Source organism: Platalea leucorodia (genome assembly GCF_965183815.1).
Source record: "Platalea leucorodia genome assembly, chromosome: 7".
NCBI lineage: Eukaryota > Metazoa > Chordata > Aves > Pelecaniformes > Threskiornithidae > Platalea > Platalea leucorodia.
The window spans coordinates 62,980,014-63,124,192 of NC_138829.1; the positions used below are offsets into that span (position 1 = coordinate 62,980,014).

The 144,179-nt window shown below is 39.3% G+C and overlaps 3 protein-coding genes across 19 annotated transcripts; 1 reads left to right on the forward strand and 2 right to left on the reverse strand.

Annotated features, from left to right (window-relative positions):
• The first annotated feature begins 17,278 nt into the window (after positions 1 to 17,278).
• BMAL1 (basic helix-loop-helix ARNT like 1) lies at positions 17,279 to 70,764 on the forward strand. 12 transcript variants are annotated; one of them, XM_082316718.1, is made up of 20 exons: positions 17,286 to 17,345; positions 41,684 to 41,748; positions 43,669 to 43,792; positions 44,519 to 44,666; positions 47,503 to 47,523; positions 48,540 to 48,578; positions 48,920 to 48,961; positions 49,918 to 50,075; positions 51,515 to 51,594; positions 52,621 to 52,713; positions 53,630 to 53,747; positions 56,351 to 56,500; positions 57,893 to 58,136; positions 62,601 to 62,707; positions 63,051 to 63,201; positions 63,798 to 63,886; positions 65,788 to 65,896; positions 67,698 to 67,791; positions 69,469 to 69,571; positions 70,184 to 70,762. In XM_082316718.1, exons 4-20 carry the CDS (start codon positions 44,527 to 44,529, stop codon positions 70,342 to 70,344), a joined length of 1,899 nt encoding a protein of 632 aa, XP_082172844.1. In that variant the 5' UTR covers positions 17,286 to 17,345; positions 41,684 to 41,748; positions 43,669 to 43,792; positions 44,519 to 44,526; the 3' UTR covers positions 70,345 to 70,762. The 12 variants fall into 12 exon arrangements, with proteins under 12 accessions (XP_082172846.1, XP_082172841.1, XP_082172844.1 ...); XM_082316710.1 differs by having other exon boundaries at positions 17,287 to 17,345; positions 57,890 to 58,136; positions 70,184 to 70,759; XM_082316714.1 differs by lacking the exon at positions 17,286 to 17,345 and adding an exon at positions 17,449 to 17,513 and having other exon boundaries at positions 57,890 to 58,136; positions 70,184 to 70,759.
• A 487-nt stretch (positions 70,765 to 71,251) lies between these two features.
• Positions 71,252 to 101,995, reverse strand: BTBD10 (BTB domain containing 10). 6 transcript variants are annotated; one of them, XM_082317005.1, is made up of 10 exons: positions 101,918 to 101,995; positions 95,099 to 95,200; positions 94,253 to 94,411; positions 80,897 to 81,090; positions 79,934 to 80,219; positions 77,499 to 77,601; positions 76,605 to 76,725; positions 75,311 to 75,508; positions 73,775 to 73,885; positions 71,252 to 72,279 (listed from the first exon to the last, which is right to left on the reverse strand). In XM_082317005.1, the coding sequence occupies exons 3-10, from the start codon at positions 94,351 to 94,353 to the stop codon at positions 71,969 to 71,971; spliced, it is 1,425 nt and encodes a 474-aa protein (XP_082173131.1). In that variant the 5' UTR covers positions 94,354 to 94,411; positions 95,099 to 95,200; positions 101,918 to 101,995; the 3' UTR covers positions 71,252 to 71,968. The 6 variants fall into 6 exon arrangements, with proteins under 6 accessions (XP_082173131.1, XP_082173130.1, XP_082173127.1 ...); XM_082317004.1 differs by lacking the exon at positions 71,252 to 72,279 and adding an exon at positions 72,287 to 72,737 and having other exon boundaries at positions 94,253 to 94,382; XM_082317001.1 differs by lacking the exon at positions 71,252 to 72,279 and adding an exon at positions 72,287 to 72,737.
• A 5,424-nt stretch (positions 101,996 to 107,419) lies between these two features.
• On the reverse strand, positions 107,420 to 108,566 carry PTH (parathyroid hormone; the record flags this gene model as incomplete). Its single annotated transcript, XM_082316926.1, has 2 exons — positions 107,420 to 107,693; positions 108,481 to 108,566. The coding sequence occupies 2 exons, from the start codon at positions 108,564 to 108,566 to the stop codon at positions 107,420 to 107,422; spliced, it is 360 nt and encodes a 119-aa protein (XP_082173052.1).
• Between the last annotated feature and the right edge of the window lie 35,613 nt (positions 108,567 to 144,179).

The following is a 144,179-nucleotide window of genomic DNA, read 5'->3' on the forward strand; positions in this document are numbered from 1 at the left end:
TTCATTTAACCGCACAAGTTAGATGCCTGGAAGTCCCATGCAAGTGACTACACTGATGCAGTTCTGCCCCCTCCTGGTCTATTCAACGTATTCAAGAGACATTACAGATACCTAGAACAAGTAACTTTGAGCACAGCAGCAACAAAATAATCAGACTAACCATAGGCTAATTTGCTGGAGGTTACAGAGCACTGAACTGTCCTACAATCACTGCTCTGAATTCTGATCTATCACACATTAAGTGCTTATGGACAGAAGGGGATCTTTCTAAACACAAGAGAAACACAAGCATATACTTATGCAACAAAAGTAAACTGCAGTTCTGTTTTTGCTATTGCTTTATTTGCAGAAAGATCTTCAGTAATGCTTTGTTTTGTATCTGCTAAACATTTTTTCTCTTAATCTGATCTAAGTCTCTCTCTGTAACCTCAATAAACACTTAGCTAATAAGAGAGAGTTTTGAGAGACAACCCCATGCTGAGATATCTGAGTAGTATCTCCTGCTTAGGTAAGTTAAAAATCTTAAGTTTTACTTCATCTGATTTTTCCTTTATCCCACCACTATGACACTGCCTTCTTATCATCTTTAAGATGATTCTTGTATGTAATTCATAAACTCTAGGCTTGTTACCCAAAACAAAAATGCAAACATATAAATAACAAATGTCCCTCATGAGTCAGAAACATGAATGAAATTTGTTAAAACCCTCCCTCCTGGATTCCATGATAGTCTTTTCACCTTTACCACCAGAACTAGACTGCATGACCCAGGAAGTATTGCAGATTGCTTTGCACAATGGGGGCCCAGCAAGCTCACAAACTGCTCCAGCAAACAAGAAAGGCACAGGGAAACGCTAGGATAAGCACTGCTAAGATATACGAGCAACATGGAAAGTCATCTGCTTCAAGTGTTTTGAAGATATTTGTGCAGAGCACAAAAATTATAACGGAAACTGGTAAAAATATTGCAGAAAAACAAGAAAGCTTTTACTTTTAAAATTTTTCTACAACAAAAAAGATTTCCTTATTTTCTGTTCCTGCTCCTCTGAAAACAGCCTTGAAAAGGGATCATCTTTGGGTCTCAGCCTCTCGTGGCAATCACAGGGCTGCAGCTGAGTTTAGAACCTTTGTAAGATGTCATGATAAAATAAAGACTAAATGCTGAAAAGTTTGCTTTTTGAACACTGAGAATAGCTGGACAAGTGAGACCATATATGAAAGCAGGTTAGAACAAACAAAAGTTCTTGTGGGCACTGCGGAACAAAATTCTTCCAATCTGAAATGTAAATATTCCGGTAAAAGGCTTATAAACAACTAAACATCTCTTCATATAGTTATGTTTAGAGCACGGTCAGGAATTATGCCGACTTGCCCCAAACTGTGAGCAGAGTAAGACACTCCAAGTCTCACTATCATCTGAAGCACTCATAAAAGGATCAGCTCTGAATTCCCATCGCCAAGAACAATATCTGTCTTTGCTTTTAAAGTAAACAGTCTTCATCTTATCTTTGTCAGGACTTTCACTACCATAGGTTATGATGGAAATGAGGAGAGGTATTGCCTTTTTCATTTCCTGGAAAATGACATTTTTAGAAATGCTTTTTGCCGTATGTAGAGGCCAATATCTTTTTCCAGGCAAATAGCTAAGCTACCGCTCTGAGGGGCAAAATTTATGTTTATACATATAGATTCACAAGCTACTCACAAGTTACACTGCAATCAGCTGTAGGACTGAACAATACTAAAAATTTTAGATGCGCTCCACACTGATGTAATGAAATGCTAGAAAATATCAGAATATTTTCATCAAACATTACCATATTCTGATTTCCTGCATAGTAAGTTTAGAATTAATTCATTTCCAAGTTCCATTTATATTCCAAAGAGGTATAATTTTCCCACTCTGGAGACAGAATAATTGATTTGACCATACTCTATTATAATTTGAGTTTATCATGCCAATTTACAGGATTCCAGAATGATTCCACACTAACCAATTACACACCTACCAGCCACTTTCCTTTTCTAGCTATTTTATCTAGGCAATTCCTGACTAGAACATTCTGAAGTATCCTGCACTGCTGTTCTTACAGATGCAGTCACAAGAAGTTTAAACCAAGTTGCTCAGATTTCAATAAAAATACAGTCACAGAAAAGTGGGGGAACATTTTCATCTCTCTGTAAGTGTGTACTTCTAGGAGAAAACTGTATGATGAAGGGAGTAGTAGCCATCAACTTCAAGAAATGTAACCTTTAGTTAAAAAACACCCAGATGTTTCCTGGGAGCAAGCTAATGCATCCACAGTTGTCAGAACTTTGAACCTGGCAGAGAGAAAATCCAGAGATCTAAGAGATGCCATTTCTTGGCATCCCATTCAGCAGAACTAGCTATTAAAATCACAGGTGGATCTGAAACAGGCTGATAAAAAGTCACGTCAGCAAACTCTGTTCTTTGCCGCAGTTATGCTCCCTTTGGAGATTATGTCTCTTTGCTTGGTGGCACTTGTGGCATCCTGCCACAACCTAGTCAGTCAGGTTCAGATCCACAAACCCCGCTCCGCGGGCTCACACCAGAACTGACTGTCAGATTGGAAGCACGGTCTTGACATTTGCTATGCATAATGATTATTGTTCCACACATGTAAGAAATCGTCACTGCCACCTAAAACATCAAAGACTTGTGCACGTTATCTGACAATCTGTAAGTATATAACACTTACACTCTTGACCAGTGGGGAGTAGCCAGCACAATTATCACGCTACAGTTTTATTGTTCTATTTTTCAGTAATTGTTCATATGTGTACTTGGACTATGTTTCTACTCAGAAGTGTTTAGATACATTGTATGATAATACATTTATCATCTCTCATACATTGTATCTTAATATAACCTGTGTGCCCATGCACTCCACTGGGATTCTGAGCTTTCATTAACATTCATAATAGACTTTGAGGATAAAGAATGTCATGTCATTACTATTGTCTATCTTTTAAATGAATAGATAGCATATGATATGTGCTTTCTGGTCCATTTCACCCATTAATATACTTCTTTCTCCTATGACTGTACTATTTAAACAACTAGCTATTTCACAGCGTTACTAGTTATTTTACCATAGAAGCAGCTTATGCCTGTACTGATTTGGCGATTCAGCAATTTTAATATCCCCAGCTAAAAAGAAAACCACCAAAAAGAAAGGAAAAGGGGGAGTTTTCTCCTCTCCAATTAGGAAGATTCTAGTGCTTTTGCTGTATGCATTAATGCAATAACTCTATATAGGTGATGACAGTGTCTCATTTTCTTTCCCTGTCAGAGCTTTTCTCCACTATTTAGCAGGGTCACTTTCTGCAATGCCTGTCAATGCTTCTATCACTGTACAAAACCTTTTTAGTACACCAGATTTTCTCTTCCTATTAGAGACTTTTCTCCTGCTTTCTTTTATTACTCCCCCTCACCTCTCTGCCCTCAGCAACTCACTACCTGTTCTGTCCAGGGAAGATCCAGAAACCTCTCCTTGATTCAGAGCTCTTCATCGCAAGAGACTGTAACAAATCACAGCTACCTGAGTCAATTCTTTATAAAAATCCTCAAACCTGCTACTGCTTTAATCTTATGTAAAGAAAGCCTCACAGAAAAACACTGCTCCTTCCAGCTGCCGTCTCCTGTTAAGGGTCTATAACATCTCTTATCCACTCATAGAAGGTGCAACTCTCTGCACTTAATTTATTGGGAAGAATCTAGGCTTTGACCAGAGATGAGATCTGAAAGTCAGAAAAGCCTTCCTGTCAGTCTTTTGTTAGAAAGAAATACAGCATTTTGAGATCTGAAAGTCTTTGTCTGATTTGGATGTGTCTCCATCTGTGTTCTTCGGCAAGTTAGCGTGCTGATTACCTCTATTTCTTCTATCTTTAAAGACAAACAATAGTACACATACTAATAATTAATGCCAGTTGGTGATTATTTAGCTATATTATAGGTCTGAACCTGCATTGTTTTCTCTAAATCCACTGCCTTCAAAATCTATTGCAAATTTCAATCAAAATTAAAAGGGAAAGAAAAAAAGATGCTCCAGGTTTTTGAATAGAAACTCGTCTTTACAAAAAATGTGACATAGTCATAATGGTGGCAAAAGACTTGGACGCTTTTTGGGTGAATGAAAATTAACTTTAAATGCTTTTATTGTAATGTTAAAAACTATCTTTTCATATATATATATATATAGTCTAATTCGTTAATTTTATGCTTCTTATAGCAAAAAAAAGACATAATCACTCTGCCTTTGGGGGTTAACAGAACCCTTGTGACTACTTGTAACCATGGAAATATAAAGAGCTAGTCAGAGCCCAGCATCAAACTAACAGAGGTGCTGAGAGACAGAAAATAGATACACGATGAATTTGCTACACATGAAAGCTAGCTGAATCTGCACCAACTGCATTAACAACATAGAAAGCAAAGTCCATGAAGCCTTTTGAATGCCTAAAAGCATATAGCATTTACTACAGCTTCTCACTGAAAATAAAGGGAAATGCCTTTAAAGGTTTGTTTTTAAAGCACTGAGTGCATCTGAACTAGTTTAAAAGCAGAGACAAAATGAGGTAAAAATGGTTACTATGTGAATAGGAACAGTAAAAATATGCATGACAAGACTAAAAAAGGCCCCGTTGAAGAAGAAGGGTTTTCTCAGATGAAGATTGTAGGTATGGAGATTATGCAACCAATGGTCAGTGACACCTGAGTTAGCCTGTACCAAGCATCATCAAGAATGTTTTCTCATCATCTGGAGAAAGTCCTAAATTTAACAGACAGAGAAATACTCAAGATAAGCAATCACTCAGCTGATGATTTATTGACCAAACTATCTGCCTTATTATAAGGCATACGCCTATTTGACTGCCTTCTCTGTGACAGGCCAAACCCACAAAACATTGTTTAACCAATCATAATTACAATCCTTAAACAGAATCATCCTCTAAAAGAGACACCTTTAGAAAAAAGGCAAACATATATTCCTTGCTGTAATAAGCAAGCTATGACCAACAGCAGAAAAAAAAAAATCTTTTCAGTAATACATCTCAACAAATTACATCTACTTGGAAAATAAAATGATGACTATACACAGCAAAAAAATAGAACGTATGTGCACATTACTTACATTACACAGGTGTGCAATGACTCAAAAGAGCCAAAATGTGTCAGCATGATCAAATAGATACTCTTTGACTCTTATAGCATTAGCATTATTAGACAAACTGATCAGACCTCCTTCTTTGCCTTTCTTCTTTTCTTTAGCCCAGTGATAACTACAGAATCAGAACTCTCTGCCAGTTCCCCTCCTGGCTTCAGGAAGGCCAAGCTTACCTCCAAGCCAGCAGTACTTCTCAGGCACACTAATTTATATGCCCAGATGATCCAAATGACAATACCATGCTTCCTAAAATGAGCTCAGCACAGACTTGTATATAAGCTTTAAAATCGTGCAATGAAGACATATACACACACAAGGCTTAATATCCTTATGGAAAACCTGGTTTGCTGTTTCTTTTCTGTAGGCCCATAGGATTGTATACAGCATGTAAGATATGTCAGCTTTACTTTCCCAGGGACAAGAAAAGAATGCTAGATCAATTCTGCAGACTTTTTGACAAGCATCATTTTCTCGTCTTCTTTGTCCATTTGTCTGTTTGTTTTCTGTGGAAGCAAAGCACAGACCCTTAGGTCATAAACATATTGCAGATTTCTGTCAGCACGGCTGTGCTGACCAGGGTTGTAAATAGTTGAGATATCATTCAAATACAAGTCTACTGGTAGTTGTACTTGCAAAAAAAAAAAAAAAAAAAAAAGAATGCCTTATACAAGATGCTGGGAATCCCAGACAATGAGTTATAACTCAACACATGATTAGGACTAATTGTATGCCAAAAATAGAGAGATCTTCTGGGCCTATGTTAGCTGAATGAAATACACATTCACTGTTTCTCACATGTATGATTTGCTCTTTCACCATACTACCATCAATTTTCCCCATTTACCACAATTGTTTTTCAAGTCTTCATAAAATTTTAAATTTAGGATCAGGTTAAATCCATGAAAAATGAAGATACTATCTGGACAAGATTTTCTTGCAATTTCTTTGTTGTCTTATTTGAATCTTCAGTTTCAGAGCTACCTTTCATACCTTTGCAGATATGCTCAGTTAAGGGTACATTAATTATTACATTAATTATTTTAAATTTCATAATTATGTCTATGGAAATCTCCAAATCCTATACCTAAACTGTAACATTTTAACCAGGATAAAATTTGAAGAAATCCCATTGTTCCATTCTTGAAATGAATTATACAGATAAAATACTATGCATTATGGGCTTTCAATAAAATAGTGGTTTCCAAGTGCCTAAATTTCTTTTTAAATTGGAACGGGTTCCTATGCTGCTTAAACACTTTCAAAAATATTTCCTCTCTATCTATTTTGCTGGTACAGTATCTGGCATACTAGAACCCACTCCTAATGAGAGTTACTAATGCACTATACTAATTACTGCAATACCAGTAATATATTAGAAATATTACACAAAAATATGGTTTATTACAAAATCCAAACGGATTCCATAGGGTTACATGAGATGTAACTTATAGCAGAAGGCATTTCTAGTGTTCCAACAGAATCTTGGCTACACTTCATATTTCCATTCTGTGTGTGATGAATTTCTCTTTTTGAGTCATATTTGGGAACTCACTACTTCGTTATTCATGAGAAATACCAAATGCAATAGGTAGAAATGTTTGAACAGACACCAAGTAATAGAAGTCTGTTTTTTACATTAGTGGCAAAACTTTCATATTGGCTAATTAATATAATTACTGATTATCATAAATTATTATTTGTGGCATTTTAGCCTTTTATCCTCTGAACCTCAAGCTAGTACCTAATACAACAAACAAAAAGACAACATGAAAAAAGAATTAGGTGTACCACAACAGAACACTGGCAAAAAGAGCATGATGATGATTTACATTTTTATCTTGTATTTCAGTGAAGAATCTTGAGAGACTTTAAAAATATTAAAAAGGATGCTTTGAAGCAATACCCAAAGTAAAGTAATATTATCCCCATTTAACTACACATAAACAGTCAGAGACCCAGATTCAGAAATGTTTAAGTAAATAAATCACTCTGAGAAGAAAGGATTTGGTCTGAAGTAACTTCATGAGTCTGTGGATCTCTTCTTCTGTGTCCTAGGCATGAGATTGCCCTATAACTTTTAGCATGGGTAGTGAATATTTGTTTACTAAATAGGTATGTACTACTAAAATACAAAAGGATACTAATTCTGCATTGACAAGCTAGGAGCACTGTCAATCTTTCAGCTCTTTTTGTGGATTGTATTGCATTACTCACTAATAACTTGGTCTGCTTACTTACAGATACTGTCTTTGGCTCGAACAACAGCTTTGCATCCAGTTCCCAATACAACACATAAAAACCTGAAATAAACACGCAGGAACATTTCCTTCTTTCACCAAAGACCTGATCCAAAGATCACTTAGGGGAGTCTTTCAATTGACTTAATGAGATGTAGATCAGATTTCTAAAAAGCTGACATTCAATTCATGATTTCAGCCAAGTGTATGCTGTAATGAATATATTTATCCACCTTTACTAATCCTTTCATGCTTGGCATTTATACATGCAGTATATCTTCTATTTTTTTTTCATAGATTTTGTAGTCATGTAACCAATAGCTGATATTAAACCATAAACAATACATTAGAGAACAGTCATTAAAATCTGAAGTAAAAGGAGCCTGATGAAACTGTACTTTTAGTGGTTATATTATATTTAAGTAAAATTATACTAGGGTTGATATAGGTCTTATTTATGACAGGCTTAGCATTTTCCAAGACAAAATTAAAAGAATTAATTATGTAGGAAAAACTGTACACTACTTTATGCCATCAACATAATTAAGTATGACACAACATAAGGATTATGGGAGCAATCCCAAGGAAATTCTAAATAATTGGCTACCCCAAGCTGCTACTTCCAACTTGGAGTTTGAATTAATTAAAAGATCAAGTTTAAAATAACAGTAGAAAACCACATACCTAAAAGGATATTTACTCTTCTAAAGAAGTCAGAGAAGACTTTTAGCATAGAATTTATTTTTCATAGAAGGAAAAGAGTTCTAGGTATCATACCAACCTTGACATGGAGGCAGGCTCACCTTGGTTCAGCTCTCTGACCGAGACAGCCTGCAGGAGGAGCGTGTGAAGAACCACTGAACAGGATTTTATTTTGTTGGGTGTTGCAAGTTTGTCTGTCATTAGGTTGTTAAGACTCCCCTGTAATCTCATGCATTGCTTCTCAGTCTCTGGTCCATACGTTGATCTATAGGACACCTGAAGATGATACAAACCTTTTAAATAAGTATAGACAACTTCCCACACATCCAAGCAAGCAAAGAAATGGCAGGGGAAATAAACATAGTAAATGAATACGCAGAGTATCTTAAATTTCATTAGCTTTATGTGAAAATCACCGAAGAAATACTGGACAAGAAGTGCAACTGACCACTGGCATTTTTTGATTAAAAAGACGGCAGGTTTTTGTTTACATTTTGTTTATTAAAATGTGTTGATTAACATATCCTCAAGAAATCTGTAGCCCTCAGAGCAAGCCATAACCATCTGCTTAGACTGTACCACCTGCACGTGAGGCAGCCTCCCGGCCCCTTATTTATCCAGCAACAATGAACATCTTAGTCATGCTCCCTCCACTCACTCTGACTGACCCCATGTTCAAGCTGCATTATCACACTTTCAAGAAACTTCAACAGGACTGACTTAAGAACAGTATGAATATTATCCAGACTAGTCCTCCTAGTCCCTTCTTTGCTCGTCTCCAAACACGTGTTCATGGATAAGCGGACAGGTCTATGCTATGTCTAAGATGAATAGTATTACAGGTCACTTTCATGGTCTTTCTGATCCTGCAGTGTTGAAGAATATCTTTTTGCTCTTCATGCTGTCTGAGAACTAGTGTTTTTTTCAGAAGTTAAAAGAAAAAATAACTGCTCACAAAGAAAAAAACCTAATTTCTATTAGTAGAAATCATTCTATAAAGGCCCTAATTTTCAGGTTTGTGGCCACATATGGAAATATAAGAATCAGATAGATATCAAAGAAGTGCAATATACAATAACAGCTAAAATTTATGCCACTCCCAGTGCCATGCACATAATTAATAATCAGATTTCTGAAGTCACTGAATTGGGTGTGGAGAGGGTGGAACCTGTATCAGATGTGGTAGCTTTGCTTCAAGTACAAATTTACTGCAATGCAATAAGGTCAAGACTCATGGCAAACTTAATTTCATGTGACTTGCAGACTCAGAAGCACATACGACACACAGTAAAAAGCAGGCTGGAACTCTGGGCTCCCTCTTCAAGATCAGTCAGTCCAGATCATTCTGGGGCTGCAGTTGTTTGGGCAACTGCAGGAGAAACAGGTGGCCGATTCAAGTCCAGCATGAAAGTGGAGCTGAACGACTGTGTGAATGCACTGAGTCATGATGCAGAACCTCCTGGCTACTGCTAATGGTGAAGAAGTGGAGATTAAAGTCCCCTTGTCTTCCTTCATTAAATCCCTCCCATTAAAACCCAAGAGACTGTAGCAACAGTCCTGGTGAGAATCCATTTAGTATGACATTGGTGCTTAAGATTTCAACAACCAAGGTCAGCTAAACATACAAAACCCAATGGATGCCAGTTCACTCCTGCATGAAATAGAATGTGTAAAGAAAAGTAGCTTTCTACCTTTCCTAGCCAAGTTTTGCTGCTGAGAAAAGAGTCAAATTACCCTTACAGCACCAGCACTCATCAGTGTGACATTCCAGTACCTCCCAGCTTCAGTTCCCACTCTTCACATACTCTAGTGCATAGCTCCTGAGGATGCAAGTCAGGTGACTACATCAGGGCTCAAGGGCTGGTGGGGCCCAGGGATGGCCTATGAAGATGGGGGAAGACAGGGAAAAGCATTGCAAACTGGCTGGACAGGTAGCTCCACTTCATCTTGTGTACAAGGGTCCAATGCCTGCCATACCTCAACAGTGCCCATATTTTGTCCTTTCTTCTCACCAGTCTTTTTCCCGAGCATCTTCAGGAAGAGGTGTCTTTAGCTTCTGTCATGACTATTTTGTCATTTGTTTGGAGCTGACTGGGCTTTAAAATCCACAAAGATGGAAAAGACTTTCCTCTCTGCACAGATAGATGAAGTCTTAGGACTTTATGGCAATAGGCAAACTATTTGATAATTGCTAGATTTTGGAACTAGGTTGCAACTTGGCATCCATTTCATACTTACGCAATGTAAATATTTCCAAGTGAATCTAAATCATGTATGTAGTTTGTCTTTGTATATAATTAATTAACACATACTGTCTTTTCTGTTATTTGTGCTAGTCGACGGAATTTATCCCCAACATACGTTACTATGGATTCCTTTTTGTTGCCTTTTTCAGCCGCTGAAATGGCACATCCATTTTATGGCATATGCTGCATATATATATTTTGATCACATCACAGCAAAACATTACTGTGGACTAACTTTAATGCTGTTGATATACTGACCTTTTTTTTAATATGAAATGGACAGAAACTGTACATGGGAAAAGACAACACACTAAGATGGAACATGAGTGACTGAGCACAACTATGAGAATAGATTTTACAGGATTATGTTAAGTATCCTTTAGATTGTAAAGATCTCAGCTACCCTAAAACTCTCATGTACCAGCTGCTGTCCAAATAGACCACAAAATGAAAGTCCCCATGCTGAGCAGGGCTTAAAATAGAGCAGCTGATGAGTAAGATGGTATCTCTTATATAAACTTCACATTTCATGCACTAAGACTTTTCATTGTCGAATATTCCTGGGGTTGCTATTTTCCATGAAAAATCTGCAGCAGAACAAAAGCACCAAATTGTTTGACTTCTCAGGCTGTAAAATGCAGTTGTTGTTTTCATGCCACATGGAAACTCCCTTCTAGCCTGCTTTGTGATTCACGTGTTTGGCTGAACAACTTTCCTGGAACTCAGCACAAGAGGGAAATCTTCCCTAAGTACTTCCTGTCTTTCTACATGTGCTAATAACAAGACGGAGTCCTCCCACCTTTCCCATTTACAACACACCAGGCACACCTACTGGTTGATATACCCATAAGCCTCAGAAATAGTCTACTTTTGCTCTGTTTTTAAAATAGCATGCATTTTTTCTAGAAAAAAAAATGTTGTTTCTCTAACATTAATATGTATCAAAGCAATATTAATAGACTACTTGACTAATTGTCTGTAGACAGTGGAGAAATCACAGCTCACTGTGAACATAAAAGATGTATTGCTCTTTCTCTTTAAAGGATGGTTCCTGTCTACAGCTAACCACAATGTTGAAAGCATGTTACCTTAAGACACTGTCAGAAGTATAGAAACATGTAATGTTGAGGGGAAGTACAACCTATGTCACGTGCTTAACCTTGCAGGCCTTACAGCAAATGCCTAATGGAATCAGTATGAAATCAATGCCAAATTTTGACTGTGTAAGAATTAAGTAAAAACTTCAGAATAAGGTCTAGTATATTTACAAGATGGAATGCCAAAAAAAAAAATTAAAAAAAAATCACTGTCCCACTGTCATATTGCAGCCTGTCAATCTGGAAATCCTAAAGGAAGGGATTCAAATTACACCATCCTCTAATAAAGCCATGGATTGTTAAGCAATCTGCTTTTATTAGAGCTATCAGTACTAACTGAAAACAGAACCAAGCCCCAAGTTTTTAAATATTTCAAAGCTTCTTTTCAGAATATGAGTCCTAAGCATCATGTTTTTCTTGTATTTGGAAAACAGCTAAAATGTTTTGTGTAACTGATATGAAAAAATAACCAGAGGTGCTGAGTGGCTTACCAAATTCTTTAGAAGGCTGCCAGTGAGGTACTCCAGTTGTAATTGTGGCTTTGCGTCTGACTTAGTATGTGGGTGTAACCCTGGCCAACTCATTTAATCTCCAGGCCTGTTTTTCCAATCTGTAAAAGGGGGGATATTATACTTATTTAATTAATACAGTCTGTAGCTCTTAATTAGTTGAAAAAAAATGACTCTTCAAATATTTAAATGACATTTACAGTTCCAGCTATCCCTTTCTGTTCAACTGATTCTGCTTCTTATTTACCCCTTAAAACAACCAAATCAAGGCTGGCTGAAAAGGTTTCTTTGTTCATTTCATTACCAAAACGAAAGTCGTCTTGTTGCTTTTTTTCATCACTGATTCTCACCCTCATTTCAAGTCAAAGCTGCATATGTACTGCCTTGCTTTGGCTATTCTGTGAAATTTAGCTTACAGATTTGACAGATTTTGCTATTCTTAAATGAAGCTTTATTCCAATAATAAATTAAGCTTTACCCTACCATAGGAGTGTTGTTACTCTCCTGAAATGCAGCAACTAATGCCTAACAGATTTTTTTTCAGTGTTCTAAGACAAAGATTATCTTTCTCATATCACTGTTCAAGTGAAGCTGCCACCAGTACTATAAGGATGCAAGACAGATAAAAAAAAAAGAGCTATCAAAGCTATAGCTTTCCTTGCTAGTAAGAAACAGATTAGTCTTAGTCAAAGATGCAGCTGCCAATGGACCATACAAAATTGTAACACCCCCTCCCAAGAAAAGGCCATAAAACTCCATCCTGGATCTTAGCGTCCTCAACAAATCTTGAAGAAATGCAGCCAGCAATTTCAAGAGTGTCTTCGGTCTAATTCTCTTAACAAAATGGCTTCTAGAATTTTTTGTTATTTTTTTGTGGCGGGAGGCAAGAATCTCACACCAGCTAACTCTAGGTCTATATATGATGCTTAAAAAAAAAATAAAGTAATATGGTGTTCAATCACAATTACTCCACAATGGATACAGATTTTTTTTTATCAACAAAAATGGTAAATAAAACTTTAGTAAATATTTTGATAAAATTTTAGAAAAATGCAAAAAACAGTAGGAAGACAAGCTCATAACGGAAAAATGTTGTTATTTGAAAGGGCTGTGACCTTCGAGATTTTTCATTTAAAATATTTTATTCACTAGAATTGTGTTAACATATTTAAAATGTACCATCTCTCCTTCAAGTTCAGACTTCCAGTCTCTGAAAGCCTAATTAAATTCCATGTATTTTTAATGAAGTAAAAGCTCTGAAAGTGCTTCAACCTCCATTAAGTTTGAATCCAGATAAAGACAGAAATTCTTCCTCCTGAGCCTTCCATAAAGATTGAAAAAAATATTGCAGAGAAGTACTTAGAATTTCTTAACTCCCTGGCTTTAGTCTCATTTTCCTCATTAGATTCTTCTTCCTGTTCTTGTTATACTGCCAGATATTGGATTGCCAACTCTTGTGAGTTCCTATTGAGTCTCAGAATATTAATTGGTGTTCCTAGAGACCACAGGGCTGAAATCAATGGATTGTATAAGAATCCTCTTTTTTTCTGAAACAAGCTTCTAGCTCTTGAAATTATGACAAAGGTTGTGAGGATGAAGCATGGACTTTAAAAAGCTCGGAAGGAAGCAGGCACATGAAAAAGTCAACATTTATTGCTTCACATTTATGATTTTTAATGCTCGAATTTGGAAATATTGTGGTAGGAGTAAGTACACACTCTAAAGTAACAAGTGTTTATACAAAGAAAAGCAGAAAAACTTAATATTCCGCTGGCTTACGTGTTGTAATATCTGAAGAATTTGAAGAACCCTGAAAAGAATGAGTAAGCAATAGCTCACTAAGACAAAACTTTTGAAGAGGTTTGAGCCAGCCACACATGAGCTGTGACAGACCACCACTGTGGGGTAAATAGACCACCACTGTGGGGTTTTTGCATCAGTCTGCAAACAGTACCAAGCCATAGTTTCCAGTTTCTTCTGTTCTCATAACTGGGTTGAAGCATGGTACCAGCTTTGTGTAACAGCGTGAGAAATATGGCTCAGTATGTCTCTGGGTTTTTTAAAGTATAGACAGAACAAGAAATCCAAGTATTCAAGTTATTAAGTCTTGCTAATTTTCTATGAACTCTAACTTCTCCTGCTGCAGGTAACATCATAGCTTGTATGTCAAGAGCGAAATGGAGGAAGACATTGCATAAAAGGGTTAGACAAGCAACTTAATATTGCATCTCTGAAAACCTATAACCAAAAAGCAGCTGTTTAAAATGCTGTAAAGCAGCTGAATCCACAGTTAGGTGCTCAAATGTATACCACATCTTGGACATATTCTGGAAGACATTAAAAAATAAAACACTTAAAATACTATCTCCAAACTATTTCACAAAAACTCACGCTACAAAAACTCAGAGATTTGCTTCCCTCCGTATCTCTAATTGGGGTAACGATACATGTTTCAGAGAAAACACGACTAAAACATTAAAGGACTAACTTGGCAGGTTACTTCTGAACATCTGTTGTTGCTCCAGAGATATAATGGGGACTGTTTGAAGGCCTCCCCCTCCCCCCACAAAAAAACCCAACCGAACAAAAAATCGGGTTTTGGGTTATCGTTCGAGAAACTAGACTCATTTTTGTGCAATGTGATTGCACAAAATGTGAATACAACAAAGAAAATCCGTTGGTTGGAACATAGGCTAGTTGTTCCAATATTCTATGAATTAAACATAATTTTCAGTACAATCACCACATAGCACACTCTCTTCCTGTTTTTAAATCATAATTTTAAGCCAGAAATGAGTCTAAATTCTGGTGTTTAAACATGGTGTAGCCATTAATACATTAACATAGTTAAGGAGGCAGCTAAATTTCTGCTTAAGACCTAATTTGCTACCTTCTTCAAAAAAAAAAGCATAAAATCTGAAAATTAATCAGGTCAGAGTCAACTGGATGAGGAAACGCTTTTGCTATTGTATCAGACACACCTGTGCACAGTGCCCTGAGCAGGGCACACAGCTGAGCCGGTCCTTCTAGCAGGTTCCACAGTTTGTGGTGTGATCTCAGTTTGAAGTGCTCCTTCAAGTACTGCTGTTCAAGGAAAAAGTATTCTACCTTTGCTTAAGCCTTACCTCTTCTGTTGGCTTTTTGTATTTAGAAATGCATGGTAGAAGGGTAATGCAAACACTTTTCTGGCAATAGCAGCTGAACTCAGGTCTCATTAAACTTCAAACTGTCATTTCTTAGCTCTTCAGTGATAAACTTTGCACCCTTAAAACTTTAAGGTATAATAGTCACCAATCAGATGCCTTCCTGACCTACAGAAATTCCCTGCACTGAACTTAAAATCTATTTTGAAGAAAGTCGCAGAATAGGATAGATACATATCATCATATGCTGAATATCAGAATTAACCAGATGCTGTTATTTTCTTTAATATCTCATGAATAGAAACTACAGTATAAAAACAATTCAAAACAATCATTTACTGGGAAATATGACATATGGCCTGCTAAGCTGCTTTCCTACAGAAATAGATAAAGATCATTACTCTTGGCACCATTCCCTACAACAGTCACTGGGCTCATTAAAGCAGACAGTATGTGATTGAGCCCATAAGGAAGATTATTTCTACAGGTGGGTAGAAACAATGATAAAAACTACAAAGACTTGTGAGAAAGAAGTAGTCAAGGAGACTTCTCCACCTCCATAACTTCTGTGCGCTAAAACAAACCAAAGCAGCACCACTAAAACAGTTGCTGAAAAAAAGAGATGCATTTTCTCCTTTTGCTTCATGGTATACATTTCCATCTTGCTAATGTATGGTATTTCATTTAACTTGTTCTGCTGGAGGGTTTTTCCTTGAGTAGGAATATCCTGATGTGAACAGGAAGTTTGCATCCAGCAGGGGCCACCTGTTGCCTGTGTTTAGCCCCAAATCATTTAGGTGGAAGCCAAACCTTAATGCTGTCGTAAGATGAGCTCACATTCTGCGATAGTGGATTGGAATAACCACAACCATGCTGTGATGTGATAATGCTGCAATCCAAGCTTCTCCGGTGATGTTATAGTCATAAATGTAAACCAAACGTTTGTGATGTGGCATCACAGGACAGGAAATGTTAAGGCAATTGTAATGTGGCAATGATAATCTGATAGTAGCAATAATGCAATCACATTTAGAAAATGTTTGCATTTGAAAGCAACTATGCTGTAATTATGCTCTTGCAACACATCCCCTTTACATGCCAGCACTGTTGCGTGGTTTATCTAAATTTAGACTGTAACACAGTGCAGTAGATGGCTTTACTATGTTCCATCAGTGGCCTTTTTCACACGCTGAATAAAACTACTGCTGCTTACAGCATCAGCGTTACACAATCAAACTGGGAGACGATGGGAGCATTTATGGTAGCGAAACGGATGGCAGCATCACACAGGCGCACCCGAAGCATTCTGAAGGGTGGCGTGGGGCTACTGAGCGAGGACTCGCAAAATATGGTGCGTGATGCAACATCAACTTACTGACGTGATACTGTGTACAGGCACACATACACACAACACGCGAGGCAGACGCAAGGCTGGGATTTGCCAAGGCAGGCTGCCAGCGCCGGGGGCGACACCGCAGCCCACGGATGCAGCTGAGGCGGCGGTGGGCTGAACGACACGCGCCATCACAAGGCGGCGACGGTGACCCCAGGGCCGGGACGGCCGAGGTCAGGGAGCCAAGGCCAGGCAGGAGGCCTCCCCGGCCGGCTGAGAGGAGCCCCCGGCTCCCTGAGGCGAGCAGGGAGGCCCGCAGGGCTGTGCCCCAGGCCGGGCCGGGCACTGCCGCCCTGTCTTTGCCACTGAGGGAGGCGAGGCGAGGCCTAAGCACAGGCGGCCGCCCTGCCCGCCTAGGGCAGTGCTGTCACGGCTGCTGCGCTGACCTTAACGCCTCAACAGGTGACATCACGGCCCAGGCCGATGTCACACGAATGACGCACAAGCACTGGGGCGGCGGAGGGAGAGAGCAGGAGCCGCCAACGGCGGCCGCAGCCGAACCTGCGCCGACCCCGCCACATCCGGGTCCCGCGCGGTGACTCACGACCCCCCCCCCGCCCCGCCCCGCCCCGCCCCGCCACCGCGCACGCGCCCCTCCCTCCGCCGGTCAGCTCCGCCCTCGGCCGGGGGGCGGGAGCAAAACTCCCAGCCGCCTTTCTGATTGGCTCCCACTCCAGCAGCGTCCGGGGATTAGCTGCCGTTCCGGAGGGCGGGCGTTGCCCGCCTGCCGGCCGGCCATTGGGCGAGTCCGCCGGGGAGCCGCTCGCCCGTTGGCGGGCGGGCGCGTCCGGTCTGGGGCCGGAGGAGGGTGCCATTGGCTGGAAAGTAGGTTAGTGGTGCGCCGTTGGGTGGCAAGCCAGGCGGAAAGTAGGTCAGGGACGGGGGCTGCCTGCGCCGGGCGCCGCTCCGGGCGTGCAGCGCCTTGCCGGGGGACGGCGACCCCCTCCCCGCCTGCCGGCCCGGGCGCGGCGCGGCGAGGGGGCGCGCGGAGCTCGCGGTGAGCCGTTAACGGGCGGTGGGCGACCGTTGGGGGGGGGGAGGCGCTGACGGGTGGTGGGCTGCTGGGGGAGGGCGGTCCGCGTCCCCGGCTGAGGAGACGACGGCCCCCTGGTGGGTGGGGGGAGGCCGGTCAGTGGCCCCCCCCGCCCCGGGCCGCCACCTCGCCGGAGGTGCCTCCTCCGGCAGGCCCTGGGGAGCTGCCTGCCCCGGGAGGGGTTGGGGGCTGCGGCCTCCCCGCTGGGAGGGGGCCGGAACGGGAGGGGGGGGCAGCGGGACCCCGCGGCGGCGGTGCCGGGCTGTGTCCCTTGGAGCTGGCGGCGGGGCGGGGGGGCCGCGAACGGAGCGGCCCCGGTACGGACCGCCTCGGCGGTGTGACGGGACCCGGAGGTGACGGGGCCGTTTGCGGCCGGCCCCGGGCCCGCTGCCGGCGCGGCAGCTCGTCCGGACCCTGAGGGCAGAGCCGGGGCCGGGGGTCTTGCTGTGGGAACATCCTCGGCTCGGCCGAGGGGGAGGAAAGGGGCAAAAATGGGCATCCAGGAGCTCGGTGGAGGCAATGCCAGGCTTGTTCCTCCTCCCAGGTTTGAGTTAGCCTCCTTCTCAGGGACATGGAGGCTGAGGTAAGACACTGAGCAGGTGTTGGAGCTCCTTCCCCTGCAACAGGCATGGGTCCCTTCAGCATCTGTCCCGTAGCTGATCCCTCGGATCTTCTTCAGTAAATCAGGTGCCTTGTGGTAAAGTCTGCTTTAGTTGAGGCCCGAGGAGTGTGTGTATTAAACACCAAAATGATGGTAGCAGTTGGTAATTTCTATGGGTTGTGACTCCGTTGTACAGAGGCCAGTCCTACCTGTAGACAACTAGAGCCAACTCGGCAGTCCCACAACCGTGTGGTTCTCTGCTTCCTAACAGTGCAGCACAGTTACCTCCTGAATGCTTTACGGTGAACCCTGGGGTCCTGAGGCAGCCCTCCCTGCTGCAGCACAGTTGCCTCCTGAATGCTTTACGGTGAACCCTGGGGTCCTGAGGCAGCCCTCCGTGGTGCGGTTACTTCTCGGGCTGTTTCTGACAGCTGCATATGTATCTTTGCTGTCAACAGGAGAATGAACATTTTTCTTTGACAATGAATGTAGAATACTGGGAGTGTTAAGGTGGCTTCCCAAGATCAGGATTTTGCGCTTGGGGAGGCAGGGGAATCAGTTTGCATTTTTAATTGCTGAGGTTTCTGTTACTCTGGTGCCTCAATTATAACAGCTTTGGAAAGATTTTAGTACTTGAAAATAACGGTGAAGAAACAAGTGGGTGTGTTTTCGTGCTTTTGAAGCAAATATGCTTACAGCAATTTTTAAGTATTTTCTTAGTATCTGAGGTAGAAAGGGTCAACTGCAGAGAGCAATCTTAAACAATTTTGAATCTAATCTCTACAAAATTAATTCAGCCTTTAAGTAGAATTTTTTTTCAAAATGCTGCTCCCTGAACATTCAAAATGAAACTACATTTTCTTTTTTTTTTTAATAGGTTAGTATTAAAGTACCTGTCCTGCCTGTTTAGTATATCTTTTCTTTTATCAAAAAGACTTTTTAAATGGGAGTGACTGATAATACACAGGCTGCAGCTAGGTTTGTAGGGGAAGAAACAAAGATTGTTTGCTTTAATTAACTATTAATGCTGGCTAACTGTCTCTGTACATGGTCTTGCAGAAGGCTGAAGTTAAACTCTGTCCTCGAAAGAATGTATGTTTGTATGCTCTAGGAATATGCAAATGTAAATAGCTATTTGAAGTGTCAGAAACTATAGACCTCTGATCTGAATATTCTAAACCACAGTTGCCTATTAAGGGGAAAGTCTTTACTCCTGCTGGGTTGTGGGTTTGTATTTCTCATGACCATTCATGGGTTTTTTTATGCTTACTTGTTGAAATGGGGTGTGTAAAATAACCCGGTAAAATATTGTAGTTATAGATTAATATGCTGTTTTATCCTGTATTCTCTTCCACACTACGCGTCTCCATTGTCTGGCTGTGTGACAGCTGTGGCATGTGGTGCTGTGTAGACTCAAGGTCTGTAACAAAAGTGCATTGGGAGACTGCCTAGACAAGAAAGAAGTACCACAGAGAACCTAGGGATAGCTGTTTTGTTTTGTTCTTCCCTACAAGGCCCTTTGGGGGGACGGGGGGTGTCAGTAAACTAACTTAGCTGTAGTTGGGATTACAACAAAGCCAGAGCTGAAGTTAGGACCTCCTACCAAGTCACTCTCGCTGCCTGCTACCAAGAGACCTGCTGTATTTGGGGACCATTGCTAAGGATGTATTAGGAGGGTGATGTTTGTAGGGGGTTTTTATTGGAGATTTTTTTTTCCTTCAAATACCTGCTCTTGAGGATTCTTTTGGGAAACCAGGAATAGGAACAGGGGAACGTTCATTGGATTTGCTTGGCAGAGCTTTAAGTTGCATGCAGTTTCTTAACACTACGCAAGACTATGATGACAAAGCTGAGACCTAATGTGATAGCGGCTGCCTGCGTGCTGCAGATGAGTAAGACCGTTTTTCAAAGTGAATTGATATCAAGCATGCTGGAAATACCAAGAGACATGTAGGTTAATTAATTTAGATGAGTACAGAAGCACTGTTTTCATGCTCATATTCAATCTTTTAAGCTGTTTTCAGCACAGAGCCAATTGTCTGTGTGGTTGCACTTTGACAGGAGGTACAGGAAAACCTGAAGGAATACATTGTTGTTAAGTAAAACAAAGTGAATTTGGTGCATCCCTTAGTGGCTTTCTTTTTTTACTTCTGTAACTTGTATGCTTTTTATTTTTAACCTTTATCATCAGTTTTGTCCATAGTTCTGCTTTTGAAAGAGAGCAGAAAAGTAGTAAAAAGCAGCTACCTATATCCCAAAGTATTAGAAAGTTTAAAGTTTGCTAAAGTTAGTTGTCTTCAGGAGAAGATGTGTAAAGACATATAATATGGAAATGATTACAAAGAGAAACCCAAAATAAATACATATTTTTAAGCTTGCGTAGCTTCCTTATTCTCAGTAAGTTTACAGAATGCAAAGAATACTTAAGGTTTCTCTATTTACTTTAATAGATTAAACATGTTTTGAAACTTTCATTTTTGGCTATCTTCATACTTGGAAAACTTCAGACTAAAAATAATTGGTTTTGATAAATGTAGTAGCTGAGATGATATTGACTGGAACTCAGCACCAACTTTTGCAGTTAATTGTTGAAAGGTCTGCTTGATCAGCCCATAGAAATTAGGGTCTGTGTTCTAGAGGTGCTTGAAGATGCAAATAAGGTGTTTTGTGGCATTTTCAAAAGCAGTGAGAGAGCTTTCAATCTGGGTCTTTCAGTCTTTTAAAAAGTTGCTGTAGGTTTTAGATAATGGACTGAAAAAGTAAAGCAGAGGTATACTCTGCCTGTTGTGTGTGTATATATGTTTGCATATATATATATATATATGTGGTAGTCTTGCATTGCAGTAGTAAATATGTTGCAGGTTCAGTTAGATCAGATGCAAACCGGTGACTTTTGCTTACTCTTGTGGTGTTATGTAGCTGAAGCTCAAGACACTGAAACAGAACACAGAATGATGCGCTTACAAAATGAGAATGCTTGTCTTTTTAAGAGTTGGTGTATTGAGTTATTTAGAAAGCCTACTGAAGTTTTGTTGGCAATTTTTTTTTTTTTGTGGAAGAGATTCCAGTTGTAATTATCAAATTGTTTTTATCTGTATTTAATCACTTTGAATATCGTCAAATAACCTGTGGTGTATATTTAATTGAACTTTACATTGAATGAGGTGGATATTGAGGTGAATAACTCGCTGGCATGAACTGTGTATTGCACCTGCCTTTTTTTACCTTAATTTGTTGGAAAAAATGCAGTAAGGCTACTTATCCAAGGCCCAGACTTCATCTCCTTGGAAACCTGATCTTTCACCAGATGTTGAGAAATGTAATTTCTTTTTTAATCCACTCTGCAGAAGAACGCAGATCAAAACAGCATCTTCAGGCTTTGGTAGTCTGGAATATTCATTAACTAAAAAAATAGTCTGACATTTCAGTCTTTGTCCCAAAGAAGATTGATAGCTTCTGTTGCATTTGATATTATTTCAAATTTATTTTAGCTGTTGCTAAAATTCCTGTAGTGGTTGTATAGTTCAATTCAAGAACTGGCTGATAATGCCTTCTTCGTGTGTACAGTGCAGGACTGTCTGTGTTCCCTGCCCCTTTCTCGTCTGCAAGGATTCATCTTTCTTCTCTATGTTCAGGTCCTCTTTTCTCCCTTGCAGCTGCAAAAAGATATTTCTTAGCGAAGGCGTACAGAATCTGTAACCTTTTCAGTCTCCTGCCATTTGAGAAGCTGTTATTCAATGTCTCTGATGTCAGATGCACTTCTAGGTCAGCTGCTGGTGTTAGAACAACTTGTGACCCTGAGCTGAAGCCACACTGTAGTTTAGTAGGTTGGTCTTCTGTAGGAATGGTGCCAGTAGGCTACTTATAGAGCAAGAAATATCGTTGACAGGATTTTAGAATGGTGAAATAACAAGCCACATTTCTTGTGGTCTGAGATGTTGATGTTCTCTACTAACTATAAAGAGACCCATTCATATGAATATAAGCAGTTGAGGAAGATGGTTGTAGTTGTCATGTTTGTTTTGACAGTATTTTCCTTGCAAATGTTAGTAGGCTCTATTTTCCACAGGTACAAGGCAATTTAGTGGCACCTCGTGTAAAGGAAGCAGCAAACATATTGCTAAATCCTTAACGGTCCTTACTTGGTGTGGCTGTGATGGCAATACATCTTCCAGTGTGCTGTTGCTGTCACGCTGGGGAGGATATGTTTGGCAATTCCGAAGCAGTGTGTATTGGCATTGTGTCTCTCAATTCACTTTAATAGGAAGGCATTTTACAGTAAGGCATATATGCTTATGCAATTGCAGCAGTTTGCCATAATTCCTTTCTGTGTCAGCTAAAAATAAGTTAATGGAATCCATGTATTTTAAAGATTGGATGTGGTCTTGATACAAGACTACTCATAAAACTCTAAAGTTAGTCTTGCCCATTTGGGATTGATGTAGGTTTTGGAGGGAGAATGAAATAAGGCTGTCAGAGAACTCAGACATGAGTAGTATTCTTGATCTGAAGCTCTTTTCTCTTGGAAACTTCCTTAAAGCAGCTTTGCCTTTTGTAGTTTGTCTAACAGAAAAGGACAAGATCAGAAAGACTTTGGTAGAAATTGCTAAATAATGCTGTACTACAGAATATTAATGTGGTGAAGTGAGAAGGAAAAGTTACTTCCTAGAAAAAACAGGAGAAAATTAAACTAATATACTTCTATTTTAACTTTTTTTGAAGAATGTTTTTCTGTCTTTAAAACTGTTAGTTTTATAGTTTCCTTGAACAGGTTCGGTTGGTTTTTTTCTTGAATTGTTTTGAATTGATTTCTCTTTGTTATTTGGAGCATTATGAAATTTAGGACTTCTGTTCCAATTTGAACCAAAACTATATAGTAAAAAGTAATAAAACTTCTATCCTTTATGTTGCATGTATGCATTGTAGTTGTGTTGAGTGACAGCAAAATGGCTTTGGTTCGAGTAATACTATTTCTACCCTTCACTTGAGGACCTCTGATAATTGTATTTTAAATCCCCCGAGATTTGGGCTTTATGCTGCAGTTTGGCTACCGGCATATTAGTTTTAGTATAACCTTTTAAAATAGCATTTATTTTGCCTGTAGACTTGAATGGCCTAGTCATTTTTCAGGGATAAATTATGGGGTCCAGAATACATTGTAAAAAAATCAGATGTTAGTCTTTGAGGTTTATGTTAGAATGTGTTTTCTGACCTTGTCTTGACCGTGTTGGGTTTTCCAGTTTGTAGTTCTAGAGTTGCTGACTGCAAAACAGGACACTTATTTATTCCTCTGTTCCCTTTCCCAATATGTTTTGTTGCCAAGCCATTTCATGTAATCTTTGAATTTGCGTTTACAGATTGGGTTGTTATAGATCAAATGAATTCACTGAGTTAAGGAAAAAAAGTCAGTGTTAACACTGTGCTGTCAACATACTTCAGAATATTTTTTGTTATACTCAGGATATGGCCCAAATTCATAAATCCAGAAACTTACTTAAGTTTGACCTCAGAAGGCTCTGGTATCTAGATTTTTTTTTTTTCTTAATGGTCTGTTAAAGCCTCAGAACATTAGGCAAACTTGCTGTCCTAGAGTAACATTATACTGTAGTTTTAATTTATATCTAGTTTAGACTGGCTTTTTGAGTTTTGAAAAGTCTTCATCACCTTAATTTTTAAAACCTAAGTTAAGTTTTATGATGTTAGATGCTGTAAAAAAATTTACATTTACAGAACTTTTATTTCAATTAAGAGTTTTTTACATAGTATTTAATTTCTAGTGATCTTACATGAAAATAGGAAATTTTAAATGATGTCTGTTACAGCCCTTCATTCTCACAGTGCCATTTTTAGTGACAAATTGTGCGTGAAGAGAAGTTATGCATTAGCTTGGAAGTTTTTTATTACAAATAGTGTAGTTGCTCCCTATTTTTTTTAGAATTTATCCTATCTCTTATTTTAAAATATTCTTTTGCTGCAATGACCAAATTAGCCACTGAATATTACAGTTTGTTTTAGAAACCTGTCAAGTCAGTTCAGTGACTTCTTAAAGGGACTTGTCACATAAAAACATCAGTGCTCTCGAATCGTTAAAGAACAATCTGTTCAAAATGTTGTCAAATGCTTGCCATGGAGTTCGGGTCCAAATTCTAGAAGTTCTCGAAGTTATTTGTATTTTAGAAATACAAGGCCAGGAATTGGATGTTCCTATTTTTAATAGGAAGAGAGAAATAAGAGCAATAAGTTTATGCAGGTTTGGGTTTATACTGGAATTTTCTGTTTCACCTCTGTTAGAAATTCCAGGGCTCTTATAGAATTTATTTTTTTTCACATCTGAGACCTATACCACTTGGTCAGCTTCTCTGGACTGGGAACAGTCTGAAGATGGGTATTTCCCTATTACAGCATTTAAAAATCTAGTTCATTCTGTTTAAGATATCCCAGCTGGCACTAAAGAGTTCTCAATTACTGCATTTGGCATTATTTGTTGAATGAAGTAATTCCTGTCCTAATATATCTGACTTGACCATGAGACTCTTCCATAACCAATGCCTGCTTTATTTTCTTAGCTGGAGTAGCTCTTTATTCATCTTACTCTAATGCTGTTGTCATCATCAAGAATAAGATGATGGGGGGGGGGAGGGGGGAATAGAGGAGAACATTACAGCAGTTGGCTGTTGTAGAAACTGATGTTTCTACATTCCCGTTCCTGGCAGAGATTAAAATTTGCTCTGAGCTGGTAAATTGATAACAATTGTATACGGCTGATGCCACCATGTGAGTTTTCTGACTGTGTCCTTTATATCTATGTCCCTCCCAAGAATTCTAGTCTGACTGATTAATTTTTGGAGACTTTCAAGGACCTGTGTGGGAAATGCCGCTGTTCAGGGCAGTATCACCAAGGCTGTGCTCAGGTAGTGGGGCAGGACAAAAAGCAAAAACCTATGGCCAAAAAGAATTCTCTGGTTTTGATGCCCAGCAGTTTTTCCTATAGTGACCCTTGAATCCTTTTTGACATCCATTGACAGTTGGATGTACTTGACGGTAGTTTTGATGATCATTTGAACTGGATTGCTATGGACAAAGTAGCTTCCATCAACGCTCCAGCTCCTTCCTGGCTGACCATTTCCATCCATGTATCCTGTCCCTCTGCTCTGTAGTGGCATATGTGTTTGGGCAAAGGTACTGGACTGAGGAATCTGCTGTGGCTCAAGGATAACTTATTTTCACTGACACCATACACCTTGTGGCTTCATAAATATCTGTGGTTTTGTAGGTTAGGAAACAGCCCAGTTCACAAAATGAGTAGTCCTGAAGGAGAGGTGGGAGAGGCAATAAGTGTGAAGAGTGCTGTTTTAAATATGTTACGTTGCAACCTTGACATGGAAGAAGAGGAATTATGGCAGAATATTTTTGAATTAAGCTGTGTTGGGTCATTTCTTTCATAAATCTACACAAAAAATTGAAAAAAAAAAAATCTGCTTTTGATACTGATACCCAGAAGCCAGAAGAATAAACACCTCTTTCATCTCTGGAGCTGTGCAATGGAGCTTTTCACTGTTTTTTGCACCATTTTAAAAATTCTTTTTCATAACAAGAAAGAGTATTTCAGCTAGATGTCCGACTCTTTTTCCCTTTCCCCTTACTGGCCCATGTGCTTCTGGGTTTCCAGATGAATAAAAATAGAAGTGTTTCAGATACACAAATCTCTCAGGGGCTCATTCACCACAATCATTTGACTTTACCGGAGCTGAACACTCACATGTCCAAGTTGTTGTCAAACTGATAATTTATCTAAAAATGGCAGAGACCCAGCAGTGTCTCCAGTTAGGCTTGCCAGGAAATCTGGAGGAAATGGAATATAGGAAGGAGACGAAAAGGAAGAAAATTTTCTTTTCCACTAAGGCAATATATGGTTTGGACTTCAGTCCACTAATTGTGCACACCTCTGCTCCCTTTCAGGGAGGGGAGCTGTTTGTTTTTAAAAAAAAAAAAATAATCTTGAATTGCTGTTTAAGAATGATTCTCTAACTTGGTGTAAATCTCCTCTTGCTGTAGTTTGTCTACATATTCTGTTTTCTGGAAGGAAAACTCTCTAAAACCTACTCAGGTTTCCCTTTAGAGAAATGTTGGCACCTTAGTTTGTTCTTGATGTTCTTATCAAATAGCTTTTCAGGAGAATTGTCCTTGCGTTCGGTGACATGAAAATCTGTTTTCTGTATGGCTATGATGTACACTTTTTGAAAAGATTTACTAAAATTTTGAAGATAATTTGGAATATAAATAGAAAGTAAGGAAAGGTTTAAGTCAACAGAGAAGAGGAGAATCTGTGCCTTCTAATTGAAATGAATTAATGACTTTTTTTTTTCCCACTAAAGCATATGAACACTAATAAGGACCAAATAGTTGAACATCTCAGAAGCAGGACAAAAAAAAAAATCCTCCATGCAACAAAAAAGTGAGGAAAAAGTGCCTATTGGTATCTCATTAGAGACCTAGTTAGCATTGTAGCATATAGACGATTTTCTGTCTCTAGGTGAACTGGTCATTATCCAGCCTTACAAGAGTTTTGAGGTTCCTTTAAATGCTTAAGTTAGTCTAGCAGAGTTCCGAGTGCTTTTTAAGCAAAATTAATGTGCCTTTTAGAACAAGATTTGCTCAGGCAAGTAGTTAAGCCTCATGGTGTGCTGTAAAACTTGGGTAATCTACTTCCTTTGGCATGGCTTTTGGATGCATACTTCTTATTTTTTAAAACAAATATTTTGTCAGTCATCTGATTTGTCTTCTAGTTTTAGAATATTTCTGTGGCTTGTTAGTTCCCTGTAGCCCTAAACATACTGGAATGATGGTGTCCCCTGACAAACCTGGGAAAGTTTTCTGTTTCTGGTTTCTGTTATTTGTCAGTGGAACCTATTTTTCCATTTTTCTGCTGAATTTTGTTTGGTGACTTTGGAAAACCTGGTAACTGGTCTCTTACCTGGTCTCTGACTTTATTTACAAAAAAAAAATGAAAAAATAAAAAAATTCCCCCCTTAGAGCTGTGTGTGTGTGTGGCTTTTTGTTATCCTCTTGTCTCAGTTCTGTGAGCGCTTTGTTTGCTTGTGTGTGTGTTTTGTGGTGATGGCGGTGTTTTGGAATGATACTGTGTTGGCAACCAGGTCAGAGAATAATATTGGTACAAGTTCTCAGGTTTGTTTGTAGAAGGAGCTGGCGAGTGGATTTCGGAGGATTTCAGGAAGCAGAAAAGGGAACTTTCCTGGCCTTCCAACACCTGGAAGAACCTTGATGGACTATCAGGTTTCTACTTAAAGAAGAAACATTAGGGATAAACAGAGTTAACTTTAATTTCCCTTTCTAGCAAAGCTAATTGCATGTTGTAGTGAAGCATCATAGTTTTCTACCTTCAAATACAACACAACATAGCCCTTCTAACTCCTCCCTGTGATTTAATTTGGCTGAGTCTTTGTTTGTTTGGCAACAGTATGTAAGTTTTTCTTCAATCATTCTTTATGGTGTAGTTCTGTATTTTCCACGCATCCTTCCAAAAGTGTACTCATCAGAATCTTTTCCACATGTGAGCTAATCATTGTCTTCCACCCTTAAAAGGGGTGGGCAGTTAGTTCCTGCTGGCTTCCTGTATTCTTGTGTTCCGCTTATCTTCACGGTTTTCACATTCCTGCTTCTCAGTCTGTAAACATCAGTCATCTTAATACAATTATATTTTGATGTTTTTATGTACCATTCTAATACAGAACAATGTTTCTTAAGCCTAACTTACCTGGATGTTGAATAGCATTCATACAGGTTCTTTCTTGACTGTGCTCCTGTGTTAGAGATTGATTTAACTCTAGTGTTGATAAAAGAGGCTCCTATAAAAGGAGTAAATTTATTTGAATCAGCAGCTCACAAAAAAACCAAAACTAAACAGCCGCTTTTCAGACTGTTTCTTGAATATTTCTATTACACTGGAGGCTTTGTAGGCTTATTCTTGCTGTAGTATCCCTATAGAAGTTAACCTGTGTGTTCTCATGTTCAGATGTGTGTTTGCTAGGTAAGTTTATATGTACACTTACTGTTGAGCTCATCATCTCTCCCTCTCCTTTGTACGATGCTGGTCCTTTTTGACTCCCTGAATCACCTTACTGTGATCTACTCAGACTTGTAGATTTTTTTAAAACTTATTTTTTGGCAGGATTAGTTTTAATCTGTCTTGGGTCTCTGAACACTTCAGTGTGGGTTTAGGTGAGTGCCAGTGCTGTATGGGAGTATGCAGCTGAAAGGTGAAGCTAGGAGGTTAACAACTCTTGCAGTCACACTTCAGTTACAAAGGGCTAAATGTTTAGATTTGCAACTTCTCATCTAATAAAAAAAAGTAAGAATTCTGTCACATGAATCTCCCAAAGAGAGGTCTATGCTGCAAGGTAAAAATCAATGTAGTCCCGTATTAAATAAACTAGCTAACTGATTCATACAGTTAAGGTTTGTGATCTAAGCAAGGATTAGTCAGGAGCAGTGATTCTGGCAATTTCCACCTGGCTTCATCCCTGATGTTACGCTAGTCAGGATCTGTATCAACTATATGATGGCAGAAGAGACTCTTACTGGTGAGAGGCCCAAGTGGTGCAGGTTGGCCTGTTCAGTTATCACTCCAACAGCCTGTGTGGCTTGGTAAGATCTTGCTTAAGAAATATATGAGCCATTTCTAACTAGCTGCCAAACAGTTACATATCTGTATATCACACTTGTAAGATGAAGGTTTGAAGTGGCTGAGGGTGGGAGGACATTACTGGTTGGCAGTTCCCGGTGCAATGCTATAGACAAGTGGACAAATGATTTTTTTTTTTTTTTTTTTTTGCTTGGTAAACAAGGATATCAAGCTGGATACAAAAGTAGTTTGATCTATGTATGATGTTAATGATGATGTAATTTTAATACTTTCCTGTACTTTATAAAGTGCTTATAGAAAACTGAAAAGAGTTCAAGGGATGAACTGTTTTGCAAACACAGCCTTACAGTGGGAGATCAAACAAATGCAGCTAAAGTTAGTTAAAGGAGGAAAAAGCAATTCACTGAATTCATCCTTCAGTTAATGACCTGATGAGGTTACCTGGTAGGAGAAAATGAAATGAAGTTTAGTAGCCAATAGGTGACCTACTCAAATTCAGAGTAGAAAAGTTGGAAGTTTTGAACAAGAAGAACTAAGCTTTGGAACAGAAAAAATAGGAGGAGGGTAATAGATTCTTGCAACATATCAGTTCATCCAGGATATCTTTCTAAAATAAACTTTGGCCTGAATTACAGCATATCAGTTTGTTGTATAAAATAGTAGATGAGGTTACCTCCTATTGTGGAGGAGATCGGAATACATGATCATACAAGGGAACAAATCTGAGTGAATCTGGTATCAGTATTAAGATAAAACTTACGTACTTTTCTCTACGCTGCAGTGTGCTTGAGTAGAAGGAAGCTGAGGGACACACAGCTTTAATCAGACTGTGAAGGAGAGGGAAGGCCAGAAAAACTTGTAGCAGAGAGGAGGGGACCATCTATAAAGACTCTTGCAACCTTTCTTCAAAACAACTTAAGGTTAAAAGGTTAAAAATACTACTGGGGATTCTCATATTGTTATTTTGTAAGGCATAGATAAAATGTAATATCTAAGAGTTTTGTTCAGCAATGCTAAAAAGCAAAGCAAACCTCACCTTCGATCTGTAATCTTACTAATTAAGGGGGGCAAAATACAACTTCTCTGTTTTGAAATAAGAATATCAAGTTTTAATACCAATGATTTCTACAAGAACAACATTTCAAGCACTGATACTTGATGGAGACAAAAGGGGGAGAGAAACCTGAAGGGTTGATGTCCGTATTCAGCAAAAAAAGATGTAGTGATTTAACGTGAAGATAATGGAAGGACATTTATATTTGTTGGTGAAGTTACTCAAGGTAAATATTTTGTGTTTAGTCAGTTACTTCAGAATTTATTGAATAGAAACTTAAGCTTGTACCTCTAGGGACAAAGAATAAATTCAACACATACGGAAGAGGAGACAGAACCCTTGAAGACAGCTGAAGGGGCTTTAGCAGATATCCTTAAACATTTCAGCTGAGCACCAGATGGGGGACTGAGGCAAAAACAAATAGAAAAAGGGTAGGTATTTCTCTGGTGAAGTCAGGGCAAAATAGTGTATGAGACTGTAGATCATGTTCTGAAGTGAACATTGCAGAAAAACAGGACTCTGAAAAAAGCCAGAAATATTTATATCTAGTGGCTAGTATATGTGATTCTGAAATATGTGATTCTTTTCTGTTCTATTCTAAGCATGTTTGTCTGGTTGACGTTTTCCCCATGTGTTATCAGTAACAGTTTCCCTACTTTGCTGGCTCCTTTGGCCTCTTTAAAACAGAATAGTGAGCTCTGCTTGATGATTTGAAGTTTAATTTCATACTGTAAGCAAGACTTCAGGTAAGCGGAGAACTGTGTGTATTAACTGAAGTGCTTAGCAAGGTGGAGTGTGGTACGGCCGTCCTGGGTGTTTGTTTTGGGTGGTTTGTGCCTACTGAATTTTACATTCCTGCTCAGTGCTATTGTTTCTAGCCACTGCATAGGAATTCAGTTGTTTAAACTGGGTTTGAAATTCCACTTATGAAAGCAGATACCTAACATATAAATCTTGTTTCCTGTATTAGACTATTTTTTCTAATAAGCTAAGCTTCTACATTTGCCTTGCTAAACTCGGTGTAATGTATACTGACTGAATTTAAATCTTCCACTTGGTGTTAAGTGATGTTATTGTGATAACTGCAGGTTAGTTGACTTAAACCAGAGGTAACCTAGAAAAGTTTTTTGAGGATGTTGTACACTTTACACTTTCAGTGTTCGTGTTCCATGTGTGTCATTCTTGTAAGTAGAATTTTTCTCTGAATACTTAAAAATTGAGATAATGTTCTTTTGCTAATACTGAAAGAAGGCAAGAGTGACCGTTGCATGCTGTACTGAAGACCCAGTTCCTCTAGAGTCCCGTCTCGAGCAGTGGCTGTGAGTGGCTGCCTGGTGAAGAGTAAGATGAGGGCAAGCGTGTGTCCTCTCATACTGGCCCACGGTTATTTTCAGCTCAGGGACTTTACCACCACATCTGGCTTGTGACCCTCAGCAGAATTCCTTTCCATGAACTGGTCCTACCTCTCTTTGGAAACCACACGACCTTCTAGCCTTCCTGTTATTTGGCAGAGGGTTTCCACAGCCTACCACCTCATGTGTGAAGAGCTGTGTTGTTTTCAACCTTTCAACCGAGCTTTGTTTGATGTCCTTGTGGCATTTGATGATTTTATAGACCTTGGTCCTGTTGGTTTACTAAGCTGAAGAGTACTAGCTTGCTTCATTGTTCCTTATACAGAACTCATTGCCTGTCTTGTTCCACTGAGCAAAACTGGAAAGTTTTCCATTTTCTAATAAATATAATTGCTGTGGATTTATTGGATGATATCCAAGTCGTCCTCCGTACTGTTCAGGAGCTGTAAATAATTATGAGCGTTTGTAAGTGGTAACTAAGGGACTGTATTATTAATATTTGGCACAAGCCTGCTACTTGCGGAAATAAGATCATCTAAACCTACTTAAACTTCTTGTGGAGGAATGTGAACTGTCTAGTGATCCTTCCTAGGTCTTTTGGGATCGGACTGCGTAGGTCGTGGAATGTTCTCTTTTGGAATAAAACAATGGGTTGGAAAAACTTCTGCTTGCAACTGTTAGTCAGATGTCCCTTTGCTCTGTATTGTATCCCCTCTTCATTTGGAGGGGGAGGGAGTTGTTGCATGGGTGGATCTTTGATCCAAGGAAAAGCAATCATTAAAAAAAAAATAAAAAATGCAGCCTTCAGTTTTACCAGGAGTCCTTTTGTGTTGTGTGTGGCTGTGTTTTTGTTTTGTTTTGTTTTTTTCTGAGCAAGTTTTCTTTCTCTTTTGCCCATGTTTGGTGTTGGCATGATTTTTTATCTGTTTTTTCTTTCCTGTGGATGACACACTTCTTCTGCACTTGCTGTCTTTTTCTCTTTTTTTTTTTTTTTTTGGTAACAATCAAGATGTCTGCATAGCATAGGGACCCTATTCAGTGAATTGCTAGTGCTCCCTGATCATTACTCTGCCTGTATTAAGGGCTATCTTGATTTGGTAATGTCAGTCTTTGTTCTAAATACAACAGCAATTTTAAAACACTTTTTCAGTTTCAGTTGTAATGTAAAAGCATACAGACTTTACTGTTGATTTAAATTAGAAATCATAGGTTTAAAACCTGCCTGGAAAAACAGAAGTCTGAGGCTTGCATCCAGATGTACCTCTGGCAGCTGAATGTCACAGGTTTGGAAATTTGGTGGTTCAATGTCAGCATTAATGTATAGACACACAAAAAAAGAAACATGTTTCATCAGCCATTTCTGTAAAGGGCTTTCCTATTGCTGTAGGCCTTTCTCAAGAAAATAAAACTTATACTCCTACTGAAGCAATGAATACAGAGTAGATAGGAATGCTCATCTACTGGGCTTATATATTCATAACTTGTCATTCACAAAAGAACAAACTCCTGAGCAGAGAAAATGTCATAGTGCAGGTGTGCATCAGTAGAAAGGTGTCAGCACACTTTGCCTTGCTCAAACCATGGAGGGATTTGCATGTTGAAAACAAATCCTGCTGGAGTGCTGTGAATAAGCTGAAAGTGCAGTTAAGGGGTATAACAGGGATATTGTAACCACTCACTGCAGTTGAAAGGGACAGTTCTGCCCCTTCCCCTCTTCTGGCATGTCTCACCCCCTTGCGTTGTGCTGGTTCTGGGTATCATCTGGCCTTTCAACCTAAGATGGTTGAGCTTGCTAAATCCCCAGCAGACTGTGCTTTCTGTCAAGTTACTCTTATTCAGCCTGATGAGCAGATTGATTCGACACACTGTACAGACAGGCTCTGGGGACTGTATAAAGTCTGTGCTGGAGTACTGGAAGGGAAATCTGGGGGAAGGGGGACAAGGAAGAGAAGAAAAAAAGGGAGTAAAGCCACCCCTTTGATGACACTGAGATGTTGTATCCGCTGTTCTGTGGAACTTTACTATGAGGTTTTCAACAGTATCTTGTGCTTATCCTGGGTTAGACAACTACTTTTTCCAAGCCGCATAGCTGTTATTGAGGTACTTACTGCTCTGGACATGAATGTAAAAGGAAATATTCTGCATGGTTTCTCCCTAAATTATCGCTTGATTTGCTCCACCAAGTCTTACTTTGAATGCTGTGATTTACAAAGCCTCGGAAGCAAACATTTCCCAGATGCTGGCTTCAGGGAAGTGCACACTGTACGGTATTTGGGGCTCAACTTGGAGATGTGTCACATTGCACAGAAATTCCGGTTTATCCAAGTAAAAGAGAAGGAAACATAAAAAGTAGAGTGCTGTGGCAGAAGTTGCCAAGAGTATGTCACTTATGCATTCAGTATATGGTATGATGACACATCTAACTTTACTTGTAATGTCCTGTTAAAGGACTTCTTTTAATTGTCATTTTGGTTTCACAGTCATTTGAAACTGGTGAAAGTGTGATGTGAGACTAGAAGAAGCCATCCTGCGGTCACGCTTGCCTTGTGCTGTGGCAGTACTAAGCACGACTGTTGGGTGAGCAGCTGAATGGGTAGTTTTCAGCTATAGCAATTCTGCTCCTAATGCACTGGATCAATATTAGTGCTGGCCCTAGGGGAGTGTTGGGAACTTGCCCTACTTCTTAGTGTTCCCTGTTGCTGCGGTTCCTAACGGCTTTATGTGAATCTCTCGGAAGAGCAGAGTATTGGATAATGCCACAGTATGAGCTGTCATAACTCTGAAATGCTGCCTTTCTTAGCATTAGCAGCAGATTGCTCATTTAAAAACCAGGATTTTGGGAATGGGGGAGGTTATTATTTCTGAAGCATTGAACAAGACTGGAAATGGCATGTGTATCTTTTTTTGAGGTTTGTGTCTTTGCATGTTTTGTGGAAACCGTGCAAGTGCTGAATTGTCGCAGTGCCTCAGTTTTCACTACTTTGATTTGGATTTAACTGGCAAGTAGTGTGAATTCAGGAAACCAAACTGCTGAGCTTATTTATGTTAGTGTTTATTGTTACTCCACATATATCAAAGGGACTCCAGGTGCAGAGACAAGTAGCTGAGGCTATTTGCATGAGTGTGAGTGGGGAGGGGTTATTTTCTTAAAATGGGAAGTTTGTAAACAATTCTAACTTGCAAATTTCTTCATTGCCACACATAAACTTTGTTAACTTAACACATACAGTAGCTATGCCATCATTGTGTGTTCTTCTGCATCTTTTTTTTTTTTTAGCAGACTACCTACTCATATACTTAACAAAAAGCTGTGATGCTTTCCTGTCCAAAACGCAGTGGTGTAGTGGGAGAACAGAAATGAAGTTGAGCCTCTAATGTAGTACTGAGATAGTCTGAAGGAAGAAATATTGATGTTCATACGGATGTGATGCATATGTGTTTGACAGCTGATTTTGTGTAAAGTTAAGTCAAAAAAAGCTTTTAAGAAACCAGTGGGGAAAAATGAACCTGTCAGGGGTGTGTGTGCTAGAGGATACAGTAGAGAGGCAGCCGAGTGGGGAATACCCCAGCTTGGTTCCAGGCAGGCTGAGAATATCTTCCTTTTCCCAAGGCTTACTTTAGGATCGAAGGGGAACTGACAGCCTGTCAACTTGTCTTTGTCAGGGTGGCAGAGTGGTGAGAGCAGGGACGGCTTCTTCCAGACAGCGATGGCATTTAGCAGGACCAGAGGGAGTGTGCAAAAACTGGAAATGAAAGTATAAGGTATAAATATAACCACCTGTGTCTACACTCCTTGTTGTGATATTTTTGCCCTGTTGTTTCTATGCTTTGTTCCCTGAAGATACCAACTCTTTAGTTGTAGTTTGTTTGGCAATAGATATCTGAATGAAAGGTCTCACACATGCCAGATGCGTTTGGGTTTGTTGTAGTAATAATGTGCCTGGAAAACACAATCAACTGTATGCAGTGTGTCTAACAATATTTGGACCAGGTGATTCAACCCAAAGGAGAATGCAGGAAACTAGGTTTGTCACCTTAATAAATGCACTTCAGAGACTAAAAGAAATGTGTAGTGTTCAACCTATTAAACTGAAAAATGGCTAACATCCCTGAATGCATAAACTTTAAAAGTCAAGTGAGGAAATATTACTTGGGTAGTATTAGTCATGCCAGAGCGTGAATGTATTGTCTAGTTTTGATGCCTACAATACCCCCGGAGGAGGGGAGAAGAAAATTAAAACCTGACAAAACCACAGAAGGATTTGGTGACTGGAAGCTGGAGTAACTGATGGAGTACTAAAATAGTGCTTTGCCAGTGAGAAGAGTGGATTGGGTTGAAGCTTGTTCTCACTTGAAATCTTTGAATCAAGACATCCTATGGATACCTTTTAGAAGACACATTTCTTAGAACTTCTTCTGAGAGGATTTTGCCTTCTTGCCATTGAAAGACAACTTTGGCTATTATGAACTACGGGAAGAATATTTGCCAAATTATTGAGGATACAGGAGCTTCACTTAGCTACAGTAAGGAAATTAAACTTGCCCAGAGCATGTCATGGTCATAATAATACTTAAAATGAACAGTTAGGCTTCAGGACATTTGTAAGCTCTAAATTAGAAAATGTGTATTTAACTGCATGAAACTTTGCTTGTTCAGTTTGGGTAATTGGAGGGTGAAAATATCCTTAAAACTTGTATCTAAGGCATCTGTCTGCTGTAAACTAGTGCTCATATTAAGGAGTCAGATGAAATCTTGGAACAGAAGGCTGCATCTTTTGGACTGCAAATGCAAAAGGTAGCTATTGCCAGTTGCGAGTTAAAGCTGCACCGATTTGTAAATTCACGCTGTTTGTGTAAACATGAGGAGTGAGTTAAGTAGCTTACCTACTTGTTATCTTGTATGCTTCTCCTGCTCTGGAAATGTCAGTCCAGGTTGTGTACAGTCCTCTTAAGGAGAAATTTCTAGTTTTCCAAAAATTTTTGCTTTGAAGTTGACTCTGCAGTGCAGCACAAGATAAGACATCTTATTTTGTTGACAGATCAGAAGCAATGTGTAGAACTTGGGAGACTTCACAGAACCACTGCCGCCTCAATTGAGAGGGTTTTTGTTGTTTTTTGTTGTTGTTTTTTTTTTTTTAAGGTTTCTGATCAAAGCACACTGGAAGTACATAAGCTACTAAAGAAGTCAACAGTAACTTTGATTAGGTTTTTACTTAAAGCATAATTAATGCTGGCTAATTGATTTATCCACATGGTAGGATGGATTTCCCTGGGTCTTTCAGCCCCCCCCCCCCCCCCCCCCCCTCCAATTGCTTGGATGGCCTGGGGTTGATGAACAAGGTTGTGAAACAGTACATCCTTCACACATTGGAGGCTGGACCTGGCTTGGAAACTCAGTTTTTTACTTTAACTGTGTATGGGTCTGTTATTACTAACAGAATAATGAATTTTGGTGTTAAATGAGTAGAATTAGATATCTGGCCCAAAGGACTTAGTTTCTGTTGTCTATTAATTTTAAGTCCTCCCCCCAATTTTGTTGAAAATAGGATACTTTGTTCCTTCCCACACGTGCACAAAGTCTTCTAAAGGATTGGAATGAATGAATATTAAATACTACAGCTTGACATAGATTTTGTGAACTTACTTTACCAGCATTTAACATTGGTGGACCATATTTTTAAATGTAAAATATAATTATTTTGTTCTATAACTTACACTACAGAAATTCTGGGATGCTGTGCTGAACAAAATGTATGTAGCATTCTCTTAAAGTTGGTTTGATTGGTTTGATTTTTTTTTTATTGTAAATAATCAAAACACTTATGAAATTGAGCTCAGTTCTTTTCCTACAAGCAGCTGTTCTTGGACTAACTGATTTTTATTCCATTTTGGTTGTATCCATTTCCAGTGAAATCAAACTGGATGTTTTTGATCCACAGGACCTGTTGAAATAAGGCATCCAAAGGCATGAAGGAGTGTGCTAATGAAGAGTGGATCTTGCATTGATAATTATACCTGGGTGTAATTCTTAGTGTAATTTTTCTTACTCTTTGTAGGAGATCGGCTGTTATCTTACAGATTTTGTATGACAGCTATACTTTTTTGTAAAAGCCTCCTTAAAATATCCATCTTCTTGACATCTGAGATTAAATCTGAAAATACGTTCCTAGAATACCTGTGGGGATCTTGGTGTGTCTGTAAAATGTCATAAGGCACCTAGTAAAATGTTTGCACAGCTCTGAGGCAGAATTCACGGGTTCCTGCTTTAAGTAGACACATCTGAACTGGTTACTCTCATTCTGGCCACTGTGGCTGAGCTTAGAAATTACTTCAGCACTGATACAGTTACATGCAGTATCTAGTGATGTGAGGACCAGTACTTTTTGCTTCCAGAAGCCTATAGAGAGGCTATAATTTGCTTCATGTGTAGGTAACAGCTGTGTTTAGTAGGTGTGCTGCAGAAATCCCTTGAAACCTGGTGTTCCAAGAAAGGCAAGTCCATGTTATTTTCCCTGTGGAAGCAGTTTATGGAAACCTAAGAAGAACATGTATTGGAGGACTGATTATTGAAGCAGGCCAAGTTCTTTTGATAACAGCAGCATCTTAGTACTGATTTCCAAGAGTGTGCATCACCACCTGTTTACAAGGGCTTGATTAGTTCTTTTGTGATGTTTCCTCTTGATGGCTGCCCAAAATGAAATACCTGAAGAGGCCAACATAAGCTTACTTCAAAGAATAAGAGCTCAGAGAGTCTAATCTTGGCTGACGAGAACCTTATACTAGATCAAGCTTTCAATAATGATTGCAAACTAGCAAGCTTTGTTGAAACACTTTTTTTAGCTGGGATTCACTGAATAAGTAGAGAGGCAAATGGTCTTGAGACGAGACAGGAAAAGAAGTCTCCTGTGTCTGAGGGTCAGCCAGTTAGTCAGGATGCTGCTGCTTCTCATGATGATACAATCTCCAGACCCAGTGGCTGTTCTGTAGAATTGTATACTAGACTTTTACCTATATGACTAGAGGTGTATACCAGTCCCCTGCTAGGGAGGGAAGTACTTCATCCATAGCACAGACAGACCCCTTTCAGTCTAAACAGGTTTGATTCCTGGAATTGGCATGGATTGGCTTTGGTTTTGTTCCAGTTTTCATTTTTTGCTGGGAAGATGGTCCATATCTCCGTCTCTAAGGCCTTCCCATGGGACTGCACCAGCCTTGAAGCAAACACTTACCTGCTTCACTGAAAGAAGAACATGAGCTAGGATTTTTTGGGGTTGTTAAATCTGTCCAGTTCTCTTTTGAGAACTAGGCTCTTTTCCTCTCTTTCCATGCTGTCTGAAGCTTCATACTTACAGATAATACAAAACAGGGAGGAGTGAGTGATATACCACATGGATGTGCTACCAATCAGAGGGATCTCGACGAGAGCAAAAGATCGGCAAGAACCTGTCAAAGTTCAACAAAGGCAAATGCCAAGTCCTGCATCTGGAGGGGAAAAACCCCATGCCCCAGTACAGACTAGGGGCTGCCCATCTGGAAACCAGCTTGGGGGTCCATGAGCCGGCAGTGGTGCCCTTGCAGCAAAGAAGGCCAAGAGCCTCCTGGATTGTGTTAGGAGCAGTGTTGCCAGCAGGCTGAGGGAAGTGATCCTTCCCATGTACTGAGCACTGGTGAGACACTTCTGTGTTCCTGGGTCTAGTTCTGAGCTCCTCAGTGCAAGAGAAAGTTATTTTAGTTACTGCTTATTCTTGGTTTTGGAGCAACAGAGAAGTCCTTTGTTAAAATAGCTGGAAGTAAAAGTTTTAAGTACTTTGCCTTTTAAGCAAGGAGAGATGGGATCTGATGCCTCTCTTGAACTGGAAGTCTAAGAGCTCTATAAACAAGACAAAATTCAGATTATTGTCCTGTGGCTCCATTACCACTATCACAGTCTGGAAAACTGTCTTTTCTCAGAGACACCAGTGATGAACAGACCTGTTTTTGGTAGGGGAGTGCATGTGGACAGTATATTGATCTGTTGAGAAACTGCCTTTACATTAACTTCCTAGAGCTGAAAGATGTTCTTTGTGCCTGTGGAGGTTTTTCTTCTGTTTATTGGAGACTTTTTTTCCCCTAAATTAAAATGATTCATCTTGTAGCTTTGTGGCTGGTTTAAATTCATAGGATGCTTCCCTCCAGCCTGCTACTTTTTCCTTAGGAAAGGTGGGGAGTAGCTACTTGAACAGTTAGTCACTTGAGCCGCTGCAGGCTATGCCTCTGCCTTCCACAGAGCAGGAGACACTTGTGCCCTGTTGTGAGGGGCTGGGTAGCAGCAGCTGCCAGCATGAGAGGTGCAGGAGGCTGTTGGACCACTGGTGCTCTGTGCGTGTGATTAAGGACGGGGTCGAAAAATGAGCTACGGATGTCGCTAAGGGCTTGGGTCAGGAAGAGTTCCAAAACTCAGATGTGGATTCTAGGCTGCCAGGGTTGTTGAACATGCTGATGAGTGAGTGGTAAAAGGATGACCTCAACAAGCAAAGCAGGGTAAAATCACTTCTTTGCTCCAGAGGGTTCGGTGAGATGCATCTGCATGTGAGAAGAAGCCACAGGGCTTTTTGTCTTCTGGGAGTACAGCGTGTTCTTGCAAATAATATTAGGTAGTTCAAGGAACACACATGTGCCATTAAAACAAAGCAGTATCAATATATTGGGCAAATACAAAGTATTCTGACAGCTGCTCCCTAAGTACTGAAGGAAAAGGAAAATACCACTGCTTGACTTCAGAGATCTTCCTTTGATTCGTACAGACTATTTCATAATGAAGATTCTGATGTAGGAGCCAGTTGCTTCTTGCAGCAGCCATGCCCCTGTGTGCCAGTATGCATCTTGAAGTCATCATAGGGACACTTGCAATCCTTGTGCTGCTGAGCAGAAATCTCCCACCGTTACTGAATGTGTGCACATCTGGAGTAGACATACATCTGCAACACCTCTTGAAGAAATATAGATAGTGTAGATAAATAATCTATTCTTCTGTTTCTTACTAGTTCATACTGTGACAGTTAACTTCTGAGATGAAATACTGCTGCGAAGGGAAGCAGATGATTTCCTTTTGGTAGCTGTTTTTGGTTCAGTCATTACGCATAGGGACAATGAGTATCTTTCCAATTACTTCTTAAGGAAACCACACCACAGTTTTCCTCTGTCATTGCAAAATGGTGCTTTTAAGACATGAGACACTTCTGATTCATAAAGTTATGAATTGCATTTTTTTAGAAGAAATATGTATGCATGTTGGAGATGGTTGACTCTTGCCTAGGGGTAACTGAAACGTGGTGCTTGTGTAAAGAGGTCTTGACTCCCGGATGGGTGCTTGGCAGATGTAGTTGACCTACTTTAGCTCTGACCTTGATTTGCTCAGGGGTGTTTACATACTCGTGATCAGCTTTGCTGCATGATTAAGCTAGTCACGTGTCATCTAAATTTTTTTTTAAGGGATGAACAGTAAGATTCATTTTTACTGTCTCATTAGCCTTATTACAGGGGATTGAGAAAGACTGAATGCGAGGGAGGGGAATCCTGAAGGAAGTAGTCCCAAAGGGGCTGTGGAGAGACACTGTCATATGATACCATGACAAAATACCATTTGATTCTCATCTACAGGAGAATTTATTCACGAAGTGGACTAGATGGCATTTTTTTCAAGTAGGTCCTTGGAGTACTTTGGCAACAGGCTGGGCATCATAAGTGGATGATTTGAACTTTGCTTATATGTATGGGTAACTTTTGTGTTCCTTCTCATAGAGGATTTTTCTGAGCCATTGAACAACTAGCAGCTGGACGCTGAAAAGATAGTAAAATATTCAATTTTTCAGAGTTTTAAGACAGCCTTGCAACAAAACATTTCTCGGAATTGTTCACTATTTATTATAGTGGGGCATGCTGATTTTTGCTCTGATCATTGGGTTGACATTTTCTTAACTTTAAACCTAATTTCAAGAGACACGTGTGATTCTTAACTCCTGTAATGCTAAAATGTAGGACTGTGGTTGTTTAGAACTAGGATGAGCATTTGGGACATGGTAGAGAAAGGGCTGACTTGAAAAGAAATTGAGAATTCTGTTTTTTATGTAATTTTGTTCTGCTTAAATGCTCAAGACACTTAAAATAGCTGCTTTGAAACTCAAATGTAGACACTTGGTTATAATTTAAAATAGCGCAGTTGAATGGATACTTGATTTCAAGAATTTTTCTATAAAACTGCTCTGAAATTTTTGTTTTGAGATGAACAACAAAGCAGGGGTTTTTTTGGTTTTTTTCTTTTTCTTTTTTTTTTTTTTTGCATTAAAGCATACCAGTGACTTGTGCTGTGTTCTGATTATTAGGTTAAAATGTTGACTGTTGCAGGCATTCTTAAAGGGAAAGGACTGTGTTAAAATTAAACCTCCTTTTTTTTTCCCCCCCTCCTTTTTTCTTTTTTAATTCCAGCTCATCCCAACCTTCTGTCTGAGGTCATCGTAAGTGGTCCATGAAATCATATTAAGCAGTAAAATGTGAGTTCAACAAGCACGCTCACGTATAAAGGTGTTCAGGAACTTTTGAAAGTTAATTGTGGGTGGTTGGGCCAGAAATTTTAGAAACTACTTGTTTCTAGTATGTGCATTGTACCGTGCTTGGGTTTTATATTAGGCTCCAAGACTGAATCATGGATGAATAGTAACTGGACAGCGTAAAAAAAGTGGCGTCGTAGGTAGTTTGGTGCGACAGTACTTTTATCACTGGATTCATAGGGCTTAGCCACAGGCCACGCTAAGTTTAGCTATAACTAACTTCTGCACATCAACTGATCTGCACATCAGCTGAGGCTGAAGATAATGTGTTTGCATCTGAACCAAGCACAGAGAAATGGTCAGTGAATGTGGTTTAACTGGTGGCTTGTAAATTAAGCTACAGTAATCTTGTAAACCACAGTAACATAATCGAGTTTATAGATGTTAGGCTACTTTGAGTAAGAGAGACAAAGCGGACAACTAGGAGAAGGCTGATATAGGAAGAAAGTAAGGCCTGATCTACAAGTAACGGTATTAGTGTGAATGAAAGCCTTGTAAAATAAACTGTGGTTATGGATTCAATGGCAATTTATAATTTGACTTAAATTTGTACTGTACTGTAGCTTCTGTCAGTGACCTTCTGGTGTCAGCTGACCTCTTCACTTGTCTGTACCAGTACGTCCATACATTTGCAAATACCTGACTCCTTTTTCATTTTTGAGAAGGGACGACAGAGAAGTTGTTGGGCGAGATGGACAATGAGCCCTCAGCAGCAGTTTGGAAGCTCTGCTTCTAGAACAGTAGTGATCTTCTGTTCACAAGTTGGTGGGCTTGCCTGACCTTTAAGAGCTGTGATCCTGACCGTTATTACCATAACAGGACCAGCAATTTAGATAACTTAAACTTTTGAAATAAATTCAGAATTTTCTATTCCGGCAGAGCTGAAGAGAATTATACCACTGTCTTCGGATTTTGTGAGGTTTCTGTTGGCTTGTAACTTTTAACATGTCTATATATCAGATTCAGTAGAATTGGTTATAATGTGGTCATGTTGACAGAATACTGGTTGTTTGACTTGCAGACTTCTGAGAGCGTCATGGGAGCTTGCTGATCTGTGTAACTGGGAAGTTCTGCTGTCATCGCAGGTTGGAAAGGCAGTCACAATGTTCACAGATGCATTTACCAGAAAGCAGTGTATCCAAAAGACTTTCAAGTTTTTTGCAAGAGGCAGACTTAGAACAGGTTTTAAGTCTTGCATAGTAAGTTTTGCTAAAAACTTGTTTTTTGACAGAAATTTGGAAGGGAAAGACATCCACCTGCAGACCAGCCACTAAGTTTACAGTGTAGTTGGGAAACACAGCTGGGGACTTGAGTTATAGTATGGGGTGTGGATTTTATTTAAAACTTGAAGCCTACAGAATAGAACGATGTTTAACCCCCTTTCCTTTGAAAATGCCAACTGTTGTTACAAGGGGAAACAAAATAGTAAGCCAAGCCCAAACTATCTTACTGCTACGGCCACCTTCAAAGTGAGGCAGCCAGGAGTGAAGGGATAAGTCTGCCTTTTGCACTCTAACAGCAGTTTGACTCGTTCTGGTAGCATCTGACAACAAATGTGTTCAGATCTGATCATTGTGAGCAGAGGGGTTTTATGCAAAGACCAAAGAATGATAAGCAGAGCCCAAAAGGAAGTGATGCTGAAGAGATCCCTTCTGTTCCAAAGCTTGGTCCATTGGAGATGCACATCCCAACATCTAACCTTTTTGATGATGGATAAAGCTTCTACACTTTATAAGGAAATTAAAATTCGATCCTTGAGTAGAAAACATCTATTTGCTGTTGTAAACTGCGTCTAAAACAATTGTTTGAAACAAACTTGCTTTGAAAGTGTTTTTTAAGCTTGCTGGTTTTCTTCCCATTCAGGTTTTTGAAAGTACTTGACTAACAGAATATGAGGCATGGAAAAGTTTTAAGGTGATCAACTGCTGCAGGCTGAGCATCATCATCTTTCCCCAGGTTGATCTAGGCTTCCAAGACAGGCTTTCAGGTAAAAACTGTTCTGTTTCACAGGTGATGCCATTTAGTAATAAATAAGCTTTTCACAGGGTTTTTTCCAACAATATAATTATTTGCAGTCTAGAGGGCTGAAATGTGTATGTTTTGGATGAAAAAGCTAATTAGATTTGTTTGTACCTTTAACTAGTCATCTTAGACCACCATTGGGTTATTAGGTTTTTATTTGTGGGGTCTGCTGTGGTGGTGGTGTTTATTTAACCTGATTTTCTATGGAAATCTTCTGAATTCTGTTCTGTGAAATTCAGTGGAATTAGAACTCTTAAAGCTTATGAACTTTGATAACATGATCTTCAAATGGAGACACACACTAAAACTAGTGTTCCTACTCTAAGACAGACAGAACTTATCCTTTATTTATGTTAGGTAGAAGCTGTTGGCTGGGCCAGTTAATAAAAGAGTAAACCTGGTTTAGTTAAAGATCACTCTGACAGTTCTTTAAAAACAATTGTTTTAAGTAGTGTGTTTTGAGAATGGTCATGGTTTGTATGCAATATTCAATATACCAGTAGCTGGAAAAGGAGAAATTGTCTATTATCTGTTTTATGGCAAAAGGAAATAATAGAATTGTTATTTTTTGCAGTTTTTAAGAATGCTAAGTTTGAAATTTGGGGTTTTTTTTGGTTAAAAATATATAAGTTTCTGCCTCTATTAATGCAGTGGGTTTTTTTGGTGTGTTTTTTTTTCCCCCCAATGTTAGACAATCCAATGGCAGACCAAAGGATGGACATATCTTCTACAATTAGTGACTTTATGTCACCAGACCCTGCTGACTTGATCTCCAGTTCCCTTAGCACTTCAGGAATGGATTGTAATAGGAAAAGAAAGGGAAGCTCTACTGATTATCAGTAAGTCGGATTTCTCTTGATTTAACACTGCTAAAAAGAGGTTGTAACACCACAGTACAGTGGGGGAGAGGATAGAAATATTTATAGTAATTTTTAAATAACCTTTTCTTAACAACCTGTCTTAAAGGTTTTAATAAAGAAAACAGCTACTATGCACTAAGAGGAAAGTTCACTATTTAAAAATAAAGCCTTCATCTCGGTGCAGCTAGAATTGAGGACTATTAAATGGGGTAAGGCTGAGGAAAGAAACCTTTGGCTGATGAGGGGGAAAAATGATAAAACCTACTGTATGTAGGTTGATTATATTGACCATTTACATAGGAAATAGAATGTCTGACTAGCAGGAGAGAAGATAATAAATTCATTAAAAAGCAGAAGCAAAACTGGGGATAGTTCCTTTTCTTCACCTATTTTTTGCCTTTTTAGCCACTTCCTATCAGTGTGCTGCCAACCTTTGCCTGATGAAGCTATTTTGGTCTCCCAGTTGAATATGAATCTGAATAGTCTCTGGTTTGTGGCAGTAGATCTGCCTTTCATGTAATCAGCTGATTTAATCTTGTGTTGATCCTCAACTGTAGGCTATTATTGCTGACAAAACAAAAACGTGGTTTCTTCTGAATCAGTGGTAGAATGTGGTTTTGTTTCAAGAAAGCTGCTTTTCTTCAAGGGAAGCTTGTAATTACAGTGCTTAGAAGCACTGTCCAAGCCATAGCTTCTCACTTGGGGCAGGTGTTTGAAATAGAAAGAAATCACACCAACTCGGCTTTAGAATAGTGAAGGTCGTGGTAAAGTTTGTCAAATTTCCAAACATGTAATGTCTTCTGCACTAGGTACACCAAGACCAACCTACTTAGCTCTAAGTCGCTGTGCAAACCTCACACGTATTGTAACTTTACAAAGCCTAGCTGCAGGGTAACTTGTGAATAGGTCCCATCCATTATTAATAAAGCTACGTAGTCCATTTTTATGTAACTTAGCACAATTTTTATCATTGCGAGCCTTTGGATTGTTGGCAGTTCTTTTCACAAGGAGGGGTAGAATTTTTAATCCATGCTGAGCATGACAAGAACTAGGTTCCCTGTGCATAGGACCTCTTTTTAGGAGAACTTAGTGCAAAATGTTAAGTGCTGTTTCAAGACCACAAACATACGGCATGTGTACCTTCTCTAATATGCATTTAGTCTTCCTGAAAAGTACATGACTCCCTCTAGTTGAATTGACTACTACAAAATTCAGTGAACAGCCTCAATCTGACCAACTTCCTCTTCTCTAGAAAGGATTTCTCCATCTTTATTCTTCTGGGTAGGAAGCATTGCTCAAGTCCTCTTTTCCAAAAGACAGCTTGCTCTTGTAAGTTAAAATTCTGCCCTTTAGGTTGTATGTGCATTTTATTAAATATGTGAAAACATTGTTTCCTTCAATCCTAAATAAATTAAGTTTACAAGAGCTGTCATGATACCGCAGTTCGTGTTGTGTTGCAAAGGAAATGGTGGCTAGTAAATATTCCTATTTTAAAATAGAACTTAAGGTAGACTTCCTTGATCCCTCCTTCTCTATGTATGTATCAGTAAATGTTCAGAAATGCTACTGTTCAGCTTTTTCTTCCTGTTAACAATTTATTTTTTACATAAATTGTCTGAGTGTCCAGTTTTGTGCTTCATTTACCAGTGAAGTTGGGAATTGGAAAATTGCTCATTTAAGTGTGTATTGTTAAGTTTGTGATAATTTCCTTTCTTGGGAGTAGTGTTTTCAGTTGAAATAATATATGATAAGCACACAAACTATTCTGAAGCATTTGTAACTTACCTTGTACCTCTTTTTAGATTTAGCTCTCTGAGTTTTTCTAAGGCTAAAATGAATTCTGTTACAACAAGCGTCCTGTAGCTAAAGGTGGCGTCACCGGTGGAATACTGATGCCTCGTTTCTGTTTCTAAGTCCTGTTCTAGACCTGCATGCTGTTTCTTTGTGAGCATCAGAAGTGCTTTGAGCCATTGACTGACAGGAACTCCAATGTGCAAATTGAGAGATGAAGAAAACCTTTAGCATTATTCAAACTTCTTTTAAAAACTAATCACAAAGATAATTGATTTAGAAGTGCAATGAATAATATGTGAAAGCCTACCATGTTTATTTTTAAGTAGGCTAATGTCCAATGTTGAACAGGAATAACTAGTATGTTAATGGCTAATAGGAGAAGATTTTTCATAAGGGTCTTATAAAACGTAGCCTCTTAACGTGTTAAAGCTCAGTGGTATTTCAGATCACTTTACAGTCTTGAAGTGATGCCAGCAGTTAGCTTTCACGTAGAAATTCTGTTTAATTTCCTTATGATATGATAAAGTCTGTATAAAGTTCAGAATTAGGACTTTAGTACTGACTAAAAAAAATTTTTATCTGTCCTGCTGGGCAGAATCAAAAACTGAGAAACTTGGGATAGATTTTTTTGTTTATTTGTTTCTGGCCTTTGAGTCCTCTGAAACCCTATTTATCTAACCACAAGGGCAACACACATAAGGCACAAAATCTTTCATTTCTGAAGATGAAACAATATATCAATGATTTGCATAACATAATTGAGGTTAGTTGTTTTACTAGTTTTTCACATTAAGTGTAATGAACTATGCTATCTTTTCTTAAAAAGCAAAATTATTCTTTCAGAAAGTAGATTAATTTGAACAAGCTTGTTTCCTTAGAATATGTTCACTCCTATTGTCTTGTTTTCATTGTGCTTTTCATTTCAAATAGAATATAAATTAGCCTGAGAATTTCAACAGAAAATGTAAGACGTTGTTCTTATTTCCTATATATGGTGTACTTTATTTTTCTTTCTTTTCAGACTTGATGGCTTTCCTTTTGAGTAAGTATAAACATTTTAATAATTGGTTTCACTTGAAAAAGATGCTTGGTGTTTTTCCTTGCCTCTCCCTCCCCTTTACCTAAAATTTGCTGGTAAAAATTAAACCAGAATAAGCCAGGCTTGCGAGTGTCCATTTAAGCACAGTTGTACAGATTTATATATATCAAAGCATTCTCTTACAAATTCTTTTGTCTAACAGTGCTGTGGTCTTAAGCATTCAACTCTTTTCACCAGATACGGCTATGAAAATGCTTTCCTTCTTATTTCTGTACACGTCTACAATATTAAAATGTAATAAGGGGGATCCTTTTTATTCTTCATGCCTCCTTCCTTACATTTTTTTTTTTTCATGTTGAGGCAAAAGTAAGCCATGTATCTACACTGAAAGTTGTACTAATTTAAAACGTGCCTGGCTAGTTTCATACAGTCTCTCATTCTGTCCATGAATTTAGCCATTTCCAATGGTTTGTTGGTCTAATTATTACCATCTCCTCCCCCAAAATCAACTACTGTAAGGCAAACTAAAGTGTAGAACACACAGGCATCTGCACGAAGTAATTCAGGGCAATTTGTGAATTTTATTATAGGCACTTTGATAACTGCCTCTGGTCGAACTTTTAACTACAGTAAATGCAAGTTAGTAGCCCTATTTCTGATGAAGGCATGAAAAATATCTGCTTTGATATGTCCTTTTATTTTTTTTGCCTCTTGTTAACTGAAAAACATTTTTGTAACAGATGATATCTTTGAACTGCAGCATGTTTTACTGTCAAACACATCAAACTGTGCCATTTTGTTAGCTCTGAAGGAGACACAACTAATTTAAGAAAATGTTTGAATATTACAAAAACCACACAACTTCTTTAGCCCTTCTAGGTTCTCACTTTTGTATTCTTATTTTTGTATTTAGGATTTAAAGATGACAAAAATACTTTATTCTAATTTTATGATAGTTTGATAACAGTTTTGTTAATCCTGCTTAATTTGTGATATATTGCTGTGTTCTCTTTCTGCAGGGAAGGTATGGATACAGATAAAGATGACCAACATGGAAGGTACTATTGATACAGTCACTAAAATGTTCGTTCCACAGTACTGACGTAGGATCCTGTGTGTAGATATCTCTTTTTAGTGTCACTGTGGTCAGGTGTCCTAAATTGTTTCTTTGCTGGGACAAAGGCTTAAGATTGCTGAACAAATTAAAACAGACAAACAAAAAAGCCCAACACTTTGAGCCACAGTATTATAAATAAGGAGATTTTCTGAAGAAAGGTTAAATAAACATTCAAATTTAAAAAAAAAAATTATTTTAATGAGGATCAGTAGGTAAGATGCATTAAAATAATTGTTTTCAGTGTTTTCAACACTATAACCTTGTGATACCATTTCTCAACAGATTGGAATATACAGACCAACAAGGCAGAATAAAAAATGCAAGGTAATACTCTAAACAAATATACTGAAAACAATTGATCTCTTGCCTTTTGCCATATATGAAATATTTGAATGCGTTTTTTTATCCTAAAAGTCTTTTTTTCTAGCTTTGACCTTCTCTTATTTTTCCATATCTTTGCACTGTTAATATTTTTCATGTATAAACTGCATATAGTTTTGTGAAAATACTAACTTGGTTTTAGTCACTTCCGTTGATATACAGACTTCATTTTCAATGTTAATATGTCTCTGATAATATTATATTCTTTATTTCAAATTGAGTAGTGGGTTGTAAAAGTGTTAACAATGACTCTTTAATGTGGGAAAATATAAAACGAAAATAAAATAACTTAGTGTTTATCATCATTTTTCCTGGTTAGGAAGAGTTTAGTTCAGAGGTATCTCAAATACTTCAAATGGAAAGCTGTAGGATGAGTAGAAGACTTATATTGCTACAGCAAAAGGTAGTTTTAAATACTTAGTGCATTCATACAGTATGCTGATTACAAATTCTTAATTGAATGCTTTATTCAATATTTATATACACTGGAATTTGCTTATCTGTGACCTTTATGATTCCAGCTATGTTTCAGTGTACGTGCTAAGAACAAGGTGGTGTACAGCAGTAAAAATCTCTAGATAATCTCATACTGTTTAGTGGATTGTTTCAAAACTGAGGATTCAGTGTACTGTATGGCCAACAGTATACGTGTTTCCTGGTAAACTGGAGCCGTGTGCTGCGGCCTTGCCTATTGCTTACAACTGTTACTCACCCAAATAATGAATATAAAATGTCTAAAGAATTCTGTATGTGGATGTCTTTTTCATGAGGATAAGAAAGTAACTTAATTATCAGGAGGAGGTTATTTTTGTGGTTTTGTTATACTGGATTTGAGGATTTTTTTATATGACTTATTTTCTCACATTTTTTTGTTTTTCCTCACCACCTTACTTGTTTAGGGAGGCTCATAGTCAGATTGAAAAAAGGCGTAGAGATAAAATGAACAGTTTCATAGATGAACTGGCATCTTTGGTACCAACGTGCAACGCGATGTCTCGAAAGCTAGATAAACTCACTGTGTTGAGAATGGCTGTCCAGCATATGAAAACATTACGTGGTAAGTTGATTGGGGGCGGAGGGGGTGGGGACAAGACGAGAGGAGGATGGCAAAATGGGGCTTCCCCAAAGTCATGCTTTTTCTCTCCCTTTCTTGCCCTTTTGCCAGAAAGGAGTAAGTTAATATGTTTTGGGAGGACTTCTCCCCTTTTCTTAGCATTTGAAGCTGCCCATTCATTTATAGCTTACTGGTTCATGGTCCAATATCCTGATCTGACTGGGAAACTTGTGGGTGAGAAAAGAATTTTCCATCCTCTGACCTGATTGATCACCATCACTAGATTCAACAAAAGCAATGCAGCTGAGGCAGGTGGGGGGAGGGAACAAAAGGCTCAAGTGGCAGTGCTTGTGTAGCACTCAGTGCTGTTAAGCAGGCAATGTGCAAAACTTGTTGGATAGAGAGGTTAGATTTCAGGTGTAAGTAATATTCCTACAGGACTTCTGAGGTTTTGCGTTCATTCCTTTAGCTCTGTGTGAAAGAATAGAGAGTACTTTGAAAATTCTGTTTTAGTCTTTTTAACCAGTTTCTGTTACAGGCACCCAAAGGGAGACACTTGGGTTTGGAAGAGTTGGGGTTGCTGCAAATTTCTGTACATCCTAAAGCTTCATATAAGAGTGAATCAGGGCTTGGGTACAATTGGCAATGATGGTGAAAGCTTAAGCTGTCAAGAAATATGCCCCTAAGAAAAGATAGTGATGCAGCTAATTTAAAGAAGGAGTCACTGTTCTAGTTTCTAGGAGACCTATTGTCTTCCAATCATATTTATCCAAGTATTTTTGAAAGGTTAAACTTTTTCTGCCACTGTCACTTGATTAGGTTAGTACTTCATAGCACTTCAGTGGTTACTAATTTGACTCTTTTTTTGCCTTTATGAAAGGAATGTAATGAGAAGCATTCCTCTTCAATAAATAGCTGCCTCGTTTGTTGCTAATTTTGGGCTTTTGGCATTGTGAGATGTCATTTTAATATTGTTTTTTGTCTTTGGCATGGAATGAGAGAACTGATTTTTTTTAAGTTCCTAACTGACAATCTGTTTACATGACCTTGTCATGTTTTACTAAGTTATAAAGAGAAGAAATAGTTGGAAGGTTTTTATGCTTTAAGCTCTTGTTTTTCATTTCTAATTCTGAGAATAGACTATAAATCAAGCACAGCATTTGGGTTAAAAAATATGTTGAGGAGCACTTGTATATCTCAGAAGGCATATAATTTGCATTACTGTGTAATGCAGTATTTGTGTTTTAGCAAAAAAGCTTCATCCTTTTTTGAGTTAATACCAACAGAGCTCATGTTGATAGTAAAACAAAACCAAAAAGCAACTTTCATTTTAAAGAATACCTGCAATGATAACAGTATAAGAAGGAGCCAAAGCAAAATTGCTCATTTAAGTGTGTATTGTTAAGTTTGTGATATGGGGATTGTTTGTTTGTTTTCTTTAGGTGCTACAAACCCATATACAGAAGCAAACTATAAGCCTGCTTTTCTATCAGATGATGAATTAAAACATCTTATTCTCAGGGTATGTTTCAGCTTTTGATTAAGAGATATTAATGGCTGTGAATATAACTCTCTCAAAGCAAAACACCAGTATTTTTCTGCCTTGTATCTCAGCTTAAGTATGTTCTGATTATGGAGGATAATGTAGAAATCTGCAAGACTACTGCATAAAATCAATGGGTTTTAATGATGACTAGTGTCTCTTAATTTAAGCAGAAAGATTTAAGAGGGAGATCTGAGGAAACTCTGATGTTTTGATGGTAACCATCAGAATCTTCAGTTATTTCATGGAATGAACCAAAATTATGTAAATTATTTTCTTGCAGACTTTCTGCCATGGACTACCTTGACATGATTTTCAGCATACAGTGATGTAACAAACACCTCTTTTTTTTTTTTTTTTTTTTTTTTGAGGTCACTGATGTAACATGACTTAGTATGTTTAGCTGCTTGCTGTATACTTCTTTTATAGTGTGGAGAGTATGTATCACTTGTCAGTAGTTAAGCTCTTCTGGTAGCTTGTGCAATTTGTGAAGCACTGCAGCGTATGCAGAATTTAATTTCTGCAGCATTGTGACTCTAAAGCTATAAAATTAGGGCCTAATCCTGCATGCTTGCATGTGAAAGAGTACTATTGAAATGGGCATTACTTGCCTGCAGGCACATAAATAAATATCCAGGTTATGTTTGGCTTCTAAAAGAGGAACTATGGAATAAATGCAGTTAAAAGAATATTTTAATTCAAAGGCATTATTAAACATAATCATAATATTATTGGACAAGACATGGATTCTTTCTTCCCATACAAGTGATTTGAAATTCTGGGCGTGATGCCCAGAATGATGCCAAAAATGTTTGCAGATGCAAAAGAAAAATCTTTCATTGTAATTTCATATCTTCCCTGTTGACTCAGTTATCTCTAAATGCTAAGACAGCTCTCCTAGTGTAGAAATTCTACTGTATACAAGGTGTTTTTAAATGTTATAATGATGCAATGAGGATGTATAACTTAGTAATTTACTTTTTTATTTTTCCCTTCCCTAATTAGGCAGCAGATGGATTTCTTTTTGTTGTGGGCTGTGACAGAGGGAAGATACTGTTTGTTTCAGAATCTGTCTTCAAGATCCTCAACTACAGTCAGGTATTCTTTTCCATTTTAAGTAATCTTAGGCCTTAAAAGATTTGAAAGCTTTTTTTTATGATTATGTGTTTATATGAAGGGGTATTTATGTGATTAGTCTATCTTGAAAGCTGAGATTTGTTGCAAAGAAAGAGCTTTTCTCTGTCGTGTCATTAGAGAAGATTGTTTCTGGTTTTCGTTCAAACTAAGGAGGTGAAAAGGAACTAACTTTACTTCACTGGATGCATTCTGATCAGGGATTTACCTACCCTCAGGCTTGTAAAAGCACTATCTAATTGGGAATGTAAGCAAATATTGAAAAATCAGTCTAAGGTTCTTCCAATAGCATCATGTGAATTTTTTGACTTAGTTTTCTTTCTGTCTGTTCTGGTTTTGCTAGTATACTTACTAATGGTAACTGGGAAGCAATTATACCAAAGCCAGGTTTTTTTAATATATGTTTAACATGAGGCTTAACTTACATTCTTCACTCTTTGTTATCTGTCCTCCTTACCAAATTTAAAAACTGTATTAGCTGCAAAAGTTTTCCTCGGTCAGCCTTTAGTTAGGTGTATACTAAATACCTACTCATCATGTAAATACTGAAAAAAGACATTTGCAATTAGGATTTTTTTCCATCAAATGTGTAGCATATGAAGCAAGACTGAAGACAAACCAGAATATTTGGTGGTGGTGGATTGAACATGCTATTTCTGCAAAACTCTTACTGAAAATAATGAAATAAATTACTATGCAATGTAGTCATAACTTCAAAATATATGAAGAAAACGTATCTTGCGTTAAATCCTGGATCTCAGATGTTTGATGTTCATTGGTTAGACCTATATGTAAAAGGATTATTTATAATAGGTGCTAAAATTGGGAAAATATACTGTACAATTATCTTAATTTTTGACTGAATATGCAATCTCTACAGAATGATTTGATTGGTCAAAGTTTATTTGATTACCTTCATCCTAAAGACATTGCCAAAGTGAAGGAGCAGCTCTCTTCTTCTGATACTGCACCACGAGAAAGGCTTATAGATGCAAAAAGTAAGTATTGCCACCTTTTGAAAAAGTGTCATGTAGCTTGAATATTTGCCTAATATTGAAAGTGTGTGTGGGGGGGTGCTGTTTGGATTGTGTGTCATGCCAAGGCAGTTTTAGCTTAAAAAAAAAATAAATTAAAAACCCAAAAAACACACACACCAAAAAAACCAACCAACCAACCAAACAAACAAAAAGAAACAGAAAAAAAACCCCAAAACCCCAAAGAAACATACTTGAATGTAGAAGCTAGTAGGTTTGGCATGCACTGCAGTATAGATGCATTAGTTTAAGTGGCTTCACCTGCAAGGTATCCTGTCTTTTCCAGGCATCAAAGGTTTAATTTTTCCTATTGAAGCATTTGTTCTAATCTGCCATTCTCAATGGTCAGAATACACTCAGTGTTATTTTTGGCTATCCTTAGCTGTCAGTCAAGATAGAGGAATTTATTTAATTAGTTAGTTATTACTGCCACTTCCATCAATGACCTAACCTTTCCCTTACAAGGTTTTTAACCTGGTCCTTGAAATCATTTCCTACTATGTCTCTTAGCTCTATTCCACTCTGGTGTTTTAAAGTAGTTGTGTATCTGTGCTGCTTTTGAGGTGAGTGGGTGTTTAATTCACTCTTATAACAGGAGTCTGCATTGCTTAAGTAGAAGATGGTATCTTACAACTGCAGATTTCCAGGTCATTAAGTCTCATGCTTGTCAGGAGGAGAAACCTCTAGGATCTCATGTCAAAGAAGCTACCAGCTCAACTTCAGAAACTGAAGCTGAGAGAGATCATTCCAGGGCAGTGAGCGTAGAGGCTCCAGCTGGATCAACTGAAGTTTTTCTGGCTCCTGGTTTTGTCTGGTTGTCAAGCATGTATATCCAGCGCTAGCTCTGTTTTTTTATGCCTCTGACAAAGTTAGGGCAAAAATAAATGCTATGAATTACAGTCTTCCCATCTGCTATGATAGACTGATAGGATTTGAAGAACTTATATTCTTCAGAGTACTAGTATGTATGTATTTATTTTCATGTTGGCATAAGTGACTCAGGCACAGCTTGTACTCTCACCACTGAACAGTAGTTTAGAGTGCATGTGGTGCAGGACAGAAAAGGAGGCTCAGGGGAGACCTTATCATGCTCTGTGACTACCTGAAAGGAGGTTGTAGCGAGGTGGGGGTCAGTCTCTTCTCCCAAGTAACAAGCGATAGGACGAGAGGAAACGGCTTCAAGTTGCACCAGGGGAGGTTTAGATTGGATACTAGGAAAAATTTCTTCACCAAAAGGGTTGTGAAGCATTGGAACAGGCTGCCCAGGTAAGCAGTTGAGTCACCATCCCTGGAGGTATTTAAAATGTGTAGATGGGGCACTTAGGGACATGGTTTAGTGGTGGACTTGGCAGTATTAGGCTAACGGCTGGACTTGATGATCTTAAAGGCCTTTTCCAACCTAAAGGATTCTATGATTCTGTGACACTCTGACCTCCTTGAGGTGACCTCACTCAATTCTGATATTAAGGGAGGCACACTTTACACTAAAACATTGGCATCATTGTTTTCCTCCTTAAGTTAAAAGCCTACTGGACCCTAGAAGTTTTTGTACATGTTTATAGCTGTTTGTTTATACATTTCCTCATGCAGAAATGGTTGAAGTGGATAGCAAGCTGTGGAGAAGTTGCTATGTGATTTAAATCCTCCATCAGCTCTTGGAGCACTGTCCCCTGGAGCTCCAGCTGCATCACTGGCCTTGCTGATACCTGTGCTCCTGATGCATGCCAGGCATCTTCCTAGAGCTCTGTTTGTACCAGCACTCTGCTGTTGGCTCCCAGAGTTGATGTGTGTTTTGGTACTGCGTTTCTCCAGTTACTTTCCGCAGAAGAGAACCTAAGAATCTCCTGCAAGAATATGGTAAAGGTCAGGACTTATTGTTAGGGCATGTTCATATGCACTTCTTTCTTTGAGGCTAGAGGCTTCTTACACATAACTGGAGATCTTGGGGAATTTCAATCCCTGTGTAGGTCACTGCTACCTTTTTTCCCCCTTCCATCAGACCAATGAAAAGATCTGATGTTTAGGAACACACCAGTTGAGGTGGACCTGGAATGTCCCTGGGCCTCTTCTGCTCTATGCATGCATCCGTGCTCTCTCAGTGGGTGTTGTGAAAGAAAAGTCTTCCAGTCTGAAGGGTCATGGGTCTACTGAGTGACTATATGTATGAAGTACTGCTCTGGTTATGAGTAAATAATCTCTGTCTTTTTTTAATCAGTTGATTAGTGTTCAAAGAAATCCCAACACATTGCAAAACTTGTGTGGATATTTACAATCTTTGCTAATCTTTGCATTTAGAACCCTGTGTTCTCAAGCTAGTGTCGATGTTTTCAGACTAGAAAGTGTAATCAGACATTCTAATGTTGATATGGTCAGTTGAGTCCTGCACATATTGACTTATATGAAAAGCTCCAAAGTAGGACTTCTGCTTCCGAAGAAGGATATAAAAGGACTTCTGTGCCAGTCCCAGCAAAGTTGAAGCATCGTACAATTGGGTTGTATGTAATCATTTGTGAGGTTAAGTTTTTACCTGACAAAGAAGGCTTCCTCACTTCCTCTGTTTGCTGCAGCTGGACTCCCAGTTAAAACTGATATAACACCTGGGCCATCAAGACTATGTTCTGGAGCAAGGCGGTCCTTCTTTTGTAGGATGAAGTGCAATAGACCTTCAGTGAAAGTAGAAGACAAGGATTTTCCTTCAACCTGTTCAAAGAAGAAAGGTAACAATTATGCATTTTATTACTAAATGTAATGGCTGTCAGGCCTTTTCTTTTTAATGCAGTTGCTCATTTGCAGTGGTTAAATTTTTTAAATTTATTGAACACTGTCAATGTGTCTTATTAAGATATTGAACTATGTCTGGGTCTGTTACTTCTTCATCCTTCTTCCCCCCAGTAGCTCTTACACACTTTATTAGCATATAAAGCCAAATTCTCCTCTCCGTTTTCTTGAAATTTTTGCAGGCGGTTTGTACTTACAGTTCTGGTGTGGTTATTGCATCTTCTTCAGACATTGATCATATCACATTCAGTCTTGACCTTCTAGCCAATGTCTCCAACAAAGGGGAGCTGTTACCCATTCTATTTCTCTGCTCTATATTTGACAAGTGATATTTGGATGGATATCCAACTTAAAAAAATAGTTTATTCTGAGTTCATCTGTGGTTTTGGTACATTCTGAGTACATTTTGGTACATTCAGAGTTTTGGTACATTCTGAGTTCATTTCTACACCAGAAATACTTGGTCATAACATTATCAAAGTTGGTAGTATTTTTTCCTCTGCAGTGTGTTATTCTAGATGTGTTGGAATATATATTTAGTCCAAATTTGAAAGTTTCTGCTTTGAGTACTTTGGATAATACATTTGGTATTAATGGAAAGTGTCAACTAGAGAATCGAAGGCAGCTTCAGTGTTTTGGCTCTGGAGGTGACAGCTGCCCCAAGTACCTCCTTCTGCGTTCAGACACTGCTTCAATCTTGGATCGTGCTTTAGTGCTTGTCCCTGAGGAAGCCAGTTTGTGCAGTTAGGCATAAGCCTTTTACTCTGTCTCTCTGTGAAAGTCGTCTTCCTTGCAGTTTTAAGGCCTGCTCAGTGCTGAGGAATATGAGTTCTCCTTTCAGATACCGACTGTATTACTTGTCATTATGAATCTTCATCCTCACCCCTGTGTACAGCTATCCCCTGTACAGCCCAAACAGTGTATATTCTGCCAAACGAATTGTTCCTGGGTTTTGTAGGAGCCTCACGTTAGGTTGAAAAAGGCATCTTATTTATTAATATATTAATTTCTTCAAACAGTCCTTTAGATTATTTGCATCCTTTGCTGACATAATGTGATGCAATTTCTACTTAAAGATTATCAAAAGTGACCTTGGTCTGAACTATGTGGTGCTTCAGTATAAACAATGGTTTTGCAGTGATAAATTGTTTACTGAACTCTCTCAGATTAGCTGCATTGAAGCAGGAGTGCTGAAAAATCCTTCCGTGAACAGTATCCCCAAGTTCCTAGATAAGAGAGGAGATGCATGATTAGCAGAACTGAGATTAAGTTCTCCTAAGCAATATCCATGACCTAACTGCCTTTTTTTTTTTTTTTTCTTTTTACAGCAGACCGCAAAAGCTTTTGCACTATTCATAGTACAGGATATTTAAAAAGCTGGCCGCCAACAAAAATGGGACTGGATGAAGATAATGAACCAGATAATGAGGGTTGTAATTTAAGCTGTCTCGTTGCAATTGGACGGCTGCATCCTCATGTAGTACCGCAGCCAGTCAACGGTGAGATCAGGGTGAAACCTACAGAATATGTTTCTCGACACGCAATAGATGGGAAATTTGTTTTTGTAGATCAGAGGTAAGAATACTTGTAATAGCTTCCACAATAAGTCATAGTCCAACACTGCTTTGCTGACAGCTTTACTTAAAGCAGTGTAAATACTATTGAAAAAAGAAATGACTGTTCTTTTCAGCTTTTTACTAAATCCTGACTGCAAGTTATTTTGGTTTTTGAGACCCAGCTCAAAGCCATTACTGTGTATTTATTCAGTACTACTGATTAATTTAAAAACAAACAAACACAAACCTCCAAAAATATGGCTTACTAGACAGAATAACCCAGGGATCATTTCTGCTCATTTGTTAAGGGAATGTATATATGTAATCCTCAGAAGAAGATGCTATCCCATTTTTAAACTGGACTTTGTAATTACTACCTCTTTGTTTGAAAACTTTTGCAAACACTACATAAAGTTAAGTTATTGCACAGGCTGCATTGGGCTTTGATAGCATATACATTTATTTAACTATGTACTTGGACACATTCTGCTAAACTAATACTTCTGTATGTGATCTTTTGTATTTATAAGAAAGAAAGCTTTTCATAAGCTTTGTTTCTTGGAAAAGGTTTGAGAGCTTGTACCAATGTGATATCTTCTTTCAAACATCAATTTTATTTATTATCTAAACGGTCAATTCTTATCTTTTTCAAAAGAAATTGCTTGAATTTTCTTAAGTAGCAGAGAGACGTGACCTGGGTCTTCCGTCAAAATAACGGGCATCATCAAGGGAAGAAGGATGGTTGAAGGATGTTAATGGAGGGGTTACATTGGGTTGGTTGGAGAGGGCTTCTTTGCTTCCCTTCCTTGTCAAGATGGGTTGAGACTGCCTAGGTGAGGTTGCTTCAGGTTGCCTGTGGCTTAGGCTCAGTTACTTACAATGTAAAAAAACCCAGGCTCCAAACTCTGGCAGAATCTGCCTGCTGGAATTCGTTTCAGGGGTGCGTCTGGTGTGTCAGCTGATTTTGGGGGACTTTGAGAGGCCATAGAGCTGATCCCCTTGAGAGAAGGTGCAGTAAGGAGAACCTCTTTTTTAATGTTACCTATCTGGTAGAGGTGGTTAGGTTTTTTGGTTTGGGGGTTTTTGGTGAGGGTTTTTTTATTTGGTTGTGTTTGGTTTTTGTTTTTAATTTGATAGAAAGCTTTTTGAAACACTAGCTCTTTTGCAGCAGTGCTTCGAGCTGGTGGTCACTCTGGGAGCTATGAGAGCATTTGTAGCCTTTCTGTTGCTCAGAAAGCGTGCCATTCTGTCATGCCGAAGTATGGTAGTTTATGAATGAGTTTTATTTTCGAAAGATCAGATCTGTTCCCTGATAGATAATTTTGAAGTATTTCTGAAATAGTAAGACTCGGAAAATGTTGACCCATTGGATTTAAACACATATGCTCTTATTTAATTGTTTTCCAGCTGTTGTTTACAGACCTTGGAATGTGTATACTGCTTCAAAGAGCTCTTTTGAAAGGGAATTTTTAAGGAGTAAGCCTCATTGGTAGCCTTAAACTTGGCATCTTATGATCTGTGCTTCCACTGGAGAATATTTAGGCACCTGTGAAAGTTGAAAACTATTAATTTATTTCTACGTTGGGGTTTTGTGGTTGGTTGGTTTGTTTTCATATAGACTTGCATGGTTCATTTGTCCAAAGAAATCCAGGAAAGAAACACTTCTTAAACTCTGTGACCCTAACTTTTTGTCCTTATGAGTTGCATGGTCCCTGGAGAAGCCCTGCTGTAGATGAGGTACTAACTAGTACTAGCTAGCTGGGCTTCCACAGTCGGAGAACTACTTAACAGTTCACTGTCAAAATGGCAGGCTGCACTGAACAGAGTTTTAAAGACAAGCATCCTACCTCTTACTTTCTCAGTGCTTTTAATGACTCTGAATGGTGAATTTAAGAGCAAGATTAAGTTTATTATATATGCAGATGATATTGTATACAGGTTCAGAATTGAAAGTTGCCTTGTTAAGTTGGAGAAGCAAGCTAAGGAAAAATAAAGGATGAAATTCAAGAAGGGCAAGAACAATTTCCTTCCTTGCTTAATAGAATATGGTCAGATCTTGAATTCATTAAGTCTTTTAACATCTGCAGTAATTTGGTGCATCTTCTTTCCAAAAAGCCTGTTTATCCTGCTATGAAAGTAAATTTAAAAGGCTGGACAAGTTGCTTACTGGTGCCCATATTGGTTGCTACCCATCTGTGTCAGGTTTCCCACCACTGCAGTGCTATTAAAAGGCTTGGTTACTTCAGTTCTTGGAAAGATACTGGAATAAGGTTGACTTGGTTCCTGGCTCTTCCTTTTTGAAGATAGGCTCTAGGTTTTGCTGCTTTATGGTTCTCCATAGGCTCTGAGAGATAACTCATCAAAGCAGTCTTGGAGCTGCCAGCAGGTTAAGTGTCCTGGGTTAAGGCTCACCAGGAAAAAAAAAAAAAAAAAAAAAAAAACCAACAAAAAAACCCAAAAAAACCCCCCAAAAAACAACAGTTTGAAAAGTTCTCTCGTGAATACTTGTAATATTTCCTTCTCCAAGGCTGAGGTCTTAGAGCTCCCTGTCAATGAGGACTTCAGGTGTAAGCCACCTCGTTGGTGCTGAATGCTTTTAGTGTGTGTGTGTGAAAATACAAAAATGCCCTGCATTTAAATACGACGTTTTTTGTCAGTGGCGCTTCATTATTTTTTTTTTGTGCTTCAATGCTTTTCCTGCTGTTCTTATTCATAGTTATTAATATGTACTAATTTCTATATTTTATAATACTTCACTTGGGCTTTTTTGAGATTGCAGAAGAGGTGATGGATCTACCTAAGTTTGTTCCTTATTACCCTTCCTATTTAATTTGCACTGCAGTAGTTTGGAATTGTGAATCTTATACTGATTTCCTCAAGGAACTGTCATTTTTCCTTCAGTAAATTTTCTTCTAAGAAATGTACAAAATCCAAGTTCACTAGTTTGGTTTGCTCTCTGTTCTTCCAGTGAGGATATCAGACCCTTACCCTGGAGTCAGCCATGTTACTGTCTATCCTGCTCTTCTTGAGCAGTTTCTCTAGGGCTCCTGCAGATTTGATTCTGACCATGTTCTCTATCTTCTAAATTAAATGGTGTGCGTTTCAGGGTCTTCCTGGATGGCTTGTCCTGCTTTGTTCCTTTCTCAACTGTTTCTCCTTCACCGAGAAGTCTTAGAATGCTTTCCCAGGTGGTGGCTGTGTTCTGTGCACCATGGTAGCAGTAACGTGCTGTCCCTCCCCGATACCCTCAGAAGTCTGTCTTGCGCTATCTTCTGGGGGCTGGAGACAAGCGTACACATCCCTAATGTACAAGGTGACAGCAGCTCGCCCCTGCCCCCAGCTGTTGTTATTCACCTTGGTATTCTGGGTTAGATGAGTTATCCTAATAAAGCTGTTACAGCTTCTAAATCATCAACAACTCAAGACATAATTCTTGTCCTCTTGTTTTAACACACAGATCTCCAGGGTGTTTAGCATACTGGCCCACTATAGCTCCTTCCTTGGCAAGAATGACCCTTTCACCTTGTGTTAGACTGTTGTATAGCTCGTCACTTACCTGCAACGTTGCTTTGCCTTTTCCTTTTGAACTTAGTTTAAAGCTTGGGTTACCAAGTTGATGCACACAGTCTTTTTTTCCTAGTTTCTTGATGTCCTCCATCCTTGCCAGCAGCTCCTTGAGCACTAGCTGAGAGTCAGATCAAGAATCCATGTCTTTCCCATGTTGCGGATCACAGGTGTATTTTGTTCTAAAGTTTTCTGATGAGGAAAAAAATGAGTTGACTCGGTGGCTGGTTCTGATGAAACAAAAAGTTGGTTTATTTGCTTCATGTTCCTGTCCAATTTAAAACAGAGACACATAGTAGATCTCTTAGTGCTTATTCAGGAGAATTCTATTTGTTAACCTTTCTTTTTTATGGGTGTGGGTGCAGGGTTTGGCGTGGCATTTTTTTTTTTTTTTTTTTGGTACCACTCTTCAGGTTTGTGACTTGAGGGGGGAAAATGCTCCTGAAATACATGTTATGCTACAGTTTGGCCTCTGGCAGCAGCAGCACCGTGGGTACCCGAAGGAACACAGCAGTTCTTCAAACCTTTGATGTCTGTTTTTCAATGGCATTTTATGCAGGAAGCTTTGTGTTATCTTGTGGCTGCTACAAGGCGGCTTTATTTGGGTTTAAATTCTCAAAATCACAATATACCTCCAAAGCTATTTAGAAAGTCTTACATCCCCTCCAGTGGTGATAGGTCAAATATAATACCTGAGGCTGTTGGTGTTATGTACTTTTTTAATTACCTGATCATTAAAAAGAGTATTCTTAATGAATTTTTTTTACCTTCTAAGCTGCAAATACCTTTCTGCATTACTTGAGCCTTACCCAACTTCAGTGCGCGTTTTAGTAATGTCACGAATACTTCAACTACTTCAACTTGAAATGAATTTTTTTCTCTCCCCCCCCCCCCCCCCCCCCGACCTCCCTTCCCCAAGGGCAACAGCCATTCTGGCATACTTACCCCAGGAACTTCTAGGTACTTCGTGTTACGAATATTTTCATCAAGACGATATAGGACATCTTGCAGAATGTCATAGACAAGGTATGATTACTAACACTTCGGTAAAGAAATTTTGTAAAAATACTGGGAACAATTGTGTATTGAGAAAACCAAACAAACTTGAAAAGATCTGCATATCTGTTTGCAAATGCTTTGGTTAAGTACATTGTGCTGGGTGTGCCAAACAATGTGATTATCTTAGACTTCCATGGATTTTTAGTGAATATTTGAGGTTCAGGTTGGGTGAGGGGGGATGACTGCAGAAATAGCATTTTTCTTCAGGGGTGAAGGGAGGAATTAACTGAGTTTTCCCTGATGAGGGTTCCGCTTATATAGTCGTGGTGCCTGTTTGACACAAGGTTACTTGCTTTCTGTCTGTCTTTAGTTTTGCAGACAAGAGAAAAAATTACAACTAACTGCTACAAGTTTAAAATAAAAGATGGCTCTTTTATTACATTGCGGAGTCGCTGGTTCAGTTTCATGAACCCTTGGACCAAAGAAGTAGAATACATTGTCTCAACAAATACAGTCGTTTCGTAAGTATTTTTCCCTTAGCAGATGCCTGTACACGCTGCTTGCTTTGCCCTGTTTTCAGATCAGATTTGACCTAAATATGTGCACATCTTCTGGGTGTTATCTGGGGAAGACACCTATTGTCATACAGAAGTGCATACCTGGGCAGAGGGGAATTAGTTTAATAATTGCAGTAGTTAAATAACTGTTGTTAAAGCCTGCAGAAATACGAATGTTTTCTTTCTTTGGGAAAACCTGAGGTTCCAGCCTTTGTACGGGCTTACAAGAGATGCGTTCCTTTGCTTATGTAGGAACTTGCCCCCTCCTTTCCTTTTTCCTTGAGGGTCCTTACAGGTGCAGTGACTTCACAGTAGAATAACTGCTGTAGAGGAATGCTCTTATGAGAGAAGCTGTTGGAGTTCTGCGCTTTGAGTTGGTACATGGTGTTTTATTTCGGTTGTTTATCTAGCCTTGGTGTCAGTCACAGTGCTTTATTCGCAGAGGTGATAGTGACTCACAAACTACTTAAACCCTGAGGCATTCCATTCTGACGCACTGGCAGAGTGACTGTTTCATAGGGGTTTCTATCACTGATTCTTCTAATTCTTGAAATCCACAGCACCACCGTACTTGATAGTGGAGACGCAGCCTTTCCACAGCTTGCAGCTTCTCCACACAGCATGGACAGTGTGCTTCAGGCTGGAGAAGGTAACTACTGTACTGTGAGGAAACTATTGGCAGTCATGCCTTATTAGCAGCTAGTGTTGCATGCACAGATTTGCTGCACTCTTGCACTGAGAATTTGATAATATCCTAAAGAAAAATAAGTTTTAGGGCAAAAAAGTACTAATGCAGCTCTTGCCCTGTTGAACTTAAATACCAGCTTTGGATATAAGCTGGTCAAAGAGAAGCGAATGAGCCAGTTAAAAGAAACAAGTATAAAGTGTTGGAGGAGTGACATAGAGGAGGAACGTTTGCCTTCATGCATGGCGCTATTTGTACACTGTGCCAGAGTGAATTCACGTTCTGGGGTCAGTGCAGATGACTACTCAGGGGGTGAGTGGATCATAAACACAGTTTGGCCATTTGGCTTCTTGCCCCTCACCTGCCCTTGATTGGACTGACTTTTTGTCAAGACGTGAAGACTGACGTCTGGTAATCACCATGGGCTTGTTATGAACGCTGCGGATCACTGAACTGTCTTTTCTAACGGGTGGCATGCAGCACAGTGCAGAGCAGAGCTTGATTTAATAATGAAGTGTTACTGGAGCAGAGTGGAAGTGAGGTGGAATAGAAGGATGCAGTGACAGCCCATGGATGAACGACAGAGAAAGAAAGATAGTGAGAATACTGAGATTCTTTCCAAAGAGTTGGGAACCGTTGCTTTTAGAGACCCTATTTACTAGATACTACTTTTAGCAGCTATGCTTTTACAGCTGTAGGGCAAGGGTATTGTGCATGTCTGGAATGACTTTGTAAGTTGTAGACAGTGCAAGACTTCAGCAAAGCTGGGCTCTGTTCTGAAAAATGAGTTTCAGTAAGTGAAACTATGGAGGAGGAAGGGTGGCAAAGCATGGGACAGCTGACAGTGGTAGGAAGAGAAGCTGCCATGTAGGCATGATGGTTAGTAACTGAAGGTAGAGTAACGACAGTAACGTGGTGTCTGGGCCTTCTGAGAATGGAAAAAAATATAGAACAAAGTGTTCTATAATAGGATAAGCTTATTCTTGCCACAACACAACCTTTGAAAAGAAAACAGATGTATAATATCGTCATACTGACAGTTCTTGTCTCCAGAAAAGAAAGTTAATTTAGTGAAGTTTAATTTCAAGGGGTTCTGGCTCTGCTAAGGATTTGATGACATTTCAGGTGAACCTTCTCACCTTCTCATGGGTCTGAGCCATAGAAACTGAGGGTTGCTATTGTTAAATATGGATTTCTAAAAGAAGGCAGTTATTCGTTATGCATAAGCAATGCTAAGGGCTTTGTTGCCCTTTCAGTACGTGATCTTTTCTTTGCTATGCCTTGGAGTATATTGGGCTCCTTCCTGACTGCCTCTCAAGTGTTGTGCAAGTGTCACATCACGTTCAAGTAACAGTGAGTTCCAACTCACTTCCCACTGTTCAGACCTCACTTTTCCCTCCCTTCTTATGTACTTGCAGTTACCTACAGGGGGTTTGTTTATGTCCATCAGGTAACTTGGGCTTATCCCATATCGAATGGAATACATGCTGGCAAGTTCTTTGCACAAAGCAAAGAACAGCCGTGTTTGGAGATGAGCCTATTCAGGCACAGAACAAAGCAGGTCTGACGAGCTATTCTTTACCAACCCTGGACAAGAGGTACTACCAGGTGCTTGGAACAGCCAGAATCTGACAGGAGTCAGGATATGCTGCGTACCTGCTAATGCAGAGCGATGTCTAAGAGACAGCATAGCTCAGTGCAAGTCAGAGCTTTCCGTACATCTGAAGGTACTCACCAGTTGGTGCAATTGTAAATAAATACGGTTCAGAACATCCTGCAGCTTGTCAAAACATGCCTAAATACAAACGCTTTTTGGAAAAGGTTTGCAAACTTGTATCTGACCTTAAGATACCTGCTCATTTCAGGTGGCCCAAAAAGGACCCATCCTACTGTGCCTGGAATTCCAGGTGGGACAAGAGCTGGGGCAGGTAAAATAGGGAGGATGATTGCTGAAGAAATCATGGAGATTCACAGGTGAGAGAAAAGGGTATGAAGTTAGAGGAAAAGCAGTATTGTTCTTTTAGAGACAATTAAGGAAGTCTTTCTTCAAGCTGAATATGGAACGATACAATTGCATTTTATAAGTAGACAGCTACAGATACCTATTTGGAACACTTGCGGCAGTCAAAGCCTATAGTTAAAGAATGAAAAAGTTACAGCCTTCCAGCTTTCTACTGTAAAAAACTAATATCGGAACTTTTTTGTGGTGGTGATAATTATGTCTTTACCAGAAACAGCAGTTAGAAAGAACAGCTAACTAGAAACAAATTCCTTTCCAGACTATTCTTTTTCCAATGACTTAAGGGTACAAGTGGCACAACTTTCAAATGCCAAAGCTATTGATGTGCCAAAAAAGCAATGTTTGTTTTCACGTGATCCACTTTGCTCAGATGCTTTTAGAGTTGTTAGATACGTAAGTTCAGCTTGTGCAGTGCTCCCACAGCGCTTTGAGCAAGGACACGATGGTTAAGCTAGCTCTGCCCTCCCAGGGTGGCCTGTCTAAAAGTCACGACGTAGGTCTCGGGTTTACACAAGAAGTCCCATAGCACCCTTCAGTAAGGGACTGCAGTGGGACCTAGCTGTTGCTCAGAACAGCTGTCTCATCTCTCTCACCTGGGTGAGCGGCTACTTTCAGTGGGTATCACTTAATTTCTACTGGCTAATAATCCTTGTTCCTCATGAATTTCCTCTTGGAAATTGTTCCCCTTCCCACAAAAGTGGCCTCATCCAACAAATGTTTAGTAGCAGTAATTTAACCATACTGAGCTGCAATTCAGGAAAACGTTCCGTCTGTTTCCCAGTTTTGTTTCTGCTGTGAGCCAGAGACTGCTTACATCACTGTTTAAGGGAACATCAGACCTATCACACCAGGCTCCTTTCCTGCCTATAAGAATAGGAAGGAGGAAGAGGGGGGGGGGGGGGGGGGGGGAGCGGGGAAGCCACACCAAGGCTGAACCAGTGCTTTGAAACTTAACCATCCCTTTTAGTAGCTGGAAAACACTTAATTAGCCTCAGTGAGTGTAGTAGTATAGCTTACCACCCATGTTTTCATTTCATTTCAAGACCCTGGGTTAGTTCCAGTCCTTTTTCAGCAGCTGTTACTATTTTCCAAAGCTGCCTTCTGTTCAGCTTTCCCAGGGGAACTCTGCCAAGGATAAGATTCCCATTTCCATTGCTTTTCTCTGTAACTACCCCTCCTCCCTTTAGTCTAGAGATTTGTTGGTTCTACAGTTAATACATTAATCATTAATAAAAAAACCGATATTTGATCAAGCTATGGAAAATCGAAGTGAAAAATGCTGCTGCTTCGGACAGTTTAAAAACCATAATATTAACTATATCAAATGTCCAGTGTACTTCTGTAGCAGTAGCTCACTTGAGGAGTCTGGGTTACTGCCACTGCAGCAGCTTGGATTCTTAGCTGGTCTAAATCGAAGTAAAATACAAAAAATTAGGCTTTCCTCAGTACCCAGGACCTCTTGCTTCTGACTCTGTGAAGGCTGTACAGGAACAAATGAAGAGGGGGAGAAGGTAAAGCTTGCAGACCGAGCAAGCTGGACAATTTACACACAACTATTTATCTAGCTGCAAATAAAAACGTTACTACTGCTGATTGGAGTAACACTGAAAAAGTGAGGAAATGACAAAAATGAAGTTCATGCTTTTAACACCTTATGCCAACTGATACTAAAGTCCACGTTTGAAACTCCAAGTCTCTGGCACCTGAGTCTCAAAGTTGCTGGTAAATTCATTCCCTATGTTATCCATATTTTAGGATAAGAGGATCATCACCTTCTAGCTGTGGTTCAAGTCCACTGAACATTACCAGCACACCACCACCTGACACATCCTCCCCAGGAGGCAAGAAGGTAAGGACAAGCTTTACAAATGTTCTTGTAGCCGTAGTGGCAAGCAACATGAGGTCACGCTCGCAAAATTACCTGTGGTGTTGAACTCCTCCTGGCTGCTTGACTGAAGAAGTCGATGACAGCAGGTCAGAGTATTCTGGTAGCCAAAATCCCTTTACTACTGGTCCCTAAAGTGCAGAGACCAGTAGTTCTTAAACACTGGCAGCTTTTGAAATCCACCTGCTCTTTAGACTTTCACTTTTTTTTTTTTAACAGAGCCACAAGAAACAGCCCTCCTCCTCTCTCTTGATCCTCCAAAAACTCTTTAACACCACATACTGGTGAACACTGGAATTGCTATCGTTTGAGCACCGACTGTGCTTAAATGAATCCCAACAGTTTTACCATACTGCTGTAGCACAAGATACGACAGTTAGATGCTTTACTGTGCACTGACAGTTTATTTTTAAATGAATACCATGTACCATGCCTTGTTCTAAGATTGCTTGAGTAGCACTCACATACCATTACCAACACCTAACCACCTGAACACTTCTACTGGCTGCGTTTAAGTTGTCTAGTAAATTGCTGCGTATGGTAGTTATATTCAAGGCAAGAAGAGCGCTTATCCAAGTCCTTATTCTGTGCATTCGAACACTGCCTCAGACTTACTTAACTTTTTTTCCCCCAGAAATTACAATGACTATACGTAAGAATTCCTTGTAGCGGAGCATATAGCTGACAGTAAATATTCCTGTCTATTCCTGGCTTACCTTGTTCTTCAAATAAAACTTGGAAGTTGGAACAAACTTGATTTGTAATTCTAGGAATAGATATTCTTGCTCCTTCCACCCTACAATAATTCAACACCTACAGTAAGGGCTACTGTAACAGAATAAAGGAAAATGCACATGGAGAGTTGCATATTTCTAGTAGGGTACCCCCTTAATATTTCTCCTTAGTTAGAAGACTGTTTGCTAGAAAGAACACAAGCTCCAGCTGATGCTGCCTTCAGAAGGGAGCTCACAAGTACTTACCTTCCAGTGTACACACATCTGAGCAGCTCAAAACTATGGTTCAAGTTCAGGTGTTTAAGAGAAGGTTCTTCGTTTCTGGTGAGCTCTGGTGTACGCAGTACCGCTGTGCTGCTCTGCACCAAAAAATGGTTAGACTTAGATCCGGGAGCAATGCTCAGCCCATGCAGGCCGTCTCTACCTGGGAGGATTATACTCCTAAAATGAAGGACCTTAGCTGACAGTACTTTACATATCCTGTATTTGTAAATTCAAAAGCATTCTGTAGTTAGCTGTAATTACGGTCACTTGCAGCTGGAATACTTAAAGATGACCCACAGAAATCCCTGAGGACTTTTTCTGGTGGTTTTTCAGAAGTTACCTTCAGAAGTTCAGCACGTAGTACTGACTTGATCTCTTCCTTGCTGGTAGTGATGTACTATCCATCTGACATCGGCTTGGGGGGCATAACACAGAGGAAGCAGTTCCTAGTTTACAACTAGTCTGATTAGCTAGCCTTTAGGTGGTGGGGTGTTCTGTGGTTTTTTTGGTTTTGGTTTTTTTTTTTTTTTTTTTTATTTTTCAGTAAGTCCATCTTCCCTGTATTAAAAATCCCAATATAGGACAATTTAAGACTTAAAACAGCATGAAATGTTGCATTATGGCTTCTATTTTCTCTTTCAAGATCTTGAACGGTGGCACTCCAGACATTTCTTCGGCTGGGTTACTGTCTGGGCAAATCCAGGATAACTCTGGTTACCCGTATTCTGACAACTCCTCTATTCTTGGTAAGCAAAGTCACACTAACATGCCTCGATACCAACTAAACACATACAGACTACTGTAACAAGAGGATTGTTTTTAGCAATAACTTGCTTTCACCATCTGCAGTCTATAGCTGAGGCATAAAGCCCATAACCTGCCCCGCTGCTTGCCAAAAGGGGTGGCTACAAGAGCAGCCTGGCAGTCTGGTTTGCTAGCTTGCTTTGTGTTGCCATTTTTTTAGATAGTACTTGGAAGCCTCTCTTCTCTTGCTGAATCAGTGTGAATTAGCTGAGCTTCTCACCTGCTTTTTGTGAACGCTTTTAAACGACTGAAGACAAGAAGAAAAGCTAGGCTGACTCCTAGATGTTGATCTAGACTGATTTTTGAAGTACTGTCCTATGTTATTAGGCATACTGGTCACTGCTGAGAAGTGACCTAACCTTTGTACCCTGACACCCAGGTACCAGTGGTATCCCTGAAACTGTGGCGACCTGGCTATCAAACAGTCTAATACTCCCAAAATAGTTCAGCCTGTTCAGATGCTCTACTTCAAGTCACATGGCAAGTGCCCAGAGCAAGTAAAGCGACCAAAATAAAACTGAACTTACGACAACTTGCTGTATTTCTGCTTACAGGGGAGAACTCCCATATAGGCATTGACGTGATTGACAACGATCAAGGATCAAGCAGCCCCAGCAATGACGAAGCAGCAATGGCAGTAATCATGAGCCTTCTTGAAGCAGATGCAGGTCTTGGTGGCCCTGTAGACTTCAGTGATTTGCCATGGCCCTTGTAAATGATGCACCTGGCTTCAACATCCAAATATTGAAGTGCATTTATTGGTGGAGTTCTACAGTCTGTGAAACTTGTTGGACTGAGAAGCTTTTATGTATGAATTGCATAAAAGCTGTATCAGAATGCAACTCATCCTACCATGTGTAACTTCAGACAAAGTGGAATAACCTGCTACAGTGTTCTGTGTTGATTTGGTTAGCTGTGTATAGCTTGCAATACTTGTATATTTTGGATTCTGTTGTTTGAAATTTTTTTTAAATCACTGTGCAACTCACTGGCATCAGTGGTAGCTTTTATATGCAAATGACCATTTCAGATGTATGGTGTGTTTTTACACTGCAAAACAGTCCCCATGTGGATATTTCTTATACTAATTGTACCATAAAGCTGTTTATTCTTTCTTGTAAGAATCCTTTACTATAAATATTGTTAAAGTGTAATGTATTAGACAGTTAAATATTTTTAAAATAAATGTTTCCCTTGTTCTAAGATGGAGCATTTACTTTGATAAATAAATTTGATAAAACCCTGCTGAAGGTGCATGCAAGAAGCAGTTGCCTATTTATCATTTCTTTAGCCTTAGGGGAAAAGGGAGGAAAACCAAGATTTTGTCACCACAATGAATTTCTAGAGAAGCTCCCAGATTCAAGTTTATACTAAGAAAAAAAACCAACAGTGAGATAGGTTAAGATAGCCTGATGTTACTAGGTTTTAAGGAATACTTGGTTTTTACTTAGTAACCATCCTTCCCTGAGGAAAGAAAAGCAACTACTTTCAAAATGCATCCCTCTACTTCATCTCATTCACAGATAATTCAAACCCATTAAAATAATGGAAACTTTATTTGCATGAAAAACTTGTTTACAATCATTAATAAATGAAGAATGAACCATTTGCATTTTCCTATTTCATGACACTTACTTATGAAAAATGTATTAAATAAATATTTGTGAACAGATTAAGGTAAGGCAAAATTTAAGATAAAGCCCCTATCCATTGTTCACAATTTTTGAACATGGCTCACGCTGCAAACAAGTGAAAAAATTCACTAAAGAACTTCGAGTTTAACAAGATGTTACATGGGTAATTGAATCATGTCCTCAATCCAAAAACCCAAGAGTTAAGTAGTTTTGTGCTCAACCATATACAATAACTTTAAAAGGGTCAATCTATTTACAGTTAATACTTTTGATAGAAGCACTTTGTTAGTATTGTGCAACACATTTATAAAAAATGGCTTCAACTTCCATTTATCAACCATTTGTAAAGTGCTACTATCAATTCCAATTCTGCGTTCTAACCCCCGTGTAACAATACCGATGCACAACTAGCCACCACCATCCCATTGGTTTTGATGGGCTTCAGAGTGAGGACAGTCCAGCGTACGAATCACCAATGTCACAAACCTACTGGTAAACACATACATGTATGTAACTGTAACCCCAGGACGTTTGATCTGTACTCTTGCAAAAACAACCAGGTACTCCCCGCGGCCTTTCCAGAGGTCCGTACTGCAATATCCTAAACACTGGTACACAATGGAGAAAACTGGACTTGCAGTGTGGTATGAGTTGAGTACAGAGTCACTTTAAAGTAGCATGCTTTTGTTTTGGTAAGAGTCTAGATCAGAGCGGTGGGTTTTGTCCCTCAGTATCCATCTCACTGTTACTGGGTGGAGGATGAATGGGCAGAATATCCAGCTCATCTACTTGGGGGGTAGGATGCATTACCACGAGCTGGTCCTGGGGTATATCTGCTGCCGCTGCCGCGAGATTTGTAATAGATTTGCTTTTCACGCACTGGAAGTCAACGTGCCGACTCTTCCCTTCCTCCTTCTCCCACGACATCCGAATAAACGGTCTTTGGACATAGTTGTAAATCACCTCCGGCCTTCCGCCCGGTCGCTTTTTCACTTTCTCTTTGTATGTAGGGTAACCTAAGAAACAGAGTACAGCAGAAGTTAACAGCTCCCGTACTGTTTGCTTCAGGGTTTTCTTTTACAAAAAGGCAGCATGTGGAAGCATAGCGAAGATGAGCTGTCATCACCATCACCGTCCTGAACGGGAACAGATGCCATCGTGTTGTCCCTAATGTCATCTGTGCAAGGAGAACACACCGTCGGCAGTTTAGCTACCAACCAAATTGCAAGGAAGGAGGCTACAGTGCTACTGCTCATGAATATATCGCCACAAGATAACTCCTCCAAACCTTCCAGGCAAAGCCAGTGGCTCCTTCCTCGAGCCAAAAGCAGCCGGCTGTTTCTAAAACACTCTGACCTGGAAAGCGGGACACGAGATCTCAGCAGCAGAGAAGAGCGTCGCTCTGATCCGTGGTTGAAGTTCCCAAGCGGAATCCTAGCGCATTCCTCCCAGCTCCCCCAGGTCATGAAAATACCTTGGTTTAGACCAATTACCAATTCTGGTTATGCTGTGTTCGTGTCATCTCTCCCCTCTGCCTAAGCAATAACTTTCACTACTAGAAAGTTGCACATTATTATGGGGCACTAACATTAAAATTTGGTGAAAGAGCTGTTCTTTATCTAAAACAAGAAACGCCAGCAGAAATAAGCTGGTATTAGCCAGCGTTACACACGCAACCAGTTCTTGTGTAGTTGAATGGCATGTCAGTCAAGGCTCACACCGTGTTCAGCTGAACTTATTTACTTATTTTAGAAATCACAAGCTGTTAAAAGCATTTGCTTTTTGTTGGCAAATTACAAAGGTAACTATGACAACCCGGTGAGTGAATGATGGAAATCCTGCAAATTATAAAGGCCAGATTTTTAAATATTTGGGTCAACAATCAGAAGGAAAATGAACTGCAAAGAAACCCAGTTGTTACATTCACGATAAAAATCTAAGACTACTTAATGTAGTTGTCTTTTGCAAAGCCAGAGCTGAGATTTTACAGATCAGCCTCCTGAATTACAGGATGTTTATTTCAGATTAATATTTCTTTCCACTTCAATGATCCATTTGATAGTTTTGTATTTCCTGGAAGAGAATATCTACCTGCAACTTAACATGATTTTTTTCATTTCAAGCCCTGAAAAGGACACCAGACCAAGAACAGAATATACAAAGCTGTAAAAATGCATCATTACTTCAAATAAAGTACAGAGAAGATTTTGTGTGAAAATTAAAGGGCAAATGGCATGAGATGCAAGTCATAAGTCAGCAGCAAACGCTTGCTGCTCTGCAAACGGTCTGGCAGCCAGATACATCTTGCAGACCAGCCATGAGCCTGTAATGGGGTTTTCTAGCTGGACCAGTTGTTTACTGGGCACCACTCCCCCTCTGGCCGTTTTATCGTCTAACTTCCGTGTGAAAGACAACGCCAACCCTTACTTCTCCAACTGCAGAGACAATCGTAAAGCAGGTAAGCGCAGCAGATCTTTTTCCCCCGCAAAGAGTTAGCAATGCTTCTCTTACCTTCAATGCCCAGTCGGATCTTCTTGAGCCCCCTTTCCTTCAGAACTGACTTGGCCACATCTCGATTTTCAATGTATTTGAAGAATCTATACAACTTTGTGCTGTAAATAACTAAAAATACATTTTAATGAGGAAAAACTGTGTTCAAAGATTAAACTTCCAGTAACACAAAGATTTCTCTTTTTCACTGTTTTGCCTTACTCCAGTATTTCTATTTCAGAACAGGGGGAGAAACTCAAGAATTCCTCAAAATATCCAAAACAGAAATCAGAGAAAAATGGCTGAAGGAACTGCAAAATGGGTTGGTTGCACATGTCTCTTTTCCTATCAATTTAGTCTGTTTTATACACTTAGGGGTTTTTTGTTGGATTTAGGAATGCAATAGCACAATTCACAAAGCAAACTACATTATATACTCCCAACCCCAACTCCACAAAAAAAAAAAAAAAAAAAAAGCTCCATTTTTTCCCCTTTATGATGGAATTCCTTCAGACATTAAAAAAAAAAAAATCTTGCCATTCTGCTTGCCATTATGTAAGAGAGATCTGCAAATCAGTTTCAGAAACCCCAGACTTGTGAAGCAGAACAAGAGGGACACCTTTGCAATTTTGGTTATAGCACCTTGAAAGAAGGCACTGGGGCCATCAATCCCATACAGCTGCGGAGATCCAAATCAACTATTCACGAAAAGCATAAATGTAAAAGACAAGTGTGTGCCTAACCAATTACTTAGGGTAGGGGGTATTTTTAATTGACATCTTTGAGACATAAAGGTCCTAGAAACCTGAGCCAATTGTGTTACTACATGAGAACAGCCACATTTGACCCATACTCACATCAGCCCTCCCTTCTTTAGGAAGAGCTGCAGGTTTGCATCCTCCAAAAATGTAATTTTTTTTTTTGTTGCTGTTGTGGTTTTTTATTTAAAAAAGGAAAAAACGAAACAGCAAAAAACTGTAATACTTTGAAGAGACTTCTAAGATTTTATACTACTGGAGTACAAAGAGTATCTCAAGCTCCTACATGCCCCCACAAACCCCTGAATACCAAGTTTTCACACTGAAGGAACATCTTCAGCTACAGGGACAGCACTGACGCCGGGAAGGGCACTCCATTCACAGGTGCCTTTAACTCATCTATACACCAAACTGTTATACTTCCAAAACACTAGCAGACACTTTCCCCCTCCCCCAAAAAACCCCTCTAGTTGTTCTCCCACAGTAAACATGACTCCCACCCATTTTTCTCATCAAGCTCTTTCTGAAAAAAAATTCATTTCCTTCCCCCTCATTGACTGACAACACCTTAATAATAAAAATTAGCTTCTCTTTTTAATTAGACTTGAACGTAACATGCAACATACGCTTCTGTGAAGCAAAATATTAAGCAGAACTACCAAAACTAAGTTTTTGTGAGGCATTAGGGATGTTGTAAAGACTTTGCTAACAGTGCTTCTGTACAGATAAGTTAAATCAGCACATTTTCTGCTACCTCTACCATAGCGTGGCTTGGTGGAAACAATGAAAATAAACTTACTTTGTGAATACTCCTCTCCCATTTGCGGAGGATACTCTTCATCCCAGTCAACAACATCATCGTCTGTCAGCACTACAATGTGGCACTCCCTCTCACCACTTTGGGCACTGGCTACCATTAATGGGAGAATCATTTCTTCTAGGTAAAACTCAAACTGTTTGCGAGCACCATCATTTGACAATTCATGCATGAGAGCACCTGGAACAAAATTTTAGGCATAAGCACATTTGAAAGCTTGGTAAAGAAATGAAGGCAGGAATAAGAAACACAGCAGTTCTGTTTATTTTGTAGTATTTGCTGCAGACAGCCATAAAGACACTTCGTCTATCAGTTTGTATAAGATCAGAACTTTTTCAAGGGTTTACCAGAAGTTCAAACTAGTAGGACTTTCCTGCAGATATTAATATTACGTTGGGCAGACAGTGTAGTGACTTTGAAGAGACCTCCTTCACATTTTACTACTGCTAAACATCTGGTAATTGCGTGTAAGAGTCCTCTCAGGCTTCCTAAAAGAAACATTATTTAAGCCAGTTGCTGAAAGAGTAACCCACTTTTCATAAGCAGTACCTTAAAAACAAAGCCTCTCAAAACCCTCACAGCATGAGCTGCTAAATCCTTCTGCTAAGGACAAAGTGCACCGAGAGCGTGACTCAGCAGGCGGCACGCCGTGAGGTCGCGGCACTGCCGGTGAAGGCACAGGTGCCCCGCGCAGATCTCGCAGCTTGGCCCTGCGCCGGGCTCTGCTCTGCGCAAACACCACGAGATCAGAGGAACCAAAGACACAGGCCAGGTCATGCAAACATTGGCCAAAACTTTGGCTGTGCTCAGGGAAGGGACGAGCTGAAGAGACATTATGTACTGGGAACCATGATGCATCTCACACCACCAGCAAAGCTGTGCTACTTTTGTTAGCAACACCGTCTAATTCTCTTAAGCAAGGAGCTGAATAAATTATCCTCCCTCTCCTCTGCAAAAAAGATACCACTTAATGTTACCGTATCTGTACTGCAACTGCAGCAATAGTTTACGTATGCCACACAGCTGACCACAGCAGAAAAATATCTGAATATCAGATACTGAAATATCAGAAACATTATTTTTCAAAAGGTGTACATCCATTGTCTTTGGAGCTTTATTATGCAAGAAAAAAAAAGGATGGATTTTGCTCATGTATTTGCTCAGCCATGTTCCTTGCTTCAATAAAGGATACAATTTGGAATTAAACCCCCCGCCCCATATATTTGCTTAAGTTAGCCTGTATAATTCAAATTATTTTAATAAATTCTGTACTTACTGAGATCTCTGCATTTAATAGTACTATACTCAAAAGAGATACAGAGATAGTCACACGCTTCTCTCAATTCGGGAATAGATATCCCATCAGGACAGCGTATCACTCCAGTCTTGTAGTAATCCTACAGTAATGCAGCAAACAAAAATCACAATACATTTCAACATTCACTGACAGAAACATTTCTTCATTTCATTTACGATGCTTTCTCCACAAGCAACCCCCCTAAAATGTAAAAGAGCAACGCATGTTTAGCTTTGTGAATTCTATTATCCTCAAATTTGTCAATTTTCTGAGCTCCTTCCAGAGCAGCGAGCTCTGGTTAAAATTGTTAAGTGACAATTATTAATACTGATCATTTTGGTGCATGTATACTGTCTTTTATCTATACTTCACTCAGCTGTGGCTATTCCGATTCTGCTGACAAAGCAGTATGGCAGCTCTACTACTTTGTACAGATACAAAATACGTAAGGGCCCATTTTCTTCTCAGACTGAAGTTTGCTTTTTCTTCTCTTACCTGCAGTAAGTTAACTTCCAGTACTCCATTTCATCTAATTTCAGCACAATAAGGGCTGAACAGATCTGAACTAGGTGAACTAGATGCATAGGAGAAGGTGAACAAGTTTCTGGCAGGCAGTAGCTTTTTGGTTCGTTTCATGCATGCTTTCTCTCTCCCTGGCTGTCACATGCACATGTCTAGAAAACCTAGGGGTGCTTTCACATCAAACATTTTTTCCCCCCTCTAGAGAACAATACAGAAAAGCAGTATTTATTCCATCCACAAAGTCCATATGCAAGTAAGGCTAAATCAAGAAGTTATGCCTCTTCATACTCATAGTGCTTGTCCTAAAAGTACTTGCTCCTGCCTTTTTTCCCCTCCATAAAGAAAACTCACCAGAATAGCACGAAACACAGTGGAACCAATTCCTTCAGCAACTTCATACTCTCCTTTCTCATTAGGACGTGTAAAGTTGTGTTCTCTGCCTGATCCAAACATCCTGCTCAAGAATAAAAGTGATTTGGTTAGAATTCCTTGCTATGGTGTTTGGTTTTTTTTTCTCTTTTGTAAATCTGAAAAGTAAAATGTCAAAAATTGTACTGAAATGGCAGGGAAAAATCAGTCTATTCTCTCTCATATGTATGTACACTGTTCAGTTTGGTTTATGTTTAGGAAGACTACTAGAAAATAGAAAGCAGGGTAGTGTAACTCAGGAAAGTCTACTCTTATTCTTCAGTCTTGACTTGCCAGTACTCTTGGATCAAAACAAAGGTTAGACCAGGCCATTTCCTGCCAGTGCCAAGGGTGGGGGGCCCCCGAAACAAGTCTTCCATGGCATTTATGGGGTGATGTAGCAGAAGAATGGGTTTTGTTGTGGAATTCTCATTATTTAAAGACATTTAAGAAACAGAACTTAGCGTTCAAGTACATGCAACTCACCTCAATTTCATTTAATAGATTTAGTTAATTCTGAAGTTAAAATAACATTCTGATAGAAAATGCCTGTACTTAAGTGTAGCACATACAGCATATTTCTCCCCGCCAGGATGCAAGGAAAGTTACACTAAGGAAAAAACTACGAGTCCCAAATAGTATCTACAGTATCCCATTAGACCTCTGGGAAAAGCAGCTGACTTTTTAAAACACACCTATGATACTGAATTATACCCTATGCTTAGAATAAGTATTGCCATCTACTCTTTGTTTTATTCACAAATATACCCAGATGGCAAAGCTTTGCTTTCATACACACAACCCAAAGAAACAGAGTTGGTGTAGTATGCGCATTTATAATGGAGAATGAAGTAACTTTTTGCACTTAATGATTTGACGTGCGTTTTCTGACCACTCTTTGAGACCTGAAATAATATTTCAGAAAAAGGCAGTCTAACAGGATATAGGCTTAAGGCAAATAATACATTATTATAGTTACTTTTACTTCTCAGAACATACTAGCTGAGGTGTTCCTGTTTAGTGTCCTGTGAACTGACATTGGGGGAAAGTGGGTTTATAAATAACTTTCATTTTAGACCAGTATTTCCATATCTTTATTAACCTACTTTTGAATTAGCAGAAGATAAAATAAGCTTGTTCCTTGAACCAATCCCAAAGGGAGAACAACTCAGCAACACACACAGAAAAAGAAAAATCTAGTGCATTAGCCAGCATCACTTACTCTGCAGCTGGGCATGAAAAAGGAAACTATTTCACCACATAACTTCCCACTAATACACCCCCAGTTTGTTAGCCTGGATCTTTACATGTATGCATGTATTAAAATATACAAATGCCTTACATTAATAATTTGATTCTGATTACTTCTATTTATTTTCCTTTACTGTTCACACAGAGAAGCATTTTTTGCTTTCTCTGTAACTCTTCCCCCTGACTTTTCACAAAATAGGGAACCAAGGTACTATTTCTCCCACACAGCGGTGATTTAAACAAAGCAGAAATTGTTTACTCGTATTTATTACCTGTACCTTGACAAATAGCTTTATACATATGTATTTAAAATACAATTATGTTCTTATGGGCTGAGAAGCAGACATATTTTAATGAAAAAGCCAAATCCAAAGCGACACAGACATAAACCTTCATTTCTTTCTTGCTGCAAGTTTGGAAGCAGTGCTCTCTACGTTTGGACAATGCAAAACCAGCCAGTATTTGAGCAAGTAAAGTACAGAATCTTTTCCCACCAAGCAAACGTGTTAAATAAGTGGCTCATTATAGTTTCTACAGAAAATATTATTACGTACATATTGTGGACTTTCATTCAACTATTGACCATTTGGAGTGTTAGGTCTCTTTGCTGAGAGGCTCTGACCTGTTACACTATCTATTTGACATTCCCCTGTCCAAAAAGCATTTCAGAAGAGAAATGTGCTGAGCTTGAATGTTGTCAGGGTAGGCCCATTACAGCAAAATAAATTCCTTCAAGGTTTTCCTCCTTGCTATTTTGAAAGAGACTATCTATACTCACCACTTTGTTTTATGAAGCAACTAGCTTTAAAAACAATAGATGGAATGAGGCAGACTGAGTACAGATGCAATGCCCAGCGAGACAGAAGGAAATGTGTACATCATGAAATGTTAATTTACTTATGAACCCTTTAGTCTCTAGGTAATAGACATCTATTGGCATCTCTGCCAAATACATAGGAGAACTTACTGATTGTTACTTAAAAACCTTTGCAAACTGGTAATATTAGATGTTAGCAGATCAGCTGTAGCAATATGAGTTCAACAGCTATTTAAACAGTTTTAATAGCTAAAAAGAATTTATGGCTCTCTTTTATAGTTAGGGATTAAGGAAAAAAAAAGATACAAACCTGCCCAACATTGTATTTGGTTGTGCAGTAAAGATAGAAGGATCTACAACAAATCTGGTGTTGTCCACTATGAGTGTTACTCGTTCAGAAGTTCTTACATTCCGAGCTCCCTCTTTTCCATTTTCATATACAAATACCATTTCCCCACCAGCCTTGCAGCTCCCATCCGAACTTGACTGGCTACTGTTTCTGCTGCTGTTGCCCATGCTAACAACGGAACCGTTAGGGGAAGTCTTCTGAGGACGAGGGCTGCTTGGTCGAGATGAACTGTGATCCTTTTCTCGATCTTAAGTGGGGACGAGATAGACGGAGAAAAACAGGAAACGAAACCATAGATTTACATGAGCTCTATACAGTTTGTGTCTTTCCAGGCACAAAACATGGCAACTTGGTAAGTTAAGTACAAATTCTTTCAATTAAATCTATTCTAGTTAAAGAAACCTTCAAAAATAACTGTCCATATATGAGATCTTGAAGTTTCTACCACTTAGACAAAGCCACCTCATCTCCCCGAAGCCTTTACAAGAAAAATTTAGCATTCTAGTACTGAAAAAGCAACTCAATGTAATATAGAAGCTCTGCATCACAGTTGGTGTTTAGTGCTGTAGTTCAAAGAAACAAACCAAGTTTTGTCACTTAAAAAGAAAAAAAAAAAAGTGTTTCCTACATTTCTAAATACCTAAACCCTACCAAGTAAAGGGCAAGTGTTCAATCAATTATCTTCTTAGAAAAATTAGATTGTTCTTGTGATTTGAACTAAATAAGAGCATCGTGCAGGAATACACACTGCAGACTGAACAAGGAATTAAGACCTATCAAAAAAGGGTACTCCCAGCCCAGGGCACATGTAAGAAATCTGTATGTTATGGCATCAACAAATAATGCTTTTTATTATATTCTTTTAACAAAATACTAATTAAGTTTAAGAATTTTAATCCTGAAACGCTATAGATCTGAACACACCAGAATGATACTGTCTTGTTGGTGAAGTAACATTCCTGATGCATGGAGTGAGCTGAGATTCTGCTCTTTCATGGGATGAGTCACGAGATCTGTCACTCGATCTGCGTCTGTCCCTTGATCTCTCGTGTCCACCACTTGCACCATGGAGGCTCATTTTTGTGTAGTCTATTCCTTTAGCAATACGAGATGAGGTGCTGAAAACAGAAATAAGAGAAACGTTCAGCATGTCAAAATTTCAGAAACATTAACATTTAAGTTTTAAAGGCATTCATGCTCCACATACATGTTTTGAAGATTAATATTACCCACCTCCATTTTCTTTGTTGTACTCATGTTTATATTTACAAACATGAACAATGATTTGGAACGTTAAGTAGACAGCAAGAATTATCTGTTTATTGCTGTGGGATCTACAGAGACACTGCCTGATCAGTCGAGCCTGCCTGTGAACCTGTATTCACAGAAATCCCTTCCAGAACAGGTAAGTCAAACACAACTGAGCATTTTAATTTGATTCTTACTGTTAAATTAAATGTTCTAATCAAATCATGAAATTGAAAGTTAGGGGTAATTTTTTCCAATGAAACCTGTTTTGGAAAGCCCTTCTCGGAGCACAGGCTTTTAGTACTGACTTCGCTTTTTTTGCAACTTGCCATTTACAGACGTGGTCAGCCTTAAACTAGTTGATACATCAAGAGCCATCTGCCAAGGGTTTATTTCTGCACATTGTTTTTTAGATTTTCAGTTACTCTTAGAAGGAACAATAGTAAGCCACCACAACCCAGACAGAAAACATAGGAACTGTATTATTAAAGCCAAGACCTGCAGCACTGTCAGTAATAAGTAGGACATTTGTTCTAAACTAGCAAATGTTAATGTAACAGTTCAAGATTTTTTTAGACTGATTGCTATGTTAGCATTCCTTAAATTAAGATACTGATTACATTTTGCAATTAATTGTTAAACCTACAAACAAAACCAGTCAGTTTTAAGATCCAGTACTCTCAGAAACTATCTAAAAATTAAACATCAACTTTCAGCAGCTATTGTTGAATTTTACCAGAAACACTTATGCTTTTTATTTGTACTCTTTAAAACAGAAATTTTTACATCAGGACAGCACAGACCTATCAGTGTCCTTGCACCCCACTGGAATTCCTGAATCAGTTCCTTTGCTATTTGCCTTTCAAGTGCGGGCATGACAACACTCCTTATTTATGGGTTTAACTGAAGAACTTTCCAAAAGCCTCAGGTACTGGATAACCAAGACAGACATCTGCACAACTGCAAGGTCTGACAGACAAAGAAGGGTCATAATTTCCCACAGGAGACTCAATGCCCCACTTGCTCGCAGCCTCCAAATCCCACTTTTACCAAGAGACCTTAAATATGACTGCTAGGAATGCTGTAGGATTCAAGAACACGAAGAGGTAAGAATAATGACCTAGCTAAGAAAAGGATAACAAATTTTAAAAGCATGAACTGTACAAGCAAGTTGAGCAGAATGTCCTCTTTTTTAAGTTGCTTAGAAGTAATGACAAAAAAAAAAAATAAAGACCGTTCAAGAAAGCGAACACCTAGCATGACATGTTTCAGCTTCAGGTTTCAGTGACCGATAAGAAGAGGAGCTTAAATCAGAACAAAAAGGCTATGATAGATCTCATGCAGTTTACACTGGCACAAAATGAGTATTAGCACAATGCAAAGAGTATGAAATATACCTCTCAGCTAAGGAACACAGGCTGCTTCCCACCCCATGTGAATGAGGGAAGGATCTCGTATCCAATAAAGCAGAAGTTTGGTGCAGAGAGAATCTACTGCAATACTGTTTCCTGCCAAGCTTAAAATATGCTGCAATAAGACATGCATCTTTAGCATGTGAAGTCAGCCAAAGGTCTATTGAATAAGGTAAAAGAACTGCAAGCCTTGCTTATGGCTGGAAATACTCAGATTTACAGTCCAAGAATAAAGATGATCCAACCACTTTCATTAAAAGGAAAGCGAATTTTCCTTAGGACTTCCAATGCAATTCCGAATGTATTAAGATATAGAGCATTTCAACATGGCTAATGTGTCGTCTTAGTTGTTTTACTTCTCTATTAGAGAAAGGCAAATTCTATATTATGACTGAAATGTGCAAAAGTTTGCAAGAGTGAGATCTGCAAACCTCCGTTTCGAGAACATCAACAATTTAGGAAAACCTATGTACCTTTTCTTCCATATATATATGCATACATATATATGCATATATATATATGCATACAAAACATAACATTTTAAGATGTATGAAATATGCCCAAAAATTATCAGAAGTGTGGATTGCAGCCTATAATTAAAATCTAACTCAAAACCAAAGTCTGACCCCTGTTTATACATGGTGGTATTCATTACTTCTACAGCTAAACTTCCCAAGAAATGGTCAAACTTTAAAAAAAAGCAAACAGCCAAACAAAACAATATAAACAACCCACCTCTGTATCTCATCTGCCCCTAAAGGGTTTATATTTGCACATCATGGTATAACCAGCTATCCCACAAAGAGAGTGGGGTGAGTTTGTGTGGGTATATGTGCGTGGAGTACTCAAACACGTACATAGCAGTCCTATGACAAAATATCTCAGCAAATCCTAATAAAGCCAAATGTGATCAGGCCTTTGTTAAAGCAGCGCTTTGATCCTGGCCCTGATAATATTGCTAACCACGCTGTGAGAAACCAGAGTTTTGCAGGTGCCACATTTTATAGTATCAAAACGTACGACTCACTACTTCTCAATAGGTAAATCGTTCTAGTTGCTTTAAATAAGGGAAACACACTAGAAAATGAAACTGAACCACTGTGAGGATATGCAGGCTTATCACTCATTTGGCAGAGCAGACGTGAATTACCCTTTAACAGAGAAGGCAATTAAAACGCGATTCTTAATCCCGAAAACTATCCAAAGCCACATTACCCTCTAAGCAGTGATTCAGAGTTCATACTGAAGTAGGGTGAGCCCTAGTTAATAATCTCTTTACAGGAGTTGAGAAAAACAGGTGCTACAGGAAGTAATGCTGACTCAGCAGGCATCCTACTTCCTCCTTAGTCACGTCTGAATTAAGGATTAAACGCGCCAGGCACGACTGTTTCAGCTATACTTTCCCAGTATCGGAACTGGGGCTACTTCTGCCCCTCTCCTCCCGGGCTTGCTGGCAGTGCGCAGGTTAACGGGCCTCCCGCTGCCAGCCACGTCCATCCCTTCGGAGCGCGGACCCATGAACCATCAATTCAGCACCCCGCACTACGAAAGAGGCAGAGGCTGCCAGCTGGAGGAGGACAGGATCCTTAAATATTAAATACATTGTTTCTGAAACAGATAGATCGGTAAATATTTTCAAAGAGCTGTTCAAATTGCAGCTGGCCACACCATTCATTTGTTCTGCTTCTATGTTGTACTTCCCTCCCTTTAATGTACAGATTAATGCTAACTGTGAGACTGGCACGTTATCTGTGAGCCAGAAGACACAAGATATCTGCAAGCCAAAATTGCAAGATTTCTGAGAATTCAAGCAGTTTGGCTTGGGACAGAACCATCTGAATCATGAATCTTCACTCATCTTAATAATAGCCATCTAAAATGTCAACCTTAAATCTCATCACCGTTGAGTCACTGTACACACAAAAAAACTTATTTCTTTGATCTGTTGGATATATACCTGACAAAATCTGAAGTTCCATTTGTTCGATAGCGTGTGCACTCAGATAAATACTACCACTGCAATACAACTTTGCTCTACAATAAACAAAGACAACTAAAATGAGTTTAAATCCGAACAAAGAGAAAATAAAGAGATGGAATCTAGCATGTCAGAAGAGACAGTCACTGGCTTTATCCTGCAATATTTGATTAGGAAAACTGTGTCATTGAGCTACTCTATCAGTTAGTCCGAAAAAGGAGCTACATCTGTGGCCAGTACATATGAAAGAAGAGCTGTGGCTTATGTTTTCCTGTAAAGAGGCTTTAGAAGAAGTTGAAAGTGTTCCAAAAAAATGAAGACATCAGAACTACTAAATAATTTTGCTTTTTTTGATAGGAGGACTTGCTAGTAATATTATGTCCATCCGTCCCCCGCCCCCCAACAAAGCCACTGGGGACAGGATGTTGTTTCTGCAGGGAAAAACCCCTTTGCTCCATACCAGCAATGCAAAACTTGTTAGGAGTTACCTTATTTCATGCATAACTAAGAAGAAAACATTCACTCTCACTCTCTCTCTCCATAGTTTTAAAATACTGATTGCTTAAGTTGCTAACTAAGACTTGGCAGTGCATTTTGTTGAAGAAGTCCTAACATTTGTAGAAAATGGAACTATAACTACAAACCTGTCCCCAGCAATGCAGGCAAGCCAAACTGACATTCACTAGGGAGTCCCACAGTTGTGTCAATGCAGCTACCTACCTACACCAATGGAAAAGTGATCGACAAAAGCAGAGCTGCCCCATTTGCAAGAACAGGCAAACTGTTCGGAAGTATTGTGGTTCACAGAAGCATTATGCAGACCAGATAAAACACCAGTACTTCTCCAACAGCAGTGAACCGCTGATAATTAAAAGTGCCAGGAAGCCCTTGGTCTCATGCGGCACCTGGCTGCCATGCTATATTAATCTGTAATTTCAGCCTACAACAGTCATGGTGCTCTGCACAGTGCGCTACTTCAAGCCTCTAAGAAAGTCATTATAGTTTCAGATCTCTGTCTCACTCTGAAAAGAAGTATTTGCAATGTCAACTTTCAATTAATTTCCCAGCCGATAACCACCAGTGCTGTGGAAACCATGGGCAATGACTGAGGCACAACACCAGCCTACAAGCAAGATATTCTCCTGTGTGCTTAATAATATACGGCATCTAATTTAAAACTGTAAGAGAGAAAAAAAAGTCCCAACATTTTAAACCCACAGCCTCATTTCCTAATTCACTAAAGCTGGAAAAAGCCCCATACATGTAGACCATCTAGTACCCAAAAGTTTACAAAGGAAATGTAAGAGAATCTTGCTTTTTCAATTACTTTCCTATGGGGGGTGGGGGGGGCAGACGGACACCAAAACACCCAACCCAACGAATATTGGTATATTTAGACAATCTTCACAAATGCAATATACAGTTTTTCGTGGCTCCAAAGGAACATTGGGACACTAGCACTGCACCCATTCAAGAACTTTAGGTCAGTGATAGAATTTATTTTCCTCCTCCCTCAGGAATCAAGGAAGCTCTGCCTTTGTAAAGGGAAGAGGCATTTTCTTTAAAAGAGCTGCCTCACAAAGAAAAACAAATAAGCTTAAGGCTTTATTTAAGCAAACCTATTTAATATTATGTAAAGGAAGAAAAGAGAGTACCATCAAAATGGCACACTTGTCATACTGGTATGCTTCCTATTTTTGCAGTAAGGGAAGAGCTGTTTTTAAAAAATGTAAATGCTCTTCAATTTAATGATGTTTTGGAGTAATCTGTGGAAGGAGAGCTTCAGTTTGTCTTTATACATAACAACATATTGCTCTGAATATATTACTAATGATTAAAAGAAGTCATTAAACTGAATTAATTCCACTGCCAAAACAATTAGCATGTATTCCAATACAAAAACTTCATGTGCATCCTACTGAACACTGCCAATAAACATGCTTGTTTTATAAAACAGGCTCTTGTCTACACAGAATTATGCTGCTAAACCAATATACTTATTACCCTCAAAACCACCCTAAAACGTTATCTAAATGAAAAGGATGCAGGAGTGGAATATTAACCAAGATTTTTAACCTTTTTTTTCTCCCTTTATCTTCTAAAACTTATATTAACTAACTCTTCTTAAAATATAAACTTAGATCCAATCCTTTCCGAGGACGATTCACAAAATCAAGACTTGTAGAATAGGGATATAGAGCTTTATCTATACACTAAGTTACAGATATAATGCTATAAGGCTTTAGAAGAAATCTGTTCTGCTCATATTGCTAGGACTCACACAATGACAATGCTTATGCCCCTCTTCCTCCCCCTGAAGTCTGTTCTTTGTCAGCAGACATTTCAATTGACCAGTGCACACAAAGGACAGTACTTTCCCTTTTCCTCATTCTTCTCCTGAATAATGCCCACAGATTATTCCTGTTAAAGGATACGCACCTTCCTCTTGTATCTATCAGGGAGGAAACACAAAAGCACGGAAATAATTTTGAAATCAGAGCACAAAGGAATTCTGTTCCTTCCAAGAAGGCAGCTTTGAAAGCCAGATCAGCATCCTTTGGCATTACTTGTTAAGTTCAGCATATTTGATATTTCCATCATTTCTTCAGTAGTTCACTGCACCATCAGCGAGCCTTACTTTTTCCTCCATCATCTTCCCCTCAAGGATAAGAGATTGTAGCTATACAGTCCATTAAGTGTTCAAAGACGCAAACCCCTCTAGATATTAATTCAATTCAATTTCTCACAGTCACTGACTCAGCCATGCGTAGTGCAATACTGACGTCTGACCTCGCAGCCTCCTGTGAGCTGAATTCATACTTGCCGTTTCCCCATCTCTAAGCAGCCATTGGGTACCGCGATTGACAGGCAGGGTGGGGAGCGTGCGAGAGGAGAGCTGCTCGGTACCGTGCCAAGCACCATCTGCGAAGCTATTTCTAGTCCTGCCAGCTTGTCGGGTTTCAGCACACAAACAGCACATCTGAAAAGGTTATTGCTAACTTTCTCTTGTCACATCTCTCATTTGTGTTCGTGATCGTTCAAGATCGACAAATCCATGCAAGTTTCAGGGGACGCTTAATTTGTTCCTGTAAAGTCTGCCTGGATTAATATTTAAAATTAATTCACCTTTCGCTGAGTTCATAAGCAAGAACAGCAATAGCCTTTTGAGAACAAGGCAGTACAGCCTCCATTTTTTAACTACAAACATCCCTTTTCCAGCAAGTCTAAGCCAGGAAAAAAGTGTACTATGCTTTGTGACAACCTAAATATTAGTATATCATCATACTAATCAGTACGCTTACTGATCAGAAATCAGTTCACGAAGTCCTGATGTAGTGCATCTTCACATCAATAGGTCATCAAATGCTTGACAACAAGTCAAGCCCACCGAGCACAAAAAGCAACAAAAGGAAATTAATACATGTGTCAGGATAAAATTTTCTAAAGGTTTTTTCTTTGGGGGAGGACAAGTAAGCATTATGCTACAGCTTTTTTAAAAACGATTCTTTTTAGAATGTCTGTAGGCTGTTTTAAGGAGCCACGATACACTGGAGGAATAGTTCAAAAGCAAGTCTTAAAATAAATAAAAATCAAGATGTCATAAGCGGTAGAGTGGAAATTAAAATATGATGAAAGCTGAAGGAATAAGGGGGACTGTTCAGCAAAAGATTGCTGTTATAAAGAGGAAGTCAGTAACAAAAACAAGAGACTTGTGATTAGAAAGGCAGGACAGCATCAGCATTCTAGACCAGAAGAGCCAGCTCATTACACATGGAAGGCAAGTTTCTGCTCACACAATTTCAATTACCTGAGCTAGTGAATTTTCTCCTGTTTTTAGGGTCTTGTGAGGATTCACACAACCATCCTCCCCATGTCCCAGGGGTAGAATAACCATCAGAGTCTTGTAAGCCTTTTTTTCCCCATCAAAATAAGCCATGGAAGACATCGCTATAATAAGCTGTACAGAAGGCATGCTGGAAAAACCTCCTTTCTCAGGCATTTTTTTGCCTCCAATAGAACAGTACCCCAGCAGCAAGAAAAAGTGCAAGTGCACCCAAGTTCTTTCAGCACTGGTTCCCTATACGGGGCCTTTTCTCCATAGCAGAATTAGCATGTTTTGTTCTCCTTTTCTCCTGTTTCAGGTAGAAAGAACACACCATGGATGGATTAGCTCCCGATTCCCACAAAACTACCCCTCAGGCCAGGATGTGCATCCATCAAAATCTTGTAGAAGCACGGTCCAGCAGTCACACTTATCTTGGGGCTCCACCTCCAGTAAGGAAGCCCTCGGACAGAATTCTCTCTGCTTAATTTGGGGAGCGCTACAGGATCTTCCCTCAGCTCAACACAGCAACTCTGTGAACACTTTCCTGATCCAAAATTCTTAAATAGCCACATAATTTTGGTCTTCAGTGGGCTCTCTCAGCCATGAGTAATATATTTCTTAGTAATTCAATTCCATTTCAGGAAGGTAACAACAACAACAAAAAAAATCCTATGAGTGTTCAGTTGCCGAAGGGATTTTTCAAGCAGCAAGGAACTAACCTTTAGGTAGGTATACATTCACACCTTGTGACTTCTGTCAAGCTACCCAAATACACAACCGCCATAAAGGAATACTTGTTGCCTTTATTTATATACCAATTCCTATTACATTTTCAAAATGGGATGTTAGGTAAAAATCAAAGTTTAAGAAACTCAGAAGCATATTTTCTTCCTTGGAACTACAAAGTACCTCCATCTATTAAAAACCAGCTTCAGAAGTTCAAATTCAAAAGAACTGGGTCCAAACACTTACTGAACCTGTAGGTGGCCATTACAGTTTCTACTGTCAGAGCAGAAAGGAGCAGACAACAATGCAGAAAAGAGTTGCCCATAAAAATTCTAGGGCATAATAGTTCCGAGCATAATAGCTTCACCTCTGAAGTGCTTTGTGTCTTAAATAAAAGTCAGGGTTTGATCAAGTTTTGCATGATTCCAAAGTCCACCACAAATAATATCTGATGATATTTGGAAAAGGTCATTTGTGTGCTGGAGAAGTTCAAGAGGATTTAGTGTGTGCTTTTGCACAGAAAGTCACTAAGCTTTCCTTCTCAGCAATGTTCACAAACTGCCATTTCAGAAATGAAGGATGTCAAAAAGGAAGAAAAAAAAAAACAAAACCAAACTGTTTAAGACCACTCACTATACCCTAAATACCTTACAAAGGATTGTTAGATTGATGTTTTTGAAAGCCATCACTGAGTGCAGCCCATTTTTCTAGATTCCAAGAACATCTCTTCCCAGCCCATCTCAGTTTCTTCCGAGGGCTTTACATCCTCGTGCCAGTAAAATCTAGATGAAGAGATCTTGATCTGCCAATACCAGGTTGCAATTAAGGGCAGGCACGTTTGCAGTTAAGTTAAAGCAGATTAATTGCAACCTGGTGCCACAGTAATTCATAGACTATGACCCGAGCCCATGTTGAAAGTAAGCCTAATTATTTTCATGTCATACATTGTGTAGGCCTGTCCCATGCTATAAAATGTTCAACTGCAGAAACCCAATTTACAAGAAGAGAAATAAAACCCATGCTGCAGTGGAAAACACATTAGACATTCCGATATCATTCCAGAGATGAGAAAAGGACCCTTCTGGGGATGCTTCATGTACTTACAAAATGCTGAGACAAGTGGCACTTCCATTCACAACCCATGAATGCATCCTCGCAGCATGCAAAAATAATATTAGGGAAAAAAAAATTCTCAGCATTCAGCATCTGCCCAATAACTTGTCCTCTATGGGAAAATTTATCCAAGAAGTTCAAGATTTTCAAAGATTCAAGAGGTTCAAGAGTCATGACAACAGAATCACAGCAGAACCACATTTTGTTCATTAATGCAGGAGGGCAGGCAGGACTTTGAATCTAATCCTATCTAAATAGAATGAACAAACAAGGAACTATCAAATGGGACTAAAACAGAAGCAGATTTAGAAAATTAAATCCAGGACAAATCCTAAGGAAGAGGCAAATTTAAGCCATAGATTTTTCACCACAACTCCAGAGAAAGCACTTAGTACAAGAGAAGTAGAATTAAAGCCTTCCAACAACAACAAAAAAAACTACAGCACTATAGGGAAATTACATGTGGGAAGTGAATAACCAATGAAAAATTATATAGAAAATACAGAACAGCAATACCTAATAATGAAAATATGAATTCACAGGCCATTTACTTGAACTTTAGCCACCATTTTGTCAACATACAGTTCCTCAAAGTTTTCTTCCATCTTACTCAGGTACTTAAATAAAAAGCATCTCAAAGATTTTTGTAATAGCTTGTATCATTTGTAACATTTGTAATGTTTGTATCATTAATTTCAGTCAGCTTTAACACCATATAATTTTATCCTGTCAGGCTCTTTGGATTTATACCAGGGATCACTTGCATTGTATTTTTGGTCCTTATTTTCTGAATCTCTCCCTTGTAAGTTTTCCATTACATTGACCATCTCAAAACAAGTAAGAAAAAGGAGAAGAGAAAACAATGGTACAACTTACCAGATGTTTCAAAAATTGGACACTCGCCAAACTAGAAGGAAAAAGATATACTGCTAACCTGTGTAACTGTTTAATACAGGGGTGCGTAACTCTTTAATACGTATACCCCCTTAGATAGTTTTGCCACACGTCCTTTGCCTCAAGGCACAGTGACGGCACAGTGAAGGGAGCCGAGTCCCATGGCTATCCTTGCTGCCACATAAGCCTTACACACAGAAGGACGGCTCACAGTCCTAGATTATGTTTTCTATGAGTCTAGAAAATTATCTAAGCTATTTTAAGAATGTTAAGGCTGGAGGATTAAACACTCCAAAGCACCAAGAAGTAACCAGCTAAGCATCTATCTTAAATATTACTCCCTTGTTGAGATTTATTATTAAGTTCTTATTTCACCATTACACTTTTCAAACATGAAGTATTTTTTTTTCCTTATGATAACAAGGCATATTTTGAAAGTGCAAGACAAATAAGACTGCAGCACCCAAACCTTTCAACAAAGCAGTTTTGTTCAACTTATACCACTAAAACTTATGTCTCCAAAAGCATTTTTCCCCTCACACTGCATCCTCCACACAGATTTTCACTTGTCTGGAGAAAAAGTGTCAATTAAGTCAGAAATGATAGTAATATGTCTATATTCAGCCACCCGAAATCCAATTATTTTGTTTAGGCTTTTCAATAAAGTACACTATTTTCCAATAATTGGATTCTCTGAAGTAATCAAGTATCTCAAAGGAACAAGGTAACAAAATATTTCTCCTTAATATATTCCTTATTCTATTATGACCTCAAACTATTAGTCGGATTCTTATTCTCAAAGCTTTCCAAAATGGGTCTACATTATTTGAGGGGGGTGGAGGGTGGGGAGAAATCCGATGTTAGCTTGAATACTATATCCCCACGATACACGTTAAAAGTTTCCATAAAACACTGGCTGTTTGCATTTTATTGGAAACACAAATTGTGTTTTGCCAGAAATATGTATAACTTAGCTGCAATTATTTGAGGCATAGATTTCGTACCTTCTGATATGTGAACCTTGAATTCAGATCATACAAAGTGATCAACAGCAGCCTTTGTGAAAGGCATAGGCCATAGACTTCCTTGAGTTAACTCCTATCTGCATTGAATAATATTTTCAGAAAGCTGCACAGCTTTTTATTTAAACATTTCCCCAAAACAGATAATCCACAACAGACCACACATGGTAAGACACATGTACTGTTTCTCTGGACTGGATTTACCGAGCTTCAGCTTCCAGCTACTACACTTTATTACAAGTTTGCCTACTGACTAAAGCTCATCATCGCAATGCTGTTTCTGCAAGGATCTTTAGAGACTGATCACAACGTCATTATTTAACCTTTGAGTTTTCCCTGTCTCAAAAGATATTTCCCCTCTAATCAAAATCTTCCCTGAACCGCTGATACCAGACTTCCAATAACTCCACTATACATCCAACAGCTGCATTAGCCCTTTTGACCATATGATGTTACTGGAGGCTTATGTTCAATTGACTACCCATTGAGACAGTGTTCTTTACAGTGCCAATAATACCAATGATCGCGAGTTAATGTAGTCTACAAAAATGGCCTACCTTCTTTGTTCCTAAATGTTTAATTTTGTATTTAGTCATATGAAGAATGCATGGTTATTTGCACCCTGTTTATCAAACCACTCAGATCACACGCTATTAATGAGTCCTTTTCATTATTTAACACTCCCCATCGTAGGTCGCCTGCATCAATATCAGTTTTAGGTTTTATTCAAGATCACCAGTCATGGGAGGTAGCCCGGGATCAGAGATGAACGACATGAACTGGACTCAGCAATGAATCACCCATTTACAATCACACTCCGAGACCTGACAGTGAACAGTCCTCACCTCGCATACAATGCCCTATTATATCTACAAATCGTTCATTTGCTGATAATGCGCCACATTTGGATCCCAAATAAGAAGCACAGATCAACCACTTACCAGACATGATCAGCTCCATAAAACCATCAACTGTACAAAGCTATATTCCATAAGCCTATACTGACCAGCAGCAGCAGCCACCCTCTTTGGTTTTGCGTTAACCCGCTCCATTACTCACATCACAGACAGGCCTATAATTACATGGGTCTCGCTGTGAGCCTTTTAATTATTGGTGCATTCTTTTTTCCTGCCCTCTTAGATGTTTCACAATTATCCAAGATTTAATGACAGGAAAATAACCCACAATATTAATTGCCCATAGAATACTTTGGGCAACACTTCAGTCCAGTTTATCTGAATCTATGCAATAAAAATGTGAATTAAGTTGCTGTTATTGAATGTGCTCCTTAGCTCTTTTCCTACCAGCTTGCAAGTGGGAAAGCTTAAATCACTAACAATTTTAGCTAGCTAACAGAGATGTTTTAGTTATATTTAGCACTTCTAAAAGGGCAAAGTACTTGGAAGATACACACTTATTTGGATGCTTGTATGTATTTCCAGCAACGTGCTTCTTCACATACATTTGCTAGGTGACTAATTGCTTTGCTTAGTTCATTTTTGAACACTATATGCTGGAAAAACACTAATTAACTTCATAACTTCTTCAGATCAAGAAGCATTTAAAAAAAATATTCTTACAGTGAGGCATGCAGGCAAAAGCAAGATCTGACACACAGCTTTACAGAGAAAGTGCTACAGAGCGTGATACTTGCATGCAAGCAACTATTAGTTACCACTGTGAACAAGTTGCACATATTTTAAGTATGCTACTTCACAGAGAGTACTAACTACTAAAAAGTGATGAACAGGAAGGAACTCCTAGTAAGCACCCCCCAAAAAATTTCATATATTCAGTCACTCAACTGGTGTCTTGATATGCACACAAGGCATTTAGTTTTTAAAAAAAGACTAAAATCCCACTCACGGCAAAACAAATCTAAGCACAGATTAGGGAGCTGACAAATCAGGTTAGAAAATATCTTTTAAAAGAATTAAGAAACGTTCCTTTTAGAAGAACTACAAAAATTATGACAGGACTTGCCACAACCAGATACAGTAGCCTTTAGAATGGACTTTTATCATAGCTTTTGAGATGCAATAGATGGTATGTAGCACCTACCTTGAATGTTTACAAAGTTTACGAGGTCTATTATGCAATTTCCGATCCCAATTCTCTGGATCACTGGAGTTACTGTCATAAGGATGAGGCCGTCCTGCCATTCCACTGCCAGCTTCCTCACACTACTGCTCTGAAAAGCACACATGCAGCACTCACAACCTACATTAAGAGAGCAGTGTTTACCTTTAAATAATGCCACACAGAGAAAAAATTAGACATGCAGAATTTAGTGTTGTTAGGTTTTGGTTTTTTAAATAAAGATTACAGAAAATAGGATATACTGAAGCACAACTTCTAAATTGCATGACAGTAATATTCTATACATTTTGCTGACACCTGCACTAAAAAGATTATTTTGTTATAAGAAATATGGTTCTATAAATGTTGGCAGACAACTTCAATTTTGCCACAGTTAATTTCAATATGTCCAAACAGGAAAGTCACTGGTTATAAAACACAAAGCAAACAGATCATAATTTTCTTTCAATTGTATAAAGTTAATTCAAAGAAAGACCCCAACTACAAAAGAGAGACCAACAGTTTTACAATTTGAATGGCTGCCCAAGAGGAAAACAGAATTAAGAGTAACAAACAGTTATATCTGAGTCCTTATTCCAAAATGGAATCAACAGCAATCCTTAGAAACACTCGGTGTAGCCCAGTTTCACTGACTTTTGCAGAAAAGTCACCAAAATTTAATAGAAAAATAGACATTATAAGCCTACCCTTCCTCGACTGGGATCCAATATTATGTTCAGCTCCCACTACAATTCACTCGTAGATAAAACAACCTTGTGACTGTAAATAAAGATAGCCAATCTTAAATGACTGGTATTCAAGTCATACCTATAAGTGACACTCGTGTCAAGAGAGTTGTATAGTTCAGAATGACCTGGTTACAAAAACAAAAAAGTAGCCACAAGTGAAGAGCTGATGATTGTACAGCATCTGGAAAAAAAAAAAAATCAAATTACAGATAGATAAGCCTACTAAGTAATGGAAAGATAAGCCTACTATGTTTCTCTAAAATTTTAAGCCAAATATTTTAGAAACATCGTATCTCTCCCCCCCCCCCTTTATTATATTTCTATTATATTCAATGAAACTTATCCTTTTTGGAACTGAGTCCCAAAGGAATTGAGACTTCTTTAAAACGAGGTAGCTTCTCAAATAAAAAGTCCCTCTAGTCATGGAAAATAGAAAAGCTCTTCTGACAAATTTATATTCTCTTAGCTAAATTTAGACCAAATAATTTTTATTACAGGGGACTGGTAGAGAACAAGCTTCTTAAAAATGTTAGTTGCCTATGAATTTTTCTTTCATGTTCAGTTCTAACAAAGAAAACAGATTTTATACCAGTTATACAATCTCCACCACAGGGTTGGGTTTTTTTCCTGTTATGGTTCCTATAATTAAACACGCTTTGATTGGAAGACTCATATGGTCAGGTGTCCATATAGACTCAAGAAAGGAAAAAACATTTTATTTAAAATTACAGGAAACACTCAACTTTCTCATGCAAAAAAAAAAAAAAAAAAAAAAAAAAAAAAAAGGCAAAAAGCCCCGTTAAGCTTTTCATTGTGTATTACCTGGAAATTCAGGTTATGAAAGCACAGTCAATGTGTGATAATACTACACAAACACAGAAGGTTATAGGATTTACACACATTTATCAGGTGTGTTTAGACACTTAATAAGGAGAAACCTACAACCTATTTCTGAACAGAAAAAGTATTATTAAGGAGACAAGGGGAAGGAAGGCTGCTTTATAAATCCAGTCGCGAGGTACTTCAGGAGCAATCATTCAGAATTTAGGTGCAATATGACGTACCATTTTCATACACAAGCAATACAAATATAAAGACACCTTTTATCCTGAATTGAAACAAATTGTGTTCATTAGATTGAGTCACTCGAGCAAGATACACAGTGAGCCTTACGACTCGTGGCAACCACACGGTTTAGAACAAAAAGCGGAGACTGGCAATCTCCCAGCGGAGCACGACAGCTCCCGTTCTGCAATCACTCCCAGCTACTGATTACCGCAGGCTCCTGCTTCGACTCCCGTACTTGCTGAAGCACCACAGTGACAGGCTCATTTAGCACCACACGTTTCTTTTCAAGCTTTTGTTTGTTTCCACAAATTCTCTCTTCCCTTTAAAACCATCTGAAATTCTTATGAACACCTCACCCTCTATGATATTGACCAAAGCAGGTGCCTTATCAGACACAGGCTGTCATCCAGCAGCTAGTTTGTGTTCATTTCATCAAAGTAAGACGTCAGTATTTGAATTTAGCTTTCGCACTGGAAAGGCATATAAAAGCAGCTGTTTTCATGAGAACTGCAGCTGAAAGGACAATTCAAAGTCACTTTCTTAAATTGTCTCACACTTTCTGCCTTCTCCCCATCTTTCATTTAATCTAAGTGACAGGTTCAACGGGAGGGTATAGGTTCACGTACACTTCAAAGAAAAAGATTGTTTTAAGTAGGATCAGTTCCTCAATCTGCTTTGCTATGCAGCTACATGCTTAAGCCATTACAAACAATAGATGACACAGAAGGACAGAAACAAATGGGACTGCTCCTCATGAACAACAGCATTCCCTTTTCCCAGCTTAAAGCATATGAGGAACCCCATATGCAGTGTCACTGATGAAGTACCAGACAAGCACACAGCTCACAACTACAGCACCGTTATGAAAAGATAAACAATCTCAAAGTGTCCAAAGCCTCAACTTGTGAAACTTCTAATATAGTTCCAAGCATGTCACACTATGAACTTGTGAAGAAACAACAAGTCTTCCCTCCATCCTCCACTCAGCAGGATCTTAACAAGTAAGACTTCTCTAAGAAACAATTTGCTGTAACACAGCCAATTTTTTTTTTCTTCTTGACCATTGTTGATAGCACTTTTGTGTGGATTATAAACAAATGTATCAATTTTATTTCAGGTTTTAACAAACATGTAAGACCATAAATAAGGAATATTTTTGACACTTTACTCTATTGAAAATAGAAATTTTCATTTAGCAAATGCTGTATAAATTCTGTAAAGTAACTAACTAGTCCTCCTGATTAATTTTTAAAGACTTCTGCAAATCCGCTTTTTTCTGCAGTAGAAAAGATTATGTTTCAACTGTGGTTCAAATGATTTATTTTTTTTTTTGCATGGATTCACATTGTGGGCAATAAAGCAAGCGTTCTTTGCGGAACATTCTGGCCTTGCGCATAAAACAAAAGAAGTGCAAGAGTACGTGGCCCTAAATATTATTCAATGTCTCTCATGAAATCAAGAAACTGCATCTGAAATGTTGGTAAAGGCGAAAAAACACTGGGAGCACACAAAATAAAGAAAAAAATCAAATCCAAATATCCTTTGTAGATCACAAAACATTGTCATAGTGGCCAAACCGATTGCCATTCTAACTAGCTAACAAGCAATTCTCCAGGTGTAAACAATGATTTCTTACCCCTCTGCAGATAGTTAACGCTCCAGAGAATTAGCACAGGGAATAATCGTGTAACACAGGGAATCAGGAAGCAGACTTTCATTTTCTAAGCTTTCAACACAGACAGCTAGAACACCTCAGATTTGCTAACATCAACTTGAAACCAGAATCATCACTAATTTATGAAAGTTGTAGGCTACTGAAATACAAGTGAATTGTAAAGACAGACACCCGGTGGGTTTGGGAAGCTAATAGTCCATGTGGTAGAGCCACCCCAGGCATTGCAAAATACAGTAATTAACATGTTTACACCACTACTTGAAGAACTCATAAAGGATGTATCATATACTAACTTATGAGAGCTGTAGAACAGATTATGTTAAATAATACTTAAAGCATATTCAGTTCTGTGCCGTGACAAAATACAAGGCACAAAAGATGCACAGCAGATTAAGCAAGATTTAGACAACATCAAACGCTGGACAGAAGTGGACAAATACTTTTATGAGATGCAGGACTTGCACTCTTCAAGGTACTGCAGGTGGGGGGAAAAAATGCTCTTTGGAAATCTTTCAGGAAGGAACTAAAGCTAGCCTCAACCATTATCAATATGTTTCAAGCCAGCCAGCCACACTGTATTTATTGAGAATACTTGTAAGGCTGCAAAGCTCTGGAGTCTTACAAAAAAAGATCATTAACATAGCCTTAAGTTTTGAGGCAGAGGCCCAAGATGTCATCTTCCGGACACCAGCTCATCAGGTGGAACAAAGAACTGATTGCTCCAGCTGTCAGTACAGATGACAACATTCAGATAACTAACACGTAACACTGCAGGCAGCTGCTCAGCTTTAAGCCTTGGTCAGAAGCATTTCCTAAAGTAGGACATGCTTCAGAAGCTCATCTGCTCTAACCTGCTCCCGCAATGAAATACACTGTAAAGGTGAACCAGGATAATCGGAAAGATCCAATAGACAAGTAACCAGCTAGGACAAAACCTTCATTGGTTGTGACAGAGAAACTCCAAGACTCAGATTATTTAGACTTTCTGTAAGGGCTGACAGTCTGCTGTTCACTGCCTCTAGTCATCAAAGCACAAAGCAGCAACAACAAAAACTAACTTACAAGTAAGATTTACTGAGAATGCAAGCACAGTGACATTACATCCTAATTAAGAAATACAGTTCAAAGTATACATGCTCATAAAGCAAACACCATATATCATGGAAATCCATACCTGCCAAGCGAGTTTCTTGCAAACTAGTGCAGACATCAGCCACAATTCAGCCACGTAAAGTAGCTTTATAAATTATCATCATTGAAATATTATCAACTGACACCGATTAAAGCACAGCAAAGAAACACCCTTCGCAACAGAGTCTCAATGTTAACATAGAAGGTCAGGATTGAAGTGTCTCTTAGTAAGTAAGAAGAAAAAAAAAAAAAAAAATCGAGCAGTCACGTGAAGCTGATGGTATTCCTATTTCTATAGCACCATGAGCAACAGATATCCAATGACTATCTTGCAAGCTTTAACTTTGTAATTCCTAAAAGGAACATGATGATAAAACACCTGTCTCGTATCAGAAAACCTAAAAGCAAGAGGCAGATGATACCCAACTCCCCCTCTGTATTAGGATTCATTGGGTAAACTCAGCCTAGGTCTACCTGTAAAAAGCTCAGTGGATTGAGCAACTTCTCCCACACAAAAGCAGAATCGTGGGTATTGCCGCAGGAAAAAGGAGCGGAACTTAACTTCTTGCTGCTACTACTAGCCCCAGCCCCTGTGGCCCACCAATACAAAACAGAAAGCAGACAGACACAGGGCTTCATGACACTCAGCATCAGTGACAAGATGAATAACATGAAACAGAGTATCAGGTAGATTTCTCGAAGAAGCAAGCAAGGTTGTACCCAGTAGTAACAATGCTGGGCTGTACCCAGCAGTAACAATACATCTCAATGAGCAAGAAAATCCCAAATAAATTTTCATATTTTACATGAATTCTAAATTAGCTTTTGATTTTATACATATTTTAAAGAGATACATACTTTTATTGATAAGCAACAGCACTGGGCCAAGATTTAAGCAACACTGCTAAAGGAAAGCTGTGCTGAAAGAAATTAGCACATAATGAGATTTTCATTTTTGCATATGCATACAGGACAAAAGAGCCCCAGCCTCAAGCGTACAATCTACAAAAGCATACGGTTTCTAACAAAGTGACAGAAAAACCAACGGTGATCACATTTGTGACTAATTTAATAAGCAGTGTCATCCACACGTCAGCTGTTTACCATTTTCAAATGCAATGGCACCTAGAAGGAAAACTGGGCTTCAAGAAGGAATTTAATGTGCAATACGAGAACTGCTTTAACTTGTCTTTCTTAACCCCCAGTTTCCTTGGCATTAACACTCTGGGCAAAAGCACAAATACAAACCTGTGCTGAAAAAAGTCATGAGAACAGCCTCAAACAGCATCATCAGTAGATGGCAATGATGACCACAGGCAGGATGTAATAGACTATGATGAGTTTCTGAGGCAGAAATGGGACAAATCAAGAAGTTTTATGCAAAGGCTTTTAGTGGGAGATTTGTGTGTCTTAATAGAAAAAAAAAAAACAACAACCACCAAACAACTCTGTGATGTTTTGCAAGAAAGAGACCTAGTCAAAGACAAATCCACACTGACAGACCTGCAAAACAAATACAGTGCAATAGTTTTCCTTAACTACAGAGAAATGGTTAAAAAAAAGAAAAAAAAAATCAGCCAGTTCCTCTTGACTGTACTGTATAGTTCAAGATATATGAATTCAAGGTAACCTACACAAGATGATGCAGAGACAGATTTTCAGTTCATATAAAAGAAAACAAGTGTGAACTATCAGGTTAGGAACTGTGAATAGTGTGAAGTTGATAATTTGAATTGTATTTCTGGATGATCTAATTCAATAGCAAATTGAAGAGAGAAAAAGAGGGTCTTCCAGTGAAAGGATCACCAAAGCTGAAGCAACAACAGAGATAAGTACTCTTTAAATGAATCACTGAAGATGATTCACGAAGAAAATAGGCAAACAAAAATAAGGAGAACAGAAGATGACAGCCAAAAGGCTACCAAGAAGCCAGGTTTCAAGCATGTACCCAAATTTGTAAAAGGCAGCCAACAATAAAGAACAAAGAGATACAATGCTCAACCACTACTTTGGACAAAGAAGCCAGACAAATGACAGAAACAAACCTGGAAAAGGCCTATGATGGAGTTGGGTCCAAATTCTGAAAGAAAAGCATTCTGAAGTGACATGTTTGATGGGATCAGAGATAAAAAGGAAAAAGATGTAGAAGCAATAGCTAGAAAGAAAAGTAAATTTAAAGAAAAAAAAAAGCAATCATAGGCAACTGCAACATGTAATTGTACTACAACAGATTTATCATACAAGTAACTGATATTTTCTGCAAATAAAATATGGTTATGTGGAAAGAAGTTTTATAAAGATATTGAACTTATTATGAAATCATTTGAGTATGTAAATCAATGCTCAGGAGTTATGCAAAGTAAGTATGCTCAGGAATGATAGGGTAGCTGTCAGGCAGTCCTAAGCAACAATACTGTTTCTGTACAGCCCTTACAGCAACTGCAGGTTTTACCAATAAACATCATGCGATTAAAACCAGTAATTTAAGCAGTATTCAGCCTACTCATGACACCACACGCAACAGAGCTGTCAAGGCGCAGTGACCTGGCGAAGGCACCCTTTCTACGATGCTTTTAACGCGTAAAAGCTTCAGCACACGACCTGTCCCAGGCGACAGGGGAGCCCGAAGCGAGGCCCCGGGGAGATGTCACGCCTCACGACAGCGGCTGAAGGACCCCGGAGCGCCTGCGACGACTGCGGCACGGCTCCGCTCCCTCACAGGGGCAGGGGCGGCTGCCGCTCGCCCGGGCCGGCAGCGCGGCGGAGCCACGGACGGGCCGGCCTCCCGCAAGCCCTGAGGGGGGACAGCCCGGGAGCCGCGGCCAAGAGCCGGGCCGGAGGGGCACGCCGCCGCCCCCACCCTCCGCCGGCTCCGCCGCAGCGGCGACGGCCCTACGCGCGAGGAAGCGGCCCGGCAGCCGCGGCACACGGCCTCCGCGGAGCGGCGTTCCGCACAGCCCGAGCGGCCCGGGCCTTCCGTCGCCCCTCCGCGTCGCGTCCGCGCCGCCTCCGCCCGCCACTCACCCGCGCGGCGCCGCGGCCGAGCCACCGCCTTCCGCCGCCACCGGCCGCTGCGCCCAGGCCCGGCAACCGCCGCCGCCGCCACCTCTCGCGAGAGCCGCCCGACGCGCAGAGGAGGAGGAGGTGGCGGCGGCGAGCTCTCACGAGACTTGCGGAGCAGGGGGCGGGGCGAGGCGGGGCGCGAGGCGACGCCGTTGCTAGGGGCGGGCGCGGTGAGGAGGCGGTGGCGGCGGCCGGCGGCGGGCCGAGCCCGGGGCCGCCTGAGGGCCGCGCCCGCTCCGGGGGGCCCCGCCGCGCCGCGGGCAGCGGGCGGGGGCCGGGTGGCGATCCCGCCGGGCGCCGCCGCGGAGTGTGCGGCCGAAGAGGCGGAGCCTCCGCCGAGGGTGGGGGCTGCCGGTCTGAGGGCCTGAGAGGCGGTGCTGGCGAGCGAGCGCCGCCCGCCGGCGGGGAGAGCTGCTCGTCGGCTGCCGCCTGCCGCCGCGGAAAGGTAATTGGGCAAGATGAGGCAGATGAGCCAAACTTTCCCCTGCGGAGCTACACTGAGGGGATGATGACTGGGCAGCTGCCTTTCCGCTGGAGCCCTGTCGGTGTTTACACACAGGTGTTCTGAGGAACAACCGTTACCGGTTTTACATGGCAGCACGTACCCAGCAGCCAGGCCTCTAGTCTAGCCCCGTGGTACTCTGGCACCGTCATCCATCTGTCCCGCCCTGGCACAGAAGAAATAGAAGCCAAAGAAGGATATAATCAGTTTAGCTAGATGAGCTGATGTCTCTGCTATCTCAACCTTCATCCTAAAACTGATTTCTGATTTAAATTAGAACTATAATTTTTAGGTTTGTACAACCCTATTGGTTATATAGAGTCTGCGTAATCTGCAGTTTAGGAATATAATTAGTGGATGTGGCTTTCATTCCATAATACCCCAGCAGAACTATCATGTCCCACATTGTTGGCAACTGCAGTGTACTGAAGTGTCAGAGTTGCTAAGATGACACTTAAGCCCTTTGCACTCCTCAGGGGGGAGAATAAAATGATACCAAGCCACAACTGTATTCAGATCTAAAGATAACATTTGTCTCTTTTCTAAGATGTTCTCTATAGCATTATTAAATGCAGGGAGAGCTTGACTTCCATATCAAGTGAAAGGACTGTAAAACTCTAGACAATCAGTATATCGAAGCAAATTGGAATTAGTGGAGAGTTTGGGAGGAGGAAGAGAGGGAGCAAATCTCTGCCCAGACTTTTGAATGTTTATCTGTTCTCCTTTGTGCACTGTGGGAAGCCAGTCTGGTTGCACAGTGGATATTTTGGGACAGCCCCACTGTGAAGATCAACCACTCTGTATGGGGTCTTGCCAGAGTCTCATCAAATGCTATTCTAAGCCACTGTTGGACCAGACCTCCCAGGGAAAACATGCAGGTAAGAGGGAACATGAATCTATATCCTACTGATGAGTAGGGGTTCTGATTTAACCTCTGGTGGAAGAAGTTGACAAATTTGCTATCAGATTCCAGAGACTGGAACTCTACAGCCAATGCCTTTCATGTGCTTATTTATCTTCTCTTTCAGGGACACCTAAGTATTAATCTAAAGATTCAGTGAGTGTACACCTCTGGACTTGACTGATGCATTAGCAGATCTGACTGCTTCAGGCAGGGAATATTAGATAGACAAGTTGTACACCTTATGCTCACTGGGGAGAGGAGGGAAAGAGGAGGCAAGAGAGCAAGGATTTGTGTCTTTGCTATACTGAAATGCCCCATAAAAGACACAAGCTTTGCTACAATATACAGCAAAATGTGAATCTGTTAAACAAATTCTCTTTTCCATCCTTTAACAATAACCACAGAGATAAACGACACAGTTCTAGAAATCCACCAGCAGAACAATGATGGCCAAGCAGCCCGCACAAAAGCTGTTACAATGCGCTAACTAGGCGAGGAGTCAGATGTTATGTGCTGTTTCACAGTCAGCTGAGCAATATTAAACAGCAGTATTTACAGCAGCCAAAGTTAGAAGCAGCTAAGAAAGCCAAATCACTAGCAGTTAAATCACCAGCAGTAGTTTTACCTACATATCTCACAATTTATCTAGTTTTTATTAGAGTTCTTTTGATTTTGGCTTTCTCAGTTTTTCATGAGTTGTTGTTTTTTTTTTTCACATGCTACTGTTTTACTTCCCCTGAGGATGGATATTGATATTAGTGCTTCTTGTTTCAATGAGTCATGAGTGAGAGACACAATTATGTTTCTTTTTACTGAGAATTTGATAAAAAACAGGTGTGTACAAAGCCCTTGTCGGATCATAAAGCAAGGTTTTCTGCCTTGAAATGAAGGATGTGCATAGAAACTACATTCTTCAGGGAGGAAAGAGGCCTTCTAGAGATACCCCATCTTTGGAAGGCGGATCCTGTGGATGTGAAGGGATGCGGACCTAATACTTTTCTAACTATCTCACTATAACAGGGGACATAGGAAATCTCCTCTGGCGGTCACATGCGTGTCTGAGTCTGTTGTGAAGTGCAGGCTTACTTAGTATTTACATTGTTTACATGCAAGTACACAACCTGGTGTAGACTTAAGGCACATTCCAGTGCATGCGTGGGAGAAAAACTCGAGCCTAGCCAGGAGTCATGCCACTGTCTCCTCCAGTGACATTGACTGAAGATGAGATTTTGGCTCATACTAGCTAAAAGCTCCATATTCAGCCGTGTGCAAGCTCAATTCTTTGCCTGTCTTTTCCTTGTTCTCTTAGAAAGATAGGTAGGCAATACCATTTATTCCTTCATACTGTTCATTCATCATATCTTTATCATGCCTCTTTATTTCTTTTCTGACTGCTGTTGTTACCATTTATTATCATATATAAGTGTTTCAGTGGCCCTATTATTTCTTACCAGCCTCTTTCTAGTCCCCTTAATCTGTGAAAGAGAGATGACCAAAATTGCATGTGTTAGTCCAGGTGAAGATGAATCTTTGCAATATATCATGGTATTAAAATATTTTTGATAATATCCTCTGCCCCACTCTGAACAATTTGCTCTTTTGACTCCTGCTACACTGATCAGAGGTTTAAGTTGAAAAGCCGTAACAAATCTGTTTTCTAGAAAATTACCGTTAGTAAGTAATTTCATTCAAATTGCATCTTCTTTCTAATGGGCATTACCTAGCACTAATTCATCTGCCACTGTGCTGTCTTTAGTCCTTCTGAAGAGTCATACTATATGTGGGCAAAGCAAATGTTATTTTAGCCATAAATGAGACAGTGCTGAGCATAGTTTGTCTGTGGCTGTATTTCTAGCTAAATGATGTTCAGTGGTGCATCCTCTCTGACCCTGAAGCCCTTTGTTAGCAACAAGTATTTCTTGAAGTGTACAGAAAATTTAAATAGTTACGTAAGCATCTTTCATCTACTGGAGAGCTGAAGATTAGGAAGAACAAGTTGTTTAGATAATAGAATTATTTGTTTAGATCAAAATGAAACGGTTTGTGAATTTGGCCCTTGAAGATTATAGTTTCTGCACATCTGTCATTATTGTAAGAGGACATAAATAGGTTTGTGCTAGGTAAACACCTTTTGTTTAACTATCAATATGATTGTGTGTGCAGGAAGGACAAAACGAAAAATAAAAATTGCTTTCATCATTATTTTTCTATTTATATTGCTGTAATAAAATAAAATGGCTTAATAATCTTGCCCCAAATGCTAAATTATAACAGAATAGTTACAGGTCAGTCAGTTATTATGCTTTGAAATAATGTCCAAGAGCTTTTGGTCCACTTTATTTGGTAATACATAAGTGAGACATAGGTACAAAAATGCAATTTTATTTCTTTAAGTTAGCACAGATGTCTGTTAAAAGAATAAATAGAAAGTGCACTTTAAGGCCCCGATTCTACAAATAGACAAGTGGCATGGAACCCTTGCCTGTGTGTGGGGCGCAGTGATGCGCACAGGCATACCATCTGCTTGCAGCATCAGAGCCTATACATTACTAAAAGTATAGCCAAGATTATGAACTACAGTTCACTAGTTACAAGTACCTTTCTAGCCTCCACCAGATTGCATTTATATTTGTAATGATTTATGAGATTTTTACTAGGTTCCCCAAGGTGTGCTAGACATCAAACAAACAAATAAGAAGCAATATGGGAACATACATACAGACACTTTGGCTTAGAGCAGCAATTCATCTAGGTTTGAGCTCTGGCAATGGCAAATTTGGAGGAAACCACCGTCATTCCTACTGAGAAAACATTCTTATCAGTCAGAAACGATTGAGGGTCCTAAGCACATACCATTCAAAATAATTTTGTATTTGCCACTTTTTAAAATTATTGTTATCATAATTGATTTTTTCCCATCCATATTTATATCCGATTCTTTTTGAGTCCTGCTTAGAGTTTGAATGTATTGCAGCTAGTGGTTCCTCTCTCAGGTTGATTTCTGCATGTTAATGGTTCTCATTTTGGGGATTTGGCAAACTACAAAAAATTTTTGGGGATTTTGGGGATTTGGCAAACTACAAAAAATTGCATATGAAAATGAGTAATTTTATTTATGGGAGCCACTGGTCTCACAAACAAAAAATACTTACATTAGGCCTAACACAACATACAGAAATTCAGAGATAGATAGTTTACAGAGAAAATGAGGGACAAAAATATATATTGCAAGATTTTTGTTTCAGTTGTAATCGTCTGGTATAGAATCATTTCCCAGTTCTATAGGGCCATGTTTAGATATGTGCTACCATCTCTGCTCCCACTGTTTCTGCAGTTAATTATAGATTATCATCTTTTGGAGGAGGTGAAGGTAATCAAACCTTCCCTTCATTTCAGGATTGTGCAAAATTTCATTCTTCTATTTCTTACAGAGTTTGTTTCAATTTTTATCCCATTGTACTTTAATCTTAAGCTTTGCCTTCCTACTTTAACTTTTTAATGTTTGCACTCTTTAATCCTCCATTATTATCATGCAGTTTTTGCTATGTAATTAATGTTCATCTGATTTTAGGCCACCTTCTGAAAATAAATGTGGATTTAAGTTTACATATTTTCATTAGTACAAAGTTAAACAAAATGTAATCCTAGGCAAAATGATACCCTATTCTGGAGACAGGTTCTACTGCATTTAGTCATTGTTGGTTAGCAGTTCAAGTAGGCCTAGTGAATACATACAAATGCTGTCCATGTAAGAGTAGTAGAACTGGTCTTAAATGATTTTTCAACTTTCTTACTGTTTTGGGTTTCTTTTTCTTTTTATGCTGGAAATTTATAAGATACATTAGCCCAGAAATTAGCAGTGGGCTGGATCCATGGGTGGACTGTAAATACATTTTATTATTTGTTTGTGAAATGTCTAACTCAGTGGGGCTACAATCTTGAATGGAGCCTTTAATCTTTATTGCAGTTTTAATAAATAATAATAAAATGCCCTACTTGATCAATGATATACAGACACGTGCTTACTTGGACAGGCATAATGCTCTGGCTTTTTTCATTATGGCTTTGTTTTAAAGAGTACATCCATGTAAGCTTTGTCCAGGTCAATGGATTTCTTCTGCATTGCTGCCCGCAAATGCTCAGGGAGCAGCCTCCGACTTCTTATCTCACCCAGGACAATATCATCCTTGTTTCGAGGCCTCTGGGTCCTAGCATCCTCGATGGCACTGTGCACGTCCTGCAGTTTCATCTGAAGCCAGTCCTGTCTTTCCACGGTGTGTCGATGCTCTCCAAGATTATGCATTAATTGCATCTCACTCACTGATCTTTTCCTGCATGAAAGAAAAGCAAAGAAAGAGACTTACTGTGACCCTTCTTGAATTCTAGATCTTCACCCAAAACCCCAGGTTTGGGAACTTTTGTGAGGTATCGCAATACAGAGCCGTAGAACCTACCTTTCTAATTTGTAAGGAATAGAATGACATCTGGAGAAGAGAAGGAGGGTGGATGGTGATTTGTTGTTGGTAATGGATATATTAGTGAGAAGGCATCAAAAATGGGAAGTAGTCCAGTTTTGTGACAATATTGTTTGACTATTATTTATTTTAGCTGTTGTATATGAGCTTAGAGCTTATACGATGATAGGTAACTGATTAATAAAACTATGGCATTTATTCAGCGGTAGTTTTCTGTGAACACTAGAGCTAAGGAAGCATGATTTCATGTGGATTTGTGTCTCAATGCTGATTGATGTTAGTGTCTAAGTGCGAGTCCCAGCTAGATTCTTGCACAGTAAAAAGGATGCTCTCCTGTGTAGACCCTCCCAAGCGTCTAATGAGACATGCAGCTTACCCAGTGATATTTCTAAAAGAACACTTACATGATTTTTCTCCCTCTAATCAGCTGCCTGTTTTCAAAAAATGTGTAAGAATTCAGAGTATCCGAGATCTCTACAGCCGTATCTAGAGGACAAAATTTGGCCAGCTTGGCCAAAGGATTCAAAAGCGGGGACAGAAATACTCACATACACATAAACTTACATACAGACAAACCAACCATGCTCTCAAGAACAGTTAAAGTCATCCTCCAAACTTTGGAAGTGTATAATAGTGTACTTACATCATTGGTCTTCCATCAGAGTTTGTAAAAAAGCATATGGCATATAAAATCATTGCAGTCCTGGCCAGATTTGTTATAGAAGTCATTTTGTCTACAAAGACAGAAATGAATACATGTATAAATCTTTATTTCAAGTAATTTCTGTTCATTTCAAAGAAAAAAAGTTCAAGAAAGACATCAGAGAAGTGATTTTGAAAGTTGTTTTTCTGTGAAATGGGTTAGAGCAAGGAATGCAAATGAAGAAAGTCATTCTAATACTAATTTTGTGAGAAACCTACTGTTACTTTGTAGGCAAGTCTAAGAACTTTGGTCAGCCTTAGTTGCCCTGCATCATCATCATATAGGTACCCATCTCTAGGATACTTGGGTGAAAAGCACCACGTTCTTCAATAATACTGTTATTACTATCATTATTTAACACTTATTTATATGCTCCAAGTATGTTGAAATACTTCCATATAGCTATGCAAGTAAAAAGTTTTGTTCTTTTATCTATTTATTTTGCATATTCTTTAGAATGAAGAGGCTGACACTTTTCTTGGCAGTTTTGCATAGAGGCATAACTGTACTGAGTTATGTCATTCCCCATTTAATTACATAAGAGAAATCAGAATTGAGCCCCTCATTTATTTCAGCGATAATCCTGCATTGCCAGCAGGAATTCCACTCTGCATTGTACATCATCAGCAAAACTGCCACTTGGGATATATTTGGAAAATATTTCTTACTGATGATGCTACAGCAGGCAGAAATGACACAGTCCAAATATCCACAGTTTGGATTTTCAGTATTGGCAGCCAGAAAAGGCATCATTTTGTCATAGCTTAAGAAATTTGGTACAGAGTAGCCGAAACTTAAGAAATATAAAACTCCACAATGCCATTTTTGCAATATTTTTTGGAGCTTTACTCTAGGTCAGAAAAGCATTTATTACATGGTATCTTACATGATACCATGAATATGGTCCTAGCAGTCCATCTAACCCAATATTATAAATTCAGGAGTTGAATTCACTTCAAGATATTTCTAACTCACTGTCTCAGATTTTTTCATTTCACAAATTTGGTTCAGGTAATAAAACAGTTTGATCTTACTAATATTCACTTTATTTTTAAGATAGTCTGAAAAGAAGGTAATATAAAAATGAATAAAGAATCAATGATAAAATTTTCTAAATAAGTCTTGTAGAGAACTTGGAAATAAAACAGAGTATACTTACCAGATAGTATCTTAAACAGATTTCTGGTTTGGGTATGTCGACAGATGACTGTCTCTTGATGTCAAGTATATTTAAAGACTACTGAATTGGTTTAGTGGACCCCTTAAATGTAACTCTAAAATAGAGCTTCTAAGTAACTTAGAAGCCCTTTTATTGTCTCAGTTGATGTCACTCTCAACACACACCCTCCTGACCCTCATGTACCCACCCTCGGATGCTTTTGTTAATTTGGCATTTACAGGGAAAAGAAAGGTCTCAGCAAAAAGAAAGTATCCTGGGTAGCTGTGACTTTTTTGTTTGACTTTTAAATTCAGATTCCTTATTACTCATAGATTTGTGCCCAAGATAACATGATCCCTGAAGCTGTTGGAAGGATTTGCAAAGAAAACTTTGTGTTGTTAAATGCAGGCAGGTAAAACTTAAATAAGGCAGTGAGGTTAGTAATCTACAAATGCAAGATTAAAACAAAATATTGAAAAGCTAACATCTATAATACTTGTGGGAAATAAGAATAGTCACTTCAGGTCAGATACAAGGTTTCTTTGTGAAAGAGTATACTGGAGAGGAACAGAAGCCCCAAGATGATAGAGGATCATGTTTTTAATGAGAAGCTGGTGGTACTGAAAAGTTGTTAAAATACAGTGTTAGACCCTCACTGTTCTGTTATACCAATACCTATGAATATCCCTGAATCTCTCAAATGCGCCAGGTAAAATGGAGGCATTTGAAGAGGCTGCAATATAAATTAGTACTTTATAAATTTTGGAAAAGAAATATAGAACTCTGCCTACGTTCTAAGAAGTGAAATGTTTAAATCAGCAATACTTTCCCATATGCATGAAGAAAGATTACTTTTGGCTGCAAGATATTTTTCCTACATTAGATGCTTCTTCTGAGTTCCAGCATATTTCTCCAGGAAAGAAAAAAAGTTTACACCTGCACATTTTAACACACCATTTGGAAGCTATTATTGCTTTTACCGTGACTGCTTTTTCGGTTACTCTACATGCCTGTTGTATTTCACAAAGAGGTAAAAAAAAAAAATTTATAATATTGATTTACATAGATGGTTTTCTCATGGGGAAAGGAAGGGAAGAACCAGAAACTGCAAAAAGCTCTAAGGAGATCTCACGGTTCCCTCAGTAGATAGTAAACTGAGAAGTAAAGAAACAATCCACTTAAACAAGTTCAAGAAAACAGGGTAGAGATGGCTTCCAATATTATACTGTCAGTTGTCAATATCCTTCTACCTACGCAAAAAGAAAGCATACAGAGGTTCATGGGGATGATACGTTTTGTTAGGAGATTTGTATCTGATGTGGCCACTAGGGATACTAACCCAAAGGCTTTAGTGACTAAAAATGTATAATGGCCATGGCATGCCAGGAAAGGATTTGAGAAATCCCTACAGTTGATAATGAAAGGCTTCATTTTTTAGATTTTACCATAACAAACATATGCAAAACCTTTAAGACAAAGCCTCAAGGCATTCATACGGAACCTCTAGCATATGACAGCAAAGCCTTAACTAAAGGACAAGCATTAGAAAATCTAGTCTCTGTATACAAAAAAACCCATGCTTTCATATAAACTGGCAGCAACTGATGGCAAAAATTGACAATAAGCAATTAGTAACAATTGCAAAATGAGCGTTAGCAGACTTGAGTTGCCGACGTTATTCTTTTAGTTGCAGTTGCATCCCTTACAATACACATGTAAATCTGGAAGAGACCCCAGGCTGGAGCTTTGAATAAAACTGGGACAGAGTAAACACCAGAGTATGATGTTGTAATTGAAAATACTTAATTCACCTCAGACAACTTATAGTATGTTAGTGCAGATGCCCTTAAACAAGATGTAATTTTAGCTGGCTTATGTGCTGCATACCTAGTCTTTAAAACAACTCTGAAACAGGATATCTTATTCATTGTCATTTTTATTCAAAGGTACTAAAGAGGTTGTACCTAAAATCTCAAACAAAGGTGGCTAAACTTGATACTTAAAAATCTTCACATGTGAAAAAGTACACAAGACAAATTAGAATTGCACTGTTTGCCTCAGATGAGTGAAGATGCAAAAAGAATAAAGATATGAAATACGTACCCCACTATTGGTAAACTAATAGAGCCTGTGATGGTAATTAAAAAAACCTTTAAATTACAGCTCAAAATTGGCATAGCTTTATCTGTATATGCAGAAAAAATAATGTAGTTGATTTGGATTATTATCTGATATCCAGAAATGATGTTATTTGAAAATACAACTGCTAATAACTTATCCCATGTCATCTGTACTTGCTAAACTTGGTATATCAAATGTGGGAATGACAGATATGAAAGTAGTTCTTTTGCAAAATACTGTACATTTTTGTTTGGACACAGCTTATCCACTGTGTAGTAAGGAGCTGAAAATGGTATTGAGCTCTTTTAATGTTTCAGAAAGATGAAGATTCATGTTCAGATTCAAATTTTTCTCTATCCTCTTAAGCATCTCTCTGAAAAATTCAGATCTCTTTTGGGCACTACTTAATGGAAGAGCCGAACCCGGGAAACCAGGGCTAACACCTGCTGAAATGCTGTTCAGTAGGAGGCTTAAGACCACCCAAATTTATAGACACAATGGTGAAAAAGAGGTATATAAACTCTTATGATGGAAAGAAAAAATAAAATATTATCTCCTCAATGAAAAGGCATTTCATGATCCTTTGTAGGTATAAGACTGTGTATATAAATACAATTGCAAAATATGGGTGAAAAAAACCCCAAGTTTCTTAGGAAATTTCCTTCTACTAGTGGGGGTACATTTCTAGGGCCTACAAATGAGGACTGACCTACAGGAGACAATTTTTGCTTTTCTTGGAATAAGAGGAGGGAAACCAGTGGATTCTGAGTTTCCATATTCTGCAAACAGCAGGCTATGAATGAGCAATGCATGAAACAGTGGGTACAACCGAATAGAGCAGTCAAGAAACTATAAACCATTAAATGTTTCAGGTATCTACCAGACAAAGGCAACCGATTCAGAAATTGATTGCAAACTATTAGTCTATATATTGCATTATCAATACTGAAATTTCTTTCCCTTTGGAAGAGGAAGAAGTGAGAGCGGGTAACTTTTTACGAGACTTAGGCTGAAATACAATAATGCTTAGAAGATTGTAGTTCAAATTTGTGATTATTTCTTTATGTACGCCAGCAAACTGTCTCAGGCTAGATCTAAGCTTGAACTGAGTGTTCCCTTTTATAATCATGTAAAACCATAGAATGTTATACTGGAAATGAGACAATATAGCAATATACTCCAGAGTTTATTACAGTAATGGCACCTCTATGCCATGAGGCATTGTAGACACCAAACAAGGGCATGGCACTTCTGAAGATGTTCTGAAGAGGGCTGAAGAACTGAAGATGCTGGAATCACAGTGTGGGAGGGAAGAGCTGACCACAGCCTTTTCTTCTGACAAGACTTTTTCTTGATCAGCCAGAGAACTACCCTTCCCTGACCTTCCCTTATAGATTGTACAGATACTTGAATCAACTGTGCATGAAAAAATCTCTGTGTTGCTTTGTTTGCAGGTGGCGTGCCACTTACGTTGAATTTGTGCTATTGAATGTAATCAGACTCCAGGGTTGAAAACAAGCAGAAAGCAATTAGACAGATTTTACAGCCAGGTAGGTGAACAATGGCCATATTCTAAAAATTCTGAATTCTTTATTATCTACTTCATATATTCTATTCATTTTGTCAAGGAAAAATATTATATTGCATCTTGAAATTAAACATATCCTGAGGTACATTACTGGAATATGGTCAGAGGACACAAAGCTTTCTAGAATTATACTTTTAAGTGACTAAAGCATATTTTCACAAATCAATTATGTAATCTGATGTATTAATATTCCTACAGAATTCTTCATCCTCTAGATTTAAGGCTTAAACAATGCAGTCAGATTATTTCTGTGCTATTTACAAAAGCAGGCTCTTTCCACTTTGCTTGTTCCAGTGGGTAGTTCCAGATAAAATGCTTTCTAACTGCAACTATGGCTAGAGAATATTAGTAGATCATTGAGCAAGGGAACAAAGTAATTGGTGACACACTGGATGATTGGTGAGGCAACCTTTCTAAATGTGTCCAAGGAATGTTTCTGCCTTGACACAATGAAGAGCCAAAGTGACAGTCAGTAAACTCTTTAGAACTTCATTTGATTGACAAGATTTATGGCTTTTCAAATACCACAGCAGCGTGTTTGGTAATTTATGTAAGCAATGTTGGGTATCTTCAGGTGTTTTTTGGGTTCTTGCAGCTAGATGAAGCTTTGACCACATGCCAGTTTCCAATTAGATAAAGAACAGCACAGAGACTTAGGTGCAAATCAAAAGATGGCCTATCACAGTTTCAGTTTGCGTCCAATCTGCTTCATACAATGTGTTTTTAGCAGCTACTGGCAAATGTGAATTTGGAAATAATTGCTTGCCAGTATATTTTTCTCCAGTTACATAAAATCTTTCATCTGAGAATCACAATGTTCCTGAATCTCCCTGATTTGTTCCTGAGGGACGTATATACTGGTGATATTTATTTCTAGGTTATGGACATTTCGACAAAGACAGATTAAATGCAAACATCACTGAGAAACAGATCAGAGATAAAACAGAAGCTGGTAGATTCTAGTCCCAGTCATCTGACTTTAAGTACACTTGCTTACCTAGGGAGATAAACAGGACACTGTAATGATAATTGTGATCCAGATTATTTCTAGAGTTTTCACTGATTAAGTGAAACATATACAGTGTCTGAATGGACACCCCCTTTTGCTCTCAATGTAACTTAGCCGTGTTATCTAATAGAGCTATCCAGTTTATCATGGAATTTCTCTATTGACCTATCATGGACATGCCAGGCTTTGATGATAGGTTCATGAATGTATGAATGTTTTCTCTCTGCATGCCACCCTATACCATGGCTGCATAGAATTTCACATAGCATTACATGGCTGTTTTGAAGCCTAAATGGAGAGCCCTGCTTACCTCATCTCTCTCTCATGAGAAGAATCTGAAGCTTGATGAAACAGCCCAGAGCAGCCTGGAGGAATGCTAAAATGGCTGTTAAGGAAAGTCATGAAGATGAGGTACCTCAGTCTCTACAGAGACATATTTCAGTGGTCAGTAACAAAAATGCTATTGCGCACCATGAACAATAAGAAAAGCCGTGGTTAGTTTCAACACATACCTATTGGCACATTTTTGAAGTACTGTTAGTGAATTGTAAACTAAAAATGTAAGTATTTATAGAATTGTGTGTGAAAGTATAGGTTTTACTTCGGATTTAAAAGTTCTGGTAAATTATTTTACAGTCAATAATTAGTGGGATATTAGCCCTCATGACACTGAAACACCATGCTGTCAATGCTTTGCTGAATTCATTGCTATAAAGAACAATACAGTACTTCATGACCTTTTTCAGTAGATAGGAAGCTGGTACAGTACTCAAAACTGCTGTTGGATCATCAGATTTTTGGGATCGATACCAAATTGAATTATGCATATGCACACGTATATATAGTCATATATAGGCCAGAGTGTTTATTGGCCTATTACTGGCTCTAAATACTTTGTGCAGGCTTGAGTTCCCTTTTAATGACATGCAATGTAGTTGGAGCTCTAATGAGGGCTCATGTTCTTTTTTGTCATCCTTCAAACTGACATGGCATCCCTGACAAGCCACACAAGGAGACCAGTTCTGAGAGCACAAATAATCCCAGAGGGAAATTCATCTAATACTGAAACAGGGGTGAGTTTAAAATCCACCCCACCCCTTTTTCCAGTCTGACACACCTCACTCAAGACTTCAGGATTCAGGAACCCTCTCTTCAACATACCTCTGCACACACAGGCACATACGTGCACATTCTATAAAATCATCATTTTGAAAGAAATTAAGACATCTGCTAAAAAAGATTTGAATAATTAAATATTAGTGTCCATTTGATCCTGAAAGTGGGAAGTAGGGAGCAGCAGATATCTACAAGTATCAGGTTTGACCTAACAAAACTGTTGTAAGAATGATTGTGCCAGCTCTGCATAAAATAACCACGAAGACTCAGGATGACACAGGATGGAACAATGAAGGTCTGCATGTTTTATGCAGGTAGCCACATATTTTTCTATCCTTTCTACTGAAAAGACATTTCAAGTTCATATTCCCATATTTTTTGCAGTCACTGCAGATGAGCAGATAGCATCCAAGTAAGCAATCTGGAGCGTGATGAAATCTCATGGGAATCACGAGTACAATTTACAAATGAATGATGGCATTTCAGACCTTTCCTTCAATCCAGTGAATGTCCTGAAAAAATCTTAGTCCCTAATCAGCTGAAAAACTTGAAAACAGAGAGAACTGGCAAAAACCACTGTTTTGTTTGGATTTTGAAAGAAAATATTGTGCTAGGTGCTATGCAAACATGCAAGAAGATACATGGCCTCTAATAATGGTGTTACTAAGGAAAAAAATGTGTTGTATTTTATATGAAGCTTTTCATTATTTGAGATATTAATTACAGCAAATAAAATGTGTTAAGTTATATATTAAAGACCCTGTCCCAGCAATAAAGTCCTTTAAATGAGAACTTCTAGGTACAAGACTTATTGGAGATTAACTCAGTAGTTAAATATTTTGACTTGAAGTTCCTTCAAGATATTCTCTTAATATCTTCGTGCATATATTTATATTATTTTCTAAAGGGATAGTACTTTTTCTGTATTTTCCCTGCTCTATTTAATCCATCCTTTTCACTGCATTATTACCTGGATTATCAATAGTTGTCAAAACCAAATTCTTGAATTAATAATTTTCTTTTACAGAACTCAAAAGACATTTTAAATACATGTATTTTATTTGCATTATTTGTATATTTTAAATCCCTCTATGTTGGCCAGTAGTTTTCTCAAAACTCATTTTTCTTCTTAGACCTTCCTGAAATATCAGTACTAACATGAAATTCGTATAGTAATTCTCACAATCTAGTTCATCAAGAAGTCTAGCACCTTGTATGCATTTTGAGCATCAGTCACTTCCTGTTCTGCTTTTTACTTCATTCTTTGCTCTGGTTGGATTTGACAATGTAGTCTATGAGAAAATGCACTTTATGGTAAGATGTGTGGGTCTCACAGTTAACAGTTATTTGCTTTTGTTTCTTTGTTTCTCTCTGTTTCAGTCTCTATGTTAAGCCAGTGAGATTCAAAAGAAAGAAAAATTGGAGTTTGGCGCTACAGATCATCACCTTGGCCTTTTCTACTACGATCTTCAATAGAGGGGAGCAATATTATTAACTGTAGTCGTAGTTTCGGTGAATTAGAGAGATTATACTAGTTAGTATGTCTCTCTTAGATCTTCATTGCTGACATGTGTATTTCTCCTCTCTCACAAAGCTATACAGACTATCTCAATTTAAAATTTTTCTTGTTAAACTCTTTAGTTCTCTGCTTAGCCTCTGCTGAAATCTATTCCTTGGCTGTGTCTGTTCTTCCATATGAAATTCAGACTCTTCATCTTAATTTTTCTAGGCTTTTTATAAAAGGCCTAGATCCCTACTTTCGTGCACTGCACATTGTCATTTTAATCTATGCAGTTTGGGCTAGGATACAAACAAATAAAAATTTGCTTAGCTTGCACTGTGCATGAATGACAATATAGAATGCTGAGTAGTGAAGGACCTAACCCTGTATTTCTGCCCTCATTTTCTGCTACCCTTTGTTTTACATTGTGATCTCCCTATCTCATAGGATAGACTAGTGAAGGTAAGAATTAACCAATTCTGCCTAAGCAAGTCACTTCATTTTCCGTGCTTCATAGTCCTTATTAAAATGGTCATCCCTATAGAATCCTGTCCCTAACTTGGTCTTTTCTGTGGTAACCCCTATGTTAGGAACAGGCTTTTTTCCAATAGCCAGGTAAATTTCCTCCTCTTGTCTCCTTTGCCTTCTTCTTACTGCCCACTACCAAAACAATTGGCTGTTTTTCAATATTTAAGAAAATATAACAATTACTATATCTAGACAAATATTTATATATAAAAAAGCAGAATCTATAAGAAGCAGCCCAACCCTACACTATCCTACTGCAAACTGTCCCTTCCCTTCCTGGAAGTTGTACAATTCTGCATGACCTCAAGATCGTGAACTCTTTGAGTATGGATTGTATTTTTTCATTAATTCTTATGCGCAGTTATCATCCTGTAGCAGTAACAATGGGCTTTGTAGTTTTACAGTGATCCTACAAATGCATCTTAGAAAACAGAGAATCATGTAAAGGAAGGATTCTGAGCCATCATCCCTAGCAGCCTTGTGAAATTAAAGATCAGAATAATTTAGGTAATTATTGCATTAGTTTTCCCAAGATTAGCGCCCTTTCTCCTCTCTCATACACTGGGAAACTCCTTTAAAAGGAGTGTCTGCATATCTCTGTAATACAAATGACCCGAAAAACAAAGGCATGGTCAGAAACTAATAGGAAATAGGGCATACTAATGTGCAAACAGATGCTGAAGCAATAGTAGCATCGTAGACCCCCAAATCTCTTTGTATCTGAGAGATCTATAAACATTTATGAGAGTATAAATTTACCAAGGTGCACAGAGGAGGTGGCTTGAGCTAACAGTTTGTTTTTCTTCCATGCTAGCATCTGTGCTGTAACTATAGGAACAGACTCTATAAATAGCCCAACCCAGTTACCTTTTCCAGAACTTCAGGGATGGCTAATCCCCAAAATAGATGAATTACATAACTCTGTTCTCTGAACATACTCCTTCACTCTGCAAATTGGGTTCTTTGCACACCACTTTAAAATTAGTGCATCCCTCTAGCTTACATTCAATACTCACTGGAGCAGTTGTTCAGTTGACATCGTCATTCTAACTTAAAAGAGCAATGCTGATTTTCAGCATCTGAGGATTTGGACTTTGGCTGCAGATATTTGTTAAAGTGCATTTAAAAAGAAGAGCAGATATGAAATATCAGACTATAACACTGATTCTAAAGTTAAATTAGGTAGGGTCAAAAAGGCGTATTTTTGACGCATTAGGCTGGATGCACATGGCTGAGTTATATGAGGGGGAGCAGATACTCAAAATGAATCATGCACATTTGCAAGACTGTCCTTGAACTTAAGGTTACAGCAGAAGCCGAGGAAGTGTTTCTTCCTCTGGAAAACAATAGTATTTAAGAAGCACTGTATACTAAAGGGAAGATCTCATTCTGGAGTTCTGAAATCTGACCTTAAAGGAGCAACTGTAGATAAATCGGGACCCAGTGTATTATAAGTAGAAATGCCATTCTTGGATCAAATGCTAACTCTCCAAAACTCTAAGGGCTGTTTACAGTGAAGTTCTGTATTGGAAATATTTGCAAACAGAATACCACAGGAGGCCTTAACGCATGCAATTTTATGTCCAGTTACTGCCTTCTCAAGCTGAGCAATCACATATGTCACTGCTACAGTGGCCTAGCAGCCTAATAATGTAAAGAGAGGACATTGCATTGGAATGGGCAGATCTGAAGACACACATGCTCAAATATGACCTCATCACATAAAGGATATACTTAGAGGAATTGTATCCTTCCAGGAAAGAGTGCTCTACAGCTGTGTTATCACTAATGCCTGAACAGGTCTCTTGCTTATGGTTATTCTCATACCATCTTTGAGGGAAGAGTTTTACAGATGAGCAAACAGAAATAGGAAAAACTATGTCCACAAGCCTCAAAGCTGAAATCTACCTAGAATGACAGGAAATATCACCAAAAGGCCCCTGCATCACTGCATGTAAGTGGAGATACTTTCCCATAAAAGTGGTCCACACTGTGTAACATTATGGTTGCTGAACTTGTTTGGTATGTGAAGTCCTGCGTTCCACACGGCAGTGCAGTCCACAGGGCTGCGAGTCTATTACTGCTCTATTATGTAATGTTTACAAGCTCTTTGCCACAAGTGATCTAACACCTGCAAGAGGCATGTATTTCCCACTCTACTAGGGTTGCAATCTCATCTTTTCCTCCCTGTATTGATCTTCGCAGAGAAATTATACAAAATCTGCAGACTGTTTTTTTTAAGCTTCTTGGGCGTTACTAAATTTTCACTCTGTGTGTGTCTCATGTTTTGTGCTCTCCAGACATACTTATTTTCTTTTCATCAGTCTTCACTATTTTATCCATCTCTGTTGTGGTTCTCCCTTGGGTTTTTATTGCTAATTTATAATCAGTCATATGGCACGCTACCTACCCTATTTCTGAAGAAATACTAATACATATTGTTCTGCATACTTTATAGCTCTGTTCTTTTGAAGCATGAAGTAAAAGCTCTTTGCAAAAATATGAACACTGAATGGAATGATTGTCATTTTTAGGATTTCTGGGGAGCCTCACACTGACAGCTGTTATTGCTGGTGCCAATCCCACCTCCATGTAATAAAACACTTCTCTGTATTATCTCACTGCACAAGTATGATAAATACTTTGTTACAGGCATCTACTTACATCCTAGTCCTTCTGTGATGGTGAAACACAGGTGTTAACAAGTCACTCAGCTTCTGTGGCTGCATTGTAAATAGCATTAGACTAACTAGGTGATGATATCACATCAATACTTTGCATTTCCAAAGAAATATCTTGCCTTTTTATTTTTTGAGTGCAGACCATGAAACAATACAAAGGGCTTTTCAAATTTCTCAATGTTCAGAAGAGACTACTGTCCATGTAACATTTTTAAAAGAAGAGCCTTTCAACTATCTCCTGTTTCACAGAATCATTTAGATTCTCAGAGGCCCTGTAGTCCAACTGCCGGCTCAAAGCAGGGTCAATGATGAATTCAGACCAGGTTGCTCAGGGCTTTATCCAGTTGGGTCTTGAAAATCTGCAAAGACAAAAATCCCAGAAGCTCTCTGGGCAACGTGTTTCAGTGTTTAATTGCCTTTAAGGGGAAACTTTTTTCCTTTGTCAGAATCTCACATATTTCAATTTGTGGCCATCGTCTCATTCTCTCACAATGCACCTTGGTAAAAAGCCTGGCTCTGTCTTCCTGGTAGCCTCCTCTTAGGTACAGAAAGGCTGTTTGTTATTAGGCCCTCATAAGCCTTTTCCAGGCTGAATAAGCGTTTCTCGACTTCACAGGGCAACTACTTCAAGCCCCTGACCATTGTGGTGGTCCTCTGATGGATTTGCTCAACTTGATCATCTTTTCTCTACTGGGGGCCCCAAAACTGGACACAGTATTCCAGATGCAGTCTAGTGTGTGCTGAGTAATGGGATAATCACTTCTCTCAGTCTCTGGCTGTGCTGCTGTTGATAGAGCCCAGTATGCTGTTAGCCTTCATTGCTGCCAGAGCATACTGCTGAATCATGTTTAGCTCACTGTCCACCAGGACCCTGACATCCTTTTCAGCAGTGTTCTCTCTATCCAGTCAGTCCCCAGCCTTTACTATTGCAAGAGATTAGTCCAACCCAGGTGCAGGACTTAATGTTTGATGTCCCTGCTGAATTTCATGAGGTTTCTGTAAACCCATTCCTCTAACCTAATGCTAGGTCCTTCTGAATGGCAAGCCTGTGTCATGGTTTAACCCCAGCTGGCAACTAAAGCACCACACAGGCGCTCACTCACTTCCCCCCCAGTGGGATGGGGGAGAGAATCAGAAGAGTAAAAGGGAGAAAACTCATGGGTTGAGATAAAGACAGTTTAATAAGTAAAGCAAAAGCCGCACACACAAGCAAAGCAAAACAAGGAATTCATTCACTACTGCCCATCAGCAGGCAGGTGTTCAGCCATCCCCAGGAAAGCAGGGCACCATCACACATAATGGCTACTTGGGAAGAAAAAATGCCCTAACTCCAAACGTCACCCCCCTTCCTCCTTCTTCCTCCAGCTTTATATGCTGAGCATGACATCATATGTTATGGAATATCCCTTTGGTCAGTTGTGGTCAGCTGTCCCACCTGTGTCCCTTCCCAGCTTCTTGTGCACCCCCAGCCTCCTCACTGGTGGGGTGTGGTGAGAAGCAGAAAAGGCCTTGGCTCTGTATAAGAACAGCTCAGCAGTAACTAAAATATACCTGAATTATCAACACTGTTTCCAGCACAAATCCAAAACATAGCCTCATACTAGCTACCATGAAGAAAATTAACTCTACCCCAGCCAAAACCAGCACATTCTTCACCCCTTATTCCATACCATTTACATCATGCTCAGGTCCCACACTATTCAATATGTCCTCATTAACCACCACCTCCCTTCCCAGCCTTTGATACAATACATAGGTATCATTCCCTTAGTCTGTGGACCACCCTTGTGGAATGTCTGTAAAATGTCCATAAACGTCCACAAATGTCCACTGAGTTCATTTAGTCCATGACTTTGGGCTCCATCTGTTATGGTGGTCACTCAGGACAGGAGAGGTGGTGTGTTGTGTGGAGTTATTGGCACCAAAGCCAGCTCAGGTTGGGTCACGGCTGCACTTGCACTGCATCTTGTAAGGCTTGTCCTCCATTGGTCCAGGTGGTTCCTGCTATAGTAATTCCTGTAACATGCAACTCAAACTCAACAATTTAAAGGTAGATCCATTACAATCGCCACCCCTGGTCCCTTTGGGCCAGGTTATAGGGTTTAACATTGCAATGAACTCCTCCCCTTGCTCCTAGCCTGGCTAGCAACAAGGGGTTCCTGCTATAGTAATTCCCATAGCATGCAAGTCAAATCCCAGGTTACAACAATTTAAAGGTATTTCCATTACAATCTCCACCCCTGGCCTCTTTGGACCAGACCACAGCGTTTAACATCACAATGAACTCCTCCCTTTGCCCCTGCTCCAGCTTGGACTTATCCACAGACTGCAGTCCCTTAGGGTTGTACCTGCTCCAAGTGGAGCCTTATCTATGAGCCACAGTCTCTCCCAGGGTATACCTGCTGTGGCATAGATTTACCCACAGCCACAGTTGCTTTGAAGTGCACCGGTTCCATGGCCTTCTCTGTGGGCCACAATGCCTGCAGAGATAGACCTGCTCCAGCATGGCCTTACCCATAGACACAGTCTCTTCAGAAGTAAACCTACTCCAACATGACCTTACCCATGGCTGCAGTCCCTCCAGGGGTGTACCTGCTCTGTTGTGGGCGTTATCCATGGCAACATGCTTCGAGGTGCTCCAGCATGACCTCATGCACAGCCACTGGTGCTTCAGGGTGTACCTGCTGCAGCATGGACTTATCCACAGCCACAGATGCTTCGAGGTGTACCTTCTCCAGCGTGGACTTATCCTTGGGCCACAATCCCATCAGAGGTATACCTGCTGTGGCACAGACATAACCATGGCCCCAGACGCTTCGAAACATACCTGCTCTGGCATGGGCTTATCCACAGCCACAAACACTTTGAGGTGTCCTGCTCCCATGTGGACTCATCCACAGGTCACAGTCCCTTTGACTCAAGTTCATACTGGAGTTCCACCCTGTCTGGTACAGCAGTACACAAACAGCAGCGGTGCCGTGGCCACCTGCCAGCCCAGGCACATCGCCATTGCTGTTATGAAAATGTTCCCAGGCACAGCAGAGTAAGGTGATAAGCAGTACAGCAGTACAGCACGCAGCAAAAGCAAAAAGCAGCCACTAACAAGCACTAGACTCTAATACACAGTAAGGCAAGCAAGCCCTATGGCAAGCACAGAAGCCTGCCGATTAACAGCTGAACAGCAATAACATCTATAAATTTAATCTAGCACATTCCAAACAAATCTGTCGTTATCTCAAACCCTTCGAGCCCCATGCTGGGTGCCAAAAAGGACCGTCGTGATTTAACCCCAGCTGGCAACTAAAGCACCACACAGCCACTTGCTCACTTCCCCCCCGAGTGGGATGGGGGAGAGAATCGGAAGAGTAAAAGGGAGAAAACTCGGGTTGAGATAAAGACAGTTTAACAGGTAAAGCAAAAGCCATGCACCCAAGCAAAGCAAAACAAGAATTCATTCACTACTGCCCATCGGCAGGCAGGTGTTCAGCCATCCCCAGGAAAGCAGGGCACCATCACACATAATGGCTACTTGGGAAGAAAAAATGCCCTAACTCCAAACATCCCCCCCCTTCCTCCTTCTTCCTCCAGCTTTATATGCTGAGCATGACGTCATATGGTATGGAATATCCTTTTGGTCAGTTGTGGTCAGCTGTCCCACCTGTGTCCCTTCCCAGCTTCTTGTGCACCCCCAGCCTCCTCACTGGTGGGGTGTGGTGAGAAGCAGAAAAGGCCTTGGCTCTGTATAAGAACAGCTCAGCAGTAACTAAAATATACCTGAATTATCAACACTGTTTCCAGCACAAATCCAAAACATAGCCCCATACTAGCTACCATGAAGAAAATTAACTCTACCCCAGCCAAAACCAGCACAGCCTGCCTTTGAGCTATCAACTCCACCCCCCAGGTTGGTGTCACTGACAAGGTTGCAGAAGACACACTCTGTCTAGTCCTCTGTGGTCATTCATAAAGTTATGAAAAAAGATAGGTCCCAGAGTAGACCCCTGAGGAACTTCTCTTGTCATCGGCCCCCAGCTGAAGTACAAACCATTAACCACTGTTCTTTGAGCTTGATGATCTGGGCAGTTTTTCATCCATCTAGTAGTCCATCTGTGTAGACTGAGTCCCATCTTGATACAAGAATACCGTGGAAGATTGCGTCAAAAGCTTTGCTAAAGTTAAAGTAGGCAACATCCACTGTTCTCTCCTCATTCCACAGTCATTTCATTATAGAAGGCAATCAAGTTGGTCAATGCCATGATGGGTATTCCCTGTCGTTTTTCTCCGTATGTGCCCAGAAATGGCTTTAACTCTACAAAGGAGGCTGAACTAGGCATTTCAAATGTCATTAATTTACAAAGAAAGTAATATAGTAACTAGAGAAAGAAACAAGTTATGTAAGGTAGTCAAAGGATCTTCAGTATTTAGTTTTGTTTATACTAAGCAAAACTTTCAATAGAAATAGCCTCTGTTCCAGAGGATGGTGAACCAATTGTATCAGTCTTTGAAAAAGGCTTTTGGGGTGATGTCACCCACTGGAGCATGAGTTTCCCGCAAGGATTTTGTCCCCTCACTTTCTGTTTTCATCAGAAAAAGAATCCAGATACTGAAAAGTATTTATGTGAAAAGAAAGAATACTTGTGCATTTAAGTTTTTTTTAATCAATATGTTTTACCTCATTTAGGATTTTTGTCATGCAATATCTTGGCTACAAGTTGGCTTTGGCAAATTACATAGAAAATGATGGCCTCTCAAGGGGTTTAAGCAAGTACTGGCAAAACATTCAAATACAAAAGCTTTTGAAAATCTGATGCATTTGCAGCAACTCAACAATAAGTGCTCCATTATAATTAAAACTATACCATTAGTCATGAATATTTGTAATCAAGGGCAGATCTGCTGAGATGGGTGTATCACAAAGGTCATTCTTTGCCTAGCATGCATTTTCCTTGGCTCATGTTATCATTACATCTGTACAGCTGATTGATTTCTTCAGATATCTTTCTTAGAACCAGAGAAACAAATCAAAGGTACAAAATATGATGTGGGATGAGGTGTCATTTGAACTTACCGTGCTGTCTAAATCACACATGCAACAAAGAGAAGCAGCACTTTATAATGCTTTTCTGTTCACTCAGTGTATGCACACAGAGATTAATATATTCAATATTTTTGTTTTCTGACCCAAAAGAGCTCTGACAACACCTTCAAGAGTTCAGTGGCAGTGGCTTCCTTCAGTGTAGACTAGATGGACAAAATTTTCTTAAGTGGCCTGTGAAACCAGACAGCCAAATGTAAGTTTCCTCAGAGAGCACTGCTTTTACAAGCCTAACGTTCTCACTGGGGAAAATCCCTTCACTTGTGCCGGTGATCCTAAAAGGAGAATTTGGCCTACAGATCAAATTCTCTAGCTCCCAGCTTTCAGTTTTGAGAGGCAACTGAGCATTCATTAACAAAGACAGTTCTTTCACTGTTGTAAAGGTAGAGATGCACAGCAGGAAGCCTAGTCTCAGTGAAGTCAATTTTGTATTAAATTCCGATATACGATCTCAGTTTATTGATGTCATCAATGGACTTACGTTTTGTTCAAAAAAATGCAAGTTTAAATGAAAAAAACGGTCTGTAAATTGTGCCCCTGCAGAGCTGGTGAAATTTTAGGTGGGCCATGGGTTCCTAAGAGACTCCCTCCAACTCCTAGCATAGGGATAAGTTTTGAAACTTAGGGTTTAACCGATGTTTGACCTGGGGACCTTCTTAGCTATGGCTGTTTCCCTTGATAACATCCACAATAAAAGATTCAAGTGTCCCATGTACTGCCAGCAAGGATAGGAGTTTACTTGCTGGGGAAATGAGAAAAAATGGCAAGAAGCTTAGGGGGAACATTGCTTATCATCTTTACCTGGATATTCTCCAATTCTTGCATATATTAGAAAACTGAGAAAGGTCACTTTTTTGACTAATCGGTGTGCTATCAAACATGTTTTTTCCAGATTTTAGTGCTAGAAGGGACATGATAGGTTGTAAAATACCTATAAAGAGAAAACACTTTCCTCTGTATTTTATTTTAAAGACGTTTCTCTATTACACACGCAAAAGTTGCAGAACAAATCGTTACCGCCCGGGTGACATCTACAAAAGGCCCTGCGCGCGGGCGCGGCGCGGCAGCCGCGTGCGCCGGTACCAAGGCTGCCCTCTCGTGGAGAGAAGGGAAAGGCCTTCTTCCACTTCACTCCCTGCCCGTCCAGTGACCAGCGCGACCACAGCGACCGGGTTTGCTTTCGCTACTGAAACCAAAAATGCGGCATGCTTACTCATATTATTGAGAAACAAATCTCTCACGTGCATGAGAAGAAAAGAGATAGCCAAAAGGTCTACTCCTAAGAAAAAATATCTGAACAATTTGCTATGCAAATAATACGGAATATGACAGAACATTTCCACGATAGCTCCTGGGTTAACAGAGAAACTGGGTCAAGTTAACCCTGCAGTAATTCTGATGAAGTCAATGAACTGTGGTTGCGCAAAGTTTGAATCTGGACTGTGATGTAGCTAATTTCTGTGTTTGATTTAAGTGTTGACAGATGAACTCTTACAGATTTAGAAACAGTGCTTTAGGATGTTACCACCTTACCTGTTGACTCCTTCCTTCTCCCAGCTACATGTCACTGCCACAAATATTGAGCTGCGTGAATTAGGCATATGGGCACTGTCACATGGCTTTCATGGAAATAGAACTTAAAATACTTTAAAAACATGTTAAGATGCTTTTGAAAACATTTATCTTTCACTTTTTCAGGACTTGGGCTATATCATGTCATCCAACATGTAAGAATTGAGAACCATTGATCTATGTTAAAGTAATTTTCCTACTTTCTACCTAGTTCCTCCAGTAAAAAAAACAAAACAAAACAAAACAAAAACCCAAAACATACAGAAACCAAATACCCTAACAGTTTCTTATTTTCCAATGAGAACAAAATTTTACTTGTATATCTCTCATGTTGATTTCCATTGGGAGATTCATATATATCCTCAAGGATATCATTTGATCCTTAGAATATCCTTGGTTTCAGTTATCTTCTGGTATGATTAGACCTGGAATTATCCTTCAAGTAGACTTCAACTGCAATCCCATAAAATTCTTAACTCCCCTCCAACTTTCAAAGCTAATTTTGTCCTCTGCTAGACTTACAAGGAGTGGACACAACTGCATTTTGTGACATTTTGTCAGGTGACATTTGTTCCTAGCACTGTGCTGCTAGACTGACAGTTCAGGTGCTCACCCTGACAAAGTAGAGAAGATCATTACAAATCAATACAGTAAAAGCTGATTCCTGGTGCCTCCCCCATCTTTGAAGGTGAAATTGCAAAAAAGTCACATCTCTGTGGAAAGGGTGTTCAGATTAGTGTCTTGCATTTTTAGTGGGCTCATGTAATTTAACAGGAAGATAAATCCAATCAAGCTGCAGAGAACATACACTACATATTCAACCCTCTGCAGGTGCTGTGTGCAGGCCACATGATTTCCAGACATAAACCTAAAAGAAAAAGTAATACCTAACCTCTCAGACTTTATTCTTCTCGGCAAACACTAAGGAAGCACTAAAGGTACAAAGTGTAAAAAGTATTTTAATAACGACATTAAGACCTTGTCTACCCTAGGAAACTTCATGATGACAGAAAAGGAGGTAGTGACATCCCAGAGAAAAAAAGTAAGACGTTGAATAATTGAAAGAATTTTTTCACTAAAAGGTCATTACATTTTTTTTAGTTCCTGTTTAACCACTGCAACCAGTGAATCAACTGGAGAAGGAAACAGTTGTTTGAGATTTGTCATCTCAATGCCCATGTGTACAGAAAAGAAAAGGGGGACACACCTCTCTGCAGGAGGAGATTGAGCAAGACCTGACAAGGTTGGTAAAATTAAGTGAGGGGAGAGGTAGGAACGTGGGAGGAGAAAGGAACTCTTTCACTTGAAAAAAAAAAGTAATTTTGTTTTTTCTTTAGCCAACATAAAGAAACAGAAAAGAATAATTACAGTTTTTAGAAAGTCCTTTGCTGGTCACTTTTAAATATCCCTTACAATAATTTACCCCTTATTAAGTATGGAGAGATGTAGAAGGGAATAGAGTTACAGGAAGAGAAAGAGCAAGAAGTGGAAAGCGAAAGGGCTCCAGAGTCAGGGGGCTGCATTACCCTGGTTTGGAGGAATCCTCAACCACTGAGTGTTGCTGTGGCATCAGTGGGACTACACTGAATTTACAAAGTAGACTGAAATGCCATAAAATCTCTGTCTAGGGCATATCCGCACAGCTAGGTGAAGTTGCAAAAGCAATGTGGATAGGCACATTCAGGCTACTTATAATCCAGCTACTTATATAGCAAGCATAATGAAGGCCTGGTGGCACAAGCTTCACCATGGTGTGGCAACCCAAAACCAAGCTCTCTGAAGATATTCTTGCTGATGCTCGTGTGGCTTGAGCTAACTGTAATATAGCTGGTGTGGATGTACCTATCAGGCTAAAATGACATTTTCTCTGGGCTGGATGGGCATATGTAATTGGCTAACTGCAAATCTCATACAACAATGTGATTTTTTGAGAGTGTGTGTTAATTTGGGAATGTTTATTAAAACCATATGGAACACAACTCTGGAAGCACCTAGAATAGAATTCTGAAAGGAAAAATAATTACCTAAGGAATTGGTATGTAGTTATACTTAAGCAAAATATGTATTAGTAACTAACACCTATTTCATGAGGATTTTTTCAGGTGTTTTAATGATATCTGAGCTTTATGCATTTCCTCCACACCTAAAGAAGAGTACTTTTGTGCAAATATAGCTCTAGCAGGTCTAGGATGCAGAACTGAATTCAAACATGATTTTTCCATGACAGAGATGTAGTTATACTTTGTGATACTACACAGCCCACAGTAACTTAGGAATCTGGTCATCCTTCTGATGCATTAGCCACATAGTTAGTATTGCCCCTGTCTAATCGATCTTTCCATGACAGCTGTGCATACTTTGGAATTCCTTCAGAATCTTATGGATGCATCTGACACTTGTTAAGACAGTAGGCTCATGTCTATCACATAAAACAAAAGTATATAGACACAATTTTCCACTCATATGTATTGTAGCATCTTGTGTTTCTTTTCACAAGGTGAAGATTACCCAAGATGTCTCACAGTGAAAAATCAAAATCCTCTAAGGAGTCATAAACATGTCCAGTCTTCCTAAATGTGAAGTTCTGGACACAGAGGACTTGCTTTATTTCTCATTCATTGCAGTTTAAACCCAAGGTACCCTACAATTTCAGTGGGATTGCAACTGGTTTGCCTATGCAAAAGAGCTGTCAAGCCATGTAATACCTAGCAACTCCAATAATCCTCTATCAAAATAGAAACAAATGGTTTTTACTGCATGTGAAAGGATGTCTAAATGCACTCAGGTGGATGATAATGGTGGAATACTCTATTATGGACTGTTGCTTGAAGAAATCTTTGTGTTAATACCTGTCTCAGACTGAGGCACACACATATCATATGTTTTCAGCATACAGAGCAACTGTAGTCATGCTTCCAGAGAACTGGAAGAAAGACTGCATCGTTCTTCAACCGTAAGTATCATGAAATGATTATACTTTTTTTGACTGTTGATTTCTTACATACTTCTCTCTGCAAAAGTCACTGGACATTTCACATCAGTTTACTCAATTTCACAACAATAAATGGTGAAGGAGAAAAAAATATCCCTTAATACAGAAAAGTTTGAGATTTTCTCAAAGCATTCTCAAATTAAATTCAAAAGCAATTTGTCAGTTTATTGCGATCTTGGGCACATTTAGTCTAGTACAGGGCATGTTACTTGCCTCTAGATGGTGCTCTCACGTTGAGATTAAAGAGTTCCATTAGCTTTTTCATTACAACTTTCATAATTATCTCAAAATCAACATAAACCCTCTCAAAAGAGCAAGGAAAAAAACTTGCTAGAATGCATACGAGTGTACCATATATTTGTTTCAGATAACTGATATCCCCCAGATTGTATAAGGAAGTGATTTTAATTCTACGAAAATCAGCACTGAAACCACGTAATACTCTTTAAAATAAAGGTGAAAATTCTATAAAACTTTAAACCATGAAATGAGCATTAGTTAAATAATGCCTTCATGGTTAAATAGTATCAGTTCCAAACAGGTAATAGTCCAGCATTACAAACTGGAAAAAAAAGGCAAAGGGATTACTTGTTTTGCTCAAAGTCTTGAAAATCGTGCTCAGAGTGTGTGTGTAGGTGATTTAACACTTGCTCTTTTAAATAGAGACCATAGCTATTGATTTCCATGTTGCTAACATGTCCTTCCTTGATGTCTTTCTGGGGAGGAACTATGACTAGGCTCTGCTTCGTAGCAGAGAATAAGCGTAGTGTGAGAGCACAGCCAAAGGCCTTCCAGTTGAGAAGCCATATTTTTCCTGGGGAAGTAGGAGAGCTGCATATTGTCACAGCAATACCTGCTTGTACAGCCGTGCAACATGTCCACATTTCCCTCTCTTTGTGTCTACAGCTGCTCTGGTGCTGGAATTGCTCCCTCACAATTACCACCACTACTGGTTGCACAAGTGCAATCTTTGAGTGTCTCAAACTAGTACAGGACTCAGGTCATAACTTTGGCATTTTAGCAAAGAAGCTTAATACTTTCTTCTAAGTATTATTTCCACTGTTGGCTGTGTGGCTTGTGTGGAGCTGTACTTGCATATTTCTGCTCAGCGTTCTCCTTCACATTGGGGCAAATATTACGGCAGAAGGCAGAGGCGATTCATGTGTCTCAGAGATTTCTGACAATGTCCATTGTCTTTGAGCAGAAGGCAAGTTTTTACATCATTTATAAATGCTGTGCATTCTTCTAGGTTCTTTTTTATTTTCAACAAGCAACTCATCTTACTCTTGCATGTTCCTTCCCAGAGAGAGCTCTAACAGAGGTGGCATTCATCAGTAAGAGGCTCTCTTGGTCCCACCACTTGCTTCCTATTTCTTCTGCCACATGCAGCTGTGACACACAGGAACATTTTGGTTAAAAATGAAACAAAATAAGATTTTGGAGGCCAGCACTGTCTTGCTGATAAGTCTGAAATTTAGGTTTACTCTTAGGGAATGAGTAGCTTTGCCTACTTTTTGTAGTAACGTAATACCCATGCTAAACTTTTTTCTGTCCTCTCTCCCCTATAGTGACAACTATGCAGGGTTCATCTTCTTCCTTTCATTCTAGGCTCACATTAGAGTAAGCCCTATTGCAGCGTATTATTCTTTATCCCTTCCCTTCCTTTCCTTGAGGTTAAGTCTCTGTTCATAGACTATTCAAGCTATTCCAGTTCTAGGTAAAGTGGAGCACCCAGTTGTTCATAATGAAGATCAAGATGTCAAATTCTTTTTTGGCAGAGTCAATGTTCCCACATGTAAAGAGTCTATTTATTTTCAGAAAGCACAAGATCAGAGCTATAAATTATCCAAAGCTGGCATTTAGTGTGCCCTTTGCCTTTAAATCCAAATGCATTGAACAAAAGCAACTGAGACTCTAGTTTGTGCTAACCCCAGTTAGCAAAGAAAAGAAAGCTGAAACCTGGAGATTGCAACATGAGAGATTCTAGAAAATACTGTATGAAGCATTGTTTCATGATAGGAATGACTCAATAGCTGCTTTTCTAACCTTAATGTGACACTGTTAGTGAATAAAGCTATACAGAGAGAATGCTCAAGAATATTTGTTCACTGTGGTTATAGTGTTGGATTTTTTTTCCTGTAAGACCTGATATTAGGAGTAACTTAGCTTCTGTTCTCTAGGATCTGCTTCATTAGCCACTTTTAAAACAGATCACTTTTGCTCTAAGTTTTTCTGCCTGCAATAACTTAAAATACTAAATCATTTAAGCATAGTAAAATTGTAAAAGCATTCCCAGCAAAGTCCCGAAAAAAGTTACTGGTGCATTAAAAAGTGTATGCTTCTTACGAGCATGATAGACATCTCCTTAACTCCACATATACAAATCCTTTTCATCTTTCAGGATTCAAACTCGTCAGGAAATCAGTGCACATAGAAGTGTGAAAGTCCATGCTGCAATATTAATATTTCCTCCAGTAGTGACTTTGATGTCAGAGAAGCTATTACCCTGAATTCTTTGTTTGAAAAGAAAAATCAAACAGAAGGTACAAATCTATTGTATTCCCACCTCTCATAGTTTTATCTGTAGCATTACAGATTTAATTAACCAAGAAGTATTTTTTAGAAAACTTCGTTAAGAGTAAGGGGTACAGATTAGATTCTTTTTAACAGTAATGTCTTCAGCATGACATCAATCTATTGCAGTATCCTCCATAACAGTAATTTTATTAATCGTCTTTCAGAAATACTTTCATAGTTTTCTCCACGTGAAAAACTAAGATGGCAGATACCACTTACATGACTGAAATGCTGATGCCACTTCCTCACCATGCTGCTTCCCAGATTTGCCTCAGATTTTGCTCCTCAGAGAATTATCACAGGGTATCCACTGGTATAGCTGTTCTTGTGTTCCAGGCTGGAGTCTGTCCAACATTATGGCTTCTCTAACGGTGGTGTCTGCTTTATTAACCCCACTGTTTGTCTTCATGTCCTGTCTGTCCTCTCTGTCCTCCTAGCTGCAGCAGAGAATCACACAGATGTCATGGGGTGAAAGGGTTAAATGTCAGTCACATATTTCTAATCTAGCAAGTAGACTGTGTGTAGAGGGAGCAAGTAGGAAGAAAGCGAGTAGAGGTGAGAAGTGAAATGACACTAGTAGACTGACTGTGTACAGCTGCACTTGCACTCACCATCAAAACTGGCAGGTCAGAGCCCATCATACAGTACGTGTAATCCATTTCCCTAGCTGGGAAAGAGAGCCAAGGTCTGAAGCAAGTAAAATCTCATACATATAAGTCAGATGGACAGAGGCGAATTAATGACTTAAAGGTTTAAATTACAGTAAACACAGACTCCTTGCATGTCTCTGCCCACATAAGAATGTAATACATTAATGTGTAAACTTCATGCTAGAGCTGCTCCTCTAGCTTCTTGCCTTAAGGTGTCACGTTATGCAAAATATATACATTTATCTAGGTAAAGGCAGTGTGGTTCATGTTGTCAGTGGCAGTTTCTTGCACTTAACTGCTGTTAGGCTAACAAGTTGATTTAAAGTTATTGGGAAAGAAGGAGCTGAGGCCTATAAACCATGTTAAGAGTTGTATGAACATGCTTTATGATATGCATAGCCATTTTCTGAGTCATCTTTGTGAATGGAAAAATGTTTCTTTTCTCCCTTCTAAGAATGATGTTCATCATTTCCTTGAGAAAGATAACATTAGTACCTAGTATTTAGCATGACTCATATAGAATATTCAGATAGCCATTTCATTGAGTTCTATTTTCCTGTGATCAGTACATAGAATCACAGAATCATTTATTGTCAGTAGTATTGAGTTTTGTCATCAGTAACACTCCACAACATACACTTTGCTCTACTTGTGACTAGCACATTCATGAATATGACTTACAGTAGTCCTTTATTTGGATGGCTCTATCAGGTATACAGCTTCTTATCAATAATAAATTGGACAGAGCAAAATGAATTAAAGAAAACTGACATTCCAGCTACTTTTGTGCTCTCTGGACAAAAACCTGCCCAGCACTCTCACTGTTTGCTGGGAAAAAGTAAATGTTTTCAAAAAGAATCACCTTTCAGACTGAGGCCAACAGAAGAAGAGTACACATCTTGTGTGAGAGGGTCAGTTTTGGACACACAGAGCAGAACCAACTCATGCTGCAGCACCTCTACAGAACAGTCCTTAGATTTAAAGTCATACTATTAAAGTGCACTCAGCACACATAAGTTCAGTGTGATGAAGACATTCAGTTAAGTTACTGTTCTTCATATTAATCTTAATCTTGTATAATTTTAGGAGCAGGTACGAACAAAAAAGTTAAGATTTAAAGCTATCACTGTAGATGCATCCATTTTGCTCGCAGAGCTCCTCTAATGTAATTTGGGCTACTGCTGGGCCATGTGCTAACACCAAATATGGGAGAACTAAGATAAATGTAAAGCAAACTATGTCCTCACAATCCCAGTTGTGCATCAGAACAAATATAACTGAAAATATAGACCAATATTTCAATAGCAGGTGCACTCTAACATCTGCAGGACACAACAGAATGAACAACACCCAGGGTCACTCTACCTGGGAAGATTGATAAGTATGCTGTACATATTTCTTTTTTCTACATGCATCTGCTCTTGAAGGCTGTAGGACTTTCAGCAGCAGCCTTTCCACGTACTCAGCTTTTCCGTAGTCATGGCTACATTTGCTGAAGCCATTAAATAAACTTAATGCTATAATATTTTTATATGTATGTAGGGAAGAGTTGGATGCAGTTTGGCTTAGAAAGAAGAGCAGCAACTCTGGACTTAGGAGGCTGAATCTTATTCTTAACCTTGGCAGGCTTTTTAGCCTTCAGCAAGTCAGTTAACCTTTCTATGCCTCAGTTTCACCATCAGTAAAACTGAAGTAGTAGCCTAATTTCTTTATAAATGTTGTTGAGTCCAAGGAACCAAATATACTATAGCAAGGATAAATATTTGCAAGCAGATATGTCCTGGCCATTGGAATGAAGTGCACTCTCCTCAACATGTGATCTTGTCTCAGGCTTGTGGAGTGCAGCCCATTTGCACAGCAACTGGATCAGCTCTGCTTTTCTGCTTATGATGCAGAATCATGGGAGAGAGAACCATAAAAACACTACAGGAGTCTGTGATTTTACAACCCCAAATAATTATCACATATCTAGAGTATGGAGTCTCACTGAAACTACAGTCACTGCATGCTATCTACTTCCATGCAGAATGGATGAGTTAATAGAATACAATTTATAGCCCTGTTTATGTTTCAGTCTTTTCATAAATCCAATTTCCCCAAGTTGTTTTTTTCTTAATGCCTAGAAGAAATATTTCATCCTTGTATGAACATCCACAATGAAATTGGTTTGTTTAGACATCCACAATGAAACCAATGTTTGCAATGTGTGCAAACCAACACACTCTAAAAAGGAATCTCATACTTTTTCTCATGTGCACTATTTAATGAGTAGAGATGGCAAGTGTGATTATACATAGACATAAACACACACACACATCTGTGACTGTGGCCTCGTTTGTATTAGTAAGTGCCATGGCACAGCAGGAATGGATCTGTGAAGTAAAACAGTCGATTTTGTGGGCCTGATTTCAGCCTATATGTGTCTTGGGTGGGGGTTACTCCAGACTAACTCTAGTGCTGACAACTGAATTAGTTGTTGGGGCACATTAGGAGGGCTCCCAGAGTAAATTTCTAGTTTCAGGTTGCTCCACTGCGTGAACCAAAGCAGGATAACTGGAGAGGATCAGGAGATTTACTTTGGAAGTGCGTGCCTAATCTGAAGTAAAATGCTAATGTAGCTGCACTCTAAATCATCACAGCTCTTACTGCTTCTAAATGAACATCTGAAGGCTGAGCTGAACAAGATTTGTTTTGATCTACACTCTCCAGAGGAAACCTAAATGCCACATGCCATGATCCTTCGAGTTATGAAATTATGTCCTCAGGTCTTAATAAGAAAATAGGTTCCGAGATATCAGAAAGATAAGTGCTGAGTTCTAGGATAAAATAAGCAAATCTTACTCAGTGGAGTTCCAAATATGCAGTTGGCTTTCTCTGTTATCTTCAGTTTGGACTCTGGAACATGGCTTTGGATATAGCACACAGGATCCTTTCTGAATCAGTTTTGATTTTTTTTTTCCTCCTGGCAGAAGTAGTCAGATTACTCTTATTTTCTTACATTTTAAGCCTGCCAGGAAACACAAGAATCTGAGTCCTCCCTAACTTTGTCACTTCTTCCATCACAGAAGGATTTAAACAACTTTAGCTAAAGAGGAGACATTCTGTGAACCAAAAACCTCCTTATTCTCATGCAACAACTTGAATATCTGAGAAAATAACAAGCTTCAGCAACTTTCTAGGCTTTTTTATTGTTTAGAGCTTCCTGTATCAATTGTCCTCTCTAGGGTACTCTGTGCCAAAGTTACATGTGTATACCTTCCTTTTGTACCTGGCAACACTGAGAATTTCTCTGTGAGGGGGGAAGTTTTCTTCCTTTCACCTAGAATGAGCCTTAACTTCTTTATACTTCCCTCAGTGCCAATTCCATCACACAGCCATGAGCAAGAAAATATATACTGACCTGTGACATTTTTCTAACTTTCCTTAATGAAAAGCTCCATGAATTTTACAAGAAAATTAGATCAAGTGTTTTACTGAGCCATTTTTTGGTAAGAATTACTAGAAAAATGTTTTCCGTCTGGAGAACTCCATTCAGCAGTGATGAATCTTTTTCGGTGTTTTGTGAGATATTTCTATAAACAATTACTGGTTTCACCCAAGATTATGTCTTTAATATTTACCAAAAGCATGACAAGTAACAGCTTTCTGAGAGATCTCTCACACTCAAGGAACAATATCCTCTATTTCAAGGGAGGAGTGCTTTATTTAACATGAACAGCCATCTGCACTTGGGTCACAACAACCCCATGCAATGTTACTGGCTTGAGGAAGAATGGCTGGAGAGCTGCCTGGCTGGAAAAGTACCTGGGGGTGTTGGTCGACAGCAGGCTGAATATGAGCCAGCAGTGTGCCCAGGTGGCCAAGAAGGCCAATGGCACCCTGGCTTCTATCAGAAATAGTGTGGCCAGCAGGACCAGGGAAGTGATCGTCCCCCTGTACTCAGCACTGGTGAGGCCGCACCTCGAATGCTGTGTTCAGTTTTGGGCTCCTCACTACAAGAAGGACATTGAGGTGCTGGAGTGTGCCCAAAGAAGAGCAACAGAGCTGGTGAAGGGTCTGGAGCACAAGTCTTATGAGGAGCGGCTGAGGGAACTGAGGGCTATTTAGCCTGGAGAAGAGGAGGCTGAGGGGAGACCTTATTGCTCTCTACAACTACCTGAAAGGAGGTTGTAGCGAGGTGGGTGCCAGTCTCTTCGCCCAAGTAACAAGTGATAGGACAAGAGGAAATGGTCTCAAGTTGTGCCAGGGGAGGTTTAGATTGGACACTAGGAAAAAATTCTTCACCAAAAGGGTTGTGAAGCACTGGAACAGGCTGCCCAGGGAAGTGGTTGAGTCTCCATCCCTGGAGGTACTTAAAAGATGTGTAGATGTGGTGCTTAGGGACATGGTTTAGTGGTGGGCTTGGCAGTGCTAGGTTAACAGGTTGGACTTGATGATCTTAAAGGTCTTTTCCAACCTAAACAATTCTATGATTCTATGAAGAATTTCAACAATACTCATATATTTTCAAATCAAATTATCATTATCACAATCATTTTCAAAACACAGCATTTTCTGTTGTCATGTTCATTTCACACAGGTGAGCCATCACTGTGAAAGTTTTAAAAGAAGCCATCAGATTAAATATGATCCAAATATGAGTTTTCTAAACACAAGCCTTAACAAATGGGAAAATCAGTATAAATGCTTCTTTAATGTGTTTTTAAATGTCAATGGGAACAAATGAATATTTTATTACTTGAAAGATGAACTCTTCAGCATTCAGCTGGGATTATATAACTTTAAAATTGCATCTGAGCACAAGTCTTCCACCACTGTCTAGGCAGTAGAAATAGCCTGATTTGGGAATAAAAAAGACAGACCCTGAATCCCAGAAGCACCATATTGCCTGTCACAAGGAAACCACAATCAAAAAGGGTTCAGGAGCTGCAAATGAAGTGGCTTTATAAACAATAAAGTATTCTGGAGAAAGCTCCAGGGTACAGTAAATGTGTCTGAAGAACTAGAGGAGTATGTCTGGAATAATCAGCCTGCAGCACTTATTAAAAGAAAGCATGTAAGAAACTATGAAATTCAGACAGAAAGACACAACTCCTAAATAATACAACATCCTGGAGAAACTGCAGATAGCAGTTCAGGAAAGGACAGAAGACGCTAATGTGTATGGCAAGATTTCTCCAGTGTATGGCAAGATTTCTCCAGAAACTGGAGTAAATGAAGGTATAAGGGTTGGTAATTGGGGTAATCTGGTAACTTTTGCAACGTGAGGCTGACCCTCTACTAAAGGATAAGGCTGAACACATCAAATATGGTAGCCTTGACTACACTGAGAACTGCAGTATAAAAAGCTAGCCACTAATGCACCAGGGACTAACAAAAAGGGTTTCTGCAGCTAGAACAAGCAAAGCAGTCCTTGTAAAATGAATGCCCTGCCATAGGATACATCCTTGCAGAACCCCAAAACCAAATGCATTTGATGAAGAATTAGGATATGACCCCAGACATAAATTATAAGCAAGATTAGCCTGCCAAAAAGTAACATAAAACCAACAAGCAGTAGCACCTTTGACTGGAGGGAAACAAAGAACACTCATGAAGAAATACTGTGATGGCTGGGACAAAGAGTAACTGCAAGTTGCCCCAGCAGAAGATTAAAGAGATAGATGAAAGAGAAGATGGGTGAAACCGTATGTTGCATATGACATGTGAAAGCGAAAATGAAAAAAAAATCCAACCGTTTCTCAGCCTGGAAAAGCTGAAGCCTTATAACAGAAACTCAAACTCTTTTGCGTTAGAGTAGGGCTAAAAATAAGTTCTTTCATATTGAAAAGATGGTCCCATATGTATAAACCAGTGAAGAAGAATAAAAGCAGATTTCTCCATTTACATCTTTGGACAACTTTTGGGTGCATAAAGACAGGAAATAGGCTTCCACAACTATTCTGGAAAACTGGAAATTAGTAAAAAATTCTAGAAAGAAGCTTCTCCATAGGAAGAAAAACTTTAAAAGAAATGTGAGAGAAAAGCCATAGAGACTGTTTCAGAAGTCTATATTGAAGATGTGTACTGTGGTGGACCTCAGAGTTGCTGTCCCCTGACTACATAGACAGAGAAGTTAACAAGTGCTGCAGCCTCTTTCTAATGCACAGCCCCTGATTTTATTCCCATGTAAACCAAGGCATGAGAGAAAAGGATGTATGGTCAAGTCATACCCTGATGTGGAATCAGGATAGAGCTAGAGCTCACATCTGTATTTGTGAGGCCAAAGGCATTCCCAGACCGTCAATCTACACATAGACAGAAAGACTAAGAATCAGCCAAACCTTCTGTATGTCCAGAAGGCAGCAAGTTTGATCGCTAGGGAAAGCCTAGCACCGTTTCTTAGTTCCAGTATAACTAAACAGCTAACTCTGTCATCTAATTTTTCTAGATTCTGTCATATCGAAGAGAATATGTGACTTTGTCCAGAGCATAGGCTTTTGGGAGTACAACTCTTGATTATTTCTGCTGCAGCATTTACAATTAAAAGATGGCCAAAAGTGTTAAGTTTTTTCAGACTTTCAGACAAAAGATACTCCTTTGACTGAGTAAAAAATTGTAAAGGGAGATAATTAGGTCAGAATCCCTTCTGAGGTAACTCTATGTGTGTCTGTTCCAGACTACTGAGATATCAGATAGCCCAGCCGGCTGTGCTAACCCCAGAACTGGAATCAGTATCACTGCACCCTCATGGCACTGCACTCAAACTAATTAGCTGGCGATGAGAGAGGGGCCTTTTTCAGCTTGCCATGTGGTTTATAATATATTACAGCTTAAGCTAAATATCTCCACTCTGCTTGCTTCTGCAACATGCATCTCTGTTAGCCTGCTGGGAGTTTGCTTAAGGGTCTTTGCACGCTGCCTCCTGTGGGGTGCAGTCAGGCCCTGAGCGGACAACCCTAGATGACTGGGGAGGGCCTTGGAATGGAAAAAGGCCTCTAAGAGGGAGTGCAAGAAGAGCACAAGGTTGCCTGCACCTTCAATTGGAGGCATAGCTTCATTTAATGACATTTCTAAGGGGAAGAAGTAGATATTGATCTGCCTGTAGCTCTCAGCATAGCTGGCTACTAGTCTCCTAACTCACTGACAAGTATCTGATCCTGGTAAAAAAGCCACCAGCTCAGTGGTGTTGCTATGCTTTGAGAACTGTCTGCATCCTTATCTTCCCCCTGTCAGTGATGTAACAGACAAGCAGCGGCATTTCATGCTACTATATGAAGTTTAACCGCAGATCACAAACCCTAAAATGTCTTCACCTGCCACTCCCATGATTTCTGCCTGGTGTCACCACTGAGTGCCAGAGTTGCGTTGCTCTGTCCTGACATAGTTTGATTTTCTTTTCAAGGTAACCTTTAATCTGAACTTTCTGGTTTTGTCATACTTGGATTGAGGATTAATTTCAAGATCTCTGTAGTGGATTTTGTCCTAAATTACTGCTGGGTGCACTTACCTGCATTGTAATTTAGGGTTTCAAAATTATAGAGCCCTACAGTGGTGTGGTTGTACATGATCCTTTGTTCACAGATGCACAGCAGAACTCACCACCTACACACTATGGCAAAGAACAAAATGCAACACCCAAGCTCTATGCTTATAGAGTGTTTAGGTTAATTCCAAAACAACTACAGCTCCTTTATCATGCATAAGCATTTATAGAAACAATAAAGATGAAATCAGTGTAAATTTGAGTAATAGAAGGCGGGGGGTTTGCAGCCAGAGCGGCCAGATTTATCTTTGAAGTTGGTCAAGCCTTGGAGTTGGCTCTGCTTTGAGTGGGGAGTTGAACCAGATGAGGTCCCTTCCAACTAAAATTTTTCTGTGATTCTGATTCCAAGAGATTCCAAGACATTGTAGCACCCAGTCTAGTAAGGCGAGGAGGAGATAAGGGAGTGAGGAAATAAGAATGGGAAATGGAGTAAATGAAAGAAAAGGTTAGCCTCTTTAAGACAACATGGAGGCTTAATTTATTTCAAATTCTATCTACCAAATGGATTGCTGTACTTCAGGCAACATTAATGGAACCAAGTGCTACAGTTTTCATTCCCATGAAATAACAAGGAACGTGAAGGTGTTTGGCAAATGGAAATAGTTAAGTTAAATGCAGTTGATATAATATCAGGGAAACGAGGATTCGTTAGAACAAACTCACAGTACAAATTAATATTTTATGCCATAATAGTTTTGGCAAAAACCTGTCCTGCATTAAGCAGGAGAAAAAAAAGAAAAAAAAGGATTTAAATTCCAGCTGTGCCCCAAATATCAGATCCAGAGTATGGCCAAAGACCATAGATCCTGACCCATTGTCAAATAAGAGCAGCTATTAAAATGCCTCACAGAAGAAAATGACTCAGTTTTATTTCTTCTATTCTAGAGCCTCAAAGTTCACCAAATCAATCTGAATAAGGTTTTCAAAGGTGTTAGACTTTTAGGCATCTGACTGCTTCAGCTCCTGATTGGAAACCCTGACTCTCTAAGAAATGCATTCAAGTCTAATCCTGTTCGTTGGTCCTGGCAAGAACAGAGAGAAATGTAATTTACACCCCAAATGACAAAAAGCTGCTTCTCTCCTTAGCAGAGTGGGATCAGTTTTCCCCCTTAGGAGGATCCTAGTTAGGCAGAGGGATGTATTTTCTAATCCACATTCTGTCTCTCATCCACATCCCTGTTCTGAAGAATTTATTATATAAAGCAAAACAGTGCAAGTAAGAGATTCCAGAAGATTGACGCCCAGGGCGTACAGCAGCCTGCTGTCAAGGTCACTCTCATGGACCACGGGAGAAAGAATTAACACAAAAGTTACTAATCAAGTAGAGTGAGGACTGAAATCAGGTCTGTCAACACCAATGTGGGTGCCTTAATTGTCAGATTACTGGATCTTTAGACTACTGCAAAATGAGATCACAGCTCAGAATTACTTCTGAGTCCTTATGCTGGAGTAAGACCTATTGCATTTAGACTGACATTCATAGGTTGGGGCTCTTTTGTCTCTGCCTGGATAGAAGTAGATATCCATCTATTTAGCACTTAGAGAGTGAGCCTGACACATTCAGACTGCAGTAGACCACCTCTACATATTCTTCATGGGCAAACAAGGCATTTTCTCTTAACTCCAACACACACGGAGTTTGCTAGATTTGCTGTGCATTTGCAAACCATTGCTACAGTACACACACATTAGATCTGAATCTTCTGGGAAGTGCCACTAACTACTGTGTGTTTGTTACAGTGTTTGGGATTTCTGAACAGCCTGCTGTCTGCTTAGGACTGAATGGTGGGACAACCAGAAATCCTTGACAAATATCCAATATCTTTAAATTCTGCCCAGTCAAAATATCTGTAGAATCTTCTGCAAAAAAAGGCTGTATCCTCGGGAACCTGAAGACCTGATAACTCTGCTTTAAGAGTCAAGTCCTGTTGGAGATTGCAACAATATTGTAGCAATATCACAGCTGCAATTAAAACTTAAACCATAGACTATAAATTCAAGTGTCTTAAAAAGAAGTAATTTCATGGCAGCAAGTGTTACAACAGTGCATTTGGTGGAGTTTAAGTTTACTGTGTTGCCAAGAATATGATCTTATGGTGTAATATGGCTAATGTTTAAGTGAAGATTAAGCAGCTCTCTAGTACATGGCTCAACTGACTGTAACTTACCTGAACAAAGAATTTTTCAGTGTTAGAATTCATATAGTTTATTGCCTGATGAGAAATTGATCTTAACAAAGGTGTCTCAGCATCAGTGGCATCTTGAAACCGTGCATCATAAACGCAGATTACATTGCTCAACAGCTGTAAATCTGCTCAGTGGATGACTGCCAAACTGAGCCAGTATTGTCTTTTCTCAATGTTACCGTAAGTATGGCCAGTAGCAGACACTTAAGGAAACAGACTGTAAGAAACAAAGGCAGGGTGTTGCTCTCCTTGATATTCAACTTCTGTCTTCCAGTGCTACTTACATGTCATAAATAATCAGGAAACTGCATATGGCATCGTGGTGATGGCTTTAAATCAGTGTCAAATATTGTATTAGAATCACAGTAGCATCTTAAACCATATATGGTTCCTGGTCTGTACAACTGAGCATAAAGTAAAATTCAGACAAAAGAATACGTCACAAATGAGTTAATTGCAAGTACTAATCTTACACTCAGTGTTCATGGGCCCTCGCTATCTTTTGTCTATTGCTGACTTGTGGCTCTATATAAATAAATAAGTTCATTACAGGAAGTTCCACAGTTTCTGAATGTGATGTCTCTCCTACTGCTACCACTATTTTTCTAATTTTTAATTTATAATCATGTTCCAGGTCATATCAGTCAATGACTCACATGAGATTCTAGAGCCAGTCTTAAGCAGGTGGAAATAAAGTAAAAAATCTCAGAATGGGTACTGGGACCGTGCCTAAGAGCCAAAAGATGAGCACATACCAGACTGATCCTTTCTTCTTTGTGCTGCTGTATCTGCTGCGGTTTCATTTAGGGATAGTTTTCAGGCTCTGGCCAGAGATGCTGGCAGAGTAACCATTTCATAATAGCAATAAGAATCACTTCAACATAACATTTGTTTCATCATGATGTAGTTTCCTAAGGTAGGATTTACATTTGTCCATACTTTAATGTGTGTTACAGCCTGGTATCTTCAGCAGTGATCTTGTTCTCATTCATCTGTCGAAGCTGTAATTTGCCATGAGTCTGAGGCTGTTCTTATGGGCTGTTTGTGTTACGGCAGCTTGAAAACCTTGAAGAATAACAAAACTTTGCTCAGGAGCATAACTACATCACATGAGTGCTGATAGCACAGCTGTAAGAAAAGACATATATTTTTCCTCATCCCATTCAAGGATTCACACTCAAAATAAAGGAAAGTTTCCATGATTCTTCATTTCCATGCCTGGTAGCTTTTCTAAGCACCTTTCTCCACCTCCATTGTCTGAAAAGTCAATGGCATATCACAAATCCCTTCAAGATTCAAGTGTCATGTCAACAACTCCATTTGCTGTTGATGACCAGTC

Coding starts and splice junctions, on each gene's coding strand:
- BMAL1 (XM_082316715.1), top strand. CDS start 44,527: ATGGCAGACCAAAGGATGGACATATCTTCTACAATTAGTGACTTTATG. Junction 51,595..52,620: donor TAAAACATCTTATTCTCAGG/GTATGTTTCAGC, acceptor TTCCCTAATTAG/GCAGCAGATGGATTTCTTTT. Junction 63,887..65,787: donor TGTGCTTCAGGCTGGAGAAG/GTAACTACTGTA, acceptor TGCTCATTTCAG/GTGGCCCAAAAAGGACCCAT.
- BTBD10 (XM_082317004.1), bottom strand. CDS start 94,353: ATGGCAGGACGGCCTCATCCTTATGACAGTAACTCCAGTGATCCAGAG. Junction 81,091..94,252: donor AAACTTTGTAAACATTCAAG/GTAGGTGCTACA, acceptor TTCTGTTTTCAG/CACCTCATCTCGTATTGCTA. Junction 75,509..76,604: donor TATTAAATGCAGAGATCTCA/GTAAGTACAGAA, acceptor ATTTTGTTCCAG/GTGCTCTCATGCATGAATTG.